Source organism: Felis catus, chromosome A1, assembly GCF_018350175.1.
Source record: "Felis catus isolate Fca126 chromosome A1, F.catus_Fca126_mat1.0, whole genome shotgun sequence".
NCBI classification, from domain to species: domain Eukaryota; kingdom Metazoa; phylum Chordata; class Mammalia; order Carnivora; family Felidae; genus Felis; species Felis catus.
This window is the reverse complement of record NC_058368.1, coordinates 169,157,947-169,302,125: the sequence shown is the minus strand read 5'-3', so window position 1 is coordinate 169,302,125 and position 144,179 is coordinate 169,157,947. Positions and strand designations below refer to the sequence as shown.

The 144,179-nt window shown below is 36.1% G+C and overlaps 1 protein-coding gene across 2 annotated transcripts; it reads left to right on the top strand.

Moving 5' to 3' along the window:
* The first annotated feature begins 73,687 nt into the window (after positions 1-73,687).
* Positions 73,688-143,673, top strand: PJA2 (praja ring finger ubiquitin ligase 2). 2 transcript variants are annotated; one of them, XM_003981173.6, is made up of 10 exons: positions 73,688-73,823; positions 92,920-93,037; positions 94,999-95,199; positions 96,802-97,855; positions 107,112-107,297; positions 118,646-118,831; positions 124,068-124,179; positions 137,862-137,976; positions 138,359-138,480; positions 140,338-143,673. In XM_003981173.6, exons 2-10 carry the CDS (start codon positions 93,007-93,009, stop codon positions 140,461-140,463), a joined length of 2,133 nt encoding a protein of 710 aa, XP_003981222.2. In that variant the 5' UTR covers positions 73,688-73,823; positions 92,920-93,006; the 3' UTR covers positions 140,464-143,673. The 2 variants fall into 2 exon arrangements, with proteins under 2 accessions (XP_003981222.2, XP_044890499.1); XM_045034564.1 differs by lacking the exons at positions 137,862-137,976; positions 138,359-138,480; positions 140,338-143,673 and adding an exon at positions 136,298-136,621.
* Positions 143,674-144,179: the final 506 nt, after the last annotated feature.

The following is a 144,179-nucleotide window of genomic DNA, read 5'->3' as shown; positions in this document are numbered from 1 at the left end:
TCCTCTCACTCTCTCTCTCAAAATAAATAAAAAATAAATTAAAAAATGTACTTAGCACATTAGTGCATAATAAGTGGTGGTTTTCTTACTATCTCTTTTAGCATTTGCCATAGGTTACACATTTACTTTTAAAAAATATATTAAAGTGTTTTCATGTCTTATTTTAAACCTTAACCTACCCATCAGGGCAATATTAGATATATGTGTTTGTAGATAAACTCAGATAAATCAATATACAGTTGACCTTTGAACATCATGGGTTTGAACTGTTGTAAGTCCACTTAGATGGGATTTTTTTGATAAATACAGTACAGTACTCTGTGTTTTCTTTTCCTTATGATTTTCCTAATAACATTTTCTTTTCTGTAGCTTACTTTATTGTAAGAAGACAGTATATAATACATATAACATACAAAATATGTGATAATCAACTATATTATTGGTAATGCTTCCAGTCAACAAGTAGGTTATTAGTTAGTAGTCAGGTTTTCAGAGGGTCAAAAATTATATAAGGATTTTCAACTGCACTGGGGGATTAGTCTCCTTAACTCCCTCACTGTTCAAGTGTCAATTGTTTGTGACTTACAAACTAGGTTCTGGTTTAAGTTGCTTGCCCAAAATTCACTCTATAATTTGGGGGCTTAGGAGTTTTCAAATGAAAACATTAAAAACATTACTGAGATTTTTAGAGTAAGGAAAACAAAAAGCACTCTAAAAATTAACTTGCTCACCCCTCTCTGCCACTAGACAGTGAGAACATGTCTTGCTAAGCTGTGTGTACCAAGTCTGCAGTTCTTGAAAATTTCTGTTATTAGAAAAAAAGGAAGGAACGAAGGAAGGAAGGAATGAATGAATGAAGTAAAGAAGGAACAAAGGAGGGAGGGAGGGAGGAAGAAAGGAAGGAAGTGGGGAGGGAGGGAGGGAAAAAAGAAACACCACTTAAAACTGGACAGCAACATGCAGAAGGTTGAAACTAGACCACTTTCTCACACCATTCACAAAAATAAACTCAAAATGGATAAAGGACCTGAATGTGAGACAGGAAACCATCAAAACCCTAGAGGAGAAAACAGGAAAAGACCTCTCTGACCTCAGCCGCAGCAATTTCTTACTTGACACATCTCCAAAGGCAAGGAAATTAAAAGCAAAAATGAACTATTGGGACCTCATGAAGATAAAAAGCTTCTGCACATCAAAGGAAACAATCAACAAAACTAAAAGGCAACCAACGGAATGGGAAAAGATATTTGCAAATGACATGTCGGACAAAAGGCTAGTATCCAAAATCTATAAAGAGCTCACCAAACTCCACACCCAAAAAACAAATAATCTAGTGAAGAAATGGGCAGAAAACATGAATAGACACTTCTCTAAAGAAGACATCTGGATGGCCAACAGGCACATGAAAAGATGCTCAACATCGCTCATCATCAGGGAAATACAAATCAAAACCACACTCAGATATCACCTCACGCCAGTCAGAGTGGCCAAAATGAACAAATCAGGAGACTATAGATGCTGGAGAGGATGTGGAGAAACAGGAACCCTCTTGCACTGTTGGTGGGAATGCAAATTGGTGCAGCCACTCTGGAAAGCAGTGTGGAGGTTCCTCAGAAAATTAAAAATAGACCTACCCTATGACCCAGCAATAGCACTGCTAGGAATTTACCCAAGGGATACAGGAGTACTGATGCATAGGGGCACTCGTACCCCAATGTTTATAGCAGCACTCTCAACAATAGCCAAATTATGGAAAGAGCCTAAATGTCCATCAACTGATGAATGGATAAAGAAATTGTGGTTTATATATACAATGGAGTACTACGTGGCAATGAGAAAGAATGAAATATGGCCCTTTGTAGCAACGTGGATGGAACTGGAGAGTGTGATGCTAAGTGAAATAAGCCATACAGAGAAAGACAGATACCATATGTGTTCACTCTTATGTGGATCCTGAGAAACTTAACAGGAACCCATGGGGGAGGGGAAGGGGAAAAAAAAAAAAGAGGTTAGAGTGGGAGAGAGCCAAAGCATAAGAGACTGTTAAAAACTGAGAACAAACTGAGGGCTGATCTGGGGTGAGAGGGAGAGGAGTGTGGGTGATGGGTATTGAGGAGGGCACCTGTTGGGATGAGCACTGGGTATTGTATGGAAACCAATTTGACGATAAATTTCATATATTTAAAAATAAATAAATAAACAAACAAACAAACAGTGTCTCCGTTTAAAAAAAAAAGAAAAAGAAAGAAACACCATTTAAAAAATGCTTCTATCCTGGGGATTTCAGACCTTTACTTTTAGGGACCATTCTTCCCTTTTCAGTTCTGAATAGTAAGTAAACCATGTAGAACTACCTTCTCATGGAATCTCCCTAAAACCTAAAGTGTGTTTTCAAGGGAAACTAGCAGGATTATAAAGAGGTTATGAGTAAGAGACTAGAGTGTTGTGATGAAATCAGTGTACCATGTTTATTGGATCATTTTAAATGTCTGTGATCTTTAAAATAAAAGATTGCACTTTATTACAGCAACTGAAAATGCCATTAACTTTGCAAGCATATAACTGTTTCTGGTCTCAGGATTTCATAATAGAATTTACTTTTCATTAAGAAATAAAATTTTATATCACTGTAGGCTATGTGTTCCCCAAAACATATTTCAGTTGTTCACTAAACATCAAGAAAAGGGGCAAGGCTGAATCTTGTGGACTGCACACCTAAGGATTTATGGGGCTAAATGGTCATTGTCCCTAATTATTATTTTTCAGACAAAGAGATACAAAGTCACTGGGGGAAAAAAAGTTGATTGTTTTTTTCCTGAATTAGAACTCTTAATAGCAAGTGACAGAAACACACATCAAAGTGGTGTAAAAAGAAATAAAACAAGAGAAAGAACAACAAAAAGGAATTTATTGGCCTAATTATCTAAGTTGTATGTAACTCTCACTTCAGGCATGGCCAGGTCCAGGGTTCGACATAATACTAGGATTCAGTTTTCTTCTGTTTCTCTACTCAGATTTTCTCTGTATTGGCTTAACTCTCAGACCCTTTCAGTGCTGTGGACCTTACAAGAAGGGAGAGATGAAAGGAATAAAAAGAGTCCCCTCCCCCCCACCATGGTCCCAACAAAAGTCCCAAATTTGAGTCTCAGTGATTTAGCTGGGGTAGTGTGACCAATGACATCCAGGATGTGAAGCTTCTTTCTGTTCAGTTCTATTTTAGATCATATACCACTCCAGAGGTCACAAGTTCAAGGGTGAAGTCCTACCCAATCCTAATGTTATTTGTTTACAATTACTGTACCTATGTGTGTTTCCTCTAGTGCAGACCCGGCCTCTCTACCATGTTTGAATTCTGCCTTTGGGTAAGTCATTTCTGAGTAGTCAGTCAGCTTATATTGTTATGCTAGCAATACACACCTAGCTTTATCTCTTTCTTAAGCTTATCAAACTTGGCTTGCTGTATATTAAAATTTGGCTCTGCAGGGAACACCATGATAATTTGGGTTGTTGCAAGAAAGGAAAATATGTGCTGGAGATAACATCATTGGGAAGATGTGTGTTAGTTTGCTTTGAGGGATGAGTCTGATTTCTCTGTGCATGGGACTTAATTGGATTTTAAAGTTGCTATTGCTGAAGCATAGCTATAGAAAACTTGGGGTATAGTATAAGTTTGTTTTTCTGTTATTAACAGATAGAGGGAATATAATATTAGCCTATTTAATGAATTTGTAAACATATTTTATGATTCATGACATAAATGGCAAGGGTCAGTAAGGTGGTCATATCAGCAATGCTGACTCCAGAAGTTTCTGTAGGTAGGACATTTGCACTATGTAGCAAGGCAATGAGAAAAATGTAAATTTGAAATTATAAAATTAGATTAATGTTTTGGTCCTACACTTACTATTTGTAGCGCCCTGGACAATTTACTTAATCCTCATGTAACCCTCCATGTCTTTACCTACCATGACAATAACAACATATGTCCTACTTAATTGTCTTAGTCCATTCAGTACTGAGCGACAGCAAAATACCACAGACCAGGTGGCCTATAAGCAAATAGGCCTATAAGCAAACAGATAAACTCAGATAAATCAATATACAGTTGACCTTTGAACAACTGAAACTTACCACATTTCTGGAGGCTGAAAGTCAAGATCATAGTGCCAATATGGTCAGATGAGGTCCCCCTTCCATGTCACAGACTTCTCATTGTGTCTTCCCATGGAATAAAGAGATAAGATCTCTGGAGCCTCTTTTAAAAGGCATGAACTCTATTCATGAGGCTTCACCCTTACGAACTAACTACTTCCCAAAGGCCTGACATCCTAACTCTATCATCCTTGGGGGGATAGGATTTCAATATATGAATTTGTGGTGGGGGAGGAGAGACACATACATTCAGACTGTAGCACTAACTTACAGGGCTGGTTTGATGTTGGAATAGAATAAAGTACTTATATTATACTCATTCATTCCCATGTCTCTCCTATAAATGAAATGCCTTAATAGAAAGTCAAAGTGTGCCCAACAACTTTATTGGATGAATAGATATATAAATGAACCAATGATCAAACAGATGAATGAATTAATGATAGCCGTAGAGGGAAATAGAAAAGACTGTTCAGCACTGGCTCAGGGAAGTTCTGAGATTGACAATATTCTAACAATATTTCAGAATGTAGAATCCCTGTATTTGACTCTGCATACCTTTTCTTAGATTGCTCTTAGTAGAAAAGAAGCTGAAGATCAAGATGTGGAAAGAATAGCAATTCTCTTAGTGAAGAAACAGTCAAGAAAATTACTGCTCTCTTAACTTAAAGAGAAACATTAATTAAAGGTAAGACACAGACAAGAAGTAAAATGGAGAACTTACAAAAGTAAATTATATTATAATTAACACTTAGTAATTTTTCTAAATTTTGGAGCATGATTATCTTGTTCCAGAGGCTCTCAAATTAAAGTCTTTCTGAAGGAAGCCTTTGAAATCCCTGGAGATGACTTTTTACCTTTTTATAAAGGTTATTTTCACCCCATTCAGATTCTCTGCACGAGTTCACGTGATCTGTAGTTGAGGAAAATGGGAATGGATTTAGGTAAACCTGAGACTACCTGCTTATTTACAATGACATCAATTGGGAGGGCGGGGATGGTCTCCACCATGGAAAAATATTCCATGTGTGTGATTATCTGATCTCCAGAATTATGGTTTGTTTAACCATTTCTGGTGAGAAAAATATCTCTCTGATTACTATTGCTAAATCTTGGTGACCATAGAAAAATTCCAATATCTATACAAAACTGCATATGGGTGTTTGAATAGGGGAGTAAATATTATGGAGAGAGGGTACTGATGCCAAAGGATTTTGAGACAGGTACTATATTATACTCTTCTTGGTTTTTCTGATTAACATATTTGTATTCTATTCCTCATGGCTATAACTACACAGAATGCATGATAGAAACACTTTCACATGTTCATTCAGCCACAAGTACAAGCATGAGGCAAATTACCACCAAGAACCTCTGCAATTTGTGTCAGGGAAGAGAAATATATGGAAGTGGGAAGAAGTCTCTGTGATCACATTTGGATTTTCTCAGAATACCTTGTAGGTGAGGGATGTTTCTCAGCTCTGTGCCAAAATTTTAGAAACTGAAGGTGGTTGATGAAAAGAGATAGAAGAATCTTGGTTCTCACCCCCACCCCTCCACTGGGAATATTCTGTTTACACTTCCTAGGCCAGAGTACAGGGAAGAATCCAAAGTCACCACAATAATTTCTAGACTGGTAGCAAAGGCAACAGTGTACTGGGGGTGGGGGTTGGGGAAAGATCAGGATCTTCATTGCTCCTTCCCATTCATGGGCATAATCACTAACCCTATGGGTTGTCTGGAGGGGACACCCAGTAATGAAGTCATTACAGAAATAAACTTAGTAATCCAATGGGAATGGGATAAAAACATGAGCTGAGAATTCACATATACACAAAAAGCAAATGGCTTTTAAACACATGAAAATAAACTAAATCTCTCTAATAAAGAAAAATAAGGCAAAGTACGACTACGGTGAGATACCATTTTCACGTGACAGATTTAGTAAGACCCAAAAATTTTATGCTTCAGTGGATAGATGGGGGTGAAGGCCATGTTGGTGGAAATGGAAACTGATAAAATTTTTGGAAGTCTGTTTGGATATATCTACCAAAATGTGAAATGAACAGAGCAAAACTTGTAATACACACACATCTCTAGGACTCTTACAGATACAGTCACCCTAATGTACAAAACCATATGTACAATGATATTTATTATAGCACAAATACTATTTGTAAAAACAAAAGAATGTGGACAATCTAAACATCTGACAACAAAGTGCTAAAATAAATTTATGCCTGTACAATAGGATATCATGCAATCTTTAAGGAGAGGGAGGTTCTGATCTGGACTGATTTTCAGGATATTTTGCCAAGTGAAATAAGGTAGATACAGGAAAGGGCAGATATTCTGCTCCTCTTCTTCATTCACTGTCCTCCACCCTTTCCCCCAGATAAGAGAGACAGGCCTTTCTTTCAGATAAGCCAAACTCAGTTCAGCCTCAGGGCCTTTGTACTTGCTAGCTCTTCTATCTGGACTATCAAGATTTTCACATAGTTGGCATCTGCTCATCTTTTAGGTTTTAGTGCAAATTCCTCCTCTATAGAGAGAACTTCTACCTACTAGTAACCATATCTTATTGAAGGAGTTAGCGTATTTTGCTAGAAACTGTGTGATATTACTAATATGTTTGTGAAATAGGGTCTATAAATAGCTACAGTGCCCCAATGCCATCACTTGTATTGAGTCACCCGGTTTGATTTTCTTCATAGAACATAACACTACTTAAAAACATCTCATTTTAAAAATTGTTTTATAGGGTTATTACCAACCTCTTGCACACACTGCAACTTATTAGGATTTAAGGTCCAAAAGGACAGGAGTTTTGTCATGTTCATCTCTATGACTCCAATATTCAGAACTGTGCCCAATACAGAGAGTAGGGTTTTTTGGTTTTTGTTTTTGTTTTTTGTTTTTTTTGTTTTGTGAGAGACAGCACACACGTGCACAGGCACAAGCAAGCAGGGGAAGGGCAGAGAGAGGGGGAGAGAGATAATTTTTTTTTAAGTTTATTTATTTATTTTGGGAGAGAGAGAGAGAAAAAAAAGCACAAGTGGGGAAGGGGCAGAGAGAGAGAGGGAGACAGAATCCCAAGCAGGCTCTGCAGTGTCAGCGCGGAGCCAGACATGGGGCTCAATCTTACGAACCTGAGATCGTGACTTCAGCTGAAATCAAGAGTCACTTAACTGACTGAGCCACCCAGCTGAAGAGAGTAGGTTATTAATAAATGTTGAATAAATGGGTGAATAAAGGGGATTCCATATATGCAAAAAATATTTCTGGGAAGTACCAAGAAAATGTTAGTCTGCTTCTTCCAGGGGAGGATCAGGAAGGAAACCCATGCTCTGGTTTCAGCATGAGAGAAAAACCAGGTGAGACAGCATGCCTGACCTAAGTCTGCTAATAGGCTAGGAGAAGTTACTTTGCCCTCGTAGGACCATCGTAATAATGCCTCCTTAATAGTCTTCACTTTATATTCATTCAAGAACTGCATACCTGCTGTGAAAGCAGAGTTGTCACCTCACATTGAAAATCAAGGAATATTCAGAAGCCCTTTCTCAGCTCCAGGCTTACCTTCTCTCCTGGTGAATTGGACTTGCTCAATCTGAATCTCCAAGACTTCCTTGACAACTGGCTTCCTGTCAGGTTCTACCAATGGGAATCACCAGAGGAATATCGGAGGCAACAAGGAGATGTGGAGAGGTTTATTTTCTCTTTCTACTTTCTGTGAGCAATCTTCAGTAATAACCCACAATAATACTTAGCTACCTTCCTCCAGCATTCAGAGTTCCTTTCTCACCAAGCTGCCTGGTAACAGCCAAGTTGAGACCCTTGGCAATCCTCGTAGGGGGCACATAGCATTTCCTTACCAACTGTGCTACTCCTCCTGTGCCCTGGGAGAACCCAATGGGCTGTGTGTGCCCCTCCTCTAGGGTTCAAACACCAGCTGCATGGAGGTTTATTCCAGAGGCCTAGCCACTAGATCTGTAGAGCCCTTCCTCCTAGCTCTGGTTAATGGCCTCTTCCTTAAGTTCTCCAAGTTTGAGAGTAGTAGCTGCTTCCTACTGACATTAGCTTCTAGGCACCTCAGCATCTTCCTTTTGCTCCTTCAGCCTTCCAACTTCCACATAACCAGTTCCCTATACAGTTGAACTTCAAATACCATGGGTTTGAACTGCACAAAATACACTTACAAGCAGATTTTTTTCCTTAAGTACAGTACATTACTGTAAATGTATTGTTCCTTATCATTTTCTTGATAATATTTTCTGTTTTGGGGGTGCCTGGGTGGCTCAGTCGGTTAAGCATCCAACTTCAGCTTGGGTCATGATCTTGCAGTCTGTGAATTCAAGCCCCTGTGTCGGGCTCTGGGCTGACCGCTCAGAGCCTGGAGCCTGCTTCTGATTCTGTGTCTCCTTCTCTCTCTGCCCCTCCCCCACTTACACTCTGTCTCTGTCTCTCAAAAATGAGTAAATTGTTTAAAAAAAAACTTTTTTAATGAAAAATAAATATTTTCTGTTCTCTAGCTTACTTCACTGTGAGAATATAGCATATAATACAGATAACATATAAAATATGTATTAATTGATTGCTATCGATAAGGCTTCATTCAACAGTAGGCTATTTGTAGTTAAGCTTATGGGGAGTCAAAAGTTTTATGTGGATTTTTGACTACACAGGGATTGGCACCCCTAACCCCTGCATTGTTCAATTTAATTCTAATTATTGTGATTTCTTTTTCCTTCCTGGAAGGTCACCAGTGCAATACTTATTCTGGGCCTTCTCTTGGTCTGTGCTCTTGCCCTGGGCAAACTTCATTAATCTTGACCCATCTATACCCCTCAAAATGCATATGCCACTTCCTGTCTGCTGCTTACATCTTTGTGTCTAATATATACCTCAAAATTTATCTTGTCAAAAGATGAATTCCTGGTGCACCCATCTTTTCCTCTACCAAAATTTGCCATCTTGGTAAACGGCATTTGTTTAATCCGTTCACTTATTCAATCCTAAATCCTAGCAGCCACCCTTGCTTCCCATCCTTGCCTGGCTGTTCACATCCAGTGACATCCATCAGTATGCCATCTTGACCCACCTCCAAAACCACACACCTGTCTATCCCTTTCCATCTCCATGTCATTACCCTAGTCTAGGTTATCATTATCTGTCACTCTGCCTCTTATAAGTTGCCTTCTAAGTGGTTTCTATCTTTTAACGCTCTCCTCCCTAGAGTTATTTTTCTACATCAGGGTCATAATAATATTTTTTAAATGTAAGTCACAATGAAAATTAAATCCAGACTCCTAACCATGGTCCTATAGGATCCGATTCCTGCCAGCACTTCCAGCCTCATCTCTTACCGCTACCTGCTGGCACTAACTGTGCTCTCAGCACAAAGGCCCCTTTCCTGTCTCACACCACATCAAGCTTTTTACAGGCTGAGGTCCTTGCAATTCACTGCCTCTTATACCAGGAAGTTTATTCTTTTGGTTGTTCACATGGTCTGTGCTCTCATATTTTCAAGGAGGCTTTTCCTTACCAAATCGAAAATAGCCTTCCTCCCCTGATTCTTTTCTAGGACAGAATCTAATTTGTCTCCTTCATACTTTTATCTATAGATTATTTGTCCTTTCCTGTGTTTGTTGGTACTGTTGTATCTCCAGCATTCTCAGCACCTATTTCCTGAAAGGTTCTCAGTGACTATTTGCTGACTAAATTATTGAATGAATGATTTTGGTATCCTCTAATTTAAAGCACTCCAATATCCAAGTCCTAAAACTGTGTAAAGCTTTTCACTACATTGGAATGGAAACCTATAGGATTAGGTTTGTCTTCCATCCACTCTCCTTTCCTATCACACTTTCTATCAAATTTCTTGAGGAAAAGAATCTTAAAGGGCCAAGCCTTGGTGACATGACTGGCATTTTCTTTGGATAAATAATGCATGATTATAAGTCAAAGATGAGGATACAATAGAATCTATGAGATTTTAACAACAGCGAGAACCATGCCCTTTAAAAATATGTAGAACAAGATGAAACAAATGTTTGCAGTAGATGTTCAGGTGCTCTTCCCTAAAAATAACATACGTAACCACAAATCAATGTTTAAAACCAGATGGTTAATGAAGGCCAGCCAGGAAACTCCTATAATTCACAGTAATGAGTATGGTTATATGTTCCAATTATAAACCAAACTACAGCATGACACACGGTATCTATTTCAAATAACAGTAACTTGATTGTTTCATATTTTTCAAAGTTCTAAACTTAATTTACAGGGAAAAATGTTAGAAAGCCTGATTGATGAAATTAATCATTCCCACTTAGTCAAATGGAATATTTTATTAACACGACCTATTCAAATGTCAGATGTCATCAGAAAGAAAGCAATACTTAAACCCAAATAAAAGTTAAGATCTCAAAACAGGAAAGAAGTCTCATCACTGTAGTTGATGGTTGAAGAGAAATATTTTTTTCCCTCAACCCTTTGATGTCTTTATAAATAGGACCCTAGGGAAAAAAATATTCTGTTGAGCCAAGAGCTTTAGGGGCACTACTACTATAGATAAATGCCAGGGATTGAATTTTACTTTAGTTTCGACAGCAAATATTTATTTTTACCTTAATATTCACCTTGATCTCAGAGAGGTAGTTTGAAAAGGCATTCCAACTTACCCTAAGTGATTGGGGCAGGAGCACATTGCAATATAGATGATTGAATGTGATTTATATGGAGTCATTCTGCTCATGGGAGACAAGTTACTCTGGGCCACCTTCTCATAAAAGGATAGAATGCTCAGGATTGAATACTAAGAAAACAAGGGCTTCAATACCCATCATCATTTCCATCTAATTTGAAGTTTGCTACTAACACAATATATATTTGGAATACAAACCATTATGATAGATATGTATGTTTGATGCTTCATATTTTTGTCATTTTTATTAATCTATTATTTTCCCTTAGAAATTTTTAAGCATCCTTTTGCCCAAAATGTAGCAAGACTATAGTCAGACATGCTTGGGCAAATTCTGTTCTTATATAAGATTTCTGAATGGACATCAGTTATGTTTATTGAGGACTGGAGATTTATTTTCTGAATTGTGTCAGGCAGAGGATCTTTGGTCTGGGAACAAAAATAAAAAGTTGAGGGTATGAGTACTATATCGAAAATTGGAGAATTAAGTAAATTTAGCCATTTTCCACCACTCTGCTTCCCATATGCTGGTAGCCAGGCCTTCACCATCCAGAGAAGAGATTAAAGGTCTTGTAAACCATATCAACTCAAGAGGAAGTTCTAAAGATGCTGCCATCAGAAGTCAGTAGATAACCCAACCCGATTACCCTCCAATGACATTCATAATCTAAAAGACACATTAATGCACTCAGTACTAGAAACTATGAAAAGACAATGTATGCCCATGTGAGAAGACAATAATACATCTGCGTATATAATTATATAAAAATATTATAAAATATGAGAAGACAACCAGGGGTTACCAGACAGTGGAAACTAGCATATAATTTGAAAGCTAGAAACCAAAACAAACAGATTTAAAGCAACTTGGAGATAATGGAGACTGTGCAGGAAAAAGGAAACCTAAAAATAAAAACAAAACAGCATTAATATTACAGAAATGAGAGATCGTGAAGCCAAAAGCAAGAACAGGATGCTATAATACAGATTCAGTTCAGTCAGATTACAAAACAGAGCTTTTACAAATGAAAAATATTATAGTTAAAAATGAAAAGAGAGGAGCTTTCAGGAAGACTCCTGAGAGATTTAGATAATGGTAGGAAAGAGGTTGAGTAGTGATTACACACATAGAAAACGAAGCAAATGAAAACAATTGTAACCCTAGGGAAAACAAAATGCTGTGCAGGAAAAGAATAGTGCTCATAGTGTAAACTATGTCTCATCTAGAAACAGAATTTTTGTAGTCATAACAATGTATTAACATGTAAATATTAATTTAACCAAAACTACAATATAACTGTACTGGAGGAGAAGGAAATGAGAAGACCATGCGTATGTGGAGAGAGAAGGGAGGAAGAAGAGGCAAGACAGATACATGGTCTCATCTTCTATAATAGGAAGTCAGTTAACAATGCCAGAAATGGAAAATTTGAAAAGGAGCAATGAAGAATGCTACTAGAGTCAGGAAGCCAAATGACAACATAATCAGGTGAAAGAGATGAAAGTGATTAATTCTGGGGAGGACAAAAGTTGAAGAAGGGGTGCAGTTATGCAGTGTTCCATAGCAAACCTTATAAACTAGGAGAGTCGTCAGATACTGTATATGATCGACCTTAACTATGAATAAAAACTGAAAGGAAAATGAGGGTGGAGACGTGGTAGAGGCAGTGACCCGCCTCAGGATCAGTGAATACAAGGGAAAGAGATCTGGGCTGGTGATGGTTTAACGTTAGATCTCCAAGTGTCTCCAGTATTGATAACATGTGGGAAGAGAGAAGTCACTGCCCACGTGGTGAGCAGAGCAGAGGCACATACATGGCTTAGTGCAGGAGTCATTGATGGCACTTAAGGATCCTTGGCCTCCAGCTGTGTCTTGTTTGTTAATTTCTGGCTTTGCCTGAACATAGATGGGTGACCTTGGACAAGTCAGCTAATCTGCATGCCCCGTTAGCCTAGCTGTTTCTCATTTTGTATGCTTCACAGGGTGTAGCAGAGAGCTTTGTAGAGAGTAAGCACCTAGAGGCTTCTTTATCGATTATCTGGATTGCTATTTTCTTTGGGAAAATGTTCCCCATATTTAAACAAATACGTAAAATATATTTTTGTAGAATGTGTTTGGAAACTGACAAGACGTAGAGGTAGTCCTGAGTGATCAGCGCATGAAGCTTTTACATAAGAACCCACACATGAACAAGATGTTTTTGAAATTCCTTCATTGTAATCACCCTCAAAATTCAAATCACTTAAAAATGTATGCCTGTTTTTTAAATACAAAATAATACATGCTTTTTATTGAAAACTTTGAAAAATATGAAACATTTACAGAATCAATGTTAATCTTACCACACAGAAATAATCATAAAAGAGTGTGGGTATATATTACAGTTATTTTTCTTATTTACCTACATATGCATGTATGTATAAATTTGGAAAATATACTGTACATTTTGTGACCTGATTTTTTTCAGTTAATATGTTATAAATATCTCCCCTTATCATTAAATGTAATTGTCACTATCATTTTTAATAGGTTCATAGTGTTCAACAGATGTATAATAATTCATTACCAGGTGTAGCTTAATGTTTTCCATGATTTGTTTTTAAAAATAACATTGTAATGAATAACTTATATAAATTTTGTACACATATATTTATTTCAATGGAAGTAGAATTTCAATTTCTAGAAGTTATTTTAATTTCTAGAGGTAGAATTTCTGGAAAAGGGAGAATGTATATTTTTTAAAACTCTTATTACTACCAATTACTCTCCAACAGACTCATTCATCAGCATCCCACATTTCATACTTTTGAATACACTCAAAATTGACAAAACTTGATTTTTGGAAACACTTAAATTCCTTGGTAGATATCCTACTTTGACTCATAGATTATAAACTTTGAACTTGGAGATCACTTTCTAAAAATTAACCTTTTGTATTCCCCAAAACATCAATAAAAAGTAATTTTGTATTAGTTCTTGGTAAATAAGGTCAGTGATCAAACTGGGTGATGCTGTTTGAGCTAAAATAATATGACTGTAAAGTAATAACACTGATTGTGTACATTGCCAATAGGCTTTGGAATACAGATATATACTCACTTGTGAGCATAGAGAACAACTATTATAGAAGTCAAATGGAAGATAATGTGGGATTCCCTCTGGTGGCCTCTTCAAGTTGGTGGTTGTTTTTTCAGATTATCCAAAGGTGATACCCATTAAGAGGAATCCCAAAAGAAGAGAACACTCACATGATGACAGAAGTGCATGCTGGTTAGTGTTGTTTTACATAATGAGACAAAATTGAAGCAAATATGTAAAAGTAGATGAATAAAGTAAACCTCAATGAAAAAGCCTCTGAGAAAAACAAGCATTCCTTTTTGTTGTTTTTAATTGTCTTTTGAAAAAATAGCAAAATAGGATTCTAAAAGTGGCTCTCAAGAAAAACTTCCTTCAGCTAAGAGAGTGCTGTTCAGAAATCGGTTTTAAAACTATTCATGGTGTTTGCACCAAGGCAGGACAAACAGAAGCTTGACTTCTACCTTTCCAGGTCATGAAAGAGATGAAGTTAGATGACCTATACATAGACTATGTTAATGGCCAATTATCTCCGTCAAAGACACTGGAAGGGGTGCCTGGGTGGCTCAGTTGGTTAAGCTTTCGACTCTTAATTTTGACAGGTCATGATCTCACAATTAGTGAGACTGAGCCCCGTGTCAGACTCTGTGCTGAGCGTGGAGCCTGCTTAAGACTCTCTCTCTCTCTCTCTCTCTCTCTCTCTCTCTCTCTCTCTCTCCCTGTATTCCTCTCTCCCACTAATGGGAGCACACCTTCTCCCTCTGTCTCTCAAAATAAATAAATAAACTTTAAAAAAAGACACTGGAAATAGGACTCTACTTCCCATAAATCTGTTTAGCCTCTGGGAAGTGCTTGCCTGGCCTCTCCAACTGTGGGCATCCTTCGTGATTCACCTGGGACTCCTCCCTCAGTGCTGGGTGACACAGACTTTCTTCTGTCATTGGTAAATTCTTTCCATCAGCCAACTTGACAGCCTTCCACGTCAAGCCAGCCTAGAGGGCTGATGTAAGAAAATGAGCTCACACCTTGTGGGAAGGAGAGAGCAACTGTTTTACTTGTTTTCTGCATAGACAGAGCAATGGCAGGCTGCATATTCAGAACTCGGTCTCTAAGACAAACTTGTGAAGAGATGGGCTTGAAGGATGCCTCTGGTCCTGTATTTAAGCTTCCATCGATAGTGTTGAGAGTTAGTAAAATTTTGGTTTTGTAGTCAAAATTATGGAGAGGACGAAGTGTGTCTTCAGTTAAAAAAAATAGAGATCCTTCGTCACCTACTCCAATTTGAGTACCGTTCTAGGTGTTTTCACATTTCTTAGCTCATTTAAATCCAACAAGATTCCAGGGAGGTGAGCTAACTGCCACTTTCACAAATGAAGGAACTGAGCTAAAAGAAAGGAAGCAATGTATCTAAAGTTAACCAGTTAGTAAATGGAAAAGCCAAATGTAATCTTGGGTCTTATTAATTCTGAAACCCCTTTTAACATATCCTTTTTAACATACTATTTGCATCTTTTTGCCCCCTCTTCTCTGAGTTCCTCCTGTTCAAATTGACTTTTTACCTGCTACCATGTTGGAAGGAATTTAATAATATAATTACAGTATATTACCTTTTAAAGATTTGGTTGGATTTGAATAGGAGGCAACCACCAAATGAAATTTGAGCGGTGAAATTTTAGATATCAGTGACAGATTGATGCAGGAGATGTTACACACTTACAGTCTCAGAAGAAGAGGCTGAGGTATCTGGTGGGACACTGAAGAGTTTCAATTATAAAATAACCTGAAGTTGGGGTACCTGGGTGGCTCAGTTGGTTAAGAGTCAGACTCTTGATTTTGGCTCAGGTCATGTTCTCACAGTTCATGGAATTGAGCCCCACATTGGGCTCTGCACTGACAGCACATAGCCTACTTGGGATTCTCTCTCTCTCTCTCTCTCCCTCTGCCCCTCTTCCCCTCTCATTCTCTCTCTCTCTCTCTCTCTCTCTCTCTCTCTCTCTCTCTCTCAAAATAAATAAATAAACAAACATTTAAGATAAAAATTAAAATTAAAAAGTTTAAAAAAATTGGAAATCCTGAAGTCAGGGGCCACGTGTCTTTGTCCATCTCTGTTGTAGTGACATGGACAGAACATCCTTAAAATATATCTTCTGATGAGAAATGATGAAAAACTGTATTGAAGTTTCAAGAGAAAAATACATCTGAAGGAGGAGATGGTAGCAGAATGAGAATTCCTTTGTATGAACATCAATATAGTATTTTTCCCAGTCTTTCAAAAATGTCACTATAAACATAAAAACCCCACCTATCCCTTTCAACCCCTAATTCATTAGCATGCACATTCAGAATAATTGAGTAGTGTAAATGAAACATTTTTCTTGTCAGTAGGTAAAAAAAAACTGTGTTATGCAATTCTCTTTAACTGTATGTACTGGTGATGCTGAAAGAAATTACGAATTGAAAGTAAAAGAAAAAAAATTTTTCCGAGCTTACGTAGAAAAATTGTTAGCTCAGACCTTAAATTGAATATGCAACTGGAAAGTCTATAGATCAGATATTTAGCACTCAGAAAAAAAATGCACATAATCTGAGCTTGCAGAGGACACTTGATTATCATTCTCAACAACCAAAACAAACATTTTTTGAACATCTAGTATGTATCAAAATCTGAACCAGACAGTGAGAAAATAGAGTAGGAGGTCCTAAAATCTATTTGGGGAGACAGAGTATGTCTGTACACCCACCTACACATTAAAAGAGAACAAAACAAAGTGGATTCCATTTTGCTGAATGTCTTCCATAAATGGCCTCACTTTATCCTGTGTCTGCATTACATAATTGTTTTTGCTTATGAAGAATAATCTGTTATATTTTTCACCTTTTCGCCTTATTTCCTAGCATGGGAAATAAAACCAGGGTTTTATCACAAGAGCTAATAAATAACTCACTTTTTTCTTTTTTTAAAAACTCGTTTTCATTTTAAGATAATTTTTAGGCTTCTAAAAGAGTTGACAAATAACGCATAGAGTTCCCATGTACACTTCACTTAGCTTCCCTTAATGTTAACACCTTACATAACCAAAGAGATAAGAGTGCTTATCTCTAAACTAAGAAATTACCATTGATACAATGCAATGAACTACAGACTTTATTCACATTACAGCAGTTTTTCTACTAATGTCTTTTTTATGTCCCAGGATCTAATTCAGTTTCCACACTGTACCGTTTGTCATGTATCCTTAGTCTGCTCCAATCTTTAACACTTCCTCTGTCTTTTGTTGTCTTTCATTACCTTGAGGCTTTTGAAGAGTATGGATCAATTATCTTGTAGAATGTTCCTCAAGTTAGGTTTGTTTAATGTTTTCTTTTTTTAATATTTTATTTATTTTTGAGAGAGAAAATGCATGAGCAAGGGAGGGTTAGAGGGCGAGGGGGACAGAGGATCTGAAGCAGGCTCCAGGCTCTATGCTGACAGCAGAGAGTCCAACGCAGCGCTCAAACTCACTAACTGTGAGATTATGACCTGAGCCAAAATCAGACGCTTAACCAACTGAGCCACCAAGGCGCCCCTGTTTAATGTTTTCTCATTGTTAGACTGAGATTATGCATTATTAGAAAGAATACCAGAAAAGTGACGTGCCCATACTCACTTTACCATGATAGAAGGTACATGATGTGGATATGTCATATTGGTGATGGTAATCTTGGTTAAGCCTGTGTCTGCCAGATGTCCACACCACAGATCACCTATTTTTCCCCTTGTAATTAAGTCTTCATTTACTTTTAGTAAGAGATACTTTGAAATTATTCAAATGTCCTCTTTCTCCTTAAATTTCACCCCCTAAACAGCTCACTTTTGAAGAAAACATACCCCACAGAGAGGAGAACTCTACCAGTGACTCTAAAAGCCGTAAGTAATTGGTGGCTCTTATGATAATCCTAAAGTAGAGAATCTTCAAATTGCTAAAGACATAACATGTAAAACCAGAGGTACCATAAAAAGGGAATAAGGAGTCAAACAATTTGCCATTCGTACTAAAACACACACACACACACACACACACACACACACACACGCGACGACAGCAACAACAACCTTCCTCTTTTCAAGGGCAGTGCTAAAATTAAGAAATAAATTGTGAAGAGAAACAGAAGGAATTCCAGACAGATTCCATAGTTATCAGAGCTACATTATCACTTGTATTTCTTAACTCATTTTTGTACCAGTAAGTTACATGGTTCACTGATGGTTTAAAAATCATATTTCCAGGGTTCCTCAGATCATGTACATAAAGAACCATGAGCTTTGGGGTTTTTTTTATCACTAAACTTTGGCAGACTGCTGAATGCCTCTTGTATAATTGGTTTGTTGATTTTCTCCCAACATTCAGTTATTAACATTGCAAGACCTAGGTTCCATTCACACTGTAAAATATTTCTTCAGAATTAATTCTGTACCAACTGCCCCAGCCATAAGAGGTGAAAAATTCATGAATCCTGTCTTGGCAGAATTGACTTGACCCTCCACGAGTCCCAAATGAATTAACTACAGCATATAAAAAGGAATGTTACTATCAGTTTATCACATGAAAAAGCAATTTGAAATGTATATAAAATATCAAAATATCTATGTTATTAATGAACCAATTATGTACTGCTTTTTTCTGAGTCAGTAGTAGCATCAATATCTAATACATATTTAGTACTTTCTATGTGCCAGTCACTACATTTTTTTACACATATTATCTCATTTAATTGTTCGTTAATTACAGCTTTATAAGGTATCAAGAATTGTGAAGGCTTTGAAATGTCACCCTACTTGTAAGCTAACAAGATGGCCTGCCAGTTTTATGGATGCTGACAGAAGACATAAGACTCTTGGGTCAGAGACAAAGGGCTTTATTACCCATAGAAGTAGTAGTAACCAGAGAATATCAGCATTTTCTTGGGCCAATTCTCTAAGCCCTAATTCCCATGGGACAGCAGAAAGACGGTCAGATTACATGTGCACACAGTGGGTTGCATTACAGGAGAGGAGCCTGAATTTAGGGAAAGTGAATATTTTTTAAAATGTTTATTTATTTATTTTGAAAGAGAGAGAGAGAGATAGAGACAGAGAGAGAGAGAGAGAGAGCAGGGGAGGTTAGAGAGAGAAGGAGAGAGAGAGAATCCCAAGCAGGCTCCACGCTATCAGCATGGAACCCGACAAAGCGCTCCATCTCACGATTATGAACTCCATGATATCATGACCTGAGCCAAAATCAAGTCTGAAGCCTAAGCAACTGAGTCACCCTTGCACTCCAGGGAAACGGAATATTTAAAAATAAACAGTAATCAAATAAATAAATAAAAATAAATAAATAAACAGTAACCATGCCACCCTTTGCTCCAGAGGGGGACACTACCACTGTCTTCTGAGGCTATTTACTATACAAACATCCTTGAACAAACAGGCCAGAACAAAGGCAGGCAGTGCCTCTGCTGGCAAGACACACAGAAATGCAGGACACTCATGGAGAATTACATTCCACCATGATGTAGGTACTGTCATTATTTGTCTTACAAATGAGGAACTTTAAGCTTAGAACTTCAGGAGCCATTCAATGAGGACATAAGGTATATGATTTTCCATGGGAGTGTGTTAGTATTTACATGCTCCCCATATAGTGTTGCAAATCGCACCTGCATCAGTTTGCAAATGGTACAGGAGAGGGATTGGGCATAAAGGTGCACCGTAGGTAAACTTTTCATTAGGTGTTTTGAAAAACAAAGTGTGCTTTCCTCTGTGATGTCACTTTTAATAAATTAAAGTATCAACATTCATATATATTTTCACATCTACTATGCTCAAGGAGAAAGTATGCTGCTGTAGAAAAAAAGCATGATCCCTGAAGTCAGACAATGTCAAGTTGGAACCTCTGTAAGGTGTTTCCTGATATGTGAAGGGGGAATCCCTTGCAGGGTCATGGGAGGAGTTAAATGAGATCATGGGTGCAAAACTCCCAGCATCATACACCGGCAAACAGTACGTGCTCAGCAGTAGGAAGCAATAATGGTGACTTGTAGGGTGATTGTTAGCAAAGTCCTTTCAATTTCTGTTGCTCTCAATTTGGAAAAGTCAACAATAAAATCAGAAAGAGATTTTCAAGCCCTGTTTTTCCATGTAAAAGCTTTTGTAGGCATTGGAGATGTGTCATATTGAATTTAACTTTTTTTTGCTGTTCAAAGATTAATTTTAAATATGGGGTGAAAACTCTTTAAGCTGTCAAAGCATTACCTTTTAGCATTGGAATGGATGTTTTTCTTTTAAAAGGTCTCCTAGTATATTTTTTTAATGACTTGGAGCAGAAAAGCTTGTCATTTTCCCTAACACAGTGTGAATAAAATACAAATGTATGGTGGGAATCAGAGATGGGAGGAGCCCAGTAATCTACACCTGCCATGTGTGTCCTAGTGATCAATTCAAAGGGACCTTTGACTTTTCATAGGGAAGTGTGCTATGTTAGAGACAGCTCTGTTGATCTTTTATCCATTCACATGGGGAGGTGTTGGAAGATGAAATTGCATTTTGCATTCACTTAAAAGTTACGCCACAGCCATTAGATAAAAGCAAGAATAATTGCCTGCTCAGTGGGCAGGCTGCTACAGAGGAAGAAGCACACTCATCAAACAGTTGTGTTTTTCAGCTTTGGCAGATGGAACATCACATTCTTTGGTGAGTTCCTCCACCCTGTAAAATTTAATGATTTGCCCTCCCCGCAGATTGCTGAACAAATTATTGTCCACGATAGCTTGATGTCAATTTGCTTTCGAAAGCCTCTCAACTTTAACTAATAGTTGCAATCCAAATTAACAATAACCAAGGAAGTATGGAAATTATGGGTGCATTCTGGTAATTCACTCCAAACTAAGCTTGTTATCTACATGAAATACAACCGTGGCTCCATGAATAATTCTCAAAAATGTTGAATTTAAAATGAGCACTGGGTAGGATAAACAGTAGTTGAATAATACTTAAACTCCACCATCTGGTATTCTAGTATTTTAATGTGAGCTAAATTTCTTTTATTAGGTGTTTATTTGAGATTCTTTATGGATTCTTTCCTTCTGCAGAGGGAGCTCCATAAATTGGGGAGGAGTAAGAGTTACGATCCAGGATGGTTTTCTTTTATAGTCATTCTCTTAAAGAGAAACACAAGTTTCAGAATCTCAGCCATTTTCCCAAAGGAACAACTGCAGAAGTCCTAAAATAATTTGTTTTAATTCATAACACTTACTTATAAGATACCACAAGATCAGTGGGTGTGGAGGGAGGGAAACAGTTCCTCAGGTGGTAGGAGAAAAAAAGAGTATATGCTACAGATTGATGATAGGAAACAGACAAAATGATTAACAGTAGGAGACAGGGCAGGACCAAAACATAATAACAAATATATAGCAATGGTCTTTGAGAGAAAAATAAAAGACTAAAATAAAGAATTTTTGAAACATGAAATGGGTATCATGAAAGGAAGATTGAATGGGCTCATCATGATGGAAAAAAAAATCATGTTATTTCCCCAAAACTTTTATACTAGGCTATTCCAGTGACTTAATGTGCAATATGCATGAGAATTGTTTTTCTTCTTCCTGATGTGAGAAAGGCAATATAAAGTTACATGGAGGAAGCAGGAGACAGTGATAATGACATTTACATAGCTCCTTACTGTTTACCAAAATACCTTTATACACATTACCTGCTTTCATAGTTACAATGCTCTGTGTACGCTATCGTCTCCATTCTCCATATCGCTAACAAGCTAGGCTAAAGAGTAACAGTACCTTGAGTTCAGTCTTATTTTTCAAAACTCTCGAATTGTTGACAAGGAATTTCTGGGCATGTTCCAAGCAAAACTACAATTTGCTTGAAATGCATCTTCCTCCTCAGTCCAAATTTAGTTCTTATTTAATTACGCGGTACCACCAACAGAAATCTGGCTCTGCCACCGACTGGCATATACGCCTGGGAGTAGTCCCTACCTTCTTGAAGCAGTAGTTTCCTGAACTAACATTGATAGAGCACTTACAGTTTTACAAAGCACTTTGCATCCATCACCTCATTTCCTATTCATAGCAATTGTGTAAGGAAAACATGTCTATTTTTTTAATAGAGTACATTTAAATTTCGTGTTGATAAATGGCCCAAGATCACGCTGACAGTAAATGTTGGATGCAGGTCTCCATTCAAGACCTCTAAGCCACCACCTTATCACGAAATGTCAAAATCTCAGTTTGGGTTACATACCATCTAAGATTTCCTCCAGTTCTGTCTGGCCTGACTTTAAAGACTGGGAGACTCTAGAGTTATTTGCATCTATAGTATTTTACTAATAAATTGTATAATATTTGGAATAAAAAAATAAAATTAAAATCTAGTTATGAAAGTACTTTCTGTCATTTCCTTTCTACAAGTGGGGTGTAAAGAGCAAAAAATAACGAAAACCTCTCTGAATCCTCAAAAAGTGCATCCTCTGGTTTGGGCATAATCTATAAACATCCGCTGCCAGAAAAGCACCACAGACAAAGTGTTCTGAGAGTCAGAGTAGTAGAGAGGGGGCTTTAAGCTTTAAACCGCAGGATCGGTTTAAACACCTAGAGACTGGAGCAAGGAAACAGAAGAATGATAACCCAGAAAAATCTTGTCTGCTATCTACCTTATTAGCACATCTCTTTTCTACCAAAAAAGACAATGTCTTTTTTCTGTAAATAATAACATTATTGTTATCTTTTTTAAAATTTTATTTATTTTGAGAGAAAGAGCATGAGCAGGGGAAGGGCAGAGAGAGAGAGAGAATTCCAAGCACTCTTTGTGCTGTCAGCGCAGAGCCTGACACGGCCCCCAAACTCACAAACTGAGCCATGACCTAATCTGAAATCAAGAGTTGGATGCTTAACCTACTGAGCCACCCAGGCGCCCCGTATTGGTATCTTTATTGTTATTCATTATCATTGTAGCCCTCCTAGTAAAATAGTTAGGCAATATTTATTCAGTACCTGAAATATGATTAATATGTATACTCAAATCCAGAGAATTACAAATCTAAGAAAGCGTGCAAATTTTAGGCACCACCTTCACTTTTGTCTTCAAAGTGATCTTTCTTTTTTGTTGTTGTTGTGTCTTTATCAAGAGCTGCCAAAAAGTCATTCAAGTGGCCAGTTCAAATTTTTCTTCCTCTGTGTCTAATTTCCCAAAATACTAAAGTAAAACACTGGAATGAATGAAATACAAAAGGACAGAATGGAAAAAGAACAGAAACAGAGGACTAAGGCAATTATCCCTGAATGATTGACGTCTGACAAACTTCTCTATTACCCGTAATTGTTCAGTGTTATTTAGTTGTATCCTATGCCATTTTCCCAAAGCCAAAATAACATCCACTTATACTTGTAACAGTGCACATTGTACAGATTCTTCTCCATGAAACAAGTAAGATGAATGTCAGAGCAGGCCTGGGAAGATATTGAAAACAAAGAACTCAATAGTGGATCACTCTGGCAGCAGATTAAATAAGTAATACATGAGCATCAATTCCAAACACTGGTTCCATTTAAATTTCAGCACTGCATCAAACATCAGGCAACTGTGTAAGATGAAGCAGGACCAAAGCAAGAAGGAAATTATAATAATGTAGCTTGCAGTACAACTTCATTTCAAATAACATCTTTCATATAAACTGATATCCAAAGTGCTTTACTGAATAAAATAGTACAAGAAAGTGGACAGCATGTGGTATAAATTACAGAAAACAGTGGTGCAAAGATATTATATGTGGAGCAAATTAAAGTATTCTATCATAAAGCCAACAGCAGTGGGAGAGAGCATGAAGAAGTATAGCAAAGTGTGTAATTTTAAATGAGGTGTAAGAAATTTGGACATTGATAAGAAAACCATTTTTCTCCCCACTTATTTTTTTTAATGAAGCACTTACCATTCTCTTTTAGTAGAATGTGTTAAGCTGTGGTATTGATAAAGGTGAATTCTAGGATGCTTTGTTGAATATTGCAATCAATCAGAAAGAATGAGGGGTTCTGTGTGAGGAATGAAACGTCTTCCAAAATATGTTGCATATCTTGAAGTAGCACCTCTACAGATGGAAACTTCCTCTTCCAGTATTTACAGCATGGTAGTTTAGAACATGGGCAATGACATCAGACCGATCAATCAGATCCACTTAAGAGCTGGATGGTCCTGGACAATGTAGAACCTTTCTTTGCCTCAGTTTCCTCATGTCTAAAACGAGAATTACAACAATATGAAACAAGATGTCATAAGGATTAATAACAAAATGTATATGAAATGTTTAGCAGAGGGGCAGTAGTGCAGCCATTTAAAATGTTAGCTATGCTAAATATTAGGTATGAAAAGGAAGTCTGAGTCCTTATTGGCGTTCCAGAACCACCAGTGAGAACCTCTAGATTTGTCAAAGGCCAATGGCGTTCAGATAAAGTAGTCAGGATTCACTTCAGAGCACTGCCCACTAGGGTGAGCCACTTGCACACCTGCCTCCAGGGATGCTACTGTCAAGGATAGATGCTCAAGGGTATGAATCTCTGAGGTCACATGACTTTGGGTTTGCAATCAAGAAGATAAAACAACAGAAAACTGACACTCCTTAAAATCTGCCAGAAGATCCAGGGTAGGCCTTTGGTTAAGAGGTTCATAAGGGAGGGGTGCCTGGGTGGCTCTGTTGGTTAAGCGGCCAACTTCAGCTCAGGTCACGATCTCGCGGCTCATGAGTTCGATAGTGCGTTCGGCCCTGTGCTAACAGCTCAGAGCCTGGAGCCTGCTTCTGATTCTGTGTCTCCCTCTCTCTCTCTCTCTCTCTCTGTCCCTCCCCAGCTGGCACTCTGTCTCTGCCTCTCTCAAAAATAAATAAATGTTAAAAAAAAATTTTAAAACAGAGGTTCATAAGGGAAGTTAGGGTACATAAGTTCATCCATTATCACAAGCAAGTATGGAGGCCTTGCTGTAGAACCACTGCTTCTCCATGCTTCTATGGACTTCCTAAATCATGCTCTGCTCTGTGGCCTTGTGGGTTCCTGTCAGATGATTTCCATGCATGTCCTCCCTGTAGGAGCCTACAGTGTCCATCATTCCTCTGGTATTAGTCAACTATCGTTGTGTAACAAATTATCCCAAAATTTAGCACTTTACGACAACAAACATTTATGATCCCACAATTACTGAGGGCTAAGAATCCAGGAGTAGCTTAGCTTTGTGGTTCTTGCCCAAGGTCTCTCAAGAGGTCTTTACAAAGTCAAGCTGCTAAGTAAGGATGCAGAATCATTTCCAAGTTCACTCATGTGCCTATCAGCAGATTTCAGTTCCTCACCATGTGTATCTTTTCAAAGGACTGCTCATGATGCATGAGCCGGTTTTTCCCAAAATAAGGATCCAAGAAAGCTGGAGAGACCAAGGGAGAAGCTACATTGACTTCTATAATCTAATCTTCAAAGTGACATGTTGTTACTTCTGCCCCGTTTTATTGGTCACCCAGACCAACCCTTGTACAATGTGGCAAGGGTGTGAATAGTAGGAGGAAGGGAGCCCTGGGCCCATCTGGGAGGCTGGATGCCACATCCCCTTGTGGGTAGCTCTTCTTCAGCCCTGGCCACTCCTGGGCATGCTTAGCCTGTTGATGAGTATGATCCAGTTTGTCTCTCACTTTCTGTTCCTTCCAAGCTAAACTATCATGGACTACTGAATGATGCTCAAGTTTTCCTTTCTCAAAGCACAAGCCAAAACATTTACCCTATTACATATGCTAAAGTACTTAAAGGCTTTTATCTGTCGTTCTTCCAAGTAAACCTGAATATATTTATTGAATAGCATTAGCTACTAGAGCTCAAGGATCAGATATCTGTTAACTGACGATATGGCACCTAACATCCTCATTTTTTTTGAGACTCTAAATAATTATGATTATCATCAATAGATGATAATGCTTTGATGGTAATGCTTGCCTTAAACTATCTTTTCTCTGAGTCTTTGCTCTCCATTCATTCTCCATTCATTCAGAATATCTTTCTCTGGTCCATTCCCCAGGTGTTCATATTCTCTCATGGCCTCATTTCAGTGAAAGCTCCTTCAGGGACCCTCCTCTGATCCTTAATTTCTCACTTCTCCGAGCTGCATTTTCATTTCATTTGTAGATCTCTTTTTCTGTTGTTTACCCATTAGAGAGTTCATATAGCAGAACTCTGTAATGGGGTAGTCCTGGAAGCCAGTCTGTTAGATATGAGGCATGGTGAGGCACAGGTGAAGAAACCATCAAAGTTTTTTTTTTTAAGTTCATTTATTTTGAGACAAAGAACAGGGGAGGTGGGCAGAGGGAGAGGGAGAGACAGAGAGGATCCCAAGCAAGCTCTGCACTAATAGTGCAGAGCTTAAAGCAGGGCTCAAACCCAGCAACCACAAGATCATAACCTGAGTTGAAATCAAGAGTCGGTCGCTTAACCTAGTGAGCCACCCAGGCGCCCCGTCAATCACAAATTTAAAAAAATACTGCCAGCTTCTCAACAGTCATGGAAGGGTTCATCCCTAGGCTTCTAGGATAACATGTTTCTCTTCTTGGAACAAGGGTGTGTTTACCTTCCTGCAGGTCCCTGATTATCAATAGACAGCATGACCTTTTAAAGCTGTTTGCTCAGTGACCTTATGGACTCTCAATCCAAACTTGGCTTCACTGAGGGCAGTTTAGCAATTGCCCTAGAGGCAATGGAGTGGGACTGACCCCCGTTTGCTCAGCCTGTACTAGCTCAGCGCTTCTCAGGGGCTGAAATCCTGAACCTTTCTGCTTCTGTGGATGGCTTATTCTTGTCTGTCTTTTTACTACAAAAACAAAGTAGCAGTTTTCAAGAACTTTTGAAAAAGAAAAAACAAACTACTGGGAAAAACAAAACTCCAAAAATCCCCCAACTGCATAGAAAACAGTCTGTGAGTCTGAGCCTATGTATTCTACGTGTTTGGTAAATGGGTTCAAATTTTCTGACCCCTTTACCTTGTCCAATTAAAACTATTGTGCATACACACCCATACACATACACACTCAATCTTTTTTTTTCTTTTTTTCTTTTCAGGTGTGTTCCCTGACTCTCTTAGCTTCCTGGACACAAAAGCAAGTGGCATGTGACATACGCTTTCTTCCAAGCCATTGTCCATGTTTATATAATGTTTCACAACGTTGCATCACAGTGTGTATACAATTTTCTGCTCTTCTTTTGGCATTTAGCATGAGACCAAAAGCAATATCTCCATGTTGCTGCATAGCCTTCATAATTCAGCATAGGGAGTTTTGGTCTCACAGACCTGGAAACAGGTACCACCTCTGTCATTTAGGAGTTGTATTACCCTGGATAATTAATTAACCTCTCTGGGAATCACTTGGTCTCTAAAATAGGGTTAACAATATCTGCCTCATGCTGTCAGGATTAATAAATGAGTTACAGGACGCAAAGTCTTGGTGCTGGCCTATCCTAAATGTCCAATAAATTTTAGCTAAAAATAACCTTCATAAAATATAATGTGTATGTGGTATAGTATTCCAAGTGGAAAGTGGAAAGCAGAAATTATTTTTGAGATAGAACCACTCTAACATATGATGAAATACTTACTATGCACCCAAATCTCTTTAAATTCCAATTTTACATTTTACGGTATAAATGTATATCACATCATTATGTTGTACACCTTAAACTTACACAATGTTTTATGCCAAATATATCTTAAATTTTTTTAATGTTTACTTTTTATTTTATTTCTGAGGGAAAGAGAGAGGGACAGAGACAGAGCATGAGCAGGAGTGGGGCAGAGAGAGAGGGAGACACAGAATCCGAAGCAGGCTCCAGGCTCTGAGCTGTCAGCACAGAGAGCTCTATGCAGGGCTCGAACACACAAACTGCAAGATCATGACCTGCGTTGGAGTCGGGTGCTTAACTGACTGAGCCACCCAGGCACTCCTATGCCAAATATATCTTAATAAAGTTGGGGGGAAAATTCTAATTTCAGCCACTTGAATCTGATGCTTATCTACCGTTGAGTGCAGTGGTTTCTCTAATTACAGCCCTGGCATGTGAGAATGTACTTTGGTTGATTCCCCCAGTGTCCTTTTCTTCCTTCATCCTGGATACACATTGCTCCTAATGAAAATATTCGCCTGCTGATGTTTATGTTTGCACTGAAGATTTTCATGGGCTGATCCCCAGGTTTTTCATGTGATAGTCAACACTGCATGCAATATGAAGTAGAATTTCAGGATGTTTGCATAACAGGGAAATAAGTGGTTAAGCACCCAGTAAATGAATAGAGGTTTTGAGGATATCAAATGTGTGTTAATGAGGAAGTTGTCAACTTTCACAGGTTCTGTTTGAATCCTTGGAACCAAGGCAACAGGAAGAATGAATTCTGCTGATCACCACAAAGAGACAGAAGAGGCTTTGGCCAGAAAGTTCTTTTTTTAGTTACCAAAGCTCTGTAAGTAAATAAATAAATAAATAGCACTGATTTACATTTAAAAATTTCTTATTAAGGGGCACCTGCATGGCTCAGTCTGTTGAGCATCCAACTTCAGCTCAGATCATGATATCACAGTTCCTGAGTTAGAGCCCCATGTCTGGCCCTGCACTGACAGGTCAGAGCCTGGAGCCTGCTTCAGATTCTGTGTCTCCCTCTTTCTCTGCCCCTCCCCCATTCGTACTCTGTCTCTGTCTGTCTGTCTTTCTCAAAAATAAATAAACATTAAAAGAATTTTATTAGTATCTATAAATGTGGTTGGTCTTGGTAGTTATTAAACAACGAACAGTGAAATTTTACTAGGGTTGGGCTTTGTTTTGTTTTGCTTCGAGGAGGGAGAGAGTATTATGATTGGGCAAAGTGCTTAACTGCAATCTACAGAATCCATGTTTGCAAATTTGAGCAGAAAAGGAATTGATGCAAGGATATTAGACTGTTCACAGAATATCTGGTGGGGCCAGAGAATCCAACAGTAAACCTGAACATCCATGAACAATGGTCAAGCACTTCTTTTTTGGCAGAAACACCCCTGACACTTGGCATTTATGGTGCTCAGAACTTGTTCCAGAAGCACTGCCACTCCCTGTCACCAAGAACTGGATCCCTCTACCACCTGGACTGCCCCCAAACCTAGGTGTATCTTTCCTCTGTGCTCTCTCCAGAGATGTCTCCCAAGGATAGTCTGGTTAGAGGAAGCGAGGCCAAATGCCTGCCCCCTACTTGAGGGGGTGTAAGACTGCAAGTTTTTGCCTTCCTCTTTGGGAAAGTGAGACATAATGTGGGGAATTATCACAATGGAAGAAAAGTGCTCAAACCTGTCAAGTAGCTCAAGTGATGAATGCACATTACAAGGTTAATCGTTTTGAGTGTTCTGTCTACAGTGATAGTGGATTTCTGTCCCTGAGGTGAAATTTCTTGCTGCCAATTTCTCACCTCTCTAGAGATGGACTCCACATTCTTGAGATGCCAAAAGTTTTCAAACCCTCTGCTGCCTCAAAGAAAATTTGCCATTCTTGCAATATGTATCCCTGCTTCCTCCGTTTCTCCCCTTACCAGCATACCCAGTGTTAGCATGGGTATTGAGAAGATAAAAATAAAACTGATAAAAGTGTGTGTGTGTGTGTACTAGGTACCATGGAGGAATTCATGACCTCACCTCTGGTTTATAACAAAAGTGAAAGGAGTACATTGTTTCTTAGAAATTTGATTGCATACAAGGGAAATAGGATGGATGATTAAGATAATTAGAAAATGCCTTGTAATGCAAAAAATATATATACATAATTTCACCATTATTAGGCATGCTGTCCTAAGACAAAATGCTAATTACTGACTCTAATTGGAAGTATAATGATTAAAATGGTCAATGTTTCCAAATAATAACTGTAGAGTAGTTAGGTGGGAAGAAAACAAAACTATTTTTCAGTGGTATATTTAGAAACCTTATCAATCTTTGACATTCATAGCTAAAAATGGACTTAATCTGTTTTGTTAAATACTTGTAAGCCAAATAATTAATGTACGAAGAGAATTAGTGAAAATGTGGCAAGGTAATCACAAACCAGGTTTAAATAACTGATTTTACTAATGATGAGTTTCTCACTGAAAAAATCTGTATGCATTGGAAATTTTCTCTAATACTATTTAATGTATTTCACAATACCTTTTAAAATTATAAATATAGTATGCTCATTGGAAAAAAATTTGGAAATACAGATAAGCAAAGAAAGGAAGACAAGAAATTTTAACATCTCTTGTGTATTATTAGTCTTCTTGAGCTGCCATAACAAACTACCACAGACTGGGTGGCTAAACTACAGAAATTTATTTTTGTGGGACTTCTGGAAGCCAGAAGTCCCATATCGAGGTGCTGGCCAACATGGTTCCTGGTCAGACCTCTCTTCCTGGTTTAGATGGCTGCCTTCTTCTCACAATGTCCTCACATGATGGAGAGATAACAGACTTTCTGTTGTCTCTTCTTATAAGGGCACTAATCCCATAATGACCTCATCTGACTCCAATTACTTCCCAAACACCCCATCTCCAAATACCATCACATTGGCGGGTAGGGCTTCAACATATATATTTTGGGAGAACACAAACATTTAGCCCATAACATCACAACTCAAAATATAAACATTCTTAATTTTAATTCTGTTTTTTGCATAAGAACAAAAACAAATATTACAAATAAATGAAAATACACTGATTTGTAATGCACTCTCTACTTTTAATTTAGTATATTCTGAGAATAACTTCCCTTTTAATTATGTAATTGTACAATTAAGTATGTAAAAATACTTTAAGTGTCTTTAAATATTATTCTGTAGCATTAGAGTTAATAATAGCATAGAATTCTACTGTAAGTATATACTCTAAAAATTAGTTTCCCAATCGGCCTACTAATGGACATTTATTTTTTTATAATTTTTAAATATTTTAAATAGTGCTATAAAGATATTCTTGTAATCATTTCTTTGCTACATGCCTATAATTATGAGTAGTGGAATTTCTGGGGCAAAGGCTGTGCATATTTTAATGCTTTTGATACCATTGCCAAATTTCCCTTGAGAAAGTTTGTTCCAAGTGTATATTCTCAACTGGTAATATAATAAAGCCTATTCTTGATGTCTTCATCATTAACCTACATTAATGCAGGACATCATCAATTTTAAATTTTTACCAAAGATATGCCACTGTTGTTTTAATTGTTGTTATTATTCTATAGAAGTTTTCAATCAACCTTACTCTTAGAGGTTCCGTCTATCCTTAGAAAGGTCTTCCCCACTTCAAAATTAAATAATCATTCATATTGCACTTTTAAAACCTTTTTGTGTGCATAACATTTTAAATACATCTTGAGTTTATTTTAGAGTTAAATATACATTTTTCAAGTGATTAGCAAGTTGTCCCAATGTTTTTTGAAATTGAGCACATTTATGCCTAAAATTTTGTTATTTTCTGCACAAAGAAAAAATTCTAATTAGTAAAATATAAAACTAAGCCTAATTTTAAAGGGTCCTTATCTATAAGTTAGTTCTCATGGGAAAGACTGTGAGGATCCTATAAAGGTCATATGGATTGACTTTGGCCAGCTGTTGATGTTATTTTTAAAACATTCTGTGAACATGACCTATGATAACTCCTTGAATAACAATCCTGAAAATTAAATCTCTACATACACAATCTGCTTCCAACATGGGAGGTTGTACATAATTTTCTCTATAAGCATGCCTCATTCTAATCTTGAGGTCAACAACGCTTACGACAACACACATAATTAATTTTGATGTGTCAAATTAATCCTTGCTGTTTCTTGACATTTCCAACAAGGATATTGATTACTATCATGATATTTTAAACACAAATATCCAATAAAACCTGAAAGTACATTTGCCAATTCACTTAGAACTTCAAACTACCACTAGATGGAGTCATTAAGTCTTTACCAAATTGGATCTAATATAATGTAATGATCTTAAGGCAACAGATCTGCAATGTTTTAGTCAGCACTCCTATGCAGGTAATTTTCTTTTCCTATACAGGTAATTAATTCATCTTTAGACAACCATGACTTTAGCTGAATTGTAATGAATGTCAAACTTATTTAGTAAAACTTAGTGCTAATAAGCATTACAACTTGGCCTTAAAAGTTTCTTCTCAAGATGAACATGCAAAAATTAATAATATTACTATATATACACTCATAATAACCATTTGGAAAACATAATATAAGCTATTATACCATTCACAATAAATACAAAAGATATAAAGTACTCAGGAATAACTCTAACAAAAGATATACAAAACCTTTTTATAGAAAATTGTCAAACATTATTAAACAGAATTAAAAAGTCCTGAAAAAAAATGAAGAGATATACAATGTTCATGGATGGAAAGACTAAATAATATACCAATGTTAGTTTCTCCAAATTAGTCTACATATTAAATATAATTCCAACCAAAATATCAATCCAATTGCTTGTGTAAGTTAATAAGTGGGTATTAAACCCATATATAATAATCCATATATAACTCATATATATAACACATGATTTAAAATAGAATTTTACGAAGAAGAAGAACAGTGTGGAGGTAGGGGATACATACCTTATATGACCAATGAAATGAAGTAGAAATCCAAGAAAAAAATCCATGGTGGCATCCCCAAAATCAAAGACAGAGTTGGTTATTCATGTGAGAAAACACTAAATATAAATAAAATTAAGTATTTATCTCACGTGAGCCAAAAATAAATTTCAGAACAACTAAGGACCTACATGTTTTCAACCATACCTTTAAAACTGTAAGAAGAAAATGTAGTGTGTGTGTGTGTGTGTGTGTGTGTGTGTTATCTCAGGATAGGGAAGAATTTCTCAAATAAGACACCAAAGCACACAACAAAAATTGATAAATTTTCCCACATTAACGTTTGTGTTTCAAAATATCACAAGGAGAAAAGACAATACTTGGACCAAGTTATTTGCAATACATATGCAAATATATATGTACTTCTTACAGGTAAATTTTTAAAAATAAATAATCTAATATAAAAATGGACAATCCCTTTACGGTACAGGAAACTTAAATGGTCTACAGTACAGGAAACCTAAATGGCCAATAAAGATAGGAAAAGATGTTTTAAGTTCACTATTATTAAAGGAATACAACTTAAAACTACAGAAAGTCACCTGTCACACTAATGAAAATTTAAAACTCTGCTAACTCTAAATTTTGTGATAATGGGTAGAAACTGGAACTCCTGTACACTACTGGTAGAATGTAACTTGTCATCATTCTCTAGGGCAGCTTCTCAATATTAAGTAAGATTCAACATGCTCATACTCTACAACACAGCAATTCCACTTCTAGGTATATTATAGAGGCAACAGCTTTCGTAACAACAAAGATTTGGAAACAACCTAAATGTTCTAAAATAGTTTAGTGGGTAAGTTTGGTTTTTATAGTGTTGCATTATTTTACAATTGATATAAAATTTAAAAAGCATTACAAGTTGTTTATGGATATTTGTTTATCAAATTATAAAGAAATTTTTGGAAATAAGTATCAAGTTCATGATCATGTTATTTCATGGAAAGAAAGACACAGGAAACTTCAACTGCTTGACTTCTTTTATAAAACAATAAATCTAAAACAAAAATGTTGGTAAACTTAAGTAGAAAGTATATGAGTATTCATTGTGTATTTAAAATATGTCATAACTTGAAAAAAACTTTTTTACTCCAAGGGTGCCTGGGTGGCTCATTTGGTTAAGCATGTGACTCCGGTTCAGGTCATGATCTCAAAGTTCATGAGTTCGAGCCCCGCGTTGGTCTCTGTGCTGACAGCTCAGAGGCTGGAACCTGCTTTGGGTTCTGTCTCCCTCTCTCTCTGCCCCTCCGCCACTGGCACATGCTCTCTCTCTCTCTCAAAAATAAACATTTTTAAAAAATTTAAAAAAACCTTTTTACTCCAACATTCAAATTTTGCTTTTAAAGAAATAAAAGCATTCTGACATGTCAGTTCATCTATTCCTTCTGGCCTTACAGTTTTATAGTCATTTTTGCAATATTATCTTATTTTTGTGTTTAGGGAGTAATATCAATAAAAAATAGCAAAGTGGGTTCTGTTTATTGTTTGATCTTAAAATTTTTGTTTTATTAAATAATCTCTATGCCCAACAATTCATGACCCAAGATCAAGAGTCACGTGCCCTACTGCCTGGAACCAACCAGGTGCCCTTTTTTTGTCTCTTAAAGTGATTACTTCTAGTGCTTTCTCACAAAAATTAGAATTTTTATTTTAGTTTTTCTTTTTGAGAAGTAGTGGTATTACTTTCTATTTTTAGAGTCATGTAGACTATTAAAATCATTTTACCAGAACCCTATAATATCATTGGTAGAGTTTAAAAAAATGTATTTTCCGTTCTTTGTTTGGCTATCAGAGCCCTCATCTTGCAGCTTCCCTAAGCCAGCCAAGAAAAAGAAATTATATTCATACCCTTTGTGCAAGAAAGATACAGTTCTGCTGACCAGATTCCTCTATCTCACGTTTCTTTCTCTTTCATATCCACTACATGCCATTTTATGTAATAAATTTCAGCCTCCAACTTACAAATAATCATATTAAATTATACACTGAGTAAACAGGAAGAAAATCATAGCCATAGCTCTCCAGGAACCTGGATCGAATGGCAAGAGCTACTTCTCCCGTGCTGTTATAAGTCTCCACCAAACAAAATTAATTTGCAAGACACTTTTCTACTTTCAGTTTCCCATAAATTGTACCCCAGTTAAGTTACCTGAAGTAATGGGAGGGAAATTTTAGTGATTCATTTATATTTTATGAGAAACTAGACCGACATTTTTATCCCTCCCTACATATCTTCACCCTAAATCAACTGTCCGCTATGTCATTGTTCTTTAACATCATAGAATTCACATGCTTTTTTTTAAATCTGATCTGGGGAAAATTTCAAAATATAAATGCCAACTTTGTTTCTCATCTCGAAAGTTTGCAAGAAAAGGAGGAAATATGAAAATCACTAAGGGAGAAAGTGCTTGTGTGGAAGAAGAAACATTTTCCTTTCCTTTAAAAACATTGCTTTTAGGAAATATTCACCTGCTGGAGTATTACATGGATGTCAATCGTTCAACTGTGGCTGAGGTTTACAAGAATAGGAGATGGATGTCACAACTTCTGGTTTATATGGTATGCTAAGTAAGGGTCAACTCTGGGTCAAATTTGCCAGTTGGATATATTCTAAGAGTTGCCCATGGAATTGATTATTTATAACCTTTTTCTGATTAGTGTAGAAAATTTGGAAAACATAGTTAGGTTATGATGTTTTCACTTAGCCTTGCATTGTAAACACAACATCTTAAATAAGAATAAGTCTTTAAAAGTTTTAAAGTTTTCAGATTTGAAACTAGACCCAAATGGAAATAAAATTTTAATAAAATGAATAAGTATGCCCCAGTCATGTTTTACTGGAATAGTTGGATGTACTTGAAAATACTTCTCAAAAATAACATTCTATTATGTTTGGAAGTATTAAATAGTCTCAGTGCAGTTCAGCAATCATTTATTGGGAATTCACTGAGAGCCAAATTGTTCTTGCTCTTCCTGTCCCCTCTAGTTCTTTTTGTCACAGAACTGAGAAAAATAATTAGCCCCCTATAGAGTCATAAACAAAGATCAGTTAGGGAGCAATATATTAAATTCCATTTGGTGCTGTTTCCCAAGTTCCATTAGAATCATTATTTGTCTTGCACACTAATCCAGTGATTGGTTGTGAGGTGCATTTCAGTGTTTGCGCAAATGCTTATTTGTTTCATTTCCAATTCCTGGAACAGTACAGGCAGTCCTCGTTTATGTACACAGTGCATTTCTGGAAACCACAACATATAGGGATCTTTTGTAACACAGATCATTTCCCCCTTAAGACTAGTGTCATAAGAGTCATAGTCCTAAATAAGGGACACAAAAACAAATAAACTGTAGCTATTTTCAGCTAACTAACCGTAAAAGCAAAGATTCAACAATGAGATACATCCATAATAATTTGAACAGAGAAAACCATAATTCATATCTTATAAAATGAACAGGGGGCTTCCATATACTTTGATTATACAGTAGACAATGTACCTATAGCACATTAAAAAATGAAAATCAGCTATCATAGACTGATCACAAATGAATTTAATAAATTCAATTAGCATTAATTTTCTCTTCCTTTCTAGAAATTCAAAAGGGAGGAAAACTTGTTTTGACTGGCCTAAATCTTAAAAAAAATTAAAAATAAACAAGGAATCTACAAATGTGTCTCCACTTTTTTTTTCTTTATAAATATCTATATACAGTTATTGAAAACCCCTCCACAGAGTAGAAGGGAGAATTTAGTGAGTGATTTTAAAGATGATTATAAGAAAAAAGATGATAATGGCAATGGTAGGGACCTCCTTTCCCTTTAATGTCTCCCAGTGCCTCAGCATTTTCAAAGCTACCTTTGTGGCTGTTCTGAGGTCACCACATTGCTGCAGGTGTCTCATACCATCTCCTTCCTGATCCACTGGCACTGCCAATGCAGATTTCAGACTTGGATAAAGACAGGACATGGTAGATTAAAAATGTCTTCAAAGTCTTTGCTACTCTTTCCATAGACTCTTCTCCCTTGCCTTGAATCTCAGCGGTCTTAGTGACTTACTAGATCAATGCGGCAAAGGTAGCATTCTGACACTCATGAGGCTAGGTCATAAGAAGTCTTGCAGCTTTTTTCTAGGCCCCTTAGAGGACTCTTTTTTGTTAGTCAGCTTCTGTGCTGTGAAGAAGCCCAAGAAACCCTGTGAAGAGGTCCACATGGAGAGGAACAGAGGCCCCTAACCAACAACTAAGCTCCCAGTCTCCAAAGTGTGCTATATTGCAAGAATGAACTGTCTTCCACCATACCACCTGATACCATGTGGAGCAGAGAAGAGCAGGCCCTGCTGAGTCTTACCCAAATTGCACATTTATGAGCAATTAACAGAATAGAAGTAAATGATTGTTGTGGGTTGAAGCCACAACACAATTGTAGGGCGGTTTGTTATGCAGCAATAGATAACTGGAAGGGGGCGAAAGAGAAGAAAACTTTAATGTTTCATGCCTGGATGAACAAAAGGATAATACTGTTTTCAGGAGAGAAGTCAATGGAAAACAGTGAAGGTAGAACATTTGATTGGAATAGTATGGAAAACTTGGGTGTATGAAGGGTATTGCTGGGGATCAGTGAGAATTATAGTTAGGATTTGGTATTGTTTACTTTATTATCCATAGTAGCATATCAGCCTCTATAACATCCAATTAAATCTAATGTGAATTGCAAGTTTATTTGCAAGTATACATGACAGGAAGGGGAAGCTTTTCAGAAAATAATACTGGACCATTAAGTAATTTGACTGGAGAGTGTATAATTACCTTTTATAAGATATGAATTATGCAAATAATGAATCAGATCAATATTGGTCTTGAATTCTTCCGAGGAAGCAAATTAGCATAAAGTTCATGAAATGGCAACATTCAAACTTCTTTAACTTTCTCTTTGTCTCTGACAGGTTTAAGGGGGCTTTCAGATTTTGTACACCTAATTAATGTCCTGCAGATCATATATTGATATATTATCTATAAATAAGTAATATATCTAAAAAGTTTTTGCTGAAATTATCCCTGTAGGTGGTTGCATTTAAATGCTCTACTTGGTCATGCACTGTAACTGTATGAAAATTGTAAGCTTCTTTTTTATCTAAAAGTAGGTAATCATTAAGTTATTTATCACTTTAATCAATAACTTTAGAGATAAACCATTGCTAGAATAATACAAAACTAAACAGTTGGGTAGAACTACAACTTTCACCCTTGCTTATAGCTCATAAGGTCAAATAATTTCCAAGAAATAACCTTCATCAACCCATTCAGTGTGGGAGATTTGCATTCTGCACTCTATCTACTTTGTTAGAGAGGATTATGGCAACGATTTAAAAAAAAAAGACTTCAGTAAATAGACTATAAAGTTGAAATTGGAGTTATTTCTATTTAATCTTTTCACGTGTCAAGAAGTTCTAAGGACATAACTCACAGCATCATTCTAGTGAACTAAGAGTCAATGTATTTTTACAGCACTTAACTTTATGTGGAATGGCTTTCACCTTTTCCAGAATAGGTCGAAATAAGAAAAAATATTGGAATCCCTTTCATCTCCTATCTCATCAACTGTAAATATTTTTTATATGCACATTGCCTGGAACATCTTAGGAAAGAAAGGAGAAATACGGGGAAGGAGGCAGAGAGGGCTCCCTTAGAAACTTGCTTGTGTATTACCTTAAGGTTTAACCTGAGACGTTTGTGCTAAGTCTTTGTGATTTACAAAATGCAAATAGACACTTGTACCTGTAGGATAATATGTCATAGATTGGGAAGGTATAATTTCAACAGGGGAAATCTGGTTTGAAATACTAAGCATGTCTCTTCCCTCATTACCATTAATGCTGTGTGGGTCTGTCGCTTAGATGGCATGACTTTTATTAGGGCTATGTCCTCATAACCATGCCAAAAATTGATGCTGCAGATATGACAGAAAAAGTAATACCATTTACCATTCTGCTAGGTGACTAACATAGCACTGAGCAGAGCTGGGTTTTCACTTATAAAGCTTTAAAGGGCTTGGGTTATACATAAACTGAGTCTATTCTCTGTACTATATAATATCAGATCAGTTGATACCAGGAGTAGTCATAACAAGGATCATGATAACTACCAGTTAGTGAGTGGCCATAAGTACCAGGGTCCCAGGCACTTTGTTGAGCTCCTATTTTGAAGATAGGGAAGTAGAGGTTAAATAACTTTGTAAAGAATGGATCTAGGATTTCAACTATAGACCTTTAGTCTCCAAAATTCCTTCTCTTTCCACAACCCCTACTTTATATTCAAAAACACTATCTTCACTGAAAAATTGTCAAGTAACCATTACCATGAAGAGAATTTGGTATAGAGTACTTGTGAGCTCCCAAATTTATTTAGAGAGAACTACCATTAAAGTTTTCCTATAAAAGTCCAATCATGAGAACTCATTTCTTCTTTCTTTATCAAAGTCAATTAGATGTTTTTTTTTTTTAATTTATGTAATTTATGTCCTAAATTTGAGGACTCGAAGAGCAAATGTTGGATCTCAGAATTTCAGGACAGGATTGGTTCATTTCTTCCATGCTTACTATGTGTCAAGCACAGGATTTGACACAGAGCTTATAATAATAATGACATACAGGTAGCCTTGACCTTAATGGGCCCACAGTGATGCCTCTCCTTTAAAGTCCAATGAAACAAAATGCAATAATGTTATTGGGGTAGGGAGAATTTATCAAAGGGAGCAAATGACACTAATCATTTGGAGGCCCTGAAAATTTGGGGGGGGTCTGAAAATTTTTTGGAGATCTTAAAATTTTTGAACTACAAAATTCAGCACCAGATTATTTTAGGGCAGGTAAAAATATTGATCTCTCTCAGGGCCAACACTTAGGCCACCCCTTTCAAAATAATCATTCTGTCAAAATACCATTCTGTTATGAATTTCCAGACAGAAACTGAAGCTCACTGATGCACTTTCAGTTCCATCAAAGGAATAGAAAAGAGAAAAATTTAAGAGAAGCTTTGGACATGGTTGGGTACTCTTAGATATGGTTACTACTTCCTACATCTTAATTCTGTTTGCAAATATTCTTGATAGTGGATAACAAGGAGAAATTAGGATGTGGTATAGTAAAGCATGTTTCCACCAGGAGAAGCAGTTCAATCTGTGACCCGTGACGTAGATTTTCTTATCTAGTACTTTTTTGGGAAAACTTTCCTCTGCTACACTTCCATATAACTGTCAAGACATCGTCCTATTTATTCCTCCTGCTTTGTGCTCTAATTCACGTGTCTCCTTCAAGTTAGGGAAATAGGCTACCCCTAGAGCAAAAATATTACTGACAATGCCAAAGCGAAGACAGTTGTAATGGGAAATACCTTGACACTATTGCAGGTACCGCCAGTGCGGCTGTTTCTGGCTATCAGTTAGGAACTGGCAGATGTTAAATTGACATATGTTAGGAAATAGCTTTTGGAGACTCATGTTTCAAAACGTATAAAAGAAAAACAGATGATACCACTTTTTTTTTTCCTTTGGCTTAAACGGGATAACTAGAAAACCACACCAGATGTGTTGAGATGTTTGTCTTTAAAAACATTTTGTTTCCTGAGAAAGAATGAGCTAAAGCAGGAGTGTGAGATGTGCTCCTCAGAGTATATGTTAGTCTTCTTTCATAGACTTTAAGTTTCTATTTTGATTAAAATATTTGACCGAAATTGATGGGGCAAAAAGCCAAAACAATGAATTCAATATTTCTATGGTTGCTCTAGATTTTAGAAACTGGTGAATTAACTCAGTTCCCCATAAAAATTGGTTAGTGGGAGATCAAAATAGAATCCTGAGAGAAAACACATCATGGAGAGGCCCAAAATATGTAAAACAATTGAATATGATAACTGAATAAGAATTTAAATGTTAATTTCATTTGCTTTATTTTTGTCTTAAATAATTCACTGTCACATTGGTAAGGTATTAACACAAGAAAACATACTTAGGTAATTGGCATTTTCTCTGTAGAGATTACAGTTTGACAAGGACATTTGTTGTTTTTGCCTGTTTTGTCATTCTCCTCCTTCAGGTAATAGCACTTTTAATATATATTTGAGGAACCATTCTTTTCTACACTCCATGGAGCTATTTTCCACAACTGACCTGCCAAGTCTCGGGGGGTGAGTATGTGATCTGAGATTGGCCAGTGAGTGAATTCTAACCTCATGGCTACAATGATTGATTCAGCACTGAACACACGACCTAACTTAGGCAGAAAGACGCATTCTTGGGGCTTTTGGTACGGTCATGAGAAAAACAAGGCCTCTCTGCCTGTTGAAATTCAACTTGTTGGATTTAATCATTGAGCTACTGGAAGATATTTTGCCACCATGAAAGAAGTATATATTCAAAAATTAAGACAACACAGTGAAAATCAAGGGAATGGAGAGCAAGGGGAAAGAGAGATAAAGAGAAATTGAACAATGATCTTATCTTTAGCTTGTGGATCCAATCTATTCTTGAACTTTTAATTAGTTGAGCCAATTCTCATTGCTTAAGCCCAGTTTGGACCAAGTTTCATTCAGTTGCCATCAAGAGAGCATGACAACAACATGCGAAGTCATATTAGGCTGAGGAGATAAAGGAAGGTTCCATGGAGGAAATACCACTGGGCAGGATCTTGAAGGAAACTAGAATGGAGTAAGCAGAGATGGAGAGAAGGGCATTGCTGATGGTGCAGCTGCATGACCCAAGGCATTGGGGTCAATCTGAGAAGGGAAGGTGCCCTAGGGTCACTGAAGCTCAGGATACATGAATGACCCCAGGTTGCATCTTGGTCCCAGTCACCCCATCTAGACTCCAAACAGCCCTGTCAACTGCACAGTACTCCATGGTGTGGAATTTACTCTTCTAAAAAGAATGAAGGTGCTTTCATGTGAGGAGACACACAGTCTAGAGAATCTGCGTACACTGGCAATAGAGACATAAGCAGAGGGACCAGCCTATAAAGGTGGGAACCACATCCACAGTCTGAAACTCCTGGCCCCACCATGATGGAAAACGTGCCTATTATATATTGGTTGCTCAAGGCGAACTATCGAAATCTAGACCCGCTGAGAAAGGTCACCACTGAGGATAACGGCTTTCTAACATTTTTGAGCACAGTAAGAGAGATATGTTAGGACACATATGCTTATAAAAAAATCAAACAAAAGATCACACAACAGGACCTACCTTTACTACTGGTTACGTACTCTGAAATTTTCTGTTCTGTGTGATTTTCTCTCTTTCTTGAACGCCGGTTGGATTCACTAACTTGATTGCGTGGCCCACTTTCAAAATAGCAATTTGAAAAACACGGACCTAAAATAGCTGTCAGGAAGCACCAGCAGATGTCACTGTAGGTGACCACACTAGTGTGACAGCTGCAGCAGGTGACCATAGCAACAGCTGCTCCCTGCCGGGAACCACTGCATCTGCTGCAGTGTGTTTGTTTTTATTTAATTTTTGTATAGGTCATATAGTTGTAAGGTCTCACATTTCAAAAATACAGAGGGCACACAGTGAAAACTCTGCTTCCCATTCCTGCCTCTCAGCTACCCTGCTCAGGGGCGAATCAATGTCACTAGTTTCTTCTGTTGTCTTCTAAAGATATCTCCTGCATATTCTAGTATAGACACACACATTCTCTTTTTCCTTCTTTTACACAAAGGAGCATAACACCGTTCTGGACCTTCCCTGTCTCTCCTTAGCATATAGATTCTTGCACCAATACAGAAAACTCCACTCTGTTTATGACTGCATAGTATTCCACTGTACCAAGTACCATTGTTGAACCAGACACCTGCTGACTGTACCTTTAGGTTATTTCTGATATTCTTATCTCACAAACAATGCTGTATTGAAGAACTCTGTTGACTCATTATCTCCCACATAAAAGAATATTGATCCTAACGTCCTTAGAAATGGAATTCCTGAGTCAAAGAGTAGATACATTTGTAAGTTTGATACATATTGTCAAATTGCTTTCCAGAATCTACTAGTCTAGTTTCAACAAGCTTTCACTTGAATGTTCTTAAAAATACTGTTAAGTTTCCTGATCTTTGCCAATTGATAGGTGAATGATATCTCAATATGTTTTTAACTAACATTTCTTTTATTGTGAAAGAGATTGAGCATTTTCCCAAGAACCAATGGTATATTTCCTGTTACTCTTTTTTTCCACATCTTTTACATCTGCTTTAAAGAGCAACCATGAGCTGTCAAGTAGAAAAGGCACTAGCTCTTGCTTGTCTAAATAGCAAGTAATTGTGTATTTATTGAGCAAAAACTAGACCTTGCAGAGCACTGCGCAAAGTACTATGAAGTAGATGAAAAATCTACGCTAACAATGATTAATCTGTGTGGAGCCAACCTAATTATTCCAGCTGCTTTCATAGCCAACACTCTTAAAGTGCAAACAGCCACTAGTCAATTATCAACCACTGTGGCAGATAAAACTATCCATCATCTAAATCCCAATTAGGAACAAATACCACACTAGGTTATGGTAATACAAAATGAACAAGACAGAATTTGGAGGGAAAAAATAAAACTAAGAGACAAAATTAAAGGTATTTTGTACTTAAAGCTATTCATGGTACAACAAGGGATAAGGTCAGGAGTGGTCAGTTCTGCTGGGGTGGAAAAGTTGACGAATCAGGGTCCATAATGTGGGGGCTCCTTGATGTCACATCCCTCCCCATCTCACCATCCTTGCTTGAATTCTCAAAACATGTGATTGTCTCCAAAGTTTAATCTTAACTTTGCTCATTTCTTCAAATTAATTGTGCATTTGCCTTACATTGATCACTTATCTTCCTTATAAGTTGTAACCATCTAAAAAGCAAGGAGTCAGTCTTACTCATGCGAATGCCTGTACAACGTAGGCAATCAGAAGGTATTCCTGAATCGGTAAAATGATGGGTGGAGGGGTGAATACATTCCTTCCAGAAGGCCTTCTCTAGCCATGGTTACCCTACTTACTGCATTATCAGTCAGCCAAAGCCATTCTTCACAGGTGCAACACCCTGAAGATGTCAAAGCCAGACCCAACATCTACTCGGAAGACACTGAGGAACGTATCTCTCTAGGTATGTCAATTATGGAACAACCACTGACTCTGGAATGCTATCAGGACCCTAGATTATCGAATGGCTGCATCTGTGTCAGGTGGGTTTTAGGATTTTTATAATATCTCAAAGGGTTATTTAATTCATCATTTTGGAAAATGGATTAAGTAAATAGTAAGATGTATACTAAACTGCCAACTTAGGTATAGGGCTATGTATATATAAACCATACAGGATGGTTTATGAGAATAATATGTCTAGTCTAGGTACAGTCTTACTAACTTTAATCTCACTTTACCTGAAAGCTCTATGACTATAATATGCATATACATACATACATTTTTCAAACAATAAATGACCGGTGTGTCTGCTACTGATCTTAAAAGGGGTTACAACCTTGAACCATCAGCGATAAGATCCCTGACTTAGTTCTTCAAGCCTTAAGTTTAAGGACACTTCCAGACTTCTCCCAAATCTCTCTTATCATTCTTCTCTACTTGACTCCAATGGCTATGCTGACCACTGGAATACTTAAACCAATTTGGTCACATGGCTGGCTCGCTCTTGGCTCCTCTGACCATTGGGTTTAATGATTGCTGTGGCTTATGCTTTAGAACATTGCAAAGATATGTGTTTTCTGTTATTTGTTTTGAGGCTAGGAAGAATAGCTTACAGATGAGAGTTACTTTTTCTGAGTTCTTTTCCTCTTTCATGCAACAATTTCCCTAGCACCCTGGTCCACAGTTATGACTTTGGAACTAAAGGCTGCAGGAATTAAAGGAAAATCTTTGTCTTTTTGACTCACTGTTTCTGAGTCAATGGGAGCCATGTTTCTCCTCCTTTCTTAGTTAGCTTTTGTCATCAGTGTTGTTAATAGCAAAATGAGAGAAGAAACCTCTTGTGGAATTTTTAAAAAACTTTATTTTTGTGCTTCTTTCTCTGTGTATTTATTTATTATTATGGCTAAACTAAAACTTTGCATCACTTCCAACACTAAAGTTACTTTTTGGGGATTTCACCTGTTACTTATTTGAGACCATAAAGAGTCTAGGAGCAAAGCTGGAACTCATAAATACTGTACCAATGCTCAGACCTGCCAGGCCAGCTACCATATATAACCCTTATGTTGTACCCAGTAGGTCAACCCACAGACCTCAAATGACAGCTATATGGTGTGTTCCAAGTAACCTGTATGCCAAGGAAAAGTCTAGGTGTGTTAGATATATAGCCTTTGATTCTTTTCTGTACCCAGGATATCTTCACATTGATAAAGCAAACCAACAGCAAATATTTCAACCTTCTCGGACTGCACTTTAAAGTTTGGAAAGGAAAGGAAACTTTTGTTTAAAAAAATTCATTCTGGTAGAGTTCAAAATTACCTGAAACTATAAAATGTGGGGACAATTTGGATTCTCATTTTACATTAAAAATGCTCCCAGAAGAGAGAGAATTTTAAGTTATGAAAATACCTCATTTATCTCTGTGACATTTATAGAGTATTTTTATTAGATATAATTTCATTTTTGTTAATGTAGGCTCTCAGCTCCATCAAATGCTTAATGCAGTAAAAGTTTTAAGACCATATTTATTATCAGAGGCATGCATCAGTTTTGATGGTAATATTTTCAAAAGCGAAACTAAAGTCACGATGAGAGATTCTCTCTGCTTAGCAATACTGTAATCTGATACATTCTTACATCTCTGGTTCTTCCTTATTTGCAATATCCATTCCAAATGAAACAAATGGTAACATTAAATCTTGGAGGCAATAATAAGCCAGGGATGTTCACAAATCCCATGAGTTGTGGTCAACTATATGTAAATACATGGTTATTGTAACACTTTCCATCATGAAGAGGAGTCAGAGATGAGTAACAGCTCTAATTTGTTGTCATTCATGGAGGTTCTCTTTTTCCGAGGATATTTGGTTTTAGAAAAAGTACTTTCAAAGGGGCAATGCTTTGTGTTCACCTAGTCCTATTTCATTTTCTCTTCCTGAACACCAGCAAAATAGCATTTTACAACTTTCCTTGTAGTTAGATTGTGGCCCTGTGGCTGATTGTAGTCGGTGATCTGTAAGTGGAGTTAAAGGTGCCTCTGGCACAGAAATCAGGGTCACATGTTGAGACCGCAGAACCACAGAATGGAAGCTTCCTGAATCCCTGAGTCACTACATAGCTGACAGTATCATTCTTACATTAGAATTGTTATCAACAGGAAACAAACCTTTGTTGTGTTAAGTGATAGAGATTCTAGGATTAGTTTGTTACTGTCCTAAATCAACTGGGATAACAAATTTTCAATATAAGTACTAGAAAAAATGATTTGACTGGAACTTTACCTTTAAAAAAAAAGGGTTGAAAATCAGTTCATTTTCTTTTATAGTTAATAAAATATAGATTATGCTGTTATTATAATTATGCTTAAAATAGTGAAGGAATCAAATATTGGGATTTTGACACTTTTTAAAGCGTTCATTTATTTTGAGAGAGAGAGAGAGAGAGAGAGAGAGAGAGAGAATACGAGCAACCACACTGCACAGGGGAGGGACAGAGAGAGAGAGAAGGAGAGAGAGAATCCCAAGCAGGCTCCGCTCTGTCAGTGCAGAGCTCAATGTGGGGCTCATGACCTAAGCCGAAAACTGTGAGTTCATGACCTGACCTGAAATCGAGTCTGATGCTTAGCTGACAGAGCTGCCCAGGCATTTCTCGACATGTTTTTTCTTCTTTAAAATGCTTATTTAAATGTTTCTCTGCTGCACAAACAGCAGACAGCCTGACGTGGGGCTGGAACTAACAAGCTGTGAGATCATGACCTGAGCCAAAATTGATCGCTTAACTGACTAAGCCACCCAGGTGCCCCTTGACATGTTTTTACTTAAAAAAACTTTTTTAATGTTTTTTTTTGTTTGTTTGTTTTTTGTTTCTTTTTTGTTTTTGTTTTTATGAGAGAGCGTGAGCAGGGGAGGGACAGAGAGAGCAGGAGATACAGAATCCGAAGCAGGCTCCAGGCTCTGAGCTGTCAGCACAGAGCCTGACACAGGGCTCGAACCCATGAACTGTGAGATTATGATCTGAGCTGAATTCAATCGCTTAACCAACTGAACTACCCAGGCGCCCCTTGACATGTTTTTTCTTAAGGACTCATATGTGCCTATTAGGCTTCACAAAATTATTTGAAGATGGAGTATGTCCCTTTATCACCATTTGGAATTACTAAATTGACATATAATACATGTCCATTTATACATCCTAAGGATTCCTCTTAGGTAAAGGTATGAAATTTAACCATCTGGAGAAAGTCTTACTTTTAGAAAGTTAACTAAGTGTTAGGTCCTTAGAAATCCTTTTGGAAGTTTTAGAAAAGTTTTTACAAAACATAATATTTTATATACTTCTTAAAAAGAATAGGTACTATCATTTTTACTAAGCTTTAGGAAATTCCCTAATTCTGAATTTTTATCCAAAAATGTTTTAAAAATTAGAATTTATTTCAGGCTGCTCAACTAAAATCAGTAAAAAACATTCTTCTCTTTAGATACAAATAAGCCCAGAAAGGAGGATCTGATGGGTTGGGTGACATCCCAAGACTCCACAAGGGTGTTTTGATACAGAAAGTGATATCGACTACAAAAAATTGAATGGAATTTGTGAAACCTTTAATTCACAGTAATTACCACCTGTAACCAATACATTAAAAGAAGTTATTCAATAGGCAGTACTAAGAATCCATAATGATAGTATATACCACATAGAAAACAAGAAAAAATCCTTAGCCTGCCTGATGGAATTCTTTTGAATACTAACACTTTGAGAAATATTCTTTGAAAAGCAAAAAATTCAATATTTTCCTTACCTCATCTCCCCAAATGTGATGTTGTCTCTTTAAACATTCTTAATTCTTAGACAAACTCCATGAAGAGCATAAAGACTTGATCCCTCATTAGATATATGTAAATCTGATATTTCTGGTACACCTCACAAAGTTTTACAAAGGATTCATTGCACAAATTTCATAGAAGTGTTGATTAGATCATTTGACCCATTAAACACAATTTTAATTTCACAGGAAAATTTTGGAAGTTTGTATATTTTGCTAATTTGATATGAGCATTAGTAAGAGAGTTACAGTGAGTCTAATTAATGTTATTTTAATTTACTGAACATGTATTACATTTACATAATTCAAATTCAGAAATTTTAGAGGGTATGCAAAATAGAAAAGTCAGCCTTCCATCCATATTTCTCACCTGCCCCAGACCTACTCTGCTCTGCAGATAACCACTGTTGGATTTTTATGACTCATTCCAGTGTTGCTCCTCATGCATACAAGCATGTAGAGGTACACATACAGACCAGTGATGGTTTTCACTTTTAGCTTACTTGTCTTCTCTGTAGCAGTGAACAGGGCTCACTATGTTCTGCACCTGGAAACAGTCATTCCTTGGCTTTTCTCCTGTTTTTTTTTTTTTTTTTTCTCCTGCATTACCAGCCACTCCTGCTCCATCTCCACCATACGTATTGCTTCTTTGATGCCTCCCCTAAAACCAGTTCTTCTGTCTTCACATGATTTGTTCTTTGCAAGTGATTTCATCTATTCCCATTGGGGAGTAAATAAAAGTATTAGCATCAAAGTACTTTGTGGGCTAAGAAAGTCTTTTCAGAATACCAGAGTGTGCAGGATAAGGAGGAGTTAGGTAGGAAAGAAAGAGGGTGGGGAGGCATCTAGATGGAGGGAGACATATATAGAAAGACATAAATAGATAAGAGGGGCAAGATTGGCAGTGATCTGCCCAGAGTCTAGGTTGATAAATATTTGTTGTGAATACTGAATGAATGAATAAGATCCAAGGAATTTTTTTTTATCAGAATAAAAGTAATTATTTTTGCTAAATCAGCCATGGAAACTATAGAAACTGAATAAGATTAAACTAAACCTAAATGAACTGGGTCTATGAGTAATGTGAAGTATGAATAGAAGTGAAACCTATCACATGCTCTAGTACATACTACACTAGTGTCTCAGTCTGCTGATTATTACCAACATAGCACTCTGCTTTAAGTCACTACGATGTGGCAAGGTCAACCAGACAGCTTTACAGGTTGACAATCTGTAAACCTGTCTCCAGATGCTATAAAAGATTTTGCAGCAGAACTTGAAAGTACGCTTCTCCGCAGGGCGGAAGACCTTCATTTCCAGTTGTACTGCTTTTTAAGTCTATCAGCCATAATGAGGGCATGTCAAAGCCCAGTTGCTTTCTAATCTAACACCCCAAACGACACGTTAAACAGTATGAAAAGCATTTGTTCCCTTTTTGGAACCAATTTAAAAAATAAACATTTAATAGTCTCCCAAAGTTACAAAGTCCTGCCTAAAAGCCAGAATGAAAAGAAGCCGCTCTGAGTAAATTTACTGAAGACCATCCCTGCGCCTGTGAGGAGACAGTTTTGACTGTCTGGGTGATGGGATTTTTGCCCTTAACAGAATACTTTCTGTGGTTTAATCTTTATGTTCTTCTGAACTGATTGTTTCTCTGTCTATAAGATTCCTACAGCTGTATCAACAATGAAGTAAGGGCCTATGGAGTGGTTCCTCACGCACAGCCAGAATTATGATTAAGTCCCATCACTTCATGTCTCTGGACCTCATTGTCTTCATCTGTATTAACACACAGAAACAATAAGAGAATCATATGAAATAACATTTCTTTTTAAATAATGGAATTCTGGGGCACCTGGGTGGCTCAGTTGGTTGAGTGTCCCATTCTTGATTTCAGCTCAGGTCATGATCCCAGGGTCGTGGGGTTGAGCCCCATGTCCGTGAAGCCTGCTTAAGATTCTCTCTCTCTCTCTTCCTCTGCCGTCTCCCTACGCACACTCTAAATCAATCATTCAATCAATCATAGAATTCTATCGTACAGTTGTAGGGATCTCCTAAACTTGAAGTTACCTCTCATTTGGGTTAAATTTCTCTTCATTGCAATGAGAAGGAATTAGCACGAACCCGAAGAACATTTCATACTTCATTCCCTGCGAATTTCCAATCAATAGCCAGATCATCTCCATTCCTCTGCCTGAAGGTGAGAATCTTCATCTGTCTGTCTGAGCCCCCAGACTGAAGTCTGTTTATTGGCAACTGCGGAGTACATGACAGAAAATTTTTTCCATAGTTCTAAAACCAAGTCTCTGTGGCACCTCCGCATAAAGAAGGGTGTATTCTGAGTCTTTGTATTATTTTCCACTAGGCAAAACTGTGACCTCAGTGAGATATTCAATTACAGCTTCATTTCAGGAGAGGCACTGATATTATTCGTGTACCCTCATTGCAGACATGTAGCCTGTGTTTCAGAAAGGGCCCAGTGACCCTGGCATACTTTGCCAAAGAACAGTGGTCATGAGCTAATAATTCTCTGTTCCCATAAGAAAAAAAATATCATTACAAAGAAATGCCAAAGGTCTTGAGCCCATTTGGAAGTTTTCAGGAAGCTCTCTCATAACAAGTAGTGTGGCATGATGGGACAAAATGGCCCCAAATTGAGAAAAGCTGAAATCTGGTAATCCCACTTTGTACTGCATAACCCTGACAAACCACAGACTATTTGTTTCTTCACCATCTGTTTCTTCACCAGCAAAGCAAGTCTGTAGGATTTCCCAGATCCCTTACAACTCCAACATGCCATGAGTTTTCTCATGACAGCTTTCTTTAAATATATGAATCCTGATGTCACATGTTGAAGGGGAAAACAGAATGGAGTTTGAGTCAGTGAGTTTTAAAAACTACAGAGAGGCAAAATCTTTAGTGGTGCTAATAAAGGCCTGATAACGATTTTCTCTTCTTCATGCAAATGTGGAAGGATGCAATCTGCATATAGGCTAATTTTGTCCACCACTGAACCAGAACAGATCCAATGACTCTGTCTGAATGTCTATCTCAGTGAGACTGCAAAAGGCATTGATAAGAGAGATGACAGGGGCTGAGGTCTCTGTATGGAATAAATCATCTATTTGCAGCATAACGTCATGGTGTCTATTCAAATGCCATGTTTCTGAAAGGGGCAGATATTCCTTGGCTGGTTCAAGAACTATTAAGCAGTTTGGGGTTTCTATTCAATAGAATAAAGGGCAAGAACCAAGAATTCTAAGTTTGGTTCAGAATTGGAACACCCCTGAATGTCAGCCTGCTACCAATATTGCTATATGCATGACTTCCCAGACATCACCGTGTCTCTCAGTTTGCGCATAACTTTGAAAAATTAATTTACTTTAGCATCAAAGATTTACTTTAAGATAATGAGATCAGGGTTTCAGTACAGGGGAAGTCATCTCACACAAAGGTTAAGTTTAACAACAAAAAAGCCTTGATTTTCTCTACACAAAGGTAATCATAGTAAATTCAGATAAACAAGAAATAACAAATTTACAAAATTAAAATCACCTGCAAGCCCATTAGTGCATTCATATTTTTATGAGTCTTCTTAATTTCTTTTTCATGTACAAATGGGGATACTTGTTTTTTAACAAAGATAGAACTACATGGCACCTACTGCTTTTAAACTTGCCTTTCTTACCAACACTATGTGTTGAACATTTGTTACCTATCCCTGGATTTTTATATTGTGTAAAGAGATAGTTTCAAATTGGCACGCTAAGACCGAGAGCTTCCTGTGAGATGCAGGAGGGGTTTTCAGGTTTAAGGGTGTGGTTGAGTGGACAGAGTTCCATCCCTACCTCTCCAGTCTAGATCCCACCTTTATTAATGGCAGCTTTTTGAAAAATATGCTTTCCTTAAAAAAAAAAAATTCATTTGTTTAAAGGGTTCTGGTGATAAAATAGAAAACTTGAAAATCATTGGTCTATATCATTTTTAATGTCTGTAATTTTTGGCACACATATACGTATCATATTCTGATCCATAGTTCCCTTTTGGGTTCGTAGGGAAGATTCACTTCCTGGGTTTGAATCCCAGCTCTGTCACTGACCAGCCATTCTACTGTCATGGTTTTAAAAACACCCACAAGTTCCTTGACACTCCATAAATATAAAGACATAGTTATTAACCAAGAACTTATATTAATCAGAATGCCTTCAATTACAATGACAGATAATCCAAACCAAAATGATTTGTGTAAAAAAAAAAGATTGTATATATTGGCTTACATATCTATTCATATTAGCATCAGGAAAGGCTGGATCCAGGCACTCATCAAATCTCAGCCTGTCTCTAACTCTCTCAGCCTTCCTTTCTTCTATGCTGACTTCATTTTCAAACATCTGTTTCCATGTCAGAACCCCTGAAATTCCAGGTCTATATCTACCAGTTTTACAATATAGCCAAGAGTTCTTACTTATAACTATAGACTCTGACTCCGAGGATTAAACAGAAAGGGGGTTTATTAAAAGACTGCTTTGTGGGCTACAGAATTGTTGTAAAGGCTGGCGAACTACACCGACAGCCAAACTTCCAAAAAAGAATGGTGTAAAGAAACTACCCCTAGTTCTCCCACTGCCACCAGCAACTCTGGGGGCCTTTGTTTGCACTGGTGCCAAGGACTTCAATGCTGCTGGTACCAGGGCCACTCCAGGTCCAGAAACTCAACAATGCAACTACTGCCATCCCAAAAGCCATACATCTCAGTCACTCTCCTCACCAGCCAAATAGGGTCCCAGACCTTCATTCCTTGAGCTGCTGACTTCCCAGAGTCTCACATGACCAAGTGATTGGTGAACTCATCTAGGTCACCTGTCTGTTTCCTCACTGGACTTAATTTCTACATAAAAGCTTTAGACATTTTGTTGCATCAATGAAATCACTCCTTCTTCCCTACCCGGGGCCCCACAGAGTGACCGTCTAGGAGTTACTGGCTTAAATTCAGAACGAATTGCCCTATTTGGACACAAAAGCATAGTTTTGCTATAGCCTGCAGAGTCAGAATTTTGGTCTGTATGAACCAAAAACAAGACAGAAGGAACCCTTCCAGCAGACAAGCTATTTCATACAACTAACATATTATGAGCTTTTTAAAATGTTCTAAAATAAAAGCCGTGTGAGAAATGCAGTTAACTTGGCTAATAGTCAAAATATAAATTGCAAATGAGTTGATGACATTTCATAATTCTAAGCTTTGACTAATTGAAAAATAATTGAGATTTATCACTATCTCTTACACGAACATTTATGAAAAGAAAAATAACATGCAGACAACGGCATCTGAATAGATTTTAGTTGATAATATCGTTCCTTAGGTATTGTTAATGCATTTGGATCTTCCACTCAAATATGAGCTGTGGTCTTCACAAAAGGGTTTTAGGACATTGTTCACTCATTCTAGAAACAAATTTAATCTCATCTGATGCTGATCTCTTCTGTACACTTATTAAGATAAAAATTCATCTAATATTAAAAATCAGTTAAGCCACAGAAAAACATGAGGAATGATCCAAAGGGATCGCATGCCATCTAGGCTGAGAACAAATGTCTGCTTTGATTATTTAACACACATATCTTTTGTAATTCATTTAACTTGGCAACTCAACATTTTTGCACCTGTCTAATGCATTTCATGATATAAAGATAAATTTTTAAGGCTATTATCCATCAGTTTCTTACAAGTTTTTCTCCATATGGCAACAAATTGAAAGTGCTGTGCTTGTCAGAAACTGGATGTGGTGTGTATTGAGAGCTATATATAGAAGTGGCCCTCAAGAACTTAGAAATAAAGGAAATAGATTGCTTCATGAGACAAACTGTAAAATGAGCATAATTACCATATCTTTAATGGGCAAAGTCTCCTGTGAAAATAGACAATTTTCTAGGCCTTCAGAGATATAATGTAAAGGTGATATTTACATACATGCATGTCAGATCAGCCTGAACTGATATCAGTCCAGATAACCTGGACAAGGAGAGTCTTGGAAGGTGGTCTGGGGTCCTTCTCTGCACACGCAAAGGAGAATTATAGCAGATAATGTTGGCAGTATCCATCTCAACAGGTTCTTGATGAGAGGGAGTTTTAGGCATCTTATTTTGAGGACCCCAGTCCCTATGGAAAAACTATGTCCATAGAGATATGGACACTTCAGTCCTGATAGTAGCAAACATTTGACTGATCTAATGATTCTTATTAAAATCTCTGTGTTCACCAGACAGTCTTTTAATCACATATACCTATACCTTGATTACAGGGAGAGAATAAGCTCTTCATTCTGACTATGGGTCTTCTATTTCCTAGGACAGTTGTTTTTTCATTTGAAGTTAATAAATTCACATTCTGATATCTCCTTCAGCCTCCTGGGTAGCTTAGATTTAATTAGTGTCACAGGACTTCTAGAAATTGACTGTTATTAGTGGCCTCTCCTTGGGCCCACTTGCAAATGCTGATCTATCTGGAGGTTACTATGCTGGAATCTAAAACTAAGCCACCATGGCTACAATATTATGAATCAAAGAAAGGTCTGTAAACAAAGTGAGAAATTATAATTTAGTAAGAAAAAAAAAGAACTGCGGATAGCTGATACCTCAAGTTGGATTTCAATATCCATTACTGGTAGACAGCCCAATCATGTGAAACCTACAAAAGTGCATCTTCTCAGAGCCTGGAACAGAGATCAATGTGGCTTAAGCAGCCTTTGAAGTGAAATATTCTGCCCACATATCTCTTAAGTTTATGATGAACAAAGAGTATGTGTATGAGAGAGAGAGAGACAGAAAGAGAGAGACAGAGACAGACATAGAGAGAAAGGAGGGTAGGAGGAAATCCCAAAATAGATTTTCCTGATGGCTAGCCTATAAATCAAACTAATACCAGTGTAACTTTTCACTGTGGTGGCCAGTGTGATAGATATCCATCATCCAAGTAGGAAAGGGAGAGCAGAACCTGGGTGCCTCCCTATGTAGCTGCATATCATATATCCTGACCTTGACCCAACATAGCATCCTGACATATGTGTACTAAAATATGTCCTGATACTCCTATAACTCCACTGCCAACATTGCTGCCTCTATTATGACCACTAGAGTGACTATTAACCTCTTTCCAATCTCCCAGACCTAGAGGAGGACCGTGTTTCAATTTCAATCCATCCATGAATAGAAGTTTTCTCAAGTGTGAGTTTTGCTACAAGCCACATAACCATTTGTTAGCTAACAATGACTGGGTGCTTAGTATGTTTCAAGTGGTTTTGATAGTTTTAACTGGAACCACAGGGATGGAGCTGGGTAGAAGAGCACTTTTTTAACAAAAGAGGGCAAAGCTTCCAGAAGAGAAAAAGTGTTCAGAAAGATAAAATAAGAAATGTTTTAATTTGCATTTCTCTAAATGTGAATGAAATTGAACAGCTTTTCATGTAATTAAGGGAAATTTTTATATCCTTTTTGAGAGTTGCCTGTCTCTATCTTGCCCACATTTTCTAGTGATTTTGATCTTCTTCCCCTCTATTTTTTATCTTTTTCTTTAAATAGACATCATGTTTTAGAACAATTTTAGATTTACAGAAAACTTGAGAAGATAGCACAGAGTGTTCCATACATCCCACGCCCAGTTTTCCCTATTATTAACATCTTACATTAGTAGGGTACATTCCTTACAATTAAGGAGCCAATATTGATCCATTATTATTAACTAAAGCCCATTGTTTATTCATTTTTCTTTAGTTTTTACCTAATGTCCATTTTTTCTTTCTAGGATCACATCCAGGTTACAACATAACAGTTGTATATCATTTTAGGCTCCTCTTAGCTCTGCAGTTTCTCAGCCTTTGCTTGTTTTGGATTACCTTGATAATTTTGAAGAGTACTCATCAGGTATTTTGTAGGATGCCCCACTATTATAATTTGTCTTCTATTTTACTCATAAGACTGGGGTGATTGGGCTTTTTGGAGGAAGACCACATAGGTAAAGAGTCATTTTTATCACATCCTATCAAGGGTGCCTACTGTCAGCAAATGATTTATGAATACTGATGTCGACCTTGATTATCCGGCTGAGTTAGTGTTTGTCAGGTTTCTCCATTGTGAAGTTACCCTTTATTCCCCACTTTCTGTAGAGTATAGGAGGAAGTCACTGTGCATAGTCTACACCTAAAGAGTGGGGCGTTACGCTACCCATCCTTGAGAGCAGAGTAGCTACATAAATTATTTGGAATTCTTCTGCACAGATTTGTCTATTATCCCCTATTTATTACTTTATTTAATCATTTACTTACATTGTATGGGCTCAGATATTTATTTCATACTCTGAACTATACCACTACTACTTTATTTTGTTGTTTACATTATTCCATCTTTGACCAATAAAATCATCTAGGCATGGACTTTTGCTTTTTTGTTTGTTTTGTTTTTGTTTTTGGAAGATTATTTAAACTACGAATTCAATTTCTTTAGTAATTAAAGGACTAGTCATTATATACTTCATCTTTTAGTTTTTAAAAAAAAAAATTTAGTGTTTGTTTATTTTTGAAAGAGACAGAGACAGAGTATGAGCAGGGGAGGGGCAAGGAGAGAAGGAGACACAGAATCTGAAGCATGCTCCAGGCTCTGAGCTGTCAGCTCAGAACCCGACACGGGGCTCAGACTCACGAACTGTGAGATCATGACCTGAGGTCAAGTTGGACGCTTCACCAACTGAGCCACCCAGGCGCCCCTATTTCATCTTGTAGTTTAAGGAATTTGTCCATTTTATCAAGTTATTGAGCTTATGTGTATAGAGGCTTTTTTGAAGTGATCCTTTATTGTCCTTTTAATTTCTGCAAGGACTTTAAGTATCTCTTCTCTTGAATTCCCAATGTTGGTTCAATTGATGTCTTCTATTTTTCTTTGTCAGTCTCACTAGAGATTTATCAGTTTTATTAATCTTTTCGAACAAATGGCTTTTATGTTTTTTTATTTTTCTGTATTGTCTTATGTTTTCAATCTCACTAACTTTTTGTCTTAACTTTGTTACTAATTTCTCATGCTTGCTTTGAGCTATTTTGGTTTTTTTCTAGTTTCTTGAAGAGGAAACTTTGATTATTTATTTGAAACTTCTTTTCTTATATAAGTATTTAATGCTGTAAATTACCTCTAAGTACTATTTTAGTGGCACCTTACAGATTTTGCTATGTTGTATTTTCATTTAGTTCAACTTTTTTTTTAATTTCCTTTGAGAATAAGAATAAGATAATACGAAATATTTTTAAATAGATGTATTTAGAAGTGTATTTTAAATTCCAAATGATTAAGGATTTTCCTGTCATTTTTCTTTTGCTAATTTCTAGTTTAATTCCATTATGGCTAGAGGATACATCTTGCATGACTTCCACTCTTTTACAGTTGTTAATAGTGTTTTATAACCCAGGATATGATTTTCTTGGTAAGTGTTTGTGTGCTTCAAAAGAATGTGTATTCCAGGGACGCCTGAGTGTCTCAGTAGGTTAAGCGTCCAACTTTGGCTTGGGTCATGATCTCGTGGTCTGTGAGTTCGAGTCCCATGTCGGGCTCTGTGCTGACAGTTCAGAGCCTTGAGCCTGCTTCAGATTCTGTGTCTCCCTCTCTCTCTTTGCACCTGCCCCACTCATGCTCTGTCTCTCTCAAAAATAAATAAATATTTTTAAAAAATAAAAAAAAAAACGTGTATTCTGCTATTGTTGGGTAAAATGCTTTATCAATGACAACTGGATTCTGTCAGTTGATAGGATTCAGGTTCTTTCTGTCCTTCCTTGATAATTTCCTTTCTACTAGGTATATCTTAGTGAGAGGGGAATGTTGAAATTTCTCCTTTTTTCAGTAACAAAACTTCCAAATTATAGTTGGGCATTTTTATTCCTAGCTTGAGATCACATTCTCTGGCTTCTTTGCAGTTGAGTGTGAATTTGTGATTAAGTTCCAGCAATGGGATATGAGCTGAGGTAATGTATCTGACTTCCTAGTTATACCAAACAACAATGGAACTGCCTTCCTCTTCTCCATTCCCTCTTACTTGTCTGGGAAGAGGGAAGAGCTAGAACTGAGCTGTCTGCATCCCACAGATGGAAACCACATGTTGAAGATAGAAGACTAGCCTTACACCACCCTCCTCTAGATTATTATGTGAGAGAGAATTATACTTTTATCTAGCTTTAAGCCAATTAGATTTATTATTTCATCATGAATAAAAGTCAAAAATACAATTTTCAGTGAAAAGAGGTAAGTTGCTGAATGATTGATACAGGTTTGTGTAAGTGAAAATGTGAAAGAGAAAGTTACATAGTTGATATATATATATGTGTGTATATATATATGTATATATACACACATATATATGTATATACATATATATGTGTGTATATATACATACATATATATGTGTGTATATACATATATGTGTATATATATAAAATTATGAGAAGTATACACAGGAATGATACATTCAGTTTCAGAGATAAATTTATGGAAGATGGGTAAACTACATTCAAGGGACTTTGTTGTATTTTATTTATTTAGAAACACTAAGCAAATATTGCAAATTTTAGAATTTGGCAAAACTGGGTGGTAAACATGTATATTCAGAGTCCAGAATGCTGACCATTACACCATGGGACCTAAACATGTATATTCATGATAAATTTCTCTAAGTTCATACAAACATTGGATACATTTCACAACTAAAAATTAACTTAAAAGACTTCATGGAGAAAGTATTATTTGCCTTGAAAGATATATAGGATTTACAGAGTCATGTTTTATCAGTATATATTAATTTCCTATTGTTACTGTTACAAATTACCACAAAATTAGTGGCTTAAAACCACACTGATTTATTATCCTACGATTTTGAAGGTCAGAGGTCCAAAATAGGTCTGGACTAAAAGGAAAATGTCAGCAAAGCTGTGTTTCCCTGGATGCTCTGGGGGAAAATCCATTTTATGACATTTTCCAACTTTTCTAGAGGCTGCCCACATTCACTGGCTCATAGTCCCCCTCCATCTTTAAAGCCAGCAATAGTGGGCCATATCTTTCTGAAGATGTATTCTCTCTCTTTTGGACTCTTCTGCTTCCCTCATCTTCAATTAAGAACTATGTTGTTACAGTAATCTCACCTGGGATAATCTCTTCATTTTAGAGTAAACTGAATCTTAACTTCATCTGCAACCTTAATTCCCCCTTGCCTTGTGGAATAGTATATTGACAGGTTCTGGGGATTAGGACATGGACACCTTTGAGGAGCCATTTTTCTGCCTACCACAAAGTCCATCGTGTATTCTTTGTTTACAAGCAATAGAAAATATCTCTAATTTAAGCAGATGGGGAATTTATTAGGTGGATAAAGCTTTAGCTAATCAAGTTACAGAGAAGCTACATAATTTTATGTTGGAAAAGATGTGAAATAGCAGCTTTGGATATCTAGAAAGAAGGAGATAATAGATAATCTTCTTAATAGACACTATTATCTTAATGAATTAGCTCCAACTATGTTTTATTCTTATGCTGCTCAAGTTTCAAATTCCAGGGGCATCTAGGTGGCTCCACCAGTTAAGCGTCTGACTCTTGATTTTGGCTCAGGTCATGTTCCTGAGATTGAGCCCCGCATCGGGCTCTGTGCTAACAGCTTGAGCCTGCTTGAGGTTCTCTCCCTTTCTCTTTGCCCCTCCCTTGCTCTCTCACACACACACACACACACACACACACACACTCTCTCTCTCTCTCTCTCTCTCTCTCTCTTTCTCTCCCTCTCCCTCTCTCTCTCTCTTTGTCAAATAAATAAATAAACATTAAAAAAAAAGATTCTAATTCTAGGGAAAGATAGAATCTGACTGGTTTACCTTAAGTAGTGTGCCCACTCCTTGGCCAGAGTTGGGATGACTATCTTGACTGAAGGACCCACCAAGATTTTACACAATGAGAGGAGGCTCTTCCCCCCCCCCCAAATCTAGATATTATTACCAGAATAAGGAGAAATATATATTAGACAAACAAAACAGGAGATGCTCACTGTGGTAGGAAAAGGTAATAATAGTGTCAGGTATGTTGTTATAGAATCATAAAAATGTATATATTTTATGAAAAAGTTTGTCTAGCATACATCATGAAAATAATACTCACAGAATAACAACAGGAAAGTAGGCTCAGCTGTGTAGCACTTCTCCTGGATGCACAAGTGAAAGATTTTACCTAGTGTCATAGGGAATATGCAGCTATAAAATGTTTTTGGATTGAGGAATAATACAACTGAAACTAGTTAAGGAAGTTCATGTTAATGCCTTTGCAAACAAATGAAATAGAAAGTCACATTCAGAGATACAGGTATGCCCCTAATAGCTAAGAACAAATGCTACCTAGTAATTTCTAGTCTCTCTTGTATTAGAAGCTGAATTTCTCATGAAAGACAAGTCTAATTTCCTGGAAATCAAAATGTTTTTCAGATCTTTGGAGAAGGATGCAAGATTCAAGAATTTCTGTGATGACATATCTAAAAACCCCTGCACACAGATTCAGCATAATCCCCTGTAATAGCAACCACAAAGGCAAGCATACACAAGCATTCTTTATCTTTCTCTCTTCATTTTTGTCTATCAGATCTCATAATTATTGACCTTATTTTTCATCCTATCCAGTAGCCATTTCCCCCAGTTAATTAGTAAAAGAATTACACATTCATCTTAATCATATCTTTAACTGGAATATGTTCCACATAAAATTGAAGATGATTTTCAAGGAAAGTAATAAAGCCACACATTTGAAGGTTGACATTTAGGCTTTAAAAAGAGAGACCAGTAAAGTAAGTTATGTGGAAGTCAAATATGTTTACAACTTGCACACATGATGAGGATAAAATAATTCCTGGTCAGAACTACTGAGGAATCCTAGAAGCAATGTGAAACTCAGGCTGTGAATCTGAAAAGGAATGTAAAGTATTAACAAGTACTATCAATGTACCATCATCATTGCCTAGAAATATTTTCCCCTTGCTTCTGAAGCATCATCCATTTTTATCTGGATTATAACAGCTCCTCTTCTATCCCCCTTGTTTTTCTGGCCAGTGGAATAGATGAGTCATTTCACCATCTGGGCTAGAGGAAAGGGAGATGTATGGCTGAATAAAGCTGAATATTATCTGCGTAATGATGGCCCTGTGGTCCAAAATATCTCTCTTTCTCAGTGTCCTCATCCACACTTAGTCTCTCTCCAAAACAAAATTAGGGGGTATTCTACAAAAGCAATTTCTGACTACTCATTCCCAGTTCTAAGTCAACATTTCCAAACTTTTGGTAATAGATAGTCCAGGCAACAATGACTTTTCAAAGATTTGGTAATGGCTGAAAAGTTTGGCTTAAATTAATTTAGCAAAATATGTAGCACCATATATTTTTTTGAAGTGCCATTCAAAACTCTAAATAACACCACTCCTCAAAAGCAAGGTCACACTTGAAGAGGAAAATGCCAGTCTTTGCTTACAGGTAGAGTTAAAGTTGCTCAAATGCTGAACATTTTCAGTTCATCGTGTGTGTGTGTGTGTGTGTGTGTGTGTGTGTGTGTACATGCATATATACTCTCTAAATACCAGGGTACAGTGGTGAACATATCTTGCCCCCATACAGTTGATAAATAAGTGGGATCAAACATATAGACTATATGATATATATATATGTATATATGTGTATATATATGTGTGTGTGTACACACACACATATATATACACATACATATGTGTGTACACACACACATATATATATACACATACATATATATATATGAATCCGCGACTTCTATTTAAAACATAATGCAGATCATCAAATTTTGCATCTGTAAGATCAGAGCCCTATCTTTTCATAGTTAATGCAAGCCATATGGTTCATAGCTTTATATTGCTGTATTTTGTATATATAGCTTTATGCTTTCAACTTTTTAAATATGGATAAGGATTCTGTAGAGCAAACATGCTAATAAAATAATAGCCTGAACACTAACAAGCATTGCTGAGGAAAAGTGACAGAGGCTATGATGAATCGGTTGATCAAGTTATATGAGGTACAGTTGAGGAAACTGGTAATGTTCAGTAATAAAAATGACATAAGTTCATATAGAGTTTCAGGAATTTAGAGCAGAAAGGGATCTTACGAAAATATTTAAGCCAAATATTTCATTTTGCAGAAAGAATAATATGGTAATTTCTTTTAGGTTATGGAATTGGTTAGTGGTAGAATCAGGATTACAACTGAAATCTCACATCAGGTCATTGTTCTTTCTCCAGTATCATTCTAAATTTCCATGGCAGCTGATTTTCAACTTCAGAAGTGCTGTTGTTGTCAATCAATCAATCATTATCATTACTAATATTTATTTAATGCTCACTATGTGCTGGTTACTCATTTAAGCACCAAGTTATCTCCGTATAGTTGACAATAACTCTTTAGGGTAGATGCTGTTATAATCCTATTTTGTGAGATGTAGAAAACAAGAATTAAAGAGGTCATTCAGCCAGCAGGAAACAAAGCCAGGATCAAATATGGGTCTGACTCCAGTAGTTAAAATAAAACTTTTAACTACTGTGCTCTGTTCAAAGTAACTAGAGGCATCAGATCTAGGTCTCATGGGTGGATGTTATAAGAAGGAAATTTTCATCTTATATAAGGTGGAAATTCCTAACATTCCACTTCTAACAATTTAGAATTGAAATGAAACCCTATTTCAATGAGCTCCCCCAGTACTTTATAAATGTTGAAATGGATCTTGGGGAAGAAGAACTTCCACATTAAGTAAGAAGCTGAACCAAATGGTACCAACTCTTCCTTCTAAATCTTCAGATCTTTTATATTTTCAGTAATTGGCTGATAGCTTTGTAGATCTCAAAGCCTATTTGTTCATTTTGCAACTACTATACTTAGAAGAATATATTTTCTAGAGGCATCTAAGCATTTACATTTCTAAAAGTCATATTGAATGTTGGTTCTGAATATTGGCTATTTGCTCTGACATGTCATTTCTTTTGAATCATCTGTATCATTTCTTCTGGCTGCCTCAAATGTCAACCTCTTTCCTGTTTGAGGAATTCCCTATGATACAGATCTTAAGGGGAGGCAGAGATTCCCATTATAGTCACAGAAAATGCCAGATACTTGCTTTCCTACACTTTACTGGTGTATGACTTGGGCTCTAGTAATCAGGTGACCCCTCCAGGGACTTGGACTTAGAAGCTAGCAATTGTAAAGAAGCACAGGCAGGGAAGAATTTGGTGACAACAGCAGCCAATTCTGAGTGGCAGACTTGCCATGGAGCATCATCCTGTACTGATGTAGTCTGTATCATCCAGTGCTCAGTGGGGTCACAGCAGTGTTCTCACCAGCCTGGTTGGGTAGCATGGCTCAGGCTATAATTCTGTATGTCTAGCCTGTGTTTGTTCCCACCAATTTCCCAAGCTTGCTTCTCCAGTCTTTTCTACACTTCTCTATACTTCTCTACAGCTACTGAGTATCTTTTCCATAATTTTCTTTTTTTTTTCTTCAATTAACCAGTTTTGGTCAATTACAACCTTATCTGATACAGTCCCCATCAGAAGGAAACAGAATTCATCACTTTCCATTTAACTTTATAGTTTCATTTTACAAATATGACATTCATTAGAAATTAACCAAATCTCTCCTGTTTTTAGTGCTTGTGCCAGGCAATGCTGAAGACACATACAGTATATATCCAGAGAATGTCCTCTAGACTGGAATAATCTATTGTGTCAAAGAGTACGTTCATAACAGCATGTTCTTTCCTCTTCTTCCTGAATCTACATGAAAGTAATATTAAATTTAAATGTGTAAACCCTAAATTAGAAAGATAATGGGAATAAGGACATCAGCACATGAGATCTCAAAAATTTTAGATAACAGAAATCAAAGGGAGGAATGGACTGATTGGAGCCAGGCAGAAAAAAAGCTAACAATTCAAGGAGACTTGGAAGGAGGTATAGCTGACTTGGGAAACTAGCAAACTAAAAGAATCTCAGAGATGGGGTGCCTGGGTGTCTCAGACAGTTAAGCATCTAACTCTTGATTTTGGCTCAGTCCATGGTCTCATAGTTGGTGAGTTTGAGCCTCACATTTGGTTTTGCACTGTCAGTGCAGATTCTCTCTTGGGATTTTCTCTCTCTCTCCCTCTCTGTCTCTGCTCCACTCCTCCCACCCCAAATAAATAAATAAACTTAAAAAAAGAATCTCAGAGATACTTGATATTTCAGAAAGCTACATATTGGTACTATGAAAAGCAGAAGATACAGAACTGAAGAAAGATCACTGAAAGCTCTACTATATTAATGCTGAGCAACAGAAATATACTTCGAGCCACATGTATATTTTAAATACTATCGAATTCAAATTAAAAAATAAAAAGAAACAGTGAAATTAATGTTGATATATTTTAATTATCCCAACATACCTAAAATGTTAAACATGTAATCAATATAAAAATTTAATAATTTTTATTTGACATGTTTTCTTTTCTTTTTTACTGAACTAAATCTTTACAATCTGCTGTGTATCTTACACTTCTGTGCATCTTAATTCAGAAGAGCTACAATTCAGGTGCTCAGCCACAGGTGGCTAATGGCTATTATATTGTAGTTCTATATGAAATTCTGTGCAGAAAAATAAAACAGTGAAGTGTCTCTCGAAGACAAAGAAGTTAAATATGTTTTCATTCCTCTGAAGAAACTGGATGGCCTTAGAGCAAACTTTTGGCATTTTAGTATTTATGATTCTCTCAGCCAAAGAGCTAGTGCCTCTTAAGGTGAGGTCTTCCACTCAACAAGCTTCATTCACATTCCCTGAACTTATAATTTATTATTTTCAAATCAAGGGTTATCATATATGTGAAGAAAGTTTGTATTAGAAAGAGGAATACTGATTTTTTAAGTTTATTTATTTTGAGAGAGAGAGAGAGAGCAGGACAGGGGCAGAGAGAGAGAGGGAGAGAAAGAATCCTAAGCAGGCTCTGCATTGTCAGTGCAGAGCCCAATGTGGGGCTTGAATCCACCAACCAGGAGATCATGACCTGAGCCGAACTCAGACGGCTAACTGACAGAGCTGCCCAGGCTCCCCAAGAAAGAGGAATTCTGATTTTAAAATACTGTGAAATTCAACACTGAAGGAAACAGAAATACTTCAAAGAACAGAAGGGAACTTCAAAATCAATAAAATAAACCTCTAATTAGAATCTTTGGGATCAGTAAGATGGCAGAATAGGAGTATGCTATTATCATTCCCCCACAGAACACTGATTTTGGACAACCACCCACAGATCAGAGCACCTTTGTGGGAGTCCAGGAGTCCAATGGAAACATTGGAGCAAAAAATCCAAGAATGCAGGTGTTGAAGAAGGTCAGAAGAACAGTTTCACTTTACCCATGATGTCCCTCCCCCAAGGCAGCACATCTTAGGGCCAAGAGAGATGTTTAATCCACAATTTCTCCCATTGGGGAAAGTGAGAACATAGTGAATGATTACCTGTGAATAATATTCCATTATATATATATATATATATATATATATATATATATATATGTATATATATATTTGCATCAAAAATATAGAAACCCTGCCATTTGTGCAATGTGGATGATCCTGGAGGATATTATTCTAAGTGAAATGAACTAGACACAGAAAGATAAATACTGCATGATCTCACTTAAATGTAGAAACTCAACTCAACTCAGTAAAACAGAGAGCAGGATGGCAGGATGGTGGTTATTGGGGTGGAAGAATGGGAGTAAAATTGTAGTAGGGTACAAATTTTTCATTATAGCATAAATAAATTCTAGAGACCTAATGTACAGCATCGTGACTATAGTTAATAACAATTTATTGTATACTTGAAATTTGCTGAGAGGGTATATCTCAAAAAAAAAAAAAGGAAACATAGCTATATGATGTGATAGATATCTTAATAAGCTTCACTGTGGTAGTCATTTTACAATGTGTATGTATAGCAAAACATCACATGGTATGCCTTAAATGTATATAATTTTGTCAGTCATATTTCACGAAAGTTGGGGAGAGGGAGAAACTTTGGAAAGATTCAAGAAAAGATTATATCCAAAAAAAAAAAAAAAAAAAAAAGAGCAGTATAACACCAGAAGGGAGAAAACTGAGAAATTAAAAATATGATGGCTGAAAACAATAATTCAAAGGAAGGAATTAAAGATAGAGTTTAAGAGCTCTAAGAAATCTGGAGAAAAATAGGATGAAAGGGTGAAAGAAAAGAACTGGAATATATCTAAAGAGCCAAGAAAAGAGAGAGGAGGAAATTAGCTATCTAATAATATAGAAAAATTTCCCTGGGCTCAAAGATTTAGTTCTTTATGCAGAAAAAAATTTACTTAATGCCTGAGCACATGAATCAAAACAGACTCCACATTTAAAACAAATTGTTATAAAATTTTAGAACAAAAAAGATAAGGAAAATGTGCCAAAAGCTTCCAGAGAGAAAAAACAGATCACCTTACTGTTATCATTCAGAATCAGTTTCAGAAAACTTAATACATGCTTTCAAGTCTAAGCAAAAAAAAAAAAAAAAAAAAAAAAAAGATATATTATACAAAATGGCTGGTAGAGTTGATGAAATAGGCTCTGTTTTGGTCATCCAAGTATGACCCCCCAAGTCGCACTGAAAAACTGGGTCACCAAGAGAACTTGTGCCCTTGCCATGACCAGAAAAACAGAGAATCAAACGCTGTTCAGCAATTCAAGGAAACGGTCACTATAGTTCCCAGCTCCAGAGCCCCATCACCTCCACCACAATCCACACCAACAAAATGAATATTTCAAACCCTAACAGGACTGCCACAAAACTGGACACCAGATACTGGTATCTCTGCCACAGCTGATGGAGGTAATTCCATTTCCTGTAACCTGGGATTGCAGCAGAAATAACCAAAACCGTAAAAGAGTACATTGACTTGAGACACTCATTTTCACCTTGCAAATCTCACATGGATGTATCTAATTGGCAGAACCTAAATCACATCTGGAACCTAGCAACAATAACATCTAAGAAGTGAAGTCAACTTTCCAGTTTCTCCAACGTAGGAAGTTATGTTATAAGGTTTAATGACAGCTGAAGAAGCCAGTCAGTATTGTCTATTGTAGTGCAGCCATCACACTCTTGTCACGATTAAACTTTCACAGAAAAACAGCTACTATAAACTACATTTAGTTTGTCTAGGAAAGGAGAAAACCAAAATCTTATCAATCACCACACCCGCTTCTCAGCCCAATATTGATGTACTGAAACCTAGTGGTTCTCAAATCCTAGCCTGCATTAGAATCACCCAGAGGATTCATTAACCACAGTACTGGGCCCATCCCCAATGTTTCTGACTCAGTAAGGCTAGGATACAGCATGAAAATTTGCATTTAGTTCCTAGGTGATGTTGATGTTACTTGTGAAGTTTCAGCAGCATGAGAACCACAGGTGTAACCAATAGAGTAAATTATGTCACAGGCTGTAACTGGTTGAGTATTTATACCTTCTTTTTTCAATTACCCATTTCATGTTCTTTTGCTTTTAACCAGGATGCAGCTGGTCAAAGTTCTTGAACTCTTTGGTGGGGATTCTCAGCATAAACTTGGAACACATGATTGAAGATGGCTCTTCCTCTATCAGCATGGGTCATTGAATTACAGTATAAAGAAGTACCTCTCTCCCATTAACTCTCTCCCTCACCACTAGGTGGACCTTATGTCTTCAGGAAATAGTTTTCCAATGATTGTTTCATAACAGTTTAGTCTTTATCTGTTACATTATCTAGACTTGCTTAATTAATACATGATTTTTTTGTAACAAAATATTGTAAATACAGGACACTGGTTTAGCAGTTGGTCAACGAATGGTGAAGCAACTTATTTCAGACTCTGTAAAGATGGAGATCCATGCTATGCAATACCAAAGCATTTGGTTAAAACACCTCCATCACTGAGGGTATTTGGGAGCAGATAAAGTGCCTGCAGTCTGTAACTCCAGGGAAAAAGTTTCGAAAACAGAATGTTGGAGGTGTATATTGTTGCCACTGACTGTTTAGCAAAATATAAGATTAAAGATATGAACTCAGACAAGAAAGGGTTGTATGCAAATAGAAATGAAATAGAGAAATTCTAAAAAACTTCGGGGCTGCAAATGACTGGAACAGTGGACTTCCACCAGACCTAATACTATAGATAAAAGACTAAGAAAGATTTTGATCAACACAGGCCAATTATGACTAATATTTATGAAAAAAAATCAGTTTAAGATTATAGCTTTCTTGGGGCATCTGGGTGGCTCAGTCAGATAAGCATCTGACTCTTGACTTTGGCTCAGGTCATGATCTTGCAGTTCGTGGGTTTGAACCCCACATTGGGCTCTGTGCTGACAGCGTGGAGCCTGCTTGGGATTCTGTCACTCTCTTCCCCTCCCCTGCTTGCTATTTCTCCCAAAATAAATACAAATAAGCTTTAAAAAAATGTTAAAAAAAGACTATAGATTTCTCCACCAAGCTTGATGGTAGTCACCATTAAACTGAAAGAGAGGCATGGAGGTTAAATGCAAAGAATTAAAGCAGACTTAAGAATTAAATTTGGGATTTGGATATGGCTAATAAATCATAAAACTTATTGAAAGAAAACAATATCAGAACTTTTAAGATTTTAAAGAAATTATATTGATAAAGAACTATGAGTCTAGACTAGAAATACATTTCCCTGTCAAACTTTAAAACAACCATTTAGTGGACTTCTGGTTATAACCACAATGAATTAACATCCATCAGACTAACCTTCCCACTGAAAGCAATTATAAAAACTGGGGAAATATGTAAAACAAATATTTGAAGGCATTGAATAGTTAGCAGTGCAGGTAGGACTTGAGAGCCTGTTATTCTTGAGAGAAGTTAAACACAAGGTGAGCTTCACATTATTGTGGCTTTTCCCCTGAGAGTATGTACCAAATTGTGGAACCAGGGACTAGAGTTCAAGCAGAATGTGGTATTCTTAGTACACAGAGGAGAAAGGGGTCAGAGTACAAAGTTGCCAAAATGGCTGAACTATAGTGGAAACTTTCCCAAGAAGAAGGAACTGCAAATAAGGAACCTCAAAACCTCCCAATAAATTCCCTTTAAGTTGTTGGCTGACTAGTAAATGGTTCAAGCAAAGAGCAAAACTCCAAGAAACCCAGCAGGAAACAGTGACTTTGATTTTAAAGAACTAAGCAGAGGTTTCAGTAGTTGTACAGTCTGGGAGTCAAAAACAAGAATTTAAGTCCTGTCAAGAGTGAGAGATCTCAGTAAATATCCCAGGCTTCCAGTTGAGACCCTGAAGGGTGATATTCTAAGAGTCAGAACCACACCCTAGGCATAAGGACTACATACTAATAGTAAGGACAAAACCAAAATATAGTCTAACAGAGCCTAAAACCAAGCCTCCATAGGTTCAAGGTGATCTCCTGGAAGATCATGATCACTAATGGCTAGACTATATCCACGGTAGGCTAATAAAAATCTCTGATATCCTTCACATTTTCCCTTCCATGCTTCCTTTATTCTATTGGCTGGTTGTTGGTACTCAGACTTTTAATGAAATCCATTTATTAAAGATGATAGAGCTCAGGTCCCAAAATGTGAAGCAGAGCTTCCCACCAATCCTACTGAATGAACTTTTAATAATAAATAATCTTGTGTAGATGCTACTGAGGCTTAAGGATTTTAAGAGTTGTTTCAGTGGCTGGGGTATCTTATTTTTTTTTTTAATGTTTATTTATTTTTGAGACAGAGAGAGAGGGAGAGAGAGAGAGAGAGAGACAGAGAGAGAGAGAGAGAGACCAGGAGAAGGGAGGGGCAAAGAGAGAGAGGGAGACAGAGACTCTCAAGCAGGCTCGATGCTGTCAGCACAGAGTGGCTAAAGTGTCTTAATATACCTAATATACACCTAATAAAACCTCTCTATCACCTCATTTAAATATATGGCATAGGGATTATTATATCTGTTTTTTAGTTGAAGAAACTAAGACTCAAGATAATTGAATGACCAACCTAAACTAAGGTCATTCAGTTCATAAATGACAAGGCTAAGATTAGATTTTCTGTTTCTTCTTGAGTCAGTTTTTATGGTTTGTGTCTTTCTAGAAAATTGTCCATTTTTGCCTAGGTTTTCTAAACTGTTAGCATACAAATATTTGGTTTGCCCTTATAATTTTTTTTTATTTCTGTAACATTAGTAGTAATGTCTTCTTTCCTGGTTTTAGTAATTTGAGTCATCTCTCTTTTTATTCTTATTCAGTATAGCTAAAGGCTTGTCAATCTTGTTGATCTTTTTGAAGAACCAACTTTTGGTTTTGTTGAAAACTAGACATTTAAAAAACATAATGTGGAAACTCTGGAAATCAGACTCTTCTTCCTCCCCTGGGGTTTTTTGTTGTTGCTATTTGTTATAGATGCTTTTTGTTTGTTCAGTGACATTGCTGAACTACCTGCAGTCTGTATTCTTTGTCATGTGTGGCCAGGGAAGATTCTGCTTGGTTAGCTTAGGGCTCAGCTAATAATTAGATAGATTTCCTTAAATGTCTGGAACCAATATATCTCCCAGTGTTTATAGAGAGTCTGTGTGTGCTGAGTCATGGCTTCAACACTAAGCCAGGGATTGCCAATTTTCTCTTAGCCTTCGTTTCTAACTTTTACAGAGCCTCAAAGTCAGCCTATGGTGAATGCTATGGGCCCCCTCAGGTCTTGCCTGATCTTATGCACAGTTTACTGCAGCCCCGGGGCATGTGTGTGGGTTTCTAATGTGTTTGGGTTTCGAGATTCCTATGAATATGTTGCAGTTTTTCAAAGTCCTATAGGACCTTCTCCAACTTTTCCTTTTAAGCTTTTTGGTTAATCTGTTTTTTTGTCCCAGCTGTTTCTACTACCTAAGGTGACAGGAAAGTTAATCGATTCCCTCTCATTGTTTTTGACAAATGCTTCTGGGGAGAAGGCTTTTTGCACTGGTTTGGCTCTGAATCAAATCAAATGAAGACAGCCTTGCAAGTGAGATCTTCTAGGGAAGCGCAGGTAGGTGAAATTATTCTCTTAGAATTAGGTTTTGAAGGCTCTCCAGTCTCACTCTGCCTCATCAGGTGGCTGCCAGGCTGCTGGTTTTCCCCATGATTGTGGGCTATTGTTTTTCAGTGCAAAAGCAGAACTGGAGCTAGAGGGACTGGGTTAGAATAAGTCAAAACATCACAAAGCTTACTGTTCTTACTGAGAAATTCAGCTGTTTTCCCGCATAAATGCTTCCTGGATTGCTGCAAGCCTTTGGTTAATATCTAGAATTTGGAAAAAGTTGATTCTGACAAAATTGCCAGTTTTCTCACTGCTTTTGTGGAGAAAAGAATTTTCAGAGGTCCTTATGCCTCCATTTGGCTGATGTCACTTTAAGACTATAATTAAAAGTCAGGCCCTCCCACTCCTTGACTAGTCAGTCCTCTTTCTACGATATCTGTGGTCACGAAACTTTACATATATCAGAATTGTCTGGAAGACTCGCTAAGCTACAGATTGCTGGACTCCACAGTTAGAGTTTCCAATTCAGGTCTGAGGATGGACCTACCTGAGAATTTGTATTTTTAAAAGTTCCCAGGTAATGCTGATGCTGTTGGTCTGTATCACTCTTTAAGGACCACTGTTTTACATCGTATCTTAAACTCTTTGCTTTGGGGAATGCTTCTCATCTCTGGAGTCAATAAGAATTATATGTACAAGGCAATAATACATATTATTATCATCTCTATTTACACATAATATATCAGCTAATATGTATCTAGTACTTACAACATGGTATGATATGCTTTACCTTTATTAGGCTATTTAATGTATTCAGTGACTCATGAGTAAATATTACTTTTCCCATATTTAAATTGGAAATAAGAGGCCAGAGAGGTAAATAGATTGTCCAGAGGCACACAGCTATAAATGCAGGAGCTATTATGAGAATACGGTCTGTTTGATTATAGAATACATGATTTAAGCCTCCACAGCAGTGTTTCCCAAAAAGTAACACAGATCACTTCTGATGCCTTGGATGACTTTACTTGGGGCATGCATGCAGGATTAAAAACAATGACTCATTGTGAGAAAGTGATTCCTATTTTAGCTCTATTTTTCTATCCTTTGATTACATCATGATAAAAATGCCATTTGTGTGCTTGATCTTTAATATGTGTCTAATGCTTGGTAACAGACCCTTTTAACAGGAAGTGGGGTTTAGGTTCAGAGACTTTAGTAGGCAATAGTTTCTAGCCATCATTTAAAAAAATTGTTTTGTTCACTTTTCTTACTGTTACTTTCAAACTAGAATCGATGATGGAGGTTTTCTTCCATTCATAGTACTTTTATAAACTTTCCCTCTAAAGAAATTGAAACAAAAAATACATTTAAAGAAAATAATAAATAATACTGTGAGTAGTATACACAAGTATGAAAAAGATTGAAGTTGAGAAACCCTGCCCCAACAAACATGTTGGTATATCCAATTGGATCAGTATGCAACATCCTAAGGGAGATTAAAGAAATGTGATTAAAGTATGAATTATCTTTCAAAGTGGGAAAACTTGGATGGAAAAAGAGCCACAGCTTCTAGAGCAACGTGTGTAAAGGACAGAAATATCAAGTGGGAAATGGTTTCTTGGTAAGAAATGTACTACATGGGTGGGCTGAGACTTGGATTTGATTGTACAAAATGCCTATAGCAAATCTCATAACTTAAGTTCCCATAGTAAATTTTGGATAATTTGTTTTAACCAACAGGAAAAAAAAAAGTCTGAGATCACTGGCAGATTTTGCAGTTGCCAGGGACAGCACAAGAAGTGGGGCTCTTAATCCTTGGGGGAGGGGACATGATAAATATATCCTGGGCACTGGGCATATGTGTGAAAGGAGTTGAGGGGGTTGGGGAATAAGGTGGCAGGAAAGCAGGACTGTAATCAGAGAAGCGGACATGTTCAGGATGAAAAAGAAAGGACATGTGCCGGACAAAGAAACAATTTAGCATCACTGACATGATTAAGTAAACTGTTACCCGTGTTTAAATTAAGCAAGATGTCCAGGGACTACAGCTGTTGTATTTATTTTGGTTACATGTGATGGGAGCTGTTACTTCTCGCCTTGACAGCCGGTTAGCCTCTAGATGCAAACTGGAAGGTTCTAATTAGGCAAGGTCTATAGAGAGCGAAAGCAGGCGTCCGCTATACTCCCCTTCCAACAGAATGAGAAATGAGGATGCAAAGGTGTGATTGTAGGGTGGGAGGGGAAAACCCACTAGATAGTAAGCCGAGTCAGGATGGGCCAATGTGTCCTTCTTCCATCTATTTTTTCTTGTCCCACTCATATCTGAACTGCAACCCTTTGAACTTTATGTCAGGAGACCTTAACCTTGTCAGTCAGGTTTCCAGTGGAATTAGGATTGATTTTAACGCCTCCATTTTGGTTGTTGCTTCGGGTTTTCTGAAAAAGTCTAGCTGCGCCAGTTCTTCCCTTGGTTCTCCACACCCCCTTCCCTTTCCCTGAGACCCCGCCTTTTCTCCCAGCCCGAACCACAAAAGGCCTTGCTGTTCCAGCCCCATCACGGTGCCCCGCCCCCTGCCCGAACGTCGCAGTGCTGCAGGGAAAGGAGGTGTGCCCAGACCCGGACTGGGTTGAGAGTGGGGGGAGTGTGCCTTCATCCTTCCGCTCTTCGGCCAATCGGTGAAGTCCTACTGAACGAGAAGGGAGTACCAGGGAGTACACACGGTCCAAGTATTTTTCCGTTTTTCTGCCACGTCCCAACCATTGACGTGAGCCCACTCCTCGGGTTCCGATTGGACATGTGGATTTTTCCCGCAGAGGCCCTTTGAGTCTATTGGTCGGTGCTGGCCTCGGGGCGGGGCTTGAGTGCCCTCCTCCTTCGCCTCTACCGCGGCGCAAGGGGCGGGACGCGCCGCCACCGCCTCTGCTTCCGCCGCCGCCGCCGCCGCCGCCGCCACCGCCGCCGCTGCCGCCTGCCGCTGCGCGTTCCGCGGGGGAGGAGTCGGAGGCGGAGAAGAAGGCGGTGGTGGCGGGTGGAGGATCGAGCGCTGTTCTCGCTCCGGAGCCGCTGCACAGTTCGGTGAGGGGATTTTTTTTTTTTTTTTAATCTGGCTTGTTCTGATGTCAGGAATATCAGGGTCGGGGCGAGGAAATTGCTGCCTTCACCCCCTCCGTTTCTTAATTTCTCTCCTCGAGAAGGAGTGGGGCCTGTCCCTGCCCGCTGCGCCGGCCATGGTGGGTGGGGTTGATGGCTGTGAGAGGCCTTCTTCGCCTCCTGGGCCCGGTCCAACCCGGACCTGGGGCCGCGCTCGAGTCCGTGGCCACCGCGCCTGCTGGCCCCAGCGAATGGCATCGATTGATCTCGGGGTGTCCACCGGCCGCTCTTCCCTGCTGCCGCTTCTGCTGTCCTTGGTGCCTTGGCCAAGGACCCCGCTGCCTTTCTGCCGAAACTGGCGGCTGTATGAGTGTGCCCCCCAGCAAAATCTCACAGCCGCCTTCTCTGTCCATTTCCAGTCACCCCACATAGAGCTGATCCATCTTACGCCACAGGCCTGCACCCCCCCTCCCCCAAGAAGCCTTCCGTTGCGGTCGCTCTCCTGGCTGTATTTGCATTTTCTCCGATTGTCACCAAGGCTCGGGTACGCAGCACACCCTGTACAAATCACAACAATCGTTTTTCTCCCGATATTAACGCCATTCCATCAATGCTTCTGCCGGTTAGCGATGTCAGATCTGAGCCCCCCTCTCGCAGATCCACCTTCAGTTTTGGCCTCCCTAAGATTACTGCTTGTAAATCATTTTGCGCACATTCAAAATGGTGAGTTTAAAGTCGCCCAGACCAAGTTGAAGAAAAAAGGAGGAGGTAAATACTCTTTTTTGCAAGGAGGAAGAATAATCTGTTTAGGAGACTTCCCTCTCCAAGGCATTAAAATTTTTTGCGTATGCACGGACCCTGCTTTGAGTCTGATGTTTCTGTGAAGTTTACGACTTAAAAAAAAAAAGGCGCACTGTATTATTTTTTATCATAATCTATTTGGTCAGTTGAATTTCCTTAAAATGGCAGTCACCTCTGCTGAAGACTACAGATCATTTGAAGAGTATGTAAATAAACATGGTGATAACAGAAACAAACGTTTAAACTATTTTTTTAGTTTTTTTCTCCTAGAATTCATGTCATTTTTATATAAAATAATTTTAAGTGTTAAAAATTAATTACAGAAATGCAAACTTGATGTAAAATTTAACAATTTAGAAAAAGGACTGTCAGGTAAAAGTGAACATTTTTCATCCCCCAGCCCCACTCCACTGTCTAAAGTTAACCATTTACTGTGCATCTTTCTAAATGCATTTCTGAACACATTTACATACATGTAAAGTTGGGTTTGGGGGGGAGAAGTGGGAGGAATACCAGACACATTGGTATATCACTTGCTTCTTTCATTTGTTTTTATGTGTTGGACATCTTTATTTGTTATATATAGGTCTTTCGGATACTGGCAAAGGTTAAGAGGTATTTCATTAGTTTGAATGAGCTGTAATTAACCATTCCTTTATTGAAAGACATTTAGTTTTTTTGCAATCACAAAGAATGCTTTATTTGAAACCAACTTTTTCATGTATTGATTAGTTTTTAATTACAAACTTTAAATCTTAAAAAATTAAAAAAAAATTCAAACAGTGTGGAAGAATGGTAAAAAGTGCAGTTCCCACCCCCCTTGTAGTCCTACCTTTATCCTAAAAGTCAACTGTTAGGGAAACTTCCTCTGTATGTGATTATTTCTGGAGCATGGATTCCTATCAATGGAATTGCTAGGTAAAAGGGTATGCATATTTAAAATTTTGATAACCATTTTTCCCTTTTTTCAAAATTACTTCACTCTTATGCATTTCTTCTCCAGATGAACTTCAGACTCAATTTACAAATTAAATGAAAAATCCTTGGGTTTTTTGAATGATGTCATATTGAAATTTTAGACTGATTTTGGGCAAACTGATCTTTATGATACTGAGCCTCTCCCCTCAGAAAAGTATGCATGTATGGTATGTCTTTCCCTTTTATTCACATCTTGCTTTATATTCTTAAGTATTGAGTTTTATAGGTCCCCCGCCCCCCCCCATATGTATCACATTCCTTTCTAATATTCCTAGCTATCTTATGATTTGATTTGCTTTGTTGGATGGAAACTTTCAGTAAAATTTTCTCTTTCTGGTTATAGGAAAACTTTTGAATTTTTTTTGTTTATCATGTATCTAATCACTTGAGTTGATGATTGTCTGAAAGTTTTCACAGATTTGTGGCTTTCTTTTCATTTTTTTTTTTTTTTATAACTTAGGTGTTTTCCTCATTGCTTTGGCTGGTATACTTCCTATATAATTTTGAATAATAGTGATAGCTAAAAACATATTGTTTCTGTCTTTGAAGGGAATGCTTCTGATTTTTTAAACATCGGTTATGATGTTTGCTGAAACTTTCTGATAAAGAGAATATTAAGTTAAAATATTTTCTTCTGTTGTTGGCTTTCCAAGGTGATTTTATTGTTATTTTTAATTTCGGATGACATTTTTTTTTTTTTTAATTTTTTTTTTTCAACGTTTATTTATTTTTGGGACAGAGAGAGACAGAGCATGAACGGGGGAGGGGCAGAGAGAGAGGGAGACACAGAATCAGAAACAGGCTCCAGGCTCTGAGCCATCAGCCCAGAGCCTGATGCGGGGCTCGAACTCACGGACCGCGAGATCGTGACCTGGCTGAAGTCGGACGCTTAACCGACTGCGCCACCCAGGCGCCCCCGGATGACATTTTTAAAAACCATAGTGGGTATTGAATTTTATTGATGTTTTTTACTTCTTTTTAGTGGTTATATGAGGGCATTACCATTATTCCTTGGTTTATATTTTCCCAAAAGAGTTCCATTTTAAAGAATCACCTTTTTTTGAGGATAATTTACATACAATAAAATGTGTGTATTTAAAATAGACAGTTGAGTATGTCTTGACGAACACGTACACCCCTATCACCAGCACCACATTCAACAGTAGAATGTTTTCATTACCACTGTCAAGATAGAGAATATTTCTCTCATTCCCAGAAGTTCCCTTCTGCCCTATGCAGTGACATTTTTACCCCTCAGCCTCAGGAAACCATTGTCCTCTCTTTCTCACTGTAAATTGGTTTCATTTGTTCTAGAGTTTCATATAAATGGAATTACATACTCTGTTGCATCTAGCTTTTTTTTCTGTTAGCATGATGGGTTAGAGAATCCTAAATACTTTTCTGTGTTTAACTGATTCATGACTTTTAATTGTTGAGTAGCAGTCCATGGTATTGGTCTACCACAGTTTGTTGACTATTTCACATATTTATGGATAAATGGATTGTTTCCAGTTTGGGGGTATTATTGATAAATCGCTGTAAACATCCGTTCATGAAGTTTTGTGTTTCTCTTGGGTAAATATCTAGAAATGCATCTGTTGCGTTGTATCGTAACTGAATGTTTACATGTAAAAACCTGCCACACAGCTTCCCATGTACAGTTCCAGTTGCTCTATACCCTCATCAACAGTTGGTTATTTCAGACTTTTTCATTTTAGTCCTTCTAGTGGGTATGTAGTTATATCACACTATAATATTAATTTACATTTATCTAAAGATTAATAATGCTGAGAATTTGCTTTTGGTCCTTTGTGTGCCTTCCTTTGTGAAGTATCGGTTCAAATCTTGCTTATTTGTAAATATTGTTTATCTCACTGAGTTGTATGTATTCTTTGTATATTTTTTTGTGGAAGTCCTTTGACCCACACAGACACATACACACATAATGCAGTCTGAAGCTTACCTTTTTATTTTCCTAACTTTTCAGAACAGAAGAGTTTTTAATTTCGATTAAATTCAGTTCATCAATCTTCCTTTTAGGATTTGTGTTTCTGTGTTCTAAGTTTGCTTAGTGGAAAGTTGTACAGATTATGTTTTCTTCTACAGGTTTATAGTTCTGGCTTTTATGACAAGGTGTATCATACCTTTTAAGTTAGTTTTTATATATGGTGTGAGATAAGGGTTAAGGCTTGTTTTCTCAGTTCTATCACCATTTGTTAGGAAACCTTTGATTTCCTCATTGAATTAACTTAGTTAAAAATCAGTTGTCCATATATGTGGGTCTATTTCTGGACTAATTCCTTGATCTTTATACCTGTCGTTTTGCCAGTTCCACATTGTCATGGTTATTGTTGCTTTACAGTAAATCTTGAAATCAGGTAGTGTGAGTACTCCCAACTTTGTTTATTTGCAGTACTTACTTCATTTTTAAGTTTTTATTTGTATTTCAGTTAGTTAACCTACAGTGTAATATTAGATTCAGGTGTACAATATAGTGATTCAGCACTCCCATACACTCATTGCTCATCACAAGTGCCCTCTTTAACCCCCATCACCTATTTCACCTATTCCCTCCTCACCTCTCTTTTGTTCTCTATTTTGTTTGTTCTCTATTTAAGAGTCTGTTTCTTGGCTTGCCTCTCTCTTTTTTGTCCCTTTGCTCATTTGTAAATTCCACATATGAGTGAAATCATATGGTATTTGTCTTTCTTTGACTGACTTGCTATTTTTTAAAAAAATTTTAAAGTTTATTTATTTTGAGAGAGAGAGAGAGAGAGAGAGAGAGAGCGCGCAAGCATGAGTGAGGTAGGGTCAGAGAGAGTGGGAGAGAGAACTCCAAGCAGGCTCCTCACTGTCAGTGCAGAGCCTGACCTGGGGTTCGAACTCATGAACCACGAGATCATGACCTGAGCCGAGATCGAGATCAAGAGTTGGACACTTAACTGACTGAGCCATGCAGGTGCCACCTGACCTACTCTTTTTCAAAATCATCATGGCTGTTGTAGTTTTTTGCTTTTCCATAAAATTTTTTTAGAAGTGACTTGTTGGTTTCAGTCTTTTATTATTAAGTATAATAGGGCCTTTTTATCAAATTATTATTATATATTCTATATATTCTATATTACCATTTTAAGTATACTAGGCCTTTTATGAAGTTAACTGTGTTCTCATTCTGTTCCTTGATTGCTGAGAATTTTTAACAAGTGGACACTGAGTTTGGTCAGATGTTTTTACTGTTATTTATTGAGATGATCATATGGTCTGTTAATATTTTATTTTTAAATGTTGAATCAGCCTTGCATTCTCTAGATACCTCATTTGGTCATGACGTATTATCATTTTCATAAATTGTTGGATTAGATTTGCTCATAGTTTGTTGAGTACTGTTTTGTATTTCTGTCCATAAAAGATGACTTTTCATGTAAATCTTTGTATTAGGATCATGCTGGCCTCAGAATTTGAAAGTGTTAAATTTTCTGAAAAATTTCCGATAAGAGTGGTCTTTGTTTGATAAATCTTTGCTAGAGTTTTCAAGCTAATCCCTCTGGGCCCAGAGTTCTCTTTTTGAAAGGTTTTAAAGGATACATTCAATAGGTATAAGATGATTAGGGTTATCTATTCTTGAAAGTTTTTCGTCTTTGCATGAATCACTTTTACTCACTATATGAATTTTAGTGCTTTGTGTCTTTCAAGGAATTCATCTGTTTCATCTATTCATTGCCATAAAGTCGTTTCTTTATTATCTCTTTACTGTCTATAGTTACTGTAATGATGTCTTTTCATTTATTTCTCATGTTGACAATGTGTCCTCTCTTTTGCCTTTACTAGTTTGTGTCCAGGTTTATCAATTTTATTAATTTTTCCAAAGATCCAGTTTTTTGTTTTATTGCATTAAAAAATTTTTTCTTTTCAGTTTCATTGATGTTTGCTCTTTACTATTTTCTTTTTGTGTGCTTTTGGGTTTAAATCCAGTCTGTTAGGATTTCTTAAGGTATAAACTTGAGCCATTGATTTGAGACCTTCATTTCCTTCTAAACACTACTTTAGATATTCCCACAACTTTTGTTCTGTTGATATTTTCTAAATACTTAATGTGACTTTCACTTTGACCCATGGTTATTTAGAAGTATATCATTCTTGCACTGGGTGTTGTATGGAAACCAATTTGACAATAAATTTCAAATTAAAAAAAGAAGCATATCACTGTTTCCAAATATTTGGAAATATATATATAATAAATATGTAAAATGTATCCATAAACATATCTTTATAATTGATTTCCATGTTTCTCTTTTTTTTGTAGACCAATAACATACTTTGTATAAAGACAGTTTTCTGCAGTCTATTTTATCTGACGTTAATATCACTCTACCTTTCTTTTGGTTAGTGTTTGCATAGTATATCTTTTTACTTTACATCTATGCCTTTATATTTAAAGTAGATTTGGTATAGACAACCCACTTTCTTTTTAACCCATCCTGACAATATGGCTTTTTAATTTGGTTGTTTAGACCATTTATGTGTAATGTAATTATTAATGTGATTACATTTAAATCTCCCTTCTTAGTAGTTTTTTATTTAACCTATAAAAACAGGTTCTCTATTTTTATCTTCATTAGTAGCTCATTACTTATACTTAAGTTTGCCTGTTTAAAAAATTTATACTGGCTTCTTTGTGATTTGTATTCTACATCTTTAATTCCAGTCTTTATACAGGCAGTGTTATACCACTTTTTATATGGTATCAGTGCTTCATAACAGTATATTGCCAATTTCTTACTATGTTAGCACTACTATTGTCATATGTTTTACTTTTATATATGCCATAAGTTCATAATACCTTGCTACTGTGTTTGCTTTAGACCTGCATTGTCTAGTATGTCCTAGCCAGTGTGACTATTTAATTTGAATTTCAAATAGTTAGTATTAAGTTTAAATTAATTTCTGTATATTAGCCATTTTTTTTAAGTGCTTAGTAGCCACAGGTAGCTTTTAGTTTTCAGATCGAACTGTCTAAGATATAGAACATTTTCATCATCTCAGAAAGTTCTATCAGTGAGTGCTACTTTATACAGTTCTGGTTTGAAGTAACTAAAAATAAGGAAAAAAAAATTTTGCATGTACCTTCACTTTAATTATCTTTAGAGTTCCATATTCCTTTGTAGAGTCAAATGTCTGTTTTGTACTCTTTCTGTAGTTCAGGTCTACTGGTAACAAAGTCTCTTGGGTTGGCTATAACATACTCTATTTTACTTTTTATTTTCCTTGCACAGTATTTTGCTGGGTATAGGATTATTTGTTCACAGTGTTTTTCTTATGTTACTTTAAGGATGCCATTTATATCGTCTTTTTGCTTGTATGGTTTCTGACAAGAAGTCAGGTGTAATTCTTCATTTCTCTGCGTCAAAAATGTTTCCTTTATTGTTGGGTTTTTACAGCAAGTTGAAAATGATTTGTCTGGGGGTACTTGTGTTTTCTGTATATAGTGCTTGTTGTGATTGTTTGCTGAGCCTTTCTTAAATTTATGTTTAATCTCTTAAATAATATTTGGAAATTTCTCAGAATATCTTCTAATATTTCATCTGTACCACTTACCAGCTCTGCTTGTGAGAATCCGGTTATGTAGGTGGTAGTTCATTTCATACAGTCCTACATTTCTTGGAGGCTCTGTTTCATTTCCTCCCCACACTTTTTTTTTTTTTTTTTTAATTTGTATTTCAGTTTGGGTACTTTTTCAGGACCTGTCTTGAAGTTCATTTATACCTTCTTCCCCTGGTCCTTTGATGAGCCCATAAATGCCTTTTTGTTATTTGTCAGTGTGTCTTTTATTTCTTTCATTTGCTTTTCCATCTCTTGAAATCCTTGCTCTATTTCCTAACACTGTTCAGTAGTAAAGGTGGTTTGTTTTGTTTTTCTTCTTTTACCTATCCTCTAGCCACAATGGAGGACAGTAATTGGTGTCATTCTGTCGATAGGGTAAGGCTTTTTTTTTTTTTTTTCTTTTCTATATGGGTGAAAGGTGTAGGTAGGACTTTATTTTATTCACTTGTTGGCAATCAGTACCTTCCTTTCACCCTGAAAGAAGGCCTCTTTAGTCTCCAGCCTGTTCCCAATCTTTTCAGCACCTAGTAGAGATTCATAGATAAGAGCCTGTGAGTGGGTACCAACTTTCTGTTTCTGCAGTTCTCAGATATTTTGTACTTTCATCCAACCCACACTTTGTCTTTACCTGCAGTGTAATTACCTGAGATGAGAAATTTTAAAACACTCTTTAAAGGAAGATAAGTTATTCTGAGCCTCTAGGAAATAACATTCAGCAAATAAAAAAGATGCATTTTGTAATTTCAAGGGAAACCACTGAAATACTGATACTAAAAGGTATTTCGAACAAGCTAGTAGGTGAAATAAAATGGAATAGTAAAAAAAAAAAAAAATTGACCAGTACCAAAGAAGTCAAGAAAGGAAGAATAAAGAAACAACACATAGAAAGGTGATATTTAAGCTAATCTGTATTATGGCAATTATGTTAAATGTAAATGGTTTAGACACTTCAGTGGCAATACAAATATTGTTAGCCCTTATAAATAAGATTCGTGTATGGGGCGCCTGTGTGGCTCAGTTGGTTGGGCGACTGACTTCAGCTCAGGTCATGATCTCACAGCTCGTGGGTTCAAGCCCCGTGTTGGGCTCTATGCTGACATCTCAGAGCCTGGAGCCTGCTTTGGATTCTGTGTCTCCCTCTCTCTCTGCCCCTCCCCCGTTCATGCTGTGTCTCTCTCTGTCTCAAAAATAAATAAAAAAACGTTAAAAAAAATTAAAAAAAATAAATAAAGATCCATGTATGTTTAATTTATAAAGAACACTTTAAGTGCAAAATGCATGTAAGATCAAAGTAAAAAGATAAAATTGAGTATTGTCTGCAAACACCAAAAGAAAGCTGATCATATTAATTTGTACAAAACAGATGTAAGACAAGATGTATTATAATAAGTAAAGAGGAATATATTATAATATGTGGGTCACTTCATCAAGAAAATATAATTGTAAGTATGTGTTCACTTAATAATATAGATTCTGAATGGAGAAATTAGTATAACTAACAGGGAAGATAGGTATGTATTCATAGCTGAGATTTTAAATACATGTTTAAGTAAATGATAGAACAGTTATGTAAAAAAAATCAGTAAAGGAATAAAATTTGTATGACATGATTAATCACCTTGACATAATTGACATTTATAGAACATTGTGTCTAACAACTGAAGACTATACCTTTTTTTTTTTAAGTGCACTTGGGACATTTGACAAAATATTCTAATTCTTAAAGAAGTATCAAATTTCAGATCGACATTATGTAGTGTGTGTTTTCTGATCATTGTGGAATTAATTACAGTTCAGTAATAGAAAAATAACTGGAAAGACTCCAGATGTTTAGAAGTTAAGCAAGACATTTTTAAATAGTGCATTAATCTGAAGTCACAATAGAAATTAGAAAACATTTCGATCTGAAAAAACAAAATATTGCATCAGAATTTATGTATAGGAACATTTATAACAACATGAACGTATTGTGTTGATCAAAAGTAGATAGACGCAAAAGAGTTCACATTGTATAATTCCACTTGTGTATTTTAAAACAGTAAAAGCTAATTTGGGGGAGTTGAAGTCCAGAAAGTGGTTGCCTCTGGATTGAGAGGAGTTAATAAATTGGAAGGGGTAAGAGAGAACCTTCTGAAATGATGTTAATGTTTTGTATCTTGAACCACATGGTAGTTATTCAGATATATAATATATGTAAAAATCCATTGAACTGTAACATATGTTTAAGAGTTTTGCACTTAATAGTTCTTCAACAAATGAGTGCAGAGAAAAGGAAAATACTTGAAAAGTTTTTATCATGAAAATTTCTAAACAAATTTTTGTGAAGTATAAGGAACCACTCTTACACAACATCTTGCATCAGCGTTTTGTCATGCTTGTTTTTTTATCTTCCCAAACCCACACACATAAGCTCTTTTTTTTTTTTTTTTTGTGGTTAGCAGGCATCCAAGTCTCTAAATATCATAGGTGTATTAATTTGTTCTGAGCACATTTTGTGAATTTTTACCATCAAATGAAATTTGCTACATTTGGTATGCATAACATTGAATTTTCTATTTTCCTTTTTTTCCTGTACTCTTGTTATTTCTTTTCTTGGCTCACTCATTGACATGGAAATAAATCTGTGCTGTTTCTTGATTTGAAACTGATTTTTCTTGGCATCCCATAGGAGGGTGAGTTGAGCCAGGGCCCTTTTTGTGCCACATCTGAATCAGATCTTCCTATCTAAATGAGAGGTAAATTTGAAGAATATTCTTCATCCTATTTTTTGATGGATTGATATTTTATTCTTCCATCTCAATTTGTCTTCGACTTTAATCTTTTTTTCCCCCTTAGCCAGTTATATTTCCAGTAAACCAGAGAAAATCTTTATTGTTCTAGTGTGTTGGTTATATTCTCATTCAGTTCTTTCTTCACAGGTTTTTCTGTATAGTTAGTCTTTTAGAAATAGCAGTTTGTAACAATTTTTTTTAAATAGAGTAACAGTTTATAATCATTTGGTGAGATAGAGGCTTTACCATAACAGAAATTGGAAATACAGTTTTATAACTACTTAAATACAAAAGTTTGGATTATCAAATGATCTCTTTCTGATTACATATATTTTATGTTTTTCAGTGTAATTTTCACTGTATCAGTGCTGAGTTTATTGTTCCTCTTTTACAATAATTTACAGAAACATTGTCAAGAAAGGTAATAGTTAAATACGCTTAACCTTTTATATTTCTCGTCACATTACTAGGGATAGCAAGCCCATTTGATCTGAGAAGTTTAACAGTTGTACTTTTAAAATTTCTCTCTGATTTAGGTACTCTTATCATTTCTACAGTTGTTCACGTACAGAATCTGGTAGTCATATCCTGGAAGTTTTCTTGTGTATAACCTAGAAGTCCAGCGGTTGGTAATATGTTGTTTGATTTACCGCAATTGATTTTATTCATGTGTCTATTTGTTTATAGCAATATATAGGAATAATATCACCTCTGTCCTTATTAATTGTGTATCTATTAATTACATCTAGTGGAATATTTTGCATTGTTTATATGTAAAAGAAACCATTTGTGCTTGTGACTAGAAGACACGATAAATCTAGAGATAGATTAAAAAGAATATATAAGTGTGAGAAGTACTTTAATTGCAAGCTTAGATTGTTGTTCAGAGTAGATACTTTTTTAACCTCTTGGAATATTTGCTTTGCCTTAGTAGCTGAAAATAGAAAGATAATGTTAGTAAACTAAGGTAAAGTGTAATTAGTTCCGGCATATATGGAACAGGTTTCTAGCTGTATTTGTCGTAGTTTATTGTAAAGTCATTTTGTCATGAAGTTTGTATTCTATAACTTATAGCTCAAGTATGATAATAATCACCAACATTCTATATAAATAAATATTTTACTGAAAGGAACTGCAGGCCGGATAATTTTAGAATTTTGTTTTGTAAGGAATTTTTAAGAGCCATTTTTAGGGCATTTTGCAGGCACATATATATAAAGGGAAATATGAGAGAATATAAAACAAATTTTGCAGAGGGCTGGGAAGAATAATCAAGAATCTTTGCTCTTCATATTGTTGGATTAAATTGTATTTGTGTCTCAACTTTGTTATTTCTAGAAAAGATGCTTTAACTGTGAGTTATTTATAGGCAGCCTAATAAATGGGAGAAAATATTTCCAAATTATATATCTGACAAAGGGTCAATATCTAAAATATTAAGAAATCATAAAACTCAATAGCAGAGAAACAATCCAATTAGAAAATGGGTAGAGGAAATGAGTAGACGTTTTCCCAAAGACAGCGTACAAAGACAACATGTACCTGGCCAACAGGTACATGAAAGGATGCTCAACATCACTAATCATCAAAGAAATGCAAATCAAAGCCACGATGAGATATCAACTCATATCTGTTAGAATGACTTTTATCAAAAAGACAAGAAATAACAAGTGTTGGCAGGGATATGGAAAGAAGGAAAACCTTGTATACTCTTGGGGGGAGTGTAAATTGGTACAGTCGCTATGGAAGATAGTATGGAGATTCATCAAAAAATTAATAAATAGAACTACCATGTGATCCAGCTATTCCACTTCTGGGTATTTATCCGAAGAAAACAAAAATACTAACTTGAAAAGACACGCACTCCCATATTCACTGCAGCATTATTTACAATGACCAAGATATGGAAACAACCTAAGTGTTCATTGATGGGTGAATGGATAAAGAAGATGTGGTATATAGCCAAAGAATGCAAAGGTTTGCTGGCATTCACCACCAGCTAGAAGTACAAAAGAATTTCCTCCAAAGCCTTTGAGAGGAAATATGACCCCATTGGCACCTTGATTTTGAACTTTTAACCTCCAGAATTGTAAGAGATAAATTTCTGTTGTTTTAGACAACACACACACACACACACACACACACAAAAAGGAAGATTGATTGATTGATCTTCCTCAGGCCAAAAAAAAAAAAAAAGTGGGTTGTGTGTGTACAGACACATACATACAAAATGGAGTATTATTCAGCTATAAAAAAGAATGAAATGTTGCCATTTGCAACAATATGGATATGGATGGACCTTGAAGGCATTATACTAACCGAAATAAATCAGAGCAAGACAAATACTGTATGATCTCATGTGTGGAATAAAAAAAAAAAAAAAAAAAAACCCTCATACATAGAACAGATCAGTGGTTGCCAGAGGTGGGAGTGGGAGGCAGGCAAAATTGTTGAGCACGGGGGCAAAAGGTACAAACTTTCAGTTATAAAATAAATAAGTCATAGGGTTGTAGTGTGTATAGCATGGTGTTGTAGTTATTAATACCATATTGTATATTTGAAGGTTACTAACAAAATACAAGTTAGAAGTTCTCATTTGTTACTATTTATGGTGATGGATGTTAACTAGACTTACTTTGATGATCATTTAGCCCTATGTACAAACATCAGATCATTATGTTGTATACCTGATCTAATATATATGAATTATGTCTCAGCTTTTTTTTTAAAAAAGTGAGTTATTTTTGGCTCCCAGCAAATGGGTCACAAGTGTAAAGATCCAAGCTTTCAGTTGAAGCTCTTCTTCTGGAAGTTCAACTGATTTCTCCTTCGCTTTGCCTAAAACTTCATTTAAATCAGATTTAAATTCTAAAAGTAAGTGTTCCTGATTCAGTAGCTAGTTAGTGAATATTTATTAGGTGATAGGTAGAATGTAAGAGCTAAGCAACAGTTCTGAGATTGCCAGCAAACAAAACATAAGTATAATTCATTTTAATTCTGTAAGCCATAACCTGGCACTTTGTATGCTGAGAATAAGCAGCTCTTTCAAAGGGAGAAAATATACTTTCATGAGATGGCATTAGAAAATCTTTGTTCTTGGGGCACCTGGGTGGCTCAGTCGGTTAAAAGTCTGACTCTAGATTTGGGCTTAGGCCATGATCTCACAATTCTTGAGTTTCAAGCCCTTTGTGTCAGGCTCTGTGCTGAATGCACAGAGCCTGCTTGGGGTTCTCTGTCTCCCTCCCTCCTCTCTCTGCCCCTCCCCTGCTCGTTCTCTCTCTCTCAAACATTTTTTAAAAGAGCTTCGTTCTCATAATAGGTGGAAATATAGGAAAATTCAGTATCCACATACCTATCTATCCATATCTATCTATCTCTCTCTATATATAAAATAATACAATTTAAGTTATTTGTATTTGTTAATTTTTACAGGATAATTTGTTATGCTTCAGTAGACCATAGTTTCTGTAGGTGAGAAATTCAGGAGCAACCTGACTGGGTGGTTTGTCTCAAGATCTTTCATGAGGTTACCCTGAAGATGTGGGTTGGGACTGCAGTCATCTGCAGGTTTGATTGTGACTTAAGGTGCTGCTTCCTAGGTGGTTCATTCACATGGCTGTTGTCAGAATACCTCACTTCCTTCTGCTCTTGGCAGGAATACATTGACTTTTCCATAGGACTACCTGAATGATCCCGTGATGTAGCAGCTTGCTTTTCCCAGGGAGAGGGAGCTGAGAGAGAGCAAGGAGGAAGCCACAATGCCTTTTATGCCATAATTTTGTTCATTATACATTGTCATTTCTGTCACATTGTATTCAATAGAAACAAGTGTCTAAGTACAACCCACCCTGATAGGGAGCAGATTAGGCTGTGCTTTTTGAAGGGAGAAGTGTTAAAAAAATTTTATCAAAGAATTATTTTTTAATTATTCTACTGTATTATTGTCATAGAGGTTCGATGATGTTACTGAAGTAGGTAGGCTATGTTGCAAAAATAATAAATGTGTTATTTTAAAATATTATACAAGCTTTGTTATTAGTTGATTACTCACTGGAGTAGAAATACGTTGATACCAAAGACAATTCAAGATGTAGGTCTGTTGTGTACCAATATTAGTATATATTGTGTCCATATAGGAATATGAGCACTCATTACTCTGTTTGCCTAAGTTCCTTTCATTCATTACTATTTATATATATATTTTTAAATCACTTAAACTACCACTAGCTTTCATTTAACTTGCCTGAGTATCAGAGCTGGGATTTAGATCCAAGTGTACCCAACCCTTAGCCCTCTCTTTTCATTATATTTCCTTATTTCCATCAGAGAAAGGAGCACATGTTTGTTCATTCATTCATTTGTCCAATCATTTACATACATACTGTGTTAGTGCAGTAGAAACAAGCATTTAATAGACCTAGTGCATGCAAGTACAAATAAAATAAGGCCTTTGTCTTTAAAATCACAACTCTTTCAATTCTGCTGTTGGAGGTGTATGTCCTACACGCAAGTTTTCCCTTGTATTGTTTTGAAGGTTGTTTTTATTGCCTGTCTATAGCTGCTGGTTATTAAAATGATAACATGATGACTTGTAGGTTAAATAAGATCTAGAATTAATACTTCATTGATTTACTTCTTTAAATCTTAGACAACACATTTATATATTTTACTTTATGACAATTAGTAAGAAATATGAATAATTGCATTTGAAATGAATAAGCATCACAAATAGAAAGAAGTCATGTGTTACTTATTAAGTGAATAGTACAAGGAGCAAGAGATTAATTCAGCAAAGCAACATCTCTTCAGAGAGAACTCAGAGACAATGTTTCTGATTCACTTAAGATACAAATTTGGGACTAATGATTTAACCATTTTAATCTTGATATACCACTGTGGTTTTTATTTCTTATTATTCATCCTCCCCCCTCCCTGTTCTGCTTTTTTTTTTCTTTTTTATACCTTTTTTTTATATGGAAATGAGAAAGTATCTACCACTGTTGTAGATACTTGAGCATGGCTGGCCTTCAATGAAATAGAAATAATTAGTATCTACAGAGAGACTCTAGTCTACATTCTGGTCATAAGGCATGAATCACTGTTAAAAATGATAATAAAAGAAGCAGAAAACAAGAAACTACAAGAAATTTAGAAGATTATTACAGAGAATACTGAAAGGCTCAAAGTAAAATTGGATGAAATTTACCATTTCATAGAGTGAAAATTAGAAAAGTTTACAGACAAAGGATTAATCTTTGTAGGCCAAATACAGTGAAAATAGCCATTATTAGAAAAGGACATCTTTGAGACAAACTGATATGAGTCTTATTTAAAACAGCCCAATAGTGGCTGTGTAGGAGAAATTATAAAATGGCCTGCCCCTAAAAAAGTCCTTGTGGCATTATAGAATGCCAGTTATTAAGAAGATATCCTAAATATTCCAGGGAGAAAAATTGGTTTACTTACCAAAAACTGAGAAATAAATTGGCAGAATGGGATGCCATATTGCAACATGGGATGCTGGAAAACCATGCCTTTCAGAGTTAGGAAAAAAATGTTTTTTCTTGAACTATACCCGAAGTCTGAGGGATAGATGAAAATTTTTTCAGACATGCAAGGACCCAAAGTTTACCTCCTTACATAAAATTTCTGAAACAAATACTTGATCTTCTAGTAAAGACACACACACACACACACACACACACACACACACGAGAACACGGGATTCAAATCAGGGGACTGAGCTCAGAAGTAGTCAAAAGTTATCACAGCGGGGGTCACAGGGCTTGAAAACAAGTAGATTAAATTTTGTTGGAACACCTTTAGAAAGCAAGTGGAATCACGTTAAAGAAAATTATTAAGAAACGGTGATTTTCAGGACGTATGTATTCTTTCCAGTTCCTTTCCTCTCACTATCTGTGATCAGGCTTTTACACCTCCCATTCTACCAAAGTTGCTGTTGTCAGAGATCTTCAGTATCCTCCATGTTGCTAAGTTCAGTGGCCAGTTACAGATCCTTCTTATACTTTATTTCTTAGCATTTGGAACAATGGATTAGTTCTTCTGTCTGAAGCACTTTCTTCATTTGGCATCCATACTCCTGGATTTTCCTTTTCTTTCCATTGGCCTCTGTCAGCTTTCTGGTATTTCTTTCCTGGTCTCTTAATGTTGGATTGTCTCAAGGCTGTCCTTGAACCTTTTTCCTTCTCCAAGTACACTTAGATGTCCTGTCCAAGTTCATGCCTTTTTGAATGTATCTATATACTAGTAACTCCCAAATTATACTTGCAGCCCAGAATTCTTTTAGTCAACTCCAGGCTTCTACTTAACCTTTCTTTCTTTCTTTCTTTCTTTCTTTCTTTCTTTCTTTCTTAAAATTTTTTAATGTTAATTTGTTTTTGAGAGAGGGAGAAAGAGAGAGAGAGAAGCAGAGTGTGAGCAGAGAAGGGGCAGAAAGAGAGGAGACACAGAATTTGAAGCATGCTCCTCCAGGCTCTGAGCAGTCAGCACAGAGCCTGATATGGGGCTTGAACCTATGAATGTGAGATCATGACCTGAGCCAAAGTCAGACGCTTAACTGACTGAGCCACCCAGGTGCCCCTCTACTTAACATTTCTGCTTGAATGTCTGATAGATATCTCAGACTTAATACATGTAAAACTGCACTGAAGATACTTTCTCCAAACCTGCATCTTTCACAAATTTTCCTACTTCATTCAGTTAATGGTAACTGTGTTGTTGTTGTTGTTGTTGTTGTTTTCAGTTGCTCAGGCTATAGAACTTAGAGTCCGCCTCAACTCCTTACCTTATTTTATAATCTATATCAGAAAACTTCGTTGGCACTTCCTTCACAGTATATTCAGAATCTGCATTTCTCACCACCTCTAGTTTTACCCTGGTCTAAACCACTGTGATCTCTTGCCAATATTATTTCGATAGCTTTGCAAACAGGCTCCTTGCCTTTGACCTTGTTCCCCTTCACTCTATTCAAAATAGTAGCCAGAGTGTTCCTATTAAAACAGAAGTTAGGTAATGTCTGTTTTGTGTTCAGAACTCTTCAGTGGTTTTCCAGCTCACTCAGAATAAAACCTACATTTCTTGTGTTAGCCTATAAAGGCCTATGTGACCTGTTCCATCTCACCTCCTATCACCCACCCTAATTATTTTTCTAACCTCGTCTGTTGCTTTCTGTCTTGTTCATTCCATCCCACACTTCTTGCTATGATCACTTCTGGAAGTTGTCACCTCAGGAACTTTCATTTATTCTGCCCGAAATGTTCTCTCCCTAGGTTTACACATGGCTGTCTCCCTTACCAGGTGTTTGCTCAGATGCTTCCCTCTCAGAGAGATTTTCCCTAACCACCCTATTTTAAATTGCACACCCCCAGCAACCCTTTATTCACTGCTTTCTTTTGCTCCTTTGTATTTATTGTCTAACGTATATTTACTTCCTTGTTTTGTTTAGTGTGTGTACCGCATACTGTAATTTTAGGAGGGCAGTGATATTTGTCTACTTTGTTCATTTATTTAAAGCCTCAGCACTGAAAATAATGCCGGGAACATAGTAAAATAAAGCTTTATTCTAAAGAAAAGACTTTGGGTGAAATACTTATGAATTTAAATGCATGGTCATCCTTTACGATTGTCATGTACTATATTATGACTGAAGATTCAAGTTATTTCAGATCATTTTTCTTAGTATTAAAACAGTATTAATTAGAGCTTATCTTTTTGCCTCCATGTTAAGAATATTTTTTGGTGAGCTATTCTTTGGTAAGATTGTTGCTAACAGTCTCATTTGGTTCAGACATATTAGAGGATCATAACATGTTGCTGAATTTATAATTTATATGGGAGAATGTGTGTTTGTACTCTGATGTATGTTAATATAGAGCTATCTGTGGTTTCACAGATAACAATACAATTAACCTCATTTGCAGAACTATCATCTTCTAATAAGTGGTAGTATAAAATTAGCAATAGCTTCAGTGTTTACGTAAATAAGCTGTTTAAATAAAAACATAACCCTTACCAAACTTTTAAAAGAGCCCAGGTTGCAACTTTTGAAGTAGTAAATGGATTAATTTCAAACCAGAAGGTCTTTTTATATTTGTTACATGACAAATTTTAGTTTTTCTAATGTAGAATAGGTTCTTATTTGGAATCAAAATATTTGAATAGTTAATTGACTATTGTAAAGAATAAGTATATTATTATTTACACACATTTTTTTATTTTATTTTTAAAATATTTTTTAATATTTATTTTTGAGAGAGAGAGAGCATGTGTGCAAGTGTGCGTGGGGGAGGGGCAGAGAGCGAGAGGGAGACATAGAATCTGAAGCAGGCTCCAGGCTCTGAGCTGTCAGCACAGAGCGTGACGCAGGGCTTGAACTCATGAACCATGAGATATGACTTGAGCTGATCTGATGCTTAACTGACCGAGCCACCCAGGCGCCCTTACACACATTAATTTATAATTGTCATAAGCCATTATATATTTTGAAAATACGGTCTGTATTCCTAGGGTTGACTTCTTTTAACAATGCCAGAGCTAAAGAAACTATATAGCGCTTGATGCAGAAGCAAAGATAGCATAGTGTAGTAGACTCCCAGATAGTTTGGTCACATACTTCAGTCAGCACTTCTTCCAATATATTTGCTTATTTACTTTTAAATTCTGAATGTACTGTTAATCATGTCAGTCTTAAGGATGATACATGCTTACAGCAAGAGGTTTTTCAAGAGGAGATGTAACTTTTCAAATAGCTATCTTGATAGTTTTAAGGTTTTTTTGATGGATTGTCAGATCTGATTGTATTTTTCTGATATTACAGGGTTAACAAAGTGCTTCACCAGAAGTATTACTTTGTCATTTTTATTTTGTGCTTATATTATTAATCTTTTGTTTAATCTGCGGTTTCCTTGTAGGAATCTTCTGCAGCTTATTCGTAGTGTGAATAAAAACTAATTCACATCCATAATTGCACTGAACTGGGCATACAAAAACTGCCATATATGTCACAATATACTGAAAAAGAGCCAGCAGGTAAGCAGAGTGTCTTTGTCAGTCCCTCTACATTAAGGATTTTATATTTTTCTCCCTGGATACCTTAAGTACCATACATGACATGGAATCGTCTTTTTTTTTTTTAATTAATTAATTTAATATAATTTATTGTCAAGTTGGCTAACATACAGTGTATACAGCGTGCTCCTGGTTTTGGGGGTAGATTCCCGTGATTCATCACTTACATACAACACCCAGTGCTCATTCCAACAAGTGCCCTCTCAATGCCCATCACCCATTTTCCCCTCTCCCCTCCACCATCAACCCTGAGTTTGTTCTCTGTATTTAAGAGTTTCTTATGGTTTGCCTGCCTTCCTCTCTGTAACTGTTTTCCCCCCTCCCCCATGGTCTTCTGTTTAGTTTCTCAAGTTCCACATATGAGTGAAAACATACGATATCTGTCTTTCTCTGACTTAATTCACTTAGCGTAATACCCTCCATTTGGGATCATGGGCTTATATAAGGCCATTTTTGATCCATTTATTGAATATTTTAAAGCTTAATTTCTAATTTTTGATATGAAAATAAGTATAAATAAAAATTGTTATATTTTTTGTACCATCCCTTGGCTTCTGTTGTGCTTTCCGTTTTGGAGACTATTCCTTTGGAGGAGTTGTTAAGGGCACTAGTTCTGGAGTCATACTATTTGATTATTGGACAAGTTACTAAATACTTAATTTTACTCTTAATTTCTTGATTTTTAAAATGAAGTACAGTATCTGCCTCATAAGTCTTTTGAAGGGATTAAATAATATAATGTAAAACTTGATAACTGTATAAATACATGTTTGTTTTTTATTTGTGCTTGGAAGCATTTCTACTTATTTAATGCAGTAAAACAAAAATATGTAACTTTTCCATTAACTGACTATTTTATATACTGTGAGATAAGACTTTGTTTAGGGGTGTCTGGGTGGCTCAGTGAGTTAAGCATCCCAAATGGCGGTTCAAGTCCTGATCTCACAGTAGTGGGTTAAAGCCCTGCATTGGGCTCTGTGCTGACATCTCAGAGCCTGGAGCCTGCTTCATGTTCTGTGTCTCTCCCTCTCGCTGCCCTTCCGCCACTCATGCTATATCTCTCTCAGAAATAACATTAAAAATTGTTTTTTAAATACTATGTTTAGTTCTTGTATAGTATATGTAAAATATCGTTGATTAAAGAAACTTATACTTTTATATATATATATATATAGATATGGTAATGTTCTACTTAGTTACAGGTGCTACTGTTTACTACTGTGTATCCCTCAGCTGTCAGAACTTAGTATTTAAATAGTTGTTAAAGTGTTGATGGGTTTTGCTACCATAATGTTTACTGTAGTTTTGAAAGGTGAGGTAGCATGTCTTTGACTTGGCTCATCGCTGTTTTCTTGTGGATAATTTTATCTGACCCTAGTCTTTGGGATGTTTTATTATGGTCCAGTTATTACTTCCTGATAGTACAGATGCCATTTAAAGAAGTTGCATGTTACCTTGGATAGAAATGTATTCACAATTAATGTAATTGTGCAGATTACACACATGAATTGTGCTAATTAATGTAATATGCTAATAATTAATCCAGCAAATATGTGTTAAGCATTTATACATAAGGTACTTTACTTAGATAATTTGGAGGATCATTGTCTAATTCTTAATGAGCTTTTGCAGTATGACTTATGAATTTGGCATATGAAAAATCATTTTGGGTACATTATATTATAAAACTCTGAGACATCTTAAAAGTGCCAAACTTTAAAAGCTATTTTGGGGGGTAAAGAGGCCAATTAACTCTCATAACCTAATATTCATGTTTACACTTACAATGTTAGTAAGGTGCATGTAATGTTCAGTAGCAGATGATCTGGCAAGCAATAGCATATATGTTTAAACATTACCTCTACTGGTCACTGGAGTAAAGGTCATTTCATGCCTCTCTTATTTTTAACTCTGTTTTTCAGTAATGGATCAAGAATCCAGCAAGGCTGCCTGGCCCAAACCAGCAGGAGGATATCAGACAATCACAGGCAGGAGATATGGAAGAAGACATGCATATGTCAGTTTTAAACCATGTATGACCAGGCATGAAAGAAGTTTAGGTCGGGCTGGTGATGACTATGAAGTGTTGGAACTAGATGATGTTCCAAAGGAAAATTCCTCAGGTATGCAACATGGAGTTATATAAGAGCTATTAATAAGCATGTAGGAATTGATCTTATAATATTAGAAATTATGTGTGGGTTTTATGTGTCTATGAATACAAATATACATATCCTATCAAGAAATTCTATTCTGATATTTTTATTAAACTTAATATGAACGATATATACATTTAAACATGGAAGAAAATAGAATACAGCCAGTTGTTAAAATATAACTGTATCATGACATCCTTCTGCTAGTGGAGATTTATTTTTCAATCAAAAACTTTTTAATGTGAACTGAATATATTTTTCCCTGCATATTATGTTTAATAGCTTTCTTGTGTTAATTGTATCCCTAAATAATTTAGCTTGGCTAATTTAATTTCTTAAAACCATTTTATGAAATACAAGTGTCAAGTAATAGTTATTTAATTAAAATCTCTTATTCAGTAGTTTGAAAAAGTATTTTGCAGTGGGCGCCTTGGTGGTTCAGTCAGTTAAGCATCACTTCAGCTCAGGTCACAATCTCATGGTTTATGGGTTTGAGCCCCACATTGGGCTCCACGCTACTTGGGATTCTCTCTCTTTTCCTCTCTCTCTGCCCTTCCCCAACTCCTGCTGTCTCTGACTCTCAAAAAGTAAATAAATAAGCTTAAAAAAAAAAAAAGTACTTTGCAGATATCCAGGTAGTAATTACACATCTTTGGACTAGAGTGTAGTCTTCTGGTGTTGAGAAAATTTGCTAATTGTAAATTATTTTTACTGTCATTTATAAGTAAGAATCTGAATTATTAGTTAATGAGGCCACTCTGTTAAAGAAGCCTTTCTGTGATATGACAAGACTGCTCTTTTATAAATTTTTGTTCCAGCAAATCTCAGATGTCTTCATTATTTATTATTACATTAGTAGTGATAAAAGATAGGCTTAAAGTGATTTATAAAACAGATCTGATTTTATTCTTTTCTCAAGATTCTGACAAACTATGGCAGAGTCAACATGTTGACTTTTTTGTTGTTTTGCAATCATAGCTGTAACATAATGTAAAGGTAACTCATTATAGGTGTATTAAAAAATCCATTTTGGGGTAGAAATCTAATATATCTAGAGACTGAGATACAATTTTCTGAATTGACATCAAACACAATAGAGTTTCATTTCTGTTAGATGTGTAACCTGTTCCTTTATCTATCAAAAGTACTTGTGAAGTTTTTTTACTTGCACATAATAAAAGAAATGAAGTTTGAATTGTGCACCTTAACAACTAGAAGGGCACATTGGTTACCCTATGACTTGACTTATGCCTCTCACTGTGTAGTTTTTCAGTAGCCTCTCCTTTTAATGTCTTTTACAGAATGTTTTAGGTATTAGCAGTTAGCTAAAAGACTTCCAAAAGACATCTGAGAGAAGATATTGAATGGCTATACAATGGCATAAATGAACTCATAGGGTGACCAGTGGGCTCTCTCAGTTAAGTTCAGGAGCATAGAAGTATCTGTCAGAAATTCACTCATATTCAAGTGAGTAATGATTGGCATAATATCTATTTAAATAGTCATTATTAAATAAAATTGTATCTAAAATTAATGTTTCCAAAAATGTTTTCTTTGTTCTCTATGAAGGTTCCAGTCCATCGGATCAAGTTCATTCTTCTTTACCCAACGGCCCTTCGTTTGAAAAAAGTGAAACAGAAATTCCCATTTGTGATACAACATTAAATCAAACCATTGAGAGCAGTCCATCCTTTGCTGCAGTACATCATAGTGAGGAAGGCAGGGAGACTTTAGGAAGCAGTACAAATCTTCATAATCACCCTGAGGGAGAATATACTCCAGAAGCTTGTGATGCTTCAAGTGTACAAAATGGAATTTCATTGGTTCATACTGACTCTTATGACCCAGATGGTACACACAGAGAGGCCAATGACCGTCTTCAGCTTTCTGCAGAAGTTGTGGAAGGTGGTGGATATCAGGAAGCACTGAGCAATACAGTATTTGAGTTGGCAAATGGAGAGGTAGAGGCATACACTGGTCTTTCACCACCAGTTCCCTCTTTTAACTGTGAAGTAAGAGATGAATTTGAAGCGTTAGATTCAGCACCGTTAGTCAAAAGTTCTACTGGTGATACTGAGTTTGTCAATCAGAGCAATCAGGAATTTCAGAGCTCCTCTTCTGAAGATGACGTTGTTAGAAACAAACAAGAAAATAATACTAGCCAGGAGAGTCAGAGAGAAAATGCAACTGAAGATTCAGTGTGTGCTCCTGGGCATATTTGCAGTGAACAAAATACTAGTGATAAGAACAAGAACCAGGGAAGTTCTCCTGAACAGGTAGTGAGACCCAAAGTTAGGAAATTGATAAGTTCAAGCCAGGTGGACCAAGAAACAGGTTTTAATAGGCATGAGGCTAAACAAAGAAGTGTTCAGAGGTGGAGGGAGGCTTTGGAAGTTGAGGAAAATGGCTCAGATGACCTCTTAATAAAATGTGATGACTACGATGGAGAACATGACTGCATGTTCTTGGATCCACCTTACTCAAGAGTTACACACAGGGAAACAGAACATAACCAAATTACAGCAGAAAGTGGAGCCACAGCAGGAAGGCAAGAAGTTGTGGATAACACCTTTTGGAATGGTTGTGGAGATTATTACCAACTGTATGACAAAGATGAAGATAGGTAAGATTTCATGCAGTGCTTTGTCAGATTGCATAATAGGCAAGGTGGTTTATTTCTGGTACCATTATGTTTGATGGATGGGCTCTGACATGGTCAGGGAATTAGATATTTTGACTTAGCAAATATGCCTATTTACTGAATGCTAACCATACATGCAAACTACTGGTTAGTTTTTCACAGAAACTTTCTTTGAAGCATTTTAGGAGTTTATAGAAATTGTAAGTTCAGATAATGATAATTAGTTATTACAAAGGATACAGATATTAATTATTTTAGTTCATAGTATTTCAGGTAATAAAATGCAGGGAAACATTTATTGTATTTTAAAAAAAATTGTGTTAACCCATTCTGGGTTTAAAAAGTAAGATCACAGCAAATTTTGATAATATTGGATCAACTTTGTTAATATTTATTAATGTCACCTGTTTCTCTGTTCCTCCTGTTGCTCCTTTTGTCACTTGTGTTTTTTTGTTTGTTTTCACCTATTTTTATTTAGCATTTGATTTTTGGTCACAACTCTATGTGGTGTATATTATTATTTGCCCTGTTTATAGATGAGGAAACTGAAGCACAAGAGTTAATTTCTCAAGGTCACAAAGCTAGTAAATTTTGGAGCTGGAATTTGCATATCTGCTTACTGCCCAGTCCAAATTTACAGTTTTTAAGAGAACATACAACCTTTCTTAAAAAAGCATTCTGGTTCTTCTTACATAGAATCCTTTTTTCCCCCCAAACTGTAAGACCATAGAAAGAAGAGAGAAATGGAAAATTTCTTTGTCCATCTTCTTTTCATTACCTTAGAGTCCAAACTTTCACATAACCTTTTGAGCTAGTTGAAACTGCCTATGCTCAGTTACAGTGCAGTTTCACGATTTTATTAACTTGTAGAAATACGGTTACTTTTTTCAACTAGAAAGTACTACAAAAGAAGTTTTTCCTTTTGAATATGAATACATTTTATGTATTTTATTTCACATCATAAAATTAATAAAATATATCTGGTTTCTTTGGGCAGATGGATAAAGCTTCTATAATACAGTGTAAGTGACTTGTAGAAACAAATGAAACGTAATTTCTACTGTCTTTTTAAGTTTGTAAACTTCAAGGGTTGGCAGACAATATTTATATAACCTACTATTTTTTAAGCTTAAGGGTAAAATGAGTTAAGAACTTTGGCCTAACTTAATTCTGTTTTTTCAGTTAAGGTCCACAAAATTCTTAAAATGGAAATTGACAACAACACCTAAATTGGTGTTAACTTAATTTGATGCAGATCTGGATCTGAACTAATACAAGGCCTTTTTTTGAAGCAGTCATAACAGTTTGCTGCAGAAATATCAAAGTGTTTGATTACTGAGTTTTTGACTTGGACCCCACTGGGAATTATTAAGTAGTATTTGTAAATCTCGGAGAAAAAAATCTGAATTCCAAAACATACTCAGTCCTAAGATTTTTGGATTTGATTGTAAACCTTTGGTATACCTCTAGATTACTATTGAAAAAAATAATAACATCAATTTTTAATCTAAGATAACTTTCCTTTTTGAAAGTATAAGATTTTTTTCCCACAGTTACATTTCTGCTTTCCTGAAGGAAGTAATTTAATTTGGCCATTCCTTCATCATTGGCACCACTGATCAAAAATAATAAAAACCTCTTTTTCGTGTGTGCGTTTTATAGTCAGGCCTAATGTCATCTAATTCAGTTGATGAAATTTTTGCATTGCAACCTCAAGAGTAATTTTCTTGGCTCTTGGTTTTGAAGTTGTTGGTTTTTGTTTTTTTGGGTTTTTTTTTTTTTGTTTTTTGTTTTTTTTCCCCTGGTCAGTAGCATTAGCATTTTATTTGCCTGGAATGACGGTTGGACTTTTAACAGTTATAGGGTATTGTTTTAGTATGTTTATTTATAATTTGTCTCCTTAAGTGATATGTCAATATTCTAAACAATGATAGGTCTTTACGAACAATATACAGATGAGAAAAACACAGTTAATGGAAACTTTTTTTTCTTTTGACTTTTTAGTTCTATATTGACTTAAAGAGCCTGAAGTTAGGGTGTGCTTAAAAGATGGAACTAATTTTGGAGCAATCTTCTCTTTTTTTCTCCATTTATTTTTGAGAGACAGCGTGAGTGAGGCAGGGGCAGAGAGAGGGAGACACAGAATCCGAAGCAGGCTCGAGGCTCTAAGCTGTCAGCACAGAGCCCAACACAGGGCTTGAACCCATGAACTGCAAGATCATGATCCGAGCCAAAGTTGGACGCTTAACTGACTGAGCCACCCAGGCACCTCTTTGTAAAAAAATTTTTTTAATGTGTATTTATTTTTGAGAGAGAGAGAGAAACTGAGCATGAGCGGGCAATGGGAAGAGAGAGTCAGAGACACAGGATCTGAAGCAAGCTCCAGACTGAGCTGTCGGCACAGAGCCTGATGTGGGGCTCGAGCCCAGGAACCTTGAGATCATGACCTGAGCTGAAGTGGGATGCTTAACTGACTGAAGCACCCAGGCACCCCTGGGGGCAATCTTTAAGACACATTGAAATACCAGAAATACTTAGGGTTTTTTGTTTTGTTTTTGGTTTTTGAAAACTACCATCACAAGAATAACTTCTCAAGGATAATGGTTCTACATTTGCATCTGCAAGCCTTGAGGTATGTTTAGGACCTCACTTCAGTAGTCTGGACAATTTTGAGGAGTAATTCTATTTCTATGCTACTGTTTGCAGTTCCTCTACTCTCAGCTCCCTGCAAAGGATCACAATTGCCAGAATGCCTTTTAATATGGTTTCAGATAAAGGTTGAAGTTTAATAACCATACATTCCAACTTAGTTTCATTTTGCCACTTGTTCATCTACTACATGTTTTACTATACTTTGGCTGAGTTCTGATAATAGCAGATTGCAAAAATGGGGAAATAGTGATTCTACAATAAGTGTCTTGAGAAGGAAAGTATAAACATCCTTTCCCTTGAGTCTGTAAGATTCTTTCTGAGTTTTCTCTGCTTTGTAAAACTTAAAGATGCTTTACTTGAAAATTTTTCTTGCCATGTTTGTATTATAATAGCTGCAAATAGAACCCTCTTATCCAGAACATAACTAAAATCACTGTGACGTTTTTAGTTATAGGAATTTTAGCCACTTTTAAAAAATACAGTTCAAAAATATGTATAGCTCATACTTTCTTTAAAAGTGAAAAGTATTTGAATGAATGCATGATCCATTTCTTCCTGAAAACTTTTAAATGATCACTTAATCATACCTGAAACATTACACTTTATGGAATAAACATTGCAGCTGGTAGAATTGCTCTGAGCTGTTTAATAGTAACTGAACACCACCTTATTAAATTAGAATTGTGAGGGGAATTTTAATAGGCAGTATGTAATTACCAGACTTGGAATTAGACCAAAGAGCTAAGGTTAACATCCTGCTCTTTTGAAATATACCCTGAGAACTTTAATGACTGTTTGAGGACAAGATCTTGAGTTTAAAAGAACCTTTTAACCATGCCAGCACATTTTAACCTTGGACCTAACTGTTTGAAGGAAGAGGCATGCCATCCGCTATTTCTTATACCACTTGAGGTTTCTTTCAGAGCTTTTGACATTGAATAAAAGTTAAAAACCTTACCTGAGATAAAAATGTCAGGACAACTTTTTGTTATTGATGATGTTGGGAAAATAAAAGGAATATTAGCCAATTAGTTGATTTCAGTTTGATATATTCAAAAAGGATTTATTGAAATCCTTCTAAATGTCAGACTTTGTCCCAGGTACTCTGTAAATGCAAATAATAATGATCCCCGTTCCCTGGCTGTTCACCAGCCTTATGAGGAAGACAGAATATATAGATAATTATCATGAGACTGAATTAAGTTTCTTTCCTCTTCTATATAAGTTAGTTGAGAGCCATGAAGAAGGAGCTCCTTTGATATCCATGTATTCCCAACAAATAAAGCAACTATGAGCAGCCAAAGCAAAGATCTGAAAGCATATGCTTTAACATTTTAGCTTTTTATCTTGTTTCCAAGTTCATAAAAGTTAGGAGTATATTAGGCATAAATAGCTTTGTTCCTCAGGCATTTTAAGGGGTTATAGATTACAATATTCTGATGTTTAGGGAAAAGACCGGAAAATTGTAAAAGGCAGGCACAATTCAGAAAGAACCATCTGGACTTTGCTAAATTAAGCAGCCTTATGGATTTGAACAACTACCATTTGTATCACTGTATTGTAACAGTTCACTGTTAATAGGGGTAAAATGTCCCAGACTGCTTAGATTATGTTCAGTATACTGTCTGAAAATGCAGATATGATGTATCTTAACATAATGTCCATCCAGAGTATTTTCAATAAAATTCAAAAGGTGGTTTTGATCCTCAGATAACAAAATTATCTAAAATTCACTTTTCTCTTAGCTTCTATATAGTTGATTTTTTATCAATGTGAAAATGCCAGGGAAGACTAACAAACCAGTTCCTTGGGGGATTTGAGGAATAAGAGCTTGCTTTTGGATGCTTTTACTTCTATATCTTATTTCTACTTAAGATTTATACTACATACATTATTTTGTCTAGAAATCATATGTAATTGTATCCAATATGTGAAAAGAGGTGGGTTTTTTGTTCACAGTTGAATGTGTGAAATGTAACATTTGAGTAAGTTAATAGTTGTCTGCTTTTGAATACAGCTCTAAATGCTAATAGGAGACAATCCTATTGAAAAACTGTATAAAAATCAAAGTGGTACTTGAGAATTTAAAAATGTTTAACTAATTTGCATTTATATTCCAGGACAAGGGTTCTCACTATTCCATGATTGTTTTGTGCTATTTATTCTGTTGCTTATTCTCCTTGAAAAGTTATTTTTAAATCTTTTCTCTTTCTGCTTTCAGTTCCATATACTCCTGTCACCCTTAGTAGATAACTTTGTTTCTTGCTTTCTTAGAGATAGTAAAATAATTAAATCTGAACTTTCTTGTTTTCCTCTTCTCCATATTATGATATGTTAGTATCCATTTCTGTTTTTAATTTGTTCTTCAATGAAGGGTGGTGACTTTTCTCATTCTGCGTCTGTAGTCATATCTGACCCCTGAATTTATTATTCTTATGCCAAAGTTGCTTCCTTCTACCACATTCTGTAATTTTTCTAAATCCTGAGGGGAAACCTTTACTTGATTTTGCTTTTCCTTTAACCAATTGCCTGTTTGTTTTCTTTTCCATTGTTGAATTCTCAGAATAAATGTCCTATACCCACTCTATTTCTGCACTCTGCACTTTTAAATGCATTGAAATCTTAACTCCTAGTAGTATTTGTATATTCTATAATGTGAACAGTGACCTCCTGTTTCTCAAATCCAATTGACTTTTCTTGGTACCATTTTTTGTTTTTTTGTTTGTTTGTTTGTTTTACTTTAGTGCTACTACTGAGCAATTTGCTCACCCTTTCCTGCTCCATGATATCTCTTCCATTTACCTGTGTTTGGTTTTTCTTTGCTGTGTCTTCGCTGGATGGACCACAGGGGTCTGCAAATATTTTAGGCTTTGTGGACTGAAAGGCAAAATCAAGGGTATTATATAGGTATTTCTATAACCACTTAAAAATGCAGCAAAACAAAACAAAATAAAAACATTCTTAGCTTCCAGGCCACTAAAAAACAGACAGGTGGCCAGAGTTGGCTCATGGGTCAGGGCATAGTTTGCTGACCCCTGGTATAAAGAGACACTAAAACTAAAGTTGATTGGGTGACCAGAAAGCTGATATTTCCATTCAGTAAGACAAACCAAGGATTTAGAGTAGATTTTCTGTGGTAGAGAAGAAAGAAAAATGGTGGTGTGCTGTTGGAAATCTAATTGAAATGTCTAAGCACACAGCTTATATAATAAAGTAACTGTCACCTTTACCATTTTCCAAAAATTGTGCTAAACATTTTATCTACATTGTTCACTTAAATACCTTTGTAGATCTGAAAAGGAAATATAGCATTTAAATTTAAAAAATATTAAAAATGATTTGCTAACAGTTATTGATGGGTTATCATTTATCAGACACTGTTAAAACATTTTGTGTATATTAACTCATTTGCTTCTTATATGAACTCAGGGAGTTATTAGATACTGCTATCAAATACACCTGGTGTGTGAGGTGATAAAGGCACAGAAAGGTTAAGTAACGTCACAGCTTTAGTAAGTGGTGTATTCACAACCAGGCAGACTGAATCCAGAACCTGTGTCCTCAACTACTGAACCTCAAGACACAGCATTAGTGGACACCTGGAGCAAAAATTGTGAGGGCAGTAGGCAGATGGCTGAATTTTGTGAAATACTGGTTTAGGAAAAAAGTGAAGGATTTGGAATAATTTGATATAAATTGAAGCAATAGCGATAATTCAGAATACATTTTTAAAAATTTTTTTTTAACATTTATTTATTTTTGAGAGAAAGAGACAAAGCGCAAGCAGGGGGAGGGGCAGAGAGAGAGGGAGACACAGAATCCGAACCAGGCTCTCAGCTGTCAGCACAGAGCCCAATTTGGGGCTCGAACTCACAAACTGTGAGGTCATGACCAGAGCCGAAGTTGGACGCTTAACCGACTGAGCCACCGAGGCTCCCCAGAATGCATCTTTTAAGTGAATTGAGTGAGATTAAACTTAGGGACAATAATTAATAATTGACTGTCTAGGTGTAGGTTTAGAGGAAAATACTTGAGCCAGGGTTTTTAGGAGAAATGGAGAAAAAGTCATTTTACAGAAGGAATGGAAAATGAAAAGGACTTAAACATGGGGTTTTGTGAGGAGTCAAAGACCTGTGATTTTCAGCTTGGGAGTAGGGAAATACCCTTAGAAAGAAACTCAAGAAAGGAGTTACCTGTCAGATGAGTTTTGCTTTATAACTTTTGAAAAGAAGGGTGAAAATCTAAAAATGTTTGGTGCACAGTTAGTGATTATGAAAGCCAAGTGGTCAAGGCTGAGGTTATATTAAAAGTTAGCTACTTAGAGGTGAAGGTTATGTATAATGAGTAGTAATAATACAGGCCAGGGATCTGCAGACTTTTTTCCTAAAAGACCAGATAGTAAATATTTTAGATTTTGCTAAGAGGCAAAATTAAAGATAAAGTTGTAAAAAAAAAAAAAAATTGTAACTCACTGACCATAAAAAAACAGGTAGAAGAACCAAATTTGTCTGAAAGGCTATGTCACCAGTCTGTGACATAGGCTTCTTAAATATATTGACTATTGATCATAAGCATGCTTTTTATATTAAAATTTGTAAATACTCCATCAGTTATTTCATTAAGCAAAAAAAAAATATTACAAACTTTTTAGGTGTTGTTTTTCTGGACAGGATCATAAAAAGTTTAAAATATGAGGTTTTTGTTTAAGTAAAATTGCTACAAATTAATAAATTTTAGCTGAATTGTTAAAGATGTCAAAATTGGAGCTGGTAATTTAGCTTTAAAGATGATAGTCTAAGGCGCGCCTGGGTGGCTCAGTCAGTTAAGCCTCGGACTTCAGCTCAGGTCATGATCTCAAGGTTTATTTAGTTCATGAGTTGGAGCCCTGCATCAGGCTCCGTGCTGTCCGTGCAGAGCCCGCTTCAGATCCTCTATCTCCCCCTCTGTCTATCCCTACCTGGCTTGCACTTTCTCACTCTCTCAAAAATAAATATACGTTAAAACAAAAAAGTAAGAGCTTACCCCTGATGTTTTGGGGTGCCTGGATGGCCATTCGGTTGAGCATCCAACTTCGCCTCATGTCATGATCTCACGGTTTGTGAGTTCGTGCCCCGCATCAGGCTCTGCGCTGACAGAGCCAGGAGCCTGCTTGAGATTCTGTGTCTCCCTCTTCTCTCTGCCCCTCCCCCATTTGTGCTCTGTCTCTCTCAAAAATAAACATTAAAAAAATTTTTTTAAATAAAATTGAGAGGTTTCATAGGCCAGGAAACTTCATTCAAAAAGTCTTTTTAAACTATTTTCTATGTTAAATTTTTATACTGGAGCAAGTATAGAACTGATTTATTTGATCTTAGATTGTTTTTTGGGTTAGAGAAAATTTTACAAAATATAAGCAATTGGGCTTCTATCCAACTGAAGGAACATCTTTTACTTGCTATGCCAGAACTATGTAAAATTCCTTCTCGAGAATGTGACCTGCTGCCCATCATTTACTGACAATTGGAAGTTGATTTTTTTTTTTTTTTTTTTTTACTTCTAACTCCTCAGAGCTTACATTACTGCCGCTTTTTCTTAATAGCATCTTGATCTCCTGGATTCATCTGTTCAGAGAAGGAGGAACTCATTATAGACTAGTTAATATATCAATAATATAACCATTAGTAATATATCATCATAAAGAAAAGGTAATTTCTTACCAATTATCACTTCTTTCAGAAACTAAAATTTATTAATTTTTTGTTTCTCAAAAATCAAGGCACAAAGGGAAGTTTTTAAGGGGATTCTTGACCAGAATGGTTGATACGGTTGGAAGGGGCATTTAAGATTTATTTTCACCATTAATAATATTTTAACCTTTGTAGTACAAGATGACTAGTACTTAAAGGGTCATTAAATGAAACCAAATTAACCAAAGTTAAATACAACCAAGTCATTTTCTGAGGTTCTTCATTAACCCTGTTATCATCCCTTTGGTTCCTTATCTAAATGTTCTCTTGAATTGAAATTTATTTTGTGTTCATAGTCCTACCAAAGGACTTCAGTAAAGATTTGTCTCTGCTGCTTTTTATGAATTTGAATTTCCTTTTAAAATCTTGTGTAAAAAAGGAAGGAAAAAATAGTTAAGCTTTTAAAAGATGGTAATAGAAATTCATAGAGGATAGGATTTCCATTGTCAATATGTAATTAGAAAGTTGTTTTAGTCAGGTCAGATAAGTAATAAATCTATTATTATTTATTCCAGAGCATTTAATTTATGGTTGCCAAATTATATTTAAATTTTTATTTAGAAATATGTCTAATGAATGAAGAACCTCTAAGCAACATGGAATTACTTACTTTAGTGAAGAAAATCATAAATCGATAATTCTGTAACTTGCCATGTGCTATATTCATTTGAAAAAGTTACATTCTGCTGAATGTATTTATTTCTGTATTTATTTTTAAAATATTTTTTAAATTGAATTAGCACCTGATGAATCGTGTGGCATCAGTCATCCACTCGATACCACGATGTCTTCAAATGGTAAATGCACATATAATGACGATTATAATGACAATTTATTTTCTTTCTGTTCTGAATTTGCAGTTCAGAATGCAGTGATGGAGAGTGGTCTGCTTCTTTGCCTCATCGATTTTCTGGTACTGAAAAAGATCAGTCGTCAAGTGATGAAAGCTGGGAGACTTTGCCAGGAAAAGATGAGAATGAACCTGAACTACAGAGTGATAGCAGTGGTCCTGAAGAAGAAAACCAAGAATTATCTCTACAGGAAGGGTATGTTTTGTTTAACAGTGAAGTTTATTTATATGTATTGTACAAGAATGGTATATGTCACTTCCAAATGTTGGATATGCTGTTGATCCCATATACAAGCCCTATGTAGGACCAGCAAGTCCTGAGTTTTTTCATTATGTTTTTGGTGTTTTGTTTGTTTGTTTGTTTTAGTGTTTATTTTTCAGAAAGAGAGAGAGTGTGAGCGGGGGAGGGGCAGAGAGAGAGGGAGACACAGAATCTGAGGCAGACTGCAGGCTCTGAGCTGTCAGCACAGAGCCTGACATGGGGCTTGAACCCATGAACCGTGAGATCAATGCACCCCAGTGCTTTTGGTGTTTTACAAAGAACAATTAAATTGAAAATTTTAGTAATTTAATTATCTTTTATTGAGATATAGTATACATTTCTACTTTGCTTTAAAGAAAATTAGGGCATTTAAAAGATTCTTTTGGTTGAGTTAGGTATGAGTTTAGAGCTGCCGTTGCCAAACAATGGAGAAAGGGCAGCCTCAAGATGGAAATCAGTGATTTATTCACAGAAACAGAGAAAGTTACAAATGTTGAAGTTTTAATATTTGCCTAATCGCATCAGATGTTATTTCTGAAATCAGTGATTGATGGTAAACACCTTTGTCTTTTCTTGGTTTTAATGAGAATGCTGTACTACAGGGGTTGTCAAACTTACACTGTGAAGGGCTGGATGGTGTTTTCAGTTCATATGCCAGTGTCTATTGCAGCTACTCATCTCCAGTGTTGTAGTGTGAAAGTAGTCATAGACAGTATATAAATGAATGAGTGTGGCTGTCTTCCAGTAGAATTTTATTTATAAAAACAGATGGCAGGCTGGAAATAACCCATGGGTTCACAACCCTTGCTCTAATACTTCCCAAGTAAGAATGATTCTGGCTTTTAGGTTGATTTTATACACACACAATTTGTTTTCTTCTAAATCACACTAAGGAAATATCCCCCGTTACTATTTTATAGGTTTCTAGCAAGAATGTTTGTTAAATTTTATTAAAGTTTTTTTAGTGTCAGTGGAAATGATCATCGTGATTTTTCACCTTTGACCTAATGATCATGAGGAATTATTTTATTATTAGATTTCCTAATAGCCACTTACCCTTGCTTCTTGACATAAACATGATCATATAGTCATGAAATGTTTGAGCTGCTGGATTCTGCTTGCTAATATTTGACATAGGATTTTTATGTTGAGATGCATATGTGCAGATTGTCTCATTTTTTGTCTCAAAAACAGTTTAATACTTGCTTTGCTAAAACAATGTGTGCTTTTTTTTCACCCTTTGATGTTTGGCTTATGTATTCCTTTAAAGGTTGTTTAAAAATTTAAACAGCTTATTCTTTTAAAGGTTGTTGGTATTGTGAAACCTTGGCTTTGTGTTTTCTGAGGTAGTTTGTCTTTGTTAATTTAAATTTTTTTTCCTGATAATTGGTTGGTTCTAATTTTTAGTCTCTCATGGAATCTATTTTGGTAAATGGGTTTTCTTAACTCTTTCAACTTGGACTAATGGTAAAGTTTGTTCTCAAAGGTTTAAGTTTCCAGCTTGAAATTAATTCTGTAAGAAATAAAATACATTAGAAAATCTGTAAAGAAAGAAGTTTACAAACATAATTGATATTGACAGTGATTGAAATGGTGTTTATTTTTCTTTTGTGATTTTATGTTTGATCTTCTTGAATCACTATTAGTTTACTATTAGTAAATTTTTCATATATAATTTGTGATATAATTATTCATTCAACATATATTTATTGAGCATTTAATATGTACCAAGCGTTGTGCTGGATCCCATGATTATATCCATGAACAAGACAAACTAAGATTCCCTCCTGAAGCTCACAATGTGGTGGGAGACGCAGATATTAAACAAAATACAAACATGCTAAATTATAAACTGCGATGGTTACGGTAAAGGAAAGCAAACTCTTGTGTCATAGAAGGTAACTGGTAGGGCCTATATTAGAGTGGCCAGGGGCTACTTATCTCAGGAACTGACTTTTGAGCTGGGCTCTAAAAGATGAGAATTAGTGGTTGAGGAAGCGCTCTCTAGGCATAAGGAAAGGTAAGAGCAGAGATACTGAAAATGAAAAGGCTTGCCATGTATGAAGGTAGTGGGACTGAAGTGAATGAGTGAAAGGAAGAGTGACATGAGATGAGGTGCGTAGATACCAAACTATGCAGGATAGATAGCCTCTGGAATTTATTCATAGAGCAGGGAGATTTTAAGTGAAGAGTTAATTGCCACACATTTATATAAGATCACTCTAGTTGCTTTGTGGAGATTGAAGTACGAAAGAGGGGAAGGTTGGCCTAGGGTATTAGACTGGGGGATGGTAGTGAGGATTAAAAAAAGTAAACAAGTTTGAGCATATTTTTGAGTGATCAGTAATAAGGTAGATTGGGTGTGACATGAGGGAGAGTGAGGAATCAGTTATGGCAGGTTTTTTTGGTTTGAGCCTTAGGTAGTTATTACTGTACTGACTGAGATGAGAAGGTGTGGGAGAGGAATGGGAAGTAAAAACTTTTTTTTGAAAGTTTTAAGTGCTATTTAGACATACAGTGTAGATGGTAAGTAGACACTTTGATATTTAAGTTTAAAAGATCCTGGACTGTAATTAGATATAGATAGATATAGAGATTGAGGTAGAGATATATAGATATGTGATGTGGAGGTCATCAACTACTTGCATTGATACCCTACAGTAATAAAGCCCAGTAATTCATTTAAAAAAAATAGAAGTTGGGGTGCCTGGGTGGCTCGTTTGGTTGGGTGTCTAATGCTTGGTTTCTACTCAAGTCATGATCTCAAGGTTCAGAAGATCAAGCCCCTCGTTGGGCTCTGCACTGACAGCACATAGCCTGCTTGGGATTCTCTCTCTTTCTCTCTCTCTCTGTCTCTTTCTCTCTCTGCTCCTCCCCTGCTCTTTCTCTCTCTCTCTCAAAATAAATACACTTAAAAAAAAAAGTAAAAGTGAGGGGACAGAACTAAACAGTGGACAGCAATGGTATTTAAGTTGAAAGGGGGAAGATCAAAGTTGAATTGTATTGTTTGGGAGAGGGTTCAAAGTTAACTTTTGACATAAGAATAAAGAGTATATGTACTAGAGACCTGTAGAGGAGGAAAAAAAGGAATTAAGACATGGAAAAAGATATTTACAGTCAATCCAAATAAAAGTAAAGAAAGAGAAAAAATCATTAAAACGGGGAAAAAAAAGAAATGGGTAAAAGTAATATGGAACAAGTCCTGTAATAAATATAATTGCCTAATCTCTGCTTATAAAAATGAAAGCTTCAAATCAGTTGGAATTTTTTTGAGTTAAATGTGTTTTACAAAAGCTGAACTTAAAGCATAGGTATACAGACTGAAAATAAAAGGATAGACAGTGGTATTTCAAGCAAATGCAAACTAAACAAAAACGGAACAGTTACATTAGCATTAGCAAAGTAGACTTCATTATTGACGAGAACGAGGGGTCAGTATGTAGTAAGTCCAGTTTACCAGTAAAATGTAACAGTTTTAAATTTGAATGCATCTAATAAAATAGACTCAAAATATGTAAGTCAAAATGTAATGAAACTAGAGAATATTGACAAATTTACTATCATTTTGGGAAACTTTTTAATACTTTTCTCAACTGCCTGTAATTCATGGATATAAGAACTTCATCTGTCTTTAGCAGATTTGAACAACTGATTTAAGCCTGGTTTAATGAACAGTCCAGTTTGTGGAATACACAAACACACAAAAACTGAGCATGGACTAGGCTGCAGAGCACAGGTTAACACATTTCAAAGAATATCCTACAGACCAGCAAAAATATAAAAAATTTAAAAATCCATGCATTTAAAATTATTCATCCTTCTAAATTACCAGTAAGACAAAAAAGAAATTACAATTGAAGTCTAAAATGCTCATAACTTACCGGTTTTGAGAATGCCACCAATCAGAATTTGACGGATTGGAGTGAAATTGGTAAAGGGAAATTTATCTTTATAAAATACGTACATTAGAAAAGAAGAAAACTTGAAAATGGAGAAGCCGTGCATTTAACTTAAAATGGAAAAGGAATATTAAAATAAGGAAAATAAGGGAATAAAAATAAGAATTAGGAAAGATAAGAGCAAAACTCAGTAAGTTAGAAAACAGGATAGAGAGGATCAAAGAAATTAGAAGGTGATACTTTGAAAAGATTAAGAAAAATAGGCAATCCACTTGGATAGTGAACAAGAAAATAAAGGCAAGGCACAAATAGATAATATTGACATATAGAAGTGTATACAACCACGAAGTGTATACAGCCACAAGTACATTAAAGATTGGATAGACTAAGAATAGTACTATGAACTTTGTAGCAGTAAATTTGAAAGCTTAGAAGAAATTGAGAAATTTTTAGAAAAATAGAATTCGCCAAAACTTGTAGGAAGCCTGAATAATATTATACGTATTACAGATATGTAATTAGTAGTTTAAAATCTTACTGTGGAGAAAATACCTAATCCAGATGGTTTTAGAGCCAGATTCTCTTAAACTAAACTTTCAAGGATTCACTCTTCAAGATAATAGAAAAAGAACTATTTCTCCAAATCATTCTAAGGCCAGTATAACCCTAATACCGAAAGAGTATGTGAAGAAAATTATAAACCTATATCATTCATTAACATACATGTCAAAATCTCAAACAGAATTATTGGAAATCTGAATTTGTAAGTATATTCTTTACAGATAAAACTCAATTACCATCTGAGTTTATTCCAGAAATGCAAAAGTGATTTAATGTAGAATACCTGTAAATGTAATTCACCACATTAGCAGAATACAGGAGAAAATTCATATGATAGATTCTGTAGATACAGGAAAAAAATCACTTAGTAATGTTCAAGACCTCATCGTGATAAAAACTCAGAAACTAAGATCAGAACAGTTGACCTGATAAAATGTATCTCCCAAAACAAATCAGTAGATATCATTTTTAGTAATGAAGCATTAACTCCCCCCCCACCCCCCAAAATCAGGAGCAAGGCAAGGGTGTTGCTCATAGCACCATTTCAGTAGCCATTGTCGTGGAGATCTTGATGGTCACGGCATGATGGGAAAATAAAAGAAGAGGAACTGAAAATGAAAAGGAAAGAAACTAGTAGAAAGTATTTATAGAATACAGAGTGTTAATGTGCAGGATATAAAGAATTCCTAGAAATCAGGAAGAAAAACTGATAGTCTAATTGCAAAATGTTCAAAAAATTGAGCACATGATTCACTGAAGAGGAAATATTAATGAATAAAAATATCAAAAGATACATAGATCATTAGTAAATTAAGATCACAAGGAGGTATCATTTTTTAGCTACCCATTGGATTAACAAACAGGAAATTTAACAATATCAGGTGTTTTGGAGGATATGAATGCTTGTTGAGATGTGAAGTAGGTCATATTAACTAAAATGATATAATAATTTTAACATTTTGCATTGTGCACTATCAGCAGTTCCACTTTTAGGTGTATACTCCGGAGAAACTTCCCCATGTGGCCCAGGAGTTGTGTACAAGAATGTTCGTTGCAGTATTTTTCATGAAAGCTATGAACTGGATATTACCCAGATTATTACTTAACAGGAGAAAAGTTAGTGGTGTATTTATACAGAGAGTGTTACACAGCAGTGGGAATGCATGAGCCCCACTTATATGCAAAACATGGATGAATCTTAGAGGTACAATATTGAATGAAAACAACCATTTCTAGAAAAATAATGTGTATGATCTCTGTTTCACAAAGTTTAAAAACAAGAAGTTAAATATCTTGTTTAAGTATACAAACTAGTGAAAACTTTCAGAAAACAATGGAATGATAAGAGCATTCAGATAGTACTTTTTTTCTGGGGGGGGGGGGTGAAGCCAAAGGGATAGGATAGGTATGGGGCACAAGATGTATGCTAGTCAGTGATAATATTCTAGTTTCTGCTTTGGGTGGTGGGTTTGTGGATATTCAATATAATTACTTTATAACTTAAATCGATTGTTTATCTTTTTCATTTGGGGAAAAGAACTAAAAAAATGAAGGGAATTGAAGGTAATAGAGTAGAGACAGTTATCATACCTAACTCTTTACAAAAGGAAGGAGCCATAGATAGATGCTGGGCCTAAGAAAATGTTGTCTTCACTTTGCTACACTGGACACGTGATTGTTTGTTTATAGAATGTTCAGAGGAGAATAACTGACTAATAATTATAGGAAAGATAAAGTGAAGGCCTTGAGAAGATAAGGATTAGGCTCCATATCTCAAAGAGAGAACCTTTAGGAGGTGAGATTTGCAGTGTAATTAGTGGGAAGGTAGCAGGTAGGTACAAGTGTAGGTAAATCTGTAGGTTTGCTGGTGGGAAGAAAAGAGGAGTCTCTGGTGTCTTCAGTGTCCTCATTGTTACTAGATATTGAGGATGGGGAGGATAGGAAGATTGTCAAATTGAAGAAAAGAAGAAAAGTTTGGAAATAGGCTTTCAGAGAGGTAGACAACAAACTTACTAGGTAAACATTGAATAATTACTGGACAATATTGAATGTCCATTTAAAATTTGTGTTTTTGAATTTAAATTAATACATCACACCTACATGTTTTTCTTTAAGTTTTTGCCACTGTTTTGTTAACTTTACAAACTCTTTATGTAACTACTCTTAAAATTTTTTTTAAAAAAACTTAATAAATATTTTGCCCTTCCTGTTAACACTGAATTTATTAGGATAAGGAAACATTTCTTCAAATTAGGTGCTGGAGTTCCATCTTTGTGACTGGATGACATGGAACCAGAGTACCATTGATTTTATAAGCTGTAATTCCCTTTGAGGCTTTTTTGATTCTTAATTAAAATTTCAGTTTCTTTATTTAAAAAAAATTTTTTAATGTTTATTTTTGAGAGAGAGAGAGACAGAGTGCAAGTGAGGGAGGGGCAGAGAGAGAGGGAGAGACAGAATCCAAAGTCGGCTCCAGGCTCCAAGCTGTCAGCACAGAGCCTGATGCAGGGCTCGAACCTATGAATGGTGAGATAATGACCTGAGTGGAAGTCGGAGAATCAACTGACTCAGCCACCCAAGCTCCCCTCAGTTACTTTCCTTTCTACTTTTTTTCATTACTATTTTGTGTTTATTTATTTATTTTGAGGGTGGGAAGAGGCAGAGAGAGAGGGAGACAGAATCCCAAGCAGGCTCTGTGCTGTCAGTGCAGAGCCCCATGTGGGGCTTGAAACATGAACCCATGAGATCATGACCTGAGCTGAGGTCTGATGCTTAACCAACTGAACCACCCAGGTACCCTTCTTTCTGCTTTACCTCCAAGATAGGGGTTTGAAATCTTAACCATTTGCTATACAATTAGAATTATTAAAAATGAGCTTATACCTAAAGCTTAGCAATTTCTTACATGTGTCTTGAGTTATAAAATGAAAACTGCTTAATCGAATACCAGTTAGTTAATTAGGAATCTTAACCATGCTGTCCAGGATTTTATAAAATTTCTTGTAATATAGCTAGATTATTTTATGAACGCCTCAGGTCTTTAAAATGTTGGCATTAACCCAAAGGTCTAAAATTTTGTGCTGCAAATAATGGATACTCAAATTGCTTATCATTTAGCTAAAGGAAGCGACTCGGTTTTAGGTGATTTGTCTGCCTTTCATTTTCTTCATTTCACAGAAAATTCTATGTTGCATGGTTATATGATAGCATATTCTAAAACTTTTTAATGAAAATTTCTTTAAAATATTCCATATTAATTTATTGTATATTTTGATAATTTTAATATTGCTATTCACATATTATTAAATTTAGTTTCTATTATTGAAGACTATGGATCTTTAATCATATATCGTAAAGGGAACTTCTGTCTGTTTGTCTGAAGCTTTGAGTTAACAGTGTAGCCTGTAGTCAGGAGATTAGATGATGCTGATGGCTTTCTAAGATTTTCACCTACTAGGAGTAGGTTGTGGGACTAAGTTAAGAAGCATTTTCAGTTTCTTCTCAGGGCAGCAGCATTGATTTCCTCCAGGCAGTGCTGAAAGTGCTCAGAAGGAAAGGACAACTTGGCAATTTCCCTTCGCAGTTGAAATACCTGTGACTTTAGTGGTGGTTGTGGCAGGCACAGGCTTCCACGTCTTCCATCTACTGGAATACTTTTTTGGAATTGACCATTGGAGACATGATTAGATAATATGTCTTTTTAAATCTCATGAATTACTGTGTAGCATGATAATGGCATCTTGTTAATATTTGAATTACCAAAATGATTCAGAAAGGACATTGAAGGTCTAAATTTTTGTGAATTTGTTGTTACACATGGTATGTCTGGTATATGTGTAAATGTGTATGTATAAGGAGAGAGAAAGAAGACTGAGCTATTGCTTTAAATATTTCCAAGGTTTTTGAAGCATTTAAACTTACATTATAGTCTTACATTCCCATGGGGATATTTGTTTCTTTGGTTAGCTACAGAAAATAAAAGGTTCTTTTGACATTATTGTTGAGAATCTTTTTTTTTTTTTTTTTTAAAGAGCAGAATTCGTTTTGTTGTAATATCAAGCCAATTCTGGCCCAGCACAGTGCCACTCTTCTAGCCTGGTAAATTTTGTGTTAAGTGGTAAGAATATGTGAACTTTATGTAATAGGTTGAAAGCATATACCATATGTGACTTATTTTCTATTTCTATAACTGTTATTATGAAGTCATTATAGACAGAATCAAATGTTTAAGCAACATACATAGCCAAGAATTGCTTATATAGTAAAAGTATTAATGACATGTTGTAAACTATTTATATTCAGAATAATTTCTTTAGTTTTATTCTTCTTTGAATTAAAACCCAAAAGTTAATATTTATTCTTATACTGAATCATTTTCACCAACATATTTGAGTTTTATGTTCTATATCTGAGTACAGAGTAGTAACTGACTTATTTGCTATCTGTATAATAGGAAAAAGAAGAGCATTTTTTTTGTAGGAGTACATCAGAAATAACAAAAGTTCCTAAGGGCTATTTCAGGCTTGATCTCCAAATTATTTGTTTTTTAAAAGATTGTTTTTCAAGGATTTATTGGTAACATTTGCAACACAAATAGAGTACCTACTGTGTGCTAGGCACTTATTACAAGGGGTGAAGCTACGATGTTGAGAGACAGCACTGTGTGTGCTTTTGGAAAGCTCCCGTCTAAGGGGACACAGATGAGTCACCAGAAGAGTTATAATACAGTATGGCACGTGTTCTCATAATGGTGTAAACAAAGAACTGTTGCTTAGAAATTTTTACTTTGATTTTGAATTTTAAATCCATTTTGGGTTCAGTTTTTCACTGGACCTAATTATGATGCATGAAAGGAAAATATCCACCCACTTTATATAGTAGATATTAATCGCTTCTCGGCCTTTTGGCTGAGATCAAGTGTATAGTAGATATTAAACCTTCAACAAATTAAGCATATTTTATTCTAATTTCTCTGATTTTACTAGACAAGTGATACTGGATACTAAATCTTACAATCCTGTTATTTTGAGGTGTTGTTTAGGACCTGAGATTAAAGAAACAATTATGGGTTTAGGTGTGTAGAGAGCTACAGTTTTTGTGTATGTAACATGTGTTGATTCAGGGGTGCCTGGGTGGCTCAGTCAGTTAAGTGTCTGATTCGACTCAGGTCATGATCTCACAGTTGGTGAGTTCCAGCCCCGCGTCAGGCTCTGTGCTGTCACCTTGGATCCTGGAACCCACTTCAGATTCTGTCTCTCTCTCTCTCTGCCCTTTCTCTGTTTGTTCTCTGTCTCTCTCTCTCAAAAATAAAAAACCATTAAAAAAAATTTTTTTTAATGTGTTCTTATATGTGGATATCATCTACATCTCTTGCATAAATGTTTTTATCTCCAAAGTTAAATTTGCACGTTAGAATGAATAAAATTCTAATTAGACCTGCTTTTGAAATATGTAAGCTATTGTATAACATTATTTTTCTTCTTAAAACCCAGACTAAAATTCAGCTTTGCCAAAACTATGCTGTCATATTTAACTTCCTTTTGATATACTATTTCTGTTAAATAAAAAAAAAAAATAAGAAAATGCTACCAGTATGTCTTATTTATAAATTCATAGAGTACCTTTTGTCTAGTCATTGAAGCCTTGACTTTTGTTTCTCATGTATTACAAAGAGTTATTTTCGATTTGATCTTTGTGTCCAAAGTTTTGGTGTTTTAACTCTAATGTGTAAGTTGTATGAGTTAACAATCTTGTCTATGGCCTCTAGATTTTGCATCATGCATACAATGACACAGATTTTTGTAGAAATTTCTCATGATTCTTGAGAATCATGTACTTACGTTGTTTTAGAAATGGTGGTGGGGTGCACATGCATTTTTAAAATATGGATTTGGAATTTGTTAAAGGGTAAATAATGACATAGAGATTTAACTTCCTTCCATCCAGATGAATACTCATTTGTCCTGATATCATTTATGGAATAATTTTTTCTGGTGTTTTGAAATGCTTCTTTTTTCTCTTCCTTGTACCATTTGTCTGTCCCTGTTCCTGTGACCTTATTGTTTTCTAGTGGGAGAAAGACTAACAATAAACGAGTGAGAAAATGATAAGTAGAAGTAATTTCTATAATGAAAATAAACAGTTATGTGGTAGTGACTGGACAGCTCCTTAAAATGAGTTGTCAAGACCACGCATTCTGAGGAGCTGCCATTAACTCTGACCTGAATATCAAGAAGGGAATAGCAAAAATCTGGTGAAAGAACATTTCAGGTAGAGGAAATGCCCCGAGGTGGAAGTGATCTCTATGTGTTCCACAGGTAGAAAGAATTATAGGAAATAGAATAAATAGGGGGAAGAGTGGTGGGAGGAAACAGTTGGAGAAGAGGGCTACGGAGAAAGCATGTATGATGTAGGGATTTGTAGGCCAGGCTGAGGAATTTTGATTTTATTTGAACTGTGAAGGGAAACTACTCAAGAGCAGTGTTTTAAAATTAAAGTTGTCTAGAATGAACTTCTCTTATTTTTCTTCTGCACAAAGAGGAAGCATAGGAGCATAGGTAATTTGTATATCAAATAAATAGGTTCTTATGTAACTGGGAGCTATTTCTACATACATATGACCCTATAACAAATTTGCTTCCCTTTTAAATAACTTTACAGTTAAAGAAAGCAGACTTTTAGAATCATGTAAGTACCAAGAGTTTAGAACTTAAAGAATAAAGAATCTCTTTGCACTAAATATTTAGAACTGTTTTTAGAGAACAATTTTATGATGTGTTCTAAAATAATGTTTTTTTTCTTCCGTTAAAATGTTTGTATTAGGGAACAGACATCCTTGGAAGAGGGAGAAATTCCTTGGTTACAGTACAATGAAGTCAATGAAAGCAGCAGTGATGAGGGAAATGAGCCTGCCAATGAATTTGCACAGCCAGAAGCTTTCATGCTGGATGGTAACAATAACCTTGAGGATGACTCCAGTGTGAGTGAAGACTTAGATGTGGACTGGAGGTATGTAGCAGTGTTATTACCATGGTTAATTGTTCACTGAGTAGAATTCGTTCATGATTCTAAATTATGAAAACTGAATCTCTGATCTCTCAAAAGTGTTTTTTTCCCATCTTGTTAGTCTTCCTCTCCTTCAGAGCTCATTCTGGATGTCACTTCCTACATGGACTCCTTCCTACTACTCCAGGCAGTGACCTCTTTTCCTCTTTGACCTTTGGCTCTCTTGAAGCCCACCTTATATCCTGGTTATTTATAAACTCATGGTTTGAGGTTTCCAACCTGTAAGTTTAGCTCTATATGGTAAATATAGCACTTGGTATAATCCTTTAAAAAAAAAAGAAGAGTCTTTAATAAATACTACTTGAGGAATTTCAAAACATGTGATTAAACCAGAAGAATCATAAGAATGTAGTTATCCTTCTCTGTATGCAAAATATGGAAAATGACAATTATATCTTCCCAGAGATGCTGAAAGTATTCAGTTTACTTTATGCTGACAAAGAATAATGAGCTTCAGGGAAAAGCAGCATATAACAATTAAGTGGATTATTGAATTGTTAGGTCTCATGATATAAAGGTCAGAATTTAACTGTTTTGGCTTATAGTTAGATTTATCTTTCAAACATGCAGTCGGCCTCTGGAAGTAGCTGGTTATTGAGATATAGAAAGGATATATGGTTCAGCGGATCTCTTGTTACTTTTTCTGGAGAAAATAATGGCTTGGTACTACTTTTGTTTTCATGTCTACCCAGAAATATTTTTAAGAATTTGTTTTGGTTTTCCAGCTAAAATTCCATTACAGAAAATAGAGAAAAATAAAGAAAAACTCATTTATATCACCTGATCACTCTGCAGATTTCTAGAAGTTATGATTTTGAGTCTCTTTCCATGTGTCTAGCTACTTCTTTGTGCTTCTCCAAATTGTTCCAGATATGAAACTCAGCATCTCATTGAAACCCTCCTTACTGTTTCCTATTCTCACTCCCTAGGGGGGAGCAAATTAGATGTGCGAAGCACACTTTCATTGCCCATTTGTGGAAGTAGAAGTGGTGTTTTATCACAGCCACACAAACAATTTGTAATTCCATCTTAAACATTCCTACCTCCAAAACCCATTTTCTGGCTTCCTAACTTTATGGAAGAGCAGTGGCTCACCAGATCCCAGTTTTGCTGATCTTGGTACCACTAGCTCTCCCCCACCTCTCTTATGTCTGCCTATTACCCTCTTTCTGAACTCCTTGTGATGCTGATGATGTCTTATGCCTCCACTATGCAAAGTCATTCCTCATAATGCTCAGCAGATGACGGAATTGTCAATTTAGGTAACATCATCTGTGCATGTCTGGAGGCAATTAGGGTTTAATATGAAGAAATGTTTTCTTTTGCACATTTTCAAAATTTTATCAGAATAATGTTTTACAGCTCCATTATGTAGATGCTCCAGTCTGTAGTTGCACTAAAATTTAATTGTTCATTTTCCCCATTGAAATAGTACAGTGAACCTTTCCCCTCATATAACTTGTTTTGTACTTCAGGTTATTTCTTTAGGACAGATTAATAGAGGTGACATTACTGAGATAAGTGGTATTTATTAAGATCTTGATATATATTTCTAAATAACTTTCAAAAAAGGTTGTTCCATATAAAAATTTGAAGAAATAATGAGGTCTTTTTTGAATATAATTTTAACTTAAACTTGAAAACTTGATTTTAGGTTCTAATTCATTGATGATCTTTCTGGATACATCTGTTATGTTAAGATTTTAAAGATGTTTGTGATTGTCCCCAAATTTGGGGAGCTTCAGTGGTTTGTTTTTTGTTTTTTGTTTTTAACATAAAAAGCATTTTAGCATTAATTTTAAGACAAACTTTTTGAAGGTTACTGTTTTGAATTTTATGTAGGTATGTAACACCTCATTATTGCTTATGTGGTACTATGTCAATTTATATGGCAGTAGCTACAGATTGATAAAGTAAAATAGGATTTGACTTTCATATTAAAGTAACGTCATTTTAACAACTAAAAGGAAAAGTCATGGCAAATAGCAGTTCTTATCTAGAGCTAAAATGTGACTTTTTTTTGGTTTGTTTTACCACAACTTAAAAAAAAGGTAAAGCTTTTTGATTCTTTAAAAGGAAATGGGAAAAAAAAAAAGGAAATGGAAAAAATGCTTTATCAAAGTTTACTTATTTGTTTTGATGACATCACAGAAGTGTTGTAGAATACCCAGAGAATATTTTATAAAATGGTCTGGTGGGAGTTGATGTGGAGAAAACATGAGTTTCAGATTTAGACAGATCTCAACTGTACCATATATTTATTTTTTGATAACTACCTAACTCTCTATTTTCCTGGAAGAAGTTGGGGTTATACTTATTAACCTATTAAGGTTGTGAGAAATTAATTCCCTGTGGCTATAACCATGGCTTAATAACAGAAATTTAAAATGTCTTTTTTTAATGTTTTATTTATTCTTGAGAGAGGAAGAGACAGAGCATGAGCGAGGGAGGGGCAGAGAGAGAGAGGGACACAGAATCTGAAGCAGACTCCAGGCTCTGAGCTGTCAACAGAGCCTGACATTGGGCTCGAACTCACGAGCCATGAGATCATGACCTGAGCCGAAGTCAAACACTCAACCAACTGAGCCACCCAGGTGCTCCCCTTAATAGAAATTAAAAAGAATTTCCATATATCTTTCACTAATACTCCCCAAATATTGACATTTACCACATTTCTGTTATTCACTCTTTCCTTTCTTTCTCTATATTTATTTTATGGTATTTTCCCCCCCACATTTATGAGTAAGTTACAAACAAGATGCCTGTTTACCCATAGTCTAGCATGAAGTCCCTAAGGACAAGGACATTTTCTTATATAACACAGTAAAATTTTCGAAATCAGGAAATTAACACTGTTAACAGTACTATTATCTAGTCTACGGACATTATTCAAATGTCTATAGTTGTCCCACTGATGTCACCAGAGAAATTTTTTTCTAGTCCAGTTCAAGGCTACTCATTGTACTTGGTTAACATGTTTCGTGAGTCACTTTTAATCTGGAACATTTCTCGGTTTTTGTTTTGCATAACCTTGACATTTTTAAAAAGTATAGGCCATTTGTTTTTTAGAATGGTTCTTAGTGTAGATTTTCCTGATGTCATGATTAGATTCAAGTTAAAAGATTTTTAGCAGGAACGCCACAGAAACGATGTTTTATTTTTCTTAGTCCATATCAGAAGACACGTGATGCCAAATTGTCCCATTTCTGTGATGTTAATTGCGATCATTTGCTTGAGGGGATATCTTTCAGATTTCTTCACTGTACTGTTGCCATTTTTTAAAACAAATAATAGGCATTTAGTGGGAAGATATTTTGCGACCACGTTAAATAACCTGTTTCTTCTCAAACTATCAAACTTCCATCCACTGGTTTTAGTATCATTAGTGATTTTTGTCTCAAACACTTACTACCATGTGATTGCCAGATGAATGATGCTAGAATTTTTAATGTTAGCTGATTATTTTGCAGTGACCAAATTACAGGCAGATAATATTCTTTGAATGTCTATATTTGTTTAGTCTGGAGAAGAAAAGAATTCGGAGATAGTTGGCTCTAACCGTTTGAAGGAGTTTTCTGCAAAGGAAAAGGGAACATAGTTTTCGCTGCTTCAGCAGGCAGAACTAGAGCACTTAACTTCACACGAGCTTCATACTTCTGATAGAGCTCTTCCGCACAGCATGTACCACCCCAGAGAGCAGTGTTTCTTCCACATGGAGTCCTGCTGGTTCCTGGATGCCACGACCGTGGTGCCAGCTCTGTGCCAGGCGCGTGTGTGCATCAACTCATTTCATTTGTTTTATAGCTGAAAAAGCAGTTAGATAAAATTTTCACGTTGTCTGACTCTGACTCAGTTCAATGGAGAGGTAAATCCCTGTGTTACCGGCTCCAGGGCTCTCCTTCCTTGCCTTGTGTCTCACTGCTAGGTGAAGGGGTTCTAGTGTCGCAGGGGAGGTTGGATTTGCTAATTTGTGGTTTAAATTCTAATTTTAAAATCTGTGATGGTATAAGGATGTTTCTTTGTACTATGTGATGTCTGCTGATTTTTAGATGGTACTAAGCTATTATCTTCATAATAACACTTTTGTATTTCTTGGCAGTAGATTTATAATTTTAACGATGGCACAAAAGTTGACATCAAAATTATTTTGAATTGGTTTGTGTAACTGGATGTTCCTGACTATATTCAACTTCTGATAGGACTGTAGAAGTCAACAGAAGGTTGCCTTTAGGTAGACATAATAAGCTCAGTTTTGGAGATACTAGATTTGAGGTGGTGGGTGTTAAATGAGGTAAACTGCCCCATAGAAAACTAAAAATGTAGGTCAGGAGCTCAAGAGGGAGTTTGGAATTAGGTGGAGGTTTAGATAACTGAAGAAGTGGACTTGAATGTCATTGCCAAGGAGGCAAGATTAGAAAGAAGAGGACTGAGGAGTTATTTAGGGTTCCTGAATTTTGAAATGGGTATCTCCAAAACTACTGGAAAAGGAGGAATCTGCGTATGTCTAGGGGTGGAGGAAGGAGATTGGGACCAGAATAAAATACAATGTTTTCTTCAAGGGGATTGAAATCCTTTAGTAAAAAGAAACAATAAAAATGAGCAGTCAAGAGGTATTTTTCAATCTGAATAATAATGGAGGAGGCCTCTTTCTCAGAAGAATAGAAGAGAGATTAAGGAGAAAGATTTGAGAAAATAAAATATTTTTAAGCCCAAAATAATTAAGCAGTACAAGGTAAGAGAAGGAAAACAGGCTTTGTCTAATGATAGAATTGAAATAAATGCAGTAATTGTCTTTACCATGTTCTCCTCTAAATTTAGGTTGGAAACTCAAACAAACAAAGTATGTGAGACAGAATTGGGGAGAAAAATACTACCTTTATACCAGCCTTAAGCAATCACCCGAGTTGGAACTAAGAACTAGAAACATAAAAAGAATTTTCCCACAAATTTTGTGTGTGATTGTGACAGCTTATTAGGAGAGGTAGTGGTGTCTTAGCTCCTTATGCTTAGTATTTCATTTTTCTGTTGGGTTCATCCTGCCTCTCACCACATAAGATTTATGTTAAAATATTTTAAGGTTTTCTGCTTATAATATATTTATTGGTTTATCAGGATGCTAATATACTTATGTCTTCACCATAAAGATTTCCCTAATCGTGGTTGTATTTTTTTTTTCCAGCCTGTTTGATGGCTTTGCAGATGGACTAGGAGTTGCTGAAGCTATTTCCTATGTGGATCCTCAGTTCCTCACCTACATGGCTCTAGAAGAACGCTTAGCTCAGGCTATGGAGGTATTGTAGTGACTCTGATGTCTATATATAAGTTGGTGGGATACAAAATGATAAAAATTAAAGGCTTTTTTAATTGCTTTTAGGAAAAGGTGAATAGTTTTTCATCACTTTAATAGCATTTCCTGATTAATGATTGCCACTAGTTTGTGTATATAAATCACGCTAGACATCCTGCCAGTTTGCCTAATTGCATTATTTCCCAGGTTTTACTGCAGAATAGAGAATGTTTTGCTTACATTTAGAAAATAGACTTTTCCTTTATTAAGTCATCTGGGTCTGTGAATCTGAATATTTTTTTAATGTTTTATTTATTTTTGAGAGAGAGAGAGAGAGTGCACACAAGTGCATGGGGGAGGGGCAGAGAGAGAAAGGAAGATAGGGAATCTGAAGCAGGCTCCAGGCTCTGAGCTGTCAGCACAGAGCCCAATGTAGGGCTTGAACTCACAGACCATGAGATCATGACCTGAGCCAATGTCGGACGCTTAACCAACTGAGCCACCCAATCTGATTACATTACACAGACACAGGTATATTTGTAAATGAAATTGAAGATCTCTAAGGATATATTATACATCACTTCCGCTTTTTTGTCCTCATAGTTTCTAAATACTACCTTGCTGCTTAATGAATATAGCAATTTTATTTCCATTATCTCCATATACAAATACACTTAAATAAATGTAGCACATAATTTTGTTTGGCTTTCTTTTCCTTATTTGATTGCAATACAGATACTCATGATTGTATTTGCCTAAGGTCAAAAGCCCAAGCATTTTCGTGTTTGGGAACTTTCACACCACTTGTGGATTTCATTGTTAGAAATCTTTTCTTTAAATTACTATTTCTGAAGTGATTTCCAAAGTAGAAAAACAGTAATAATGTGAATGAGTCAAAAGTGAGAGAACAAAAATAAATGAGAGAACTTTCAGGGACTATAACAGCATTTTATCTTGAAATTTTCTGAGGTTAGAAAGTGCAGTTTAGATTCATAAAGTATACAATGGGTAGGTAGACAGACTGACCTGTCTACACACAAACACTTATGTACATGCACACACACTTAAGTTAGCTTTGCTGTGAGATCACTTTTTTTTTACATCTGAGTAATCTTCCATGGAGATCATTGATTGATTATGCTTTGTGTGGTGTGTTTTTTTTTTAAAGGAACCATAGAAATACTGTGTAGTAGGAGGAAAGTCAGAACATATTACGACAATACACTTAGGAATTTTCCCAGATTATTTAACTTGCCTTAGTCAATTCTGACACATGAAATAATGGCACAGTGTGATAACTTGTGTCAGGAATATAATATGTAAAGATGAAGGATCACTAACTTTTTTGAGATAAATAAATTTTAAATGACCACAATGGAATATATCCATTCTAGAGTCTAGTTTCACAGTGTTTACATAGTTTTTCCCATTATTATGCTAGTGGTCCATGTTTTGAAAATTAAAATAGAAGTTTTAATAGAAGTTTTCTTGTTACCAGTAGGAATTGTGACATTTGATTGGTGTCTTGAAAGAAGCACCAGAAGGATTGGTCGGGGGCAGGGCATCATACCGTGTGAAGGCACTAGCAGTGTGTGCAAAGACCAGAGTCAAGAAAGACTAGTATGTCCAGGGAACTTACAGTCCCCACATGACTTCTGCTCTTTGGGAACCCAGTGACACTGCCACTTGTCACTCTTAACCATCTGTCCTTCTGTTCTGACTAATGAGTGGTGGTGTGTCTTCCTTCCCTACGGTTTAGCAGCTTCCTCAGATTTAGTGCTCTTTATTTTATTTGAATTTGACTGAAAATCAATACAGCTCCATCTTCCTATCACTCTCTAGAAATCTTTATTTTTCTTCCTACTATGCAGTTATTTAATCATTTTGAAAAGTGAGGCTGTATTAGTTTATAATTTATGATATTTTCTTTTAAATTTAACAGGCATTCTTTAAATGAAAGAAAAGCAACTAATAAGACAAACTGAGTGCTTTTATTTGTTTTTCTCTCAAGCAGCCTGATCTCTTTTCAGCACTGGTTGTTTTCATTTCTCTTATTTTCCCAATACCAGACTGATCTGTTGTCTCAGGTAGTGGCTATTGGTGAAAATATTGGCAATAAATATTTGCCTATACTTTTGTCTCAAATTTGAGTGAGAAAAGGACAAAATACTTAAGAACTTTAACTGTTTGAAACAATGATATTAAAGCTTTTTACTCTGAACAAGTTTTGAAAAATACTTCCCTTTGCACATTTATGTTCACATTTAAAGTTTTTTAGCATAAACCCTAAGTAATATTGTTTACCTTATTATACCTCTTTGCAATAAAAGTATGTTCAAGAATTTAAATATAAATAAAGTAGTTTAGATTGATTTAAAATTGTTAGCATCTAACTGATCAAAAACAGACTTCTAAATGTTGATAAATATTTAAATGTAAAATTTTACTGGAAATATATCTCTTAATAAGATAGAGGGAGACTTTTTCCTTCCTTATTATTTTATGAGTTAATTTTATTTATTCGTAGAATGAGATCTAGTTGAGCATCAATTTTATTTGTTTTTCATATTTATAAATGTAAACTTGAGAAACCTTGTTCACATAAATAAATTGATAGGGATGGAAGGAGTTTATCATAGCATTGTCACTTAGTTTTTCTGAAATATTTGCCCAAATCACATCAATTTGACAGATTGTTTAGATCCTCCTTTTTTTTTTTTTTTGAAAGCAGATGACTGGAAGCCACCTACAAAATTTGTTATTTAGTCGTTAGTTCAGTGTGACCCCAGTATTTGAAAGTGCCCCTTTGAATGGGTAAGAAGTATGCTTTTATTTATAAAGTGGAGAAAAGGTTAGTATAAAAAGGAATATGGGAACAGAGAACCAGCACGGTACTTTGACTGCGGGTATATTCTTCAGAAGGTCAGTTTGAGGAAGGGTTACATTAAGAAAGTTAAACGAATTGAAATTTAGTCTCTTAAGACTCCATGCCCTTGGCTCCCTAGAAAGTCTTTACACACTTACAGAACACTGCCTATACACTGGGTTATAGGCATTGGGAAGGTAGTACATGAACTTTAGGTTTGTGACCTTGCACTCTTCACTTAACCTCCTTAAGCTTCAGGTCCTCATCTACAAAATGGGAGTAATAAAATTTACCTTGTGGATTGTGACACTGTGTTAAAGCACTTAGCGAAATAGCTGGTGCAGTGATAAGCTCTCTTATAAATGGCTGTATTCAAAGATTTATTCAAATCAGCAGTCAGCCAGGTGGTAATCATCTAGCACATGTGGACTCAGTGATCATTGAAAATCAGTATTAAGTCACTTGTTATAAATCTTCACTTTTTAAAAACTGAATTGTGTTTTCTTTAAAAACTAGATTTTGTTCTGACAAAGGATTTTGCTACTTTAAATCTAAATATATTCCAGTTGTGCTCTTTAGCCTATTGTCTTTCTGACACTTGGAGTAACTTTTGAAAATACACTATGCTGCCTAAAGTGTAGATAAATTTTTATATTTTTACAGATTTCATAGCAGTGGTTTCAGAATGGTCTCTCTTAACTCTTGTTGCTTGTATGTGACTCCAGATCACCTTAAGTATTTGTCAGTATCAAGGCAATAAATTATTTTTACATATATGAAATTCCAGGTATTTATTAGCACTACAGACATGCAAATCATCATCAGAAAGGAATAATGAACCTATTGCAACAAACATGTGTCGAAGCATAAATAGCATCCCCAAATGGAACTTACTGTAAATAATATCTCTTCTTTTTTTATGTGTGGAGTAGCACAGAGGAGTTCTTGCAGTCTGTCTTGAGAAGTACACAAGGAATTGGAGAAGATTTATGGTTATAGTTATATGAGAAAGGAGGGACAAATAATAGGCTATCACCTTCTATTTTCTATTTCCTGAGGGGAAATTTTAATATAAAGAACTATAAACTATAATAGGGGATTAAAGTAACAAAGATTTGCTTAGTAAGGATTAAAGATATTTCTAAAGAATACAGAAAATGCACATGTAAGGAATGGCTCCCACACGTTAGGCTAAGATCACCTAAGAAAGAGTCTCCACCTCCAAGGCTCGGATTCAAACTTTGATGGAGATGGCACAACTGTGGCTCACTGAATGGCAACAAAGTCACTGTAGTGCTACACTGGCAGAACTTGCTGGAAATCAGCCCTGTCCGGTGCTGCTGAGGAAAGCTGTTTATAGGGAGATGTCTCACTGGAAGCACTCTGCTCCAGAACTGTCCAAGGTGGGTGCTGGGGGAAGCTGCTGGCCGCATGCACTACAGGAGCAAGATGCTGGAGAAGCTGTGGGCGTCGGAAAGTCTGCTGCTGGAGAAAACCATGCATGCCGTGGAAGCCTGGGTGAAACAGGCTCACTGGGATTAGAAGTAAAGCCCTTTTCCTCCTGCAGTGTCTTTTCAGCATCCTTTGTGAACAAAGCTTAATTAACATTGTGACAGCTATCAGAGGAAAATACTTAAATAGCCCAAATCCCTTTTTCACAGAGCTGACAAAAATAGCTAATTTGGATTTGAGGAGCAGTAATCAATAACTGGAGAACAGTCCATCCCTTTGATTACTTGGATCCCATATACACCTTTCTACACACATTTGAACTCTATGCAACAGCAATGCAACTTTATTTCCACCTAACAAGATATAGCTAGTTTTTGTTATTTTTTTCTTTAAAGTTTATCTATTTTGAGAGAGAGAGAGAGAAAAAGAGAATCCCAAGCAGGCTCCACACTTAGCAAAAAGCCTGATGCGGGGCTCGATCCCATGAACTGAGACCCAAGCCTAAATCAAGAGTCGGGTGCTTAACCAACTGAGCCACCCAGGCACCCCACAGCTAGTCTTAAAATGAAGTTTTCACCCTTTCTCCAGAATGAACAAATGTGAATGGACTCCCAAGAGTCATTATGTCCATCACTAAATATTAATCATTCCACAAATTCATTCAGTCACAATGAATATTCTCTTATATAAGATTAAATTGTAAAATTAACTGCTATATGAAATAAAAATGGGAAGGAGAGAGAAAAAGACAATGGTTAGCAGATACAAATAAGCACATAACAAACAAAATATGCAAAGCCTACTCGTCCTTGTTTTTATATTTGGTCACGGGCTGTAGCTGTGGTTTCCTTCATCCATCACCCATTCCATATTTTCTGTACCTTCAGCAAGAATCTCAGCTGCTTAGGATTCTTTACTTGGTGGAGTGACCCAAATCTACATTTTTGAAGAGTATGTGTACTCGGTGATCATGCCTTTTTGGGAGATGTCCTTACCTGATAACTTTACTGTGGGTATAGAAGTAATAAGACATGTACACTCCAAGTGAGATGATCACGGGATTTTTAAGTGGAGGAAGGTTGGTCTGTGGAGCATACACTACTTCTGGTAAAAGGAGGCTCAGAGTGGCTTGGAGATTCAGCATAGTCCACTGTTTCGTCTGAGTCCAATCAGATATTCCCATTTCTAAGTTTCAGAATCCTGATTTAACCAGTCAATGATTCAACTTGAATCAAGAAACTTCACAAGACATCATTAAACTCTGATTTTAATTCAACAGTTCACACAATTAAATTTTGTTTTTGATTTTCAGAAATAATATGTTTGTTTTAGGGCTGTCAGGGCTACTTTCTGGTTCTTATACAGTACCTTGCTCTCAGAGTTAACCGGCCTAAGTTTGTCCTTTTCTCTTTGTATGCGAGCAAGTGCACTCAAAAACATTCCATCCCACGTTAGTTTTTACAGTCATCATTATTGCCATAAGGTCAAGTGCAGTAACCACCTGGGCTCCCAAGACACATGTATTAGTTGGCACTTCATTGCAGTGGATCACAGTGGTAGTTTGATTGTGACTAATAAGATTATTTGTAATCAGGGTTTGTATCGATAACATTCCATTCCTGTTGGCCAGGAGCAGGAATAGCAGATCTAAGGAATAACCCTTAGGGCTGAGATAGAGTGCAACCCCCCTACCAGGGCTGAGATCCAGACTGTGTTGGGAAGGACACAACCATGGCGCTTAGAGAAATGTTTGTACTACTGTGCTGGCAAAACTTGCTGGAAATCTACCATATGGAACTTGGCAAAATCTGCCCACTGGAGTGCTGGAGAAACTGTTCACAGGGAGGTGACTAACTGGAAGCACACTCCTGCAAAGCCACCTAAGATGGGTGCCAGGGGAAGCTGCTGGCTACCTTACACTGCAGCTGTCAGGCACTGGGGAAACTGCATGTACTTCTGGAGCCAGGCACTGGAGAAGCTACTTGCACGGGAGGACCTTGGTGCTGGAGGAGCCATCTGTGATGCAGAAGCCCACAATAGCGAACCCTTACACACTACAGGGGCCTGCCCAGGAAGCCCACTAGAAGAAGAAGCAAAGTTCTTCTGGGATGTCTGTCCAGAGCTCTCTACTGACAAAGCCTAAGGTCATGCCAGCTGACAAGGGAAAAGTGTTCAGAAGGCCCAGATCTATTTCACAGAACAGAAATGAAAGGTGAACTTGGAGCTAAGAGTTAATTGAATTTCTGGCACACTTTTTCTTCGCTCTCTCTGCAAACCCAGAGTCAAATTGGCATTCAGTATTATTAACTGTATTTACTAACTCTTACGATGAACCTTTTTTGCTTTCTCTTTTTTTTTTTTGCTTTTGTCTCGGCCCTACCCTCTGTTGTAAGTCATCTCAAATCCTTTTTGGAAAGACATAATTCATTGTGAGATTATCTGGGCTAAATCCTAAAGAGTATACAAAAGGTTAACATTTGCCATCCAAGACAACACAGGGTTAACTGTCAGGCAGAATCTTCCTCCTATAAAGGAGGCCCAGTTTGCTTTTTATTGTGGTAACACACATAGTGTAAAATTTACCCCTTCTAACCATAATACAGTTAATTCACATCAAGTACATTATAAACAATAACTCTCTGTTCTTCCTCTCCCTAGCTCATGGCAACTACCATTCTGCTTTCCATCTCTCTGAGTTTACTCCTTTAGGGACCTCATATAAGTGGAATCATACAGTATTTATCCTTCTGTGACTGGTTCATTTCACTTAGCATATGCTTTCAAGTTTCATCCATATTGTAGCATGTGCCAGAATTTCCTTCCTTTTAAATACTGAGTAATATTTCGTTGTATGTATATACCACATTTTTTTCAGTTTTATTGAAGTATAAGTGACATATAACATTGTGTAAGTTTAAGATGTACAGCATGTTGATTTGATGCACTTACATAGAACAAAATGATTATCACTGTAGGGCTAGTGACACCTCATATAATTTCTGTTTCTTGCTTGTGGGAAGAACGTTTAAGATTTTTACTCCCAGCAACTTTCAGCTATATACCACAGTATTATTAATTATAATCACCGTGCTATACATTAGATCCCCAGGATTTATTCATCTTATAACTGGAAGTTTGTACCCTTTAACCACATCTTCCTGCTCCCTACTCCTCACCCTCTGACAATCACCATTCTACTCTTGTTTCTGAGTTCAGGTTTTTTAGATTCCACATATAAATTATATGATATAGTATTTAGGTTCTGTTTTCACTTAGCAGGATTTTTTTCTTTCTTATGACTGGAATAATATTCGTGTGTGTGTGTGTGTGTGTGTGTGTGTGTGTGTGTATCTCCTTTATCCATTCATCTGTCAATAGATACGTAAGTTGTTTCCATACCTTGGCTATTGTGAATAATGCTGCATTGAACATGTGAGTGCAGATATCTTCAAGATCCTGATTTCATTTCCTTTAAATTTTTTTTTTCAACATTTATTTATTTTTGGGACAGAGAGAGACAGAGCATGAACGGGGGAGGGGCAGAGAGAGAGGGAGACACAGAATCGGAAACAAGCTCCAGGCTCTGAGCCATCAGCCCAGAGCCTGACGCGGGGCTTGAATTCACGGACCGCGAGATCGTGACCTGGCTGAAGTCAGACGCTTAACTGACCGCGCCACCCAGGCGCCCCTCATTTCCTTTAGATATATACCCACAAGTGAGATTGTTGGATCATAGGACAGTTATGTCAATTTTTGAAGGAACTTTTATACTATTTTCCACAGTGGTGTACCAATTTACATTCCCACCAACCGTGCACAAGAGTTCGCTTATCTCCGTATTTTCTCCAACACTTCTTATTTCTTATTGTTTTGGTAATAGCCATTCCAATGGTTGTGAAGTGATATCTCATTGTGATTTTGATTTGCATTCCTCTGATGATTGATGATGTTGAACATCTTTTCATGTACTTACTCTTTTGAATGTCTTCTTTGGGAAAATGTCTATTTAGTCCCTCTGCCCATTTTTATATCTGTCTGTCTATTTATTTACTTTTGAGTTGTATGAGTTTTCATGTTTCGGATATCAGTGCCTTACCACATACATGATTTGCAAATATTTTCTTCCACTCTGTAGGTGGGCTCTCCTTTTGTTAATGGTTTCTTTCGATACACAGAAGCTTTTTGGTTTAATGTAGTCTGCTTAGTTATTTTTGCTTTTGTTGCTGTGTCTTTATTATCATACCCCAAAATTAATTGCCATGATCAGTATCAAGGACCAGTGTCAAAGAAATTTTATGGTTTCAGGTCTTACGTTTTAGTTGGTAATCCATTTGGAGTTAATTTTTGTGAATGGTATTAAGTTAGAGGTCCAGTTTCATGCATGCAGTTATCCTGCATGTGATTATGTGGGTTTTCCAATATTATTTATTAGAGACCTTATCCTTTCTGCAATAAATATTCCTGGCTCCCTTGTCAAATATTAATTGTCCATATATGCTGGGATTTATTTCTGGATTCTTGATTCTTTTCCATTTGTATGTATGTCTGTTTTTATGCCAGTACCATACTGTTTTGATTACTATAGTTGTGTAGTATAGTTTGAAATAAATTGTATTGCTAACAGCGTTGTTCTTTGCTTTGGCCATTCAGGGTTTTTAGTGGTTCCATACAAATTCTAGGATTTTTTTTTTCTGTTTCTGTGAAGAATGCCATTGGAATTTTGATAGGAATTGCATTAAATCTGTGGATTGCTTTGGGTAGTATGGACATTTTAATATTAGTTCTTCCAATTTCTTAACATGGAATATCTTTCTATTATATCTTCAGTCTCTTTTATCTTTCATTTTTCAGTATACATAATCTTTCACCTTCTTGGTTAAGTTTATTCCTGAGTATTTTGTTGCTTTTGATGCTATTGCAAATGGGATTGTTTTCTTTATTCTTTTTCAAATATTTCATTATTAGTGTGAAACACAAGTGATTTCTGTATATTGATTTTGTACTATATAGCTTCCATGAATTTGTTGATTATTCCTAACAGTTTTTTGGTGGAGTCTTTAGGATTTTCTATATAAAAAAATCACATCTGCAAATAAAGACAATTTTACTTCCACTTTTCCCATTTGGATGCCTTTTATTTTTCTTGCCTGAATACTCTGGCTAGGACTTTCAATATGTTGAATAGGAGTGGTGAGAATGAGCACCCTGGTCTTGTTCTTGATCTTAAAGGAAAAGCTTTCAGCCTCTCACTGTTGGTTATAGTATTAGCTGTGGCTTGTCAAATATGGATGTCTTAATTTTATGTTAAGGTATGTTCCTTCTGTACCTAATTTGTTGAGAGCTTTTATCATAAAAGGATGATATGTTTTGTCAAATGCTTTTTCTGCATCTATTGAGATGATCATACGATTTTTATCTTTCATTCTCTAAATGTGATATATCACACTTAATTGATTTTTGTGTGTTACCACCTTTCTTGCATCCAGAGATAAATCCCATTTAATCATGTATGATCCTTTTCATGTGCTGTTGAGTTTATCTTGCTAGTACTTTATTGAGGATTTTTGCATCTGTGTGTTCATCAGGGTTATTGGGCTCTAATTTTCTTTCTCATGTCCTAATCTGGCATTGGCATCAGGGTAATGCTGGCCTCATAAAATGAGTTTGAAAGTATTGCCTCTTTCTCAATTTTTTGAAAGAGTTTGAGAAGGATTGGCTTTAATTCTTTAAATGTTTGGTAGGGTTTTCCAGGGAAACCATCTGATCCTGGGGTTTTCTTTGTTGGGAAATTTTATATTGCTGATTCAATATTCTTATGTTAGTCTGTTCAGATTTTCTATTCTTCATGTCAGTATGCTGTAAATATATGTTTCTGGAAGTTTACCCGTTTCTTGTAGTTTATCCAGTTTGTTGATGTATAATTGTTTATGGTAGTCTCCTCTGATCCTTTGTATTTTTATAGTATCAGTTGTAACCTCTCTTTCATTTCTGATTATATTTGAGTCTCTTTTTTTCTTAGTCTAGCTAAAGGTTCATCATTTTGGTTTATTTTTTCAAAAAAACCAGCTTTTTGTTTTTTTATTTTCCCATTTCTACTTCATTTATTTCTGCTCTAACCTTCATTATTTCTTTCTTTCTGCCAACTTTTTACTTAGTTTTTTTTTTCTTTTTCTGTTTCTTTGAGGTATAAATTAGGTTGTTTATTCGAGATCTTTTTTCTTAATGTAGGCATTTTTTGCTATAAACTTCCATCTTAGAACTGCTTTTGCTTCATCCCATAAATTTTGACATGTTGTTGTTTCCATTTGCATTTGTTTCAAGATATCTTTTGATTTCTTCTTTGACCCATAAGTTTGTTCATGAGTGTGTTGTTTAGTTTTTACGTACTTGTAAATTTTCTAATTTTCTTCCTGTTGATGTTTTTGTTTCTTGCCATTTTTGTCAGAAAGATAGTTGGTATGATTTCAGTCTTCTTAAATTTGCTAAGACTTGTTTTGTAACCTGTACTGTGATCTATCCTAGAGAATGTTGTGTGCACTTGAGAAGAATGTATAGTCTGTTCGTGTTTTATGGAATGTTCTGTATGTCTGTTAGAGCCATTGTATCTCAAGTGTAGCTCAAGTCTAATATTTTGTTTTTGATTTTCTATCTGGATAGTCCATTGTTTAAAGTGAGGTATTAAAGTCCCCTACTGTTATTTACTGTTGTGTAATCTGACTTCAGATCTACACTTATTTGCTTACTATACTTAGGTGCTCTAATGTTGGATGCATATTTATTGGTGATTACTATATCCTCTTGATGAATTCACCCTTTACCATTAAATAATAACCTTTTTTGTCACTTGTTACCTTTTTTGGCTTGAAGTCTATTTTTTGTGATATGAGTATAGTTACCCCTGCTCTCTTTGGTTTCCATTTTTATGGAATATCTTTTTCCATCCCGTTACTTTGAGCCTCTGTGTCCTTAAAGCTGAAGTGAGTCTCTGTAGACAGCATATAGTTAATTGGGTCTTGTTTTTTTAATCCAATCACCACTCTGTGCCTTTTCCCTAGAGAATTTAGTCCATTTACATTTAGAGTAATCACTGAATATTCTGAATTTGACTCTGTACATACCTTTTCCAACCATATTTTGTGTATCCATTCATCTTTTGATGGATACTTGGGTTTCTACAAGTCCCACCTGTAGTTCTAATCTTATTGTAGCCAGAAGGGCTAATCAAGGCACAAAAGGATTATACTAGGTGGTCATATGATCTGTTGTTCCTTTCATCCTCTTTAGAATAGTAACTTTATGTAGACACAGAACCCCTAAATAAAGTTTGCATCCCAGGTAACCTAGTAATATTAGTGAGCTAGTCATGTGTGTGTATGCTGGTTCTATGCAAGTAGTAGATATAACCATTCAGGAATACATTATTTGCTTCTATACCTTGAATATTGATCTGGTAGCCCTAATCATATTTTGTCTTTCATATGTTGAGCTTGTCTAAAATGTTTACTTTCTTTCATGTTACTGATTCCACACAGGAACTGATAAATTGAAAGAGGTAACCACTCTTCTGAAAATATAAATATGATGGGCAAGTAGATATTATTGAGACAAGATAGATTTTTGCCATTCTTGTGAAAAGTAGGGTGCTTTTCTTGCTGTTTTTGATGTTTTGGTTTGATGGTGGTTCCTTTTAGAAGGAGGCTAAAGGGCAGGGGACTGAAGCAGTAGAAATTAACAGGAAGAGAATTGTGGTACATATAATGTTGGATAACACCTTAAAAAATAGTTTTCTATTACTGTTTTAAAGTGTTTTCTAAACTGGATGGCGACATACAGAAGAACGAAACTGGACGACTTTCTTACACCATACACAAAAATAAATTCAAAATGGATGAAAGACCTAAATGTGAGACAGGAAACCATCAAAATCCTAGAGGAGAAAACAGGCAGCACCTCTTTGACCTTGGTCAGAGTAGCTTCCTTCTAGACATGTTGCCAAAGGCAAGGGAAACAAGCAAACATGAACTGTTGGGACTTTTTCAAGATAAAAAGCTTCTGTGTTGTGGAGGAAACAGCACAAATAAAAGGCAGCCTGTGGAATGGGAGAAGATATTTGCAAACAATATGTGATAAAGGGTTAGTATCCAGATCTATAAAGAACATCTCAAACTCAACACCCAAAAAGACAGTCCGTGAAGAAATGAGAAGACATGAATAAACATTTTTCCAAAGAAGACATCCAGATGGCTTAACAGATATGAAAAAATGGTCAACATCACTCATCATCAGGGAAATACACATCAAAACCATGATAAGATGCCACCTCACACCTGTCAGAATGGTTAAAATTAACAACACAAGAAACAACAGGTGTTGGTGAGGATGTGGAAAAAGGGGAACCCTTTTGCACTGTTGGTAGGATTGGAAACCGGTGCAGCCACTCTGGAGAACAGCATGGAGGTTCCTCAAGAAACTAAAAATAGATCTTACCCTATGATGCAGCAATTGCAAATACCATTAGGTATTTACCCAAAGGGTACAAAAATACAGATTTGAAGGGGTACATGCACCCCAATGTTTATAGCAGCATTACCAACAATAGCCAAATTACGGAGAGAGTCCAAATGTCCATCGACTAATACGTGGATAAAGAAGATGTGGTGTATGTGTATGTATGTATGTATGCTTATATATATGTGTATACATATATGTAAACATACCTACAGTAGAATATTACTCAGCCATCAAAAAGAATGAACACTTGCCATTTGCAACAACGTGGATGGATCTAGTTGCTATTTGATGGAGCAGATCAAATGAACATATGGGAAGGGCGAAGGGAAAGAGAAGAGAGGGAAACAAACCAAAAGAGACTTTTTTTTTTTAATTTTTTTTTCAACATTTATTTATTTTTGGGACAGAGAGAGACAGAGCATGAACGGGGGAGGGGCAGAGAGAGAGGGAGACACAGAATCGGAAACAGGCTCCAGGCTCTGAGCCATCAACCCAGAGCCCGACGCGGGGCTCGAACTCACGGACCCCGAGATCGTGACCTGGCTGAAGTTGGACGCTTAACCGACTGCGCCACCCAGGCACCCCAAGGGACTCTTAATGATAGAGAACAAACTATGGGTTAATGGAGGGAGGTGGGTGGGGGATGGGTTAGATGGGTCTTGGGAACTAAGAAGGGTACTCATTATGACAAGGATTGGGTTATTGTATGTAAGTAGTGAATCACTGAATTCTACTCCTGAAACCCATATTGCACTGTATGTTAACTAAAATGTAAGTTTAAAAAGGTGGGGGGAGAAATTTAAAAATAGTAACAATTAAGTATGTTCTAACAAGGAGCCGTGACTTTTATTTTTCAGACTGCACTGGCACATTTAGAGTCTCTTGCAGTGGATGTTGAGGTGGCTAATCCACCAGCCAGTAAGGAAAGCATTGATGGCCTTCCAGAGACCCTTGTTCTTGAAGACCATACTGGTAAGGGCAAAGTTGGTCTCTAATGTCATATGACACATTACATGTGTAAGTATATTATCAATGCACCTGAAAGATAAAATACTGACCTTTAGAAACTCATTAGTTTTTTGTGAAACCAGATTCTGACAAACTTTCATCTAGTAGAAGAGTATTTTTAATTTATTAAGTGATGGGCTAGAATAAATGTTCCCCAGTCAGCTTTTCTACAAAACCAGTATTTATTAAATTCCAAATTGTCATGTATTGCAGAAACATGTTTGCCAATTAATCAAAGTCTGGTTCTTTTGTCTGTCATTGGTATCACCTATGAGTTAATATGTTTGTTTTCAGTTTTATTAAAATTGAACTCTGTGGGATTGATGAGATCGTTTGTTGTTTTCAGCAATTGGTCAGGAGCAGTGCTGTCCAATCTGTTGCAGTGAGTATATTAAGGATGATATAGCAACAGAGCTACCCTGCCACCATTTCTTTCACAAACCTTGTGTCTCAATTTGGCTACAGAAGGTGAGGTTTTTTTTTTCACTTTTTTAAAAAATATTTTAATAGTTCCTCCCGAAAGTTAATGGTAATAGTATCTTTTAAGCCTATTTTAGTCAGCTACATGTTTATGTTTCTTTTTAATTAAGTGTTAAAAATTTATTACCTTTTAATATTTAGAGTTTAATGATAACATGAAACTATTTTACTTTACTAACATTGTCTAAAAAACAATATAGGCGATAATACTTGCTTGACATATTTCATCATTTCCAAGAATGATGAAATATGTGAAGCAATTATTTTATGCTGAAGCTAATTAGATCTCCCATCATATCCCTGAAATTTGTGTTTTCCAAAGTATTGCAAGCAAAAAGCCTTTGGCATTACTCAAAGTACTGTAATAATGTAGAGATATTCTGCTAATACAGATCAATGTCTCTGAAAATGTATATGAGAAATATGGTATAATAACCTACCAGGTACCTCCTATTCCAACTTTATATACTGTCCTTAAATATTTACCCCAAAATTTTTAACTATATTTGAATTACTTAAAAAAAAAAAAAGAGTTTTACTTAAATGATCTCTCTGAACTCTATTTTTGCATAAGGACATTTATAGACAGTAAGGTAGAAATTGCCAAATCATTTTCACAGCTTATTTACTTAAGGATATAGCTCCCTCTCTTCCCTACAACCACTCCGTTCCTTTTCCCCTTCCTCCACCTCCTTCCTCCCTTCCTTCTCTTTGCTTTCTCTCTTTTTTATTTTTTCAGATTCTGTGTCTCCTCTCTATGCCCCTCCCCTGCTCATGCTCTGTCTGTCTCTCAAAACTGAACAAACGTTAAACAATAATAAAAAAGATAAATAAATAAAATGTTGTTGTTAGGTCCCAGTCTGTATGGCAAGTGAACAATAAATGCTTGCTAAATTAAATTCTTGAATTGTAAACATTATATATATATATATATATATATATATATATATATATATATATGTTGTACAGCCTTGAATTGTCATTGACTTGGCTATAACCCAAGGTAATAATCTCCTTGGTCTCTTTCTGTCAAGAGGCTTCTGTTTGAAGCCTCTCCTCTGGGGAGAAGATCCCTAGGATACAAATTTTTGTCCTTCATCAGCATGATTTCTTCAGCCTACTTTTATCAGGGTATCTCTTTGGGGGGAAAAAACACAGATTTGTGAGGGGATAATCTATCACCAGATGATACATCCCTATAATCTTTGGTCCAAAAATGTACTCTTAGTATGACTGCTTTCCCTGTCCTGTCTAACCTCCTAGTTAGATTTCTTTTATCATTTAAAAGGCACTTAACTCTCCGTATCTTTTTGAAAAGGAATTATATGGCTAATAAAGAAGGTCTGAGCTCCATGTGTTTTGACATGCACTAAAGTAAGGCTTAAGTGTATGTAAGGGAAGCCCTAGGAGATGATTTGGTGTCATGAATAGGTGGATTAATTAGGTCCGTGGTTTCTCTAATGTAGGCATCATGGATCAAATAATAAAATTAATTCAGTTCAGGTGAGGACATGCCCTGTGACTTCTTGCTCACTTTCTGCCATAGCACCAGTGCTGAGCAAGGAGGGTAGTAGACTCTTGGTTAATACTAAATGAAATATGACTGACCTGAAAGATACAAACATGATTAGGAGACACTATTCACCCTCAAAGAAATTAGAATCTGATTGGGATGAAGAGGAAATTGCATTACAATTTTGCCTCTCTGGTTTGTGTGGATTTGGTTTTGTTTTTAAGTTATTTGGTTTATTTTTAGGATAATGATACTGTTTTTACTTGATGAAGATACTGTGTGGCAGATAAGACCTTTCCTTTGGCTCTGAACTTGTTTTCTTTCCCCTGCAGTCCGGAACATGCCCCGTGTGCCGCCGCCATTTCCCACCTGCCGTCATCGAAGCATCTGCCTCTGCTTCCTCCGAGCCTGACCAGGATGCCCCACCTTCAAACGACAGTTCTGCGGAAGCCCCCTAAATCTCAACACTTGAATGAGATCATTCTATCAAAGTAAATCTGCAAATTCCTTCTAAATCTGATGTGCAAATAATTATATATAAATAAATTTAAAATGCTATATATAGTCTATGCCATAGTTTAGAAAGAAGAATATTAACCTTTCTAAACTAAATTTAGGTTCGCATAAAGTACTAAACATTTTCAAGCTGAATGTTGAAGCAGTGCATCCATTTTCTTTAGTTGCATATGTTGATATTAATTGTAAAGTCAAGCTTACCAATTAACCCTCTCCGGAAGAAATAATCACGTATGTGGCACACATTATTGGTTTTGTCTGAAGTACTGCCACTAAGTGATTGTAATTAAGCTCTCCTGTTTGCATCAAATGTGAAAACTGTGATCACAACAGTAGTAAAATTTGGTTTCATTGGAAATAAAGAGAATTCTAAAACATGCTTTTTCATTGGTCCCTTTGCTTTTGCTACATCAGAACCTCTTGGTTCATAATACTGAGTGGTTTTTTAGGAAGGTGTCTGCTCTTCCATCCTTGTTTAAAATTAGGACTTTTTAGAATGCCAAACAAAAGCCAAAGTTTTAGCTAGGATATGACAAAATGTTTAAATCTTAAATGTAATCCCCCTGGAATGGTTAGGTAGTAAAATAAACTTTTTTTCCCTAAATGGCGGATGTGCTTAAAAGTAAGGTTAGTAAAGCGTGAGTGCTTTACGGTGGTTGGTGCTTGAAGTAAGGTTAGTAAAGCTTATGAACAATCTGGCGTGCTTAGTGCTTGGTATGATGAGATGAATTAGATGGCCTTATGAAATCCTTTCTACTTGGTTACAGTTATACTTGAGAACATGGCACCTTTGTTTAATAAATATTGGTTCTTAATTTATAAATTTATAAATAAATACATTTATAATAAGTGTAAGTGTAAATACATTTAAGTATATGTATTTATTTATAAATTTATAAATATTATAGTTTAAAATAACCTTGGTTCTGAAATACTTCAGAAAGTCTGAAAACAAGCATAAAGTGTTTCAACATCCATTCTGTTGTATCCTGAGGGGAAATCTGATCCTTACTAGAAGGTTAATTCTACCAACTTGTATAAAGGATAAAATTGATGGGGTACAGAAAAGATTTGGCCACATTTTTTCAATATACCTAAACCTTACTGTGTTATAATTTATTCCTTTAAAGAATTCCTGAACAAGGATTATTCATACTACATTTTTAGCATTTGTTTCTTTACACTAATTTATTCTAATAAAATTATTCACCTGGAAATAAATGATAAAAATAGGTAGTTTCAGAGTAAGCCAAAATGAGCCCCGGGTGAAAAGGAAGTAGATTTTTATGATCACCTAGTGACTATGAGCAGGACTGAACATGTAACACAGTTCCTTTCTTATTTGTCTTTCTCTAAAATAGAGAAAAGAAGATCCTGACCCCAGATTTGCCCTCTGAAAGGGTCGTGTTCACATATTTCTATAAAAGTGAGGAAATGAGCTTTCCTTAGTTGTTTTTATGGGAAAGTTGACTCTTGGGGTCATCCATAATTATATGACCGCAAAATAAGATTGCACAGTTTTCCATTTAGGTGATCACACCCAGCAGGCAAATAATGTACAAACAAGGACATAATATTTAACTTACAGATGTGATTTGCTAATAGCACCAGAGAATGATGGGTGTTAGAATGCCACATTTGAGCAAGTAAAATTGTAAAGCACGTCGTGAGTGTACATCCATCTGAGTAGTACGTTGATAATTTAGTTTGGACACATAAAAGGAGTATTTCTATGGCTTCCCAAATGCAAAATTACATTTTATTTGTGTAATTTTCTCTGAGTATTTATATTCCATCTCGTTTCTCCATTCTTAAATGAATTTTCACTGTTGGCACATTTGAGGCTTAAATATAAGGAACATAACACTTGCATTCTAATTTTTGCATATATTGTAAATGTGTGTCTGGTATTTACAGCAAAATACTGTGTATCCTTTTATGGGTAAAACAAAACTGAACATTGCATGCATGTAATGTGGTGACTTTGTAATTTAGGGGTTCTTTGGGGCTTCTGTGACTTTGGAAGTGCTTACATTCAGGCCTTAATGTTGCATTAGCTAGCATGTTTTCCTTCTGATGTATATAGTCACTGTTGTATAAACTAATCTTTGCTTGTTTTCTACTCTGTGATCTTTCCATACCATATTTCATTGATGATCAGTTAGTGTCAAAGAGTCAAATCAGATTAAAATTAATTCTCATGTGTATATTGTGGAACTTTGTGGCTGGTGTGATTTTTAATTTTTTTCTTTTCTTTTTCTTGTTTTCTCTTTTGTTGTTTCCTTCCTTTAAGTAATATTGATCAGTTGTGACACTCGTTAAACTGACATTGCTACAGATTCCTCTGTAGTAAGTAAGCCACACATTATATTTAGGCAGTATTAAGGGACGTCAGTTTTCTTCTCCTAGATAGCAGCTGTCCCAAAGAAAATATTTCTTCTTTGCCTGTTAAGATTTAGCTATTATCTGCCAGTTGTTAAGAGGTTTTGGTTCCAAACTCAACCAGCAGTGTTGAGAGCTGAACTTAAGATAACTGTTGTACTTTTTGCTTTCCATCTGTTCCTATCCTTCATTCTTGGCTCCCTACTATCTGTAAACAGCTGCTGTGAAGGAGAAAAGTTGAATTAGAGTTGGCTTAAAAATTTTCTTCAAGAAAATTGGGATTTTAGGATTTTCATTGTAACAAGTTGATACCGGCTGAGGCGAAAAAGTTCAGATACCAAAATACAGTTTGATTCTCTGAAACACTGTTTGGATCCTTTTGGAAAAGTTAAGGAATATATGAAGGTAAATTAGGAATAGGTATAAATATTGATAAAAGAATTGTTTCTCTTATTTCTCTATGTTTAAGTGACTTGACCTAATAATTTTTTTTAACATTTTCTTCTTGTAATATGAATGCTGATATTTAAAGGTAGATCCATGTGGTTTTCTGTTGTGTTTCTTAATTGTTTATCTCTGAGCTAACTAACTCTTAAGATTATTTGTGATTTGGATTTATATATAAGGTGTTAAATATATATGAACTGTTAAAATGGAATGCAAGTTTTTCAAAAGCCCAAGTCTAAATGTAATGATTGGTTTATTGTTCAACAACCCCAGTCCATCATTTTCCGTGTAAATCATAAACAATAAACAGGATGTACTCAGTGGTCCTTTCTAATATTTAATTGTGCAGTCACATCGCTTCTATAATTTAACCCCTGAAGGATTTAGCATTAATGGCAAAGAACACAGCTATTAAGAAAGTCTGGAATAGGCTCCTGGGCACATGATTTTTTAGTCCTTGAACTGTGACCTAAGAAGGCCCTAACAGAGAGCCCAGCTGTGCAGAAGTAGTTGGGGGACTTCTGGACGGGCTCTGAAGGAGCAGTGTCTGCCTTCTCCTGCCTAATAATCTTAGCAATCCTGTGGGTTCAGCAGAGCCTGATTTCCACACTGACTCAGGACTGCAGAAACCCTCAAAGTTTCAGGACAGAGGTCCACCTCTACTCAGTGGTTTCCTCCAAATCAGGCATAGGACTGTTATCAAGTCTACCTGTTCAGGAACATTCCCCGTGACTTCCCGAGGATTCACAGACCTCACCCATTTCAGAAAGGTAAATTGACTGCTGATAGATATGTACACATTACATTAGAAAACTAATCATTCTTTTTA

Bases quoted from the DNA above. Each gene is read 5' to 3' on its own strand.
- PJA2 (XM_003981173.6), top strand. From the start codon at position 93,007: ATGTCACAATATACTGAAAAAGAGCCAGCAG. The intron at 93,038-94,998 runs GTAAGCAGAGTG...TCTGTTTTTCAG, and splicing joins TACTGAAAAAGAGCCAGCAG to TAATGGATCAAGAATCCAGC. The intron at 124,180-137,861 runs GTATTGTAGTGA...TTTATTTTTCAG, and splicing joins GCTTAGCTCAGGCTATGGAG to ACTGCACTGGCACATTTAGA.